At 37.3% G+C, this 144,179-nt stretch overlaps 4 protein-coding genes across 7 annotated transcripts; 3 read left to right on the forward strand and 1 right to left on the reverse strand.

Annotated features, from left to right (window-relative positions):
- Positions 1 to 37,820: 37,820 nt before the first annotated feature.
- On the forward strand, positions 37,821 to 47,758 carry CIBAR1 (CBY1 interacting BAR domain containing 1). The gene is made up of 8 exons (XM_087931514.1): positions 37,821 to 37,912; positions 39,536 to 39,770; positions 40,290 to 40,358; positions 41,755 to 41,856; positions 43,783 to 43,887; positions 44,702 to 44,815; positions 45,839 to 45,958; positions 46,512 to 47,758. The coding sequence occupies exons 1-8, from the start codon at positions 37,881 to 37,883 to the stop codon at positions 46,596 to 46,598; spliced, it is 864 nt and encodes a 287-aa protein (XP_087787640.1). The 5' UTR covers positions 37,821 to 37,880; the 3' UTR covers positions 46,599 to 47,758.
- Positions 47,759 to 48,800: 1,042 nt separating this feature from the next.
- RBM12B (RNA binding motif protein 12B) lies at positions 48,801 to 55,098 on the reverse strand. 2 transcript variants are annotated; one of them, XM_026705974.2, is made up of 3 exons: positions 54,766 to 55,098; positions 52,087 to 52,127; positions 48,801 to 51,558 (listed from the first exon to the last, which is right to left on the reverse strand). In XM_026705974.2, exon 3 carries the CDS (start codon positions 51,528 to 51,530, stop codon positions 49,212 to 49,214), a length of 2,319 nt encoding a protein of 772 aa, XP_026561759.1. In that variant the 5' UTR covers positions 51,531 to 51,558; positions 52,087 to 52,127; positions 54,766 to 55,098; the 3' UTR covers positions 48,801 to 49,211. The 2 variants fall into 2 exon arrangements, with proteins under 2 accessions (XP_026561759.1, XP_026561761.1); XM_026705976.2 differs by having other exon boundaries at positions 52,087 to 55,086.
- A 4,129-nt stretch (positions 55,099 to 59,227) lies between these two features.
- Positions 59,228 to 96,696, forward strand: TMEM67 (transmembrane protein 67). The gene is made up of 28 exons (XM_026705970.2): positions 59,228 to 59,472; positions 61,304 to 61,392; positions 61,507 to 61,600; positions 62,458 to 62,557; positions 63,027 to 63,096; positions 65,554 to 65,628; positions 66,438 to 66,500; positions 67,293 to 67,447; positions 67,540 to 67,648; positions 68,699 to 68,785; positions 70,325 to 70,390; positions 71,313 to 71,472; positions 72,191 to 72,314; positions 73,392 to 73,497; positions 74,326 to 74,382; positions 74,479 to 74,577; positions 78,621 to 78,719; positions 79,074 to 79,160; positions 81,768 to 81,867; positions 82,315 to 82,454; positions 87,057 to 87,197; positions 89,214 to 89,294; positions 89,970 to 90,086; positions 91,181 to 91,297; positions 92,946 to 93,050; positions 93,556 to 93,658; positions 95,115 to 95,257; positions 96,107 to 96,696. Exons 1-28 carry the CDS (start codon positions 59,298 to 59,300, stop codon positions 96,185 to 96,187), a joined length of 2,943 nt encoding a protein of 980 aa, XP_026561755.2. The 5' UTR covers positions 59,228 to 59,297; the 3' UTR covers positions 96,188 to 96,696.
- A 10,443-nt stretch (positions 96,697 to 107,139) lies between these two features.
- Positions 107,140 to 116,717, forward strand: PDP1 (pyruvate dehydrogenase phosphatase catalytic subunit 1). Of its 3 annotated transcripts, XM_087931515.1 has the most exons (3): positions 107,140 to 107,448; positions 109,621 to 109,655; positions 112,875 to 116,717. In XM_087931515.1, exons 2-3 carry the CDS (start codon positions 109,625 to 109,627, stop codon positions 114,527 to 114,529), a joined length of 1,686 nt encoding a protein of 561 aa, XP_087787641.1. In that variant the 5' UTR covers positions 107,140 to 107,448; positions 109,621 to 109,624; the 3' UTR covers positions 114,530 to 116,717. The 3 variants fall into 3 exon arrangements, with proteins under 3 accessions (XP_087787641.1, XP_026561757.2, XP_026561756.2); XM_026705972.2 differs by lacking the exon at positions 109,621 to 109,655 and having other exon boundaries at positions 107,200 to 107,448; XM_026705971.2 differs by lacking the exon at positions 107,140 to 107,448 and having other exon boundaries at positions 108,253 to 109,655.
- The last annotated feature ends 27,462 nt before the right edge of the window (positions 116,718 to 144,179 follow it).

Below are 144,179 nucleotides of genomic sequence, written 5' to 3' on the forward strand. Positions count from 1 at the left end.
ACAATGTTATGTCTCTCTAGGCCTTAGATATGACAGACAGAATGAATCTTATAAGCCCACTTAATTTGAGATTCTTAATTTTTTTGTACATTGTAGGAACTTATGCATACGACTACAGGCAATGTCCTTTTATCTTCAACGAATGCTGGATTCAGTCTAGTGCTCTTCCATAAGAAATTGATAGATTAAAGGTTTGCAGTCTTCTGCAAAGTTGCTTACTTGGTAGTAGTGACATGAGACAGTATCTCACACTGGTATGAGGGACAGGCAAGGTCAAAAGCAGAGGACTTGAGGCCATTACAATAACAATGCACAGATGTCAGACATTCCTCCCAAAGTGAAGTGATTGCCTCTCAGTCTGTTAGGACAGGAGTTCTCCAACCTTGGCAACTTTAAGCCTGGAGGACTTCAATGTCTGGGAGTTGAAGTCCGCCAGGCTTAAAGTTGCTATGGTTGGAGACCCCTGTGTTAGGACACACAGGAGAAAAAGATCGAGGATTTGAATGCTGAGATTAGTATATGTACAACTTCAAAGTTATAGACTACAGTCTCTGGTTTTCTCCTAAAATTATGGCTTTTCTTAAAACTAGCTTAAGAAGAGCTCTTTCTGCCTGTGTCAAACCCTGCATAGCTGGACAACACCAAGAACTGCACAGATTTCAGTAAAGTCTCCTTAATGCTAGTCAGGGATAAATACAGAATCTTGGAAAATATAATAGGAACTCTTAGTCTTGTTTATAATTAGTTAATTAAGGGTCAGAGTCTCTGAAATGCTTCTTCCCAGTTTCTCTTCACCTCAGCTAAATTGTCATTTATGATATAAGCTGTCAATTGATTTGCTCTTTTGATTTTTTTTATGTCGTCTGTGTTTTTGTTCATTACTTTACCAGCCTGTTCCCTGTAACTGAAGTCAATCCAGGTGAAAACAGTTCATGGGTAGCTCATTATACTGATAATCAAAATTTTCAGATATCTGACATGAAATTCTTATCAACTTGTCAGGAAGGTTTGAGACCTACTTTCTACTATGCACCTGGTTGAACATAGTTGACATAATAGGGTAGCAGAGATGCAGTCAAACACTCCAGAGTCCAAGACCAGCACAAGGTTCTTAAAGTAAGCCCACTTAGAGTTCAGGTCCACAAAATCCAAAATCAATAGCAAGGCTTATTTATTTTATTGATTGATTGATTCATTCAATCATTCATATATGCAATTGCAAGTAGATAAATAAGTACCACATTGGTGGGAAGATAACAACATTCTGTGTACCTTGGCATATAGTCATGCCAGCCACAGAACCATGGAACGCTGGCTCTCTTTGATAAGAAACACAGGTGAGTACTTCCCCCAAGATTCAGACAAGATTGGACAGAGGAAACATTTATCTTTACCTTTAATTATTCAGCACCCATCTCACTGTCATGGAACACTAGGCAGCTTGCAATCTGATTCAACCTGATACAATTCATTTGTACAATTCATATAGATAAATATCAGGATTTTCATAAAATCTCGAGTCAAAGCACAATATCAAAAAACTGCCCAGAAGATCATTGGTTGCCTCTCTCCCCTCTTTGAAAGAGCTTTATAGCTCCTGCTGCCTTAAGAAAGTTCGAAACATTCTCAAAGATCCATCTCATCCTGGGAACCCTTTTTTTGAACTATTACCATCTGGCAGACGGTACAGAATAATAAAAACAAGGACAAATAGGCTGAAAAACAACTTCTATCCCAGGACAGTAGCTCTTTTGAATTCTGCTGTATAGTGCAGTGTTGGTGTGGTGTCAGGGGGTTTCCGGTTCAATGTGTGAAGGGTGAAGGATGTGTGTTTGTGTTTATTTTCATGGTCATGATGTGCACTGAAGATGGTGTTTGATTTCATTGTACAAGGTGCAATGACAATAAAGTAAACAAAATTAAACTAAATGAATTTTCCAATGTTTAATTTGTTTAGAGACTTAGATACTGGTGGGGAGAGGTTTCTATTTGAAGTCAGCTGATTGTAGAATTGATTGTGAATATTGCGCTACCCTAGAACAGCTTCCAGGTATCACAGATAATTATTCCTAAATTGATTACTATTCCCAAGATGCTTTTCCAAAACATCTGGCATTATTTTGTCTTTCAGTCCTTTGGTGCTCAATGTGAAGGCATCAGCATTTTGTGGCACTGGGAGATATATTCCTGTCAGAATCAAAATTCAGGCTGAGGGACTGCTATGATGATTTATCAACAGCTCAGTGCTAAGCCCTAATATCATAACATCAGGCTCATTTGGCTTTTGACCTGGCTTCTGCTCCTCCTTCTCCTCCACAGGGAAGGATTTCTCTGAGACAGCAAGGAAAGTAGTTCAGTTTGAATGTGGCAGGAGAAGGAGAAATATGGCTGCCTGGGTTATGCATGCATAGCCATTTCAAGTGTGGCATGCAAGATGATCAGGAATAGATTCTGAAGCAGTTGCACAAGTCTTACCAAAGATACAGATGCTTTAACAACTGGAACAGAGGTACTTCCTTTGCACTTTCTGTACTGCAAAAAGCCTTTTTAAAATGAGATCTGCTCTAGCTTTGAGTTTGCAGTTCCTAGCATGCTTGAGAATTCTGAGAGTTGCAATCCCAACATGCTCACGGTGCCATATTACAAAGTTAGAAATTACTCTAACTTCACTGTGAGCTGAGATGTGCTATCCTCTGCAGAGTAGTACCCATACAGATCACTGTGCATCCATAATTTGGAACATCTCCTTTAGATCATTCTTCCCTAATTCATGTACGTACCCTCCAGATGTATACTCTTTAGTTCCTCTACTCAGCACAACCAAGTGCTAAACATACTACTCAGGTTGGGGAAGGCACCATGGCAGGCAGCAAAATATTCTGAAGTTCTAGACTCACCCCATGCATCCAGATGAGCCTATGAGTCAGGAAGTGCTATTAAAAACAACCACTTTCTACTGAGAAATAAGTGGTGGCCATTCCCATTGTATTTCTATGTGCCACTCAGCAATGACCCTTTAAACAACATCCTCAGATCTCCCGTGATTGCTAACTCCAGCTTAGTTCTGATGGTTGCTGGGTTGTCTACTAGATCTCTCTTTCCTCCCATAGCCTTAGAAACTAAGGACATGATTAGATAAAATAGTCAAATCTGCCACTTTTTTTTTAAGGCAGTGATTGGGAGTGATTGGGGAGACTGTGAGTTATAGTCCTGCATTAGACATGAATGTCAATTGGGTGACTTTGGGCCAGTCACTCCTTCTCAGCCAAACTCACCAGTGGTGTGATTCAAAATTTTTTACTATCGGTTCTGTGGGCATGGCTTGTAGGCATGGCAAGGGAAGGATAATATAAAATCTTCATTCCCACCCTACTCCAAGGGAAGGATACTGTAAAATCTTTATTCCCTCCCCACTAACCTGCTTTTCAGCTCCAAAACAAAAGAAGACCCAGCCGATCAGCTGGGACTTGGGAAGCAGAGAATAGATGTGGGCAGGGCCAGTGAGAAGTGGTATTTACCAGTTCTCCAAACTACTCAAAAATTCCGCTACCAGTTCTCCACAACTGGGCAGAACCTTCTGAATACCACCTCTGAAACTCACCTCACAGAGTTGTTGTTGTGGGGTAAATAGGAGGAGGAGGGGGTATTAGATATGTTCATCCCTTGACTTATTTATAAAAATAATAATAATAAAGTCAAGATAACAAATTTAAAAATAAGAACAGTTAAACTTCCTCCTGCCCTAAAGCAGAATGAATAGATCTGAGTTGAGGGGAGGGAGGAAACAGATGATCACTAGATGGCAGCAAAGATAAATGGAAACCTCTATCTCTCTGCTGCCATCTGGTGTCGGGTCATTCTAGATGTGAAAGTATAACAGTGGTATTATTTATCCCTCAGGACAAAACCTAAAGGTATATACTACATCCCCTGTTTACATAAAATCAAGCCTATAGAGGTTTTCTTAAAAATTTGTGGACTTGCACAATATGTAGAGTACATATAAACGTCCAGACCAAGAAAACCTATTACTGAGAATTGACTTTCACATCTAAAGCCATGCGTAGATAGAGTCTTACAGTCTTCTAATGTGCTGTAAACTTCAGCTGTGATTATGTTCAGAGCTTCCACATGCCTATAATGCTAGATTCAAACTACTGCAAAGTGTTGAACTTCCTTTCCTTTATGCATCCAGTTAGATCTATATAGCAGCAATTTAACTAGAATAAATAATTGTGACTACTTGAAAATATGGCTGGCAGGTGCACCTTCCTTTAAGAAGATTTAGCAGGGGCATCATTGTTCAGATTGCTGACACCTGGCTGTTTATTATTTAACGCAGCCCAATAAGAGTAATGGCAAAAATAAGAATCAATTTTGGAATAGATAAATGCATTAGACTCTGGGCGTGTGTAAACCTAACATTATCCAGCTGCACTACAGACATGAAAGAATTATAACATCCAGTTTTGGCAGAAATTCAAGACTCTGCAAATGTAATGTCCAATGGACCTACTTAGTCATTATAGGGATAAGACAACCAATCACCTTTGCACCTCTACAGCACTCTTTAAACAAAAACAGTAGCACTGGAATTGCATAGCTAACATAAAAGGATCTCTTCTGTGTGGCAATACTTGATCTGCTATGTGTTCCTCTTATAGATCCAGCTGAGCAACTATGGTCCGGTCATGTCTTTAGCTCTATAGTGGCAATTTAAAACAAAAACAAAAAACCTGCCAACCTACATTGAACTAGCACGTTTGATTATAATCCATAACTACTAATGAGTCTTTAATCCTGCAATGAAATGATTGAGCTGATTGATGGAGTAGCCAGAATTACTATTATCATTTAAGTGAGGAATTGTATCCTCTGCCATCCAGATCAGATTTATCTGAAATACTGTTAGTGCTTTTTTAAAAAAAAAAAAAGATTTTTTTTTATCTCTAGCTCTTCCACTGAAGGGGTATAGGCATTCCTCGACTTAAGATTGTTAGTTTAGTGACTGTTCAAGGTTAAATCACCCCAAGGCTATTTATGACCCAGATTCAAAGTTTCAATGTCTGTCCCCACAGTCATGTAATCACATTTTGGGTTCTTGGTAACCAGCCCACATTTGTGTTATTTATTTGAATTAATTAAATTTGTTTGCCGCCCATCTCGCCACAATGCAATTCTTTGTTTATGTCCATTTGCAGCATCTTGAGGACATGTGACTGTGATTTACAAACTTTTTGTCAAGTGCAGGAAATCAGGAGTCCAGGCAGTTCAAAATAATATAGGCTTATTGTATGTTAATGCTCTCTACAAGAATCTGAACTACTAATGGTCAAAGCAAATTGGCAGTAGATAAGAGTCAACAGAATTCAAGCTGGACTGGACTTCAATCTCTTATGGGCACGTAGGGACTCAAGACTGATGACATGCTTGACTCCTCCCTTGGGCTCAGCCTGATCATCTATAATTTTTGCCAAAAAAGGGTGTTGACTTCAAATTTCCAGCAAATACACCCACTGCAGTCAATGATTTCATTTAATGACCACAGCATTTGCTCAACAAGTGCCACCAAATGGATCTTAAAACCTGGTTGTGGTCCTGAGGGGATCTGCTAAACAATCAGCACAACTTATGACTATAATTCCAGGTTCTATTACAGTTGTAAATCAAGAATTACCTGTACTATCCTCCATAATTTGAGCTAATTACATACTGACTCTCATTCAAAGTCATTTATTTCTTACAGTTACAGCTTTGAGGCATTTTTGCTTACTAGTCAGTGTATGTCAGGCTCAAAGTAATTTCAAGCATGAACCTGTTTTTCAACCTGTCTTCCAGTAAGTAAGCCATACATTTACAAGATATAAATTGTATAACCAGTAACCTAAACCAGGATAATTTTTCCATAGGAAAAATACCTAAAAGAATAAACTCAAAATACTGCAGTAACAACAAAAAAACTAAATGTAAGTTGTTTAGGTTTTTTTAAATCATACAAGTAGTCAATTTTATGAGAGAAATCATGTTTTAGCAAAACTAAAGTACATAGGATTATTACTTTCAATATGAGAGGGCTACCTACTGTTTGGTAAATAGAGAATTTGCAACAGCCGTGTTATAAAACTCCAGGAAGCAGCAACAATAAAGGTACAATATATCATCTACCATCATTTTAATTTATGTTTTTCTTATGATTCCAATTATAACATTCGACATAAGAGAGGAAGATCACAGCAAGACTGAAAAGGTTTTGCCACATAGACCAGCTGTTTTCACCACTGCCTCACACAAATTGCACACGGTTAAGAAATGGACTCTAAGGCTCCCTATTACAGAAAAACTTGGACTAAAGAAGTAAAATGGAAGCCTGAATTAATGAAACAAGAGACTTTCCTAAAGTTTTTTAATGGAAAGATTTTTTTCAGTTTCACCAAGGTTTGAAAGGAAACGAAAATATTGTAAACGGCGTACCTGAGACTTGATTCCACCAGAAGAATTAAAGACCACTGAATGTTATCTCCTGTACTCACTTGTGAAACCATTTTGTTTCCCTTGGTCAATTCCTGAATAGTCACCATTTTTAAAAAAAGAGACAAAAATCAGAATAAAATGGATGATATCTTGTGCGCAGTTTCTGATACCTATAATTAGAATCATATGGGTGGGCATCTGTGAAGAGTTGTTACAAAGATGGAAAATGTACATGTCAGTAAAAATCTAGCTGAGGTTTTTGTCCCTTGAGATTGTTTGTTTATTAGATTTGTATAGCTACCCATTTCATATCTGTGTTTTTGGATATCTCTCATCAATTAAATTAGCAATAACTGAATTTAATAAGTAGAAAATGTAACAATTTAAATTTGCTGCATCTCCTAGCATGCTTAGCTTTTGTATGCATTTCACCTTAATTAACATAGCTGTTAATCTAAATTGCTCGATGTTTTTTCATGCAAATTGTTCTTTCATTTTTTGATACAAACATTTCCTTAATACAGGTTTATTTAACATAAATGTCCCTAATATAACTCTTTTTCCCACTGCACTACTATCATTTATATTCAATATTCAATAATGTGCCTTCTTTTCTGTCTTGTTTTTTTCAGATTTTTTGTCTGGGAAAGATGATATTACTATCCATGCCACCTCAAAGTACATTGTAAGCACAGAATATAAATTACTGTCATGGATTTGTGGCCAAATTATTTCTATTACAGATTTCCCATTCCATACGAACCTAGTAGGCTGGGTAGTCACAAGCTGAGGTGCCCTAATGGATTGTTTTGACCACCATAAAGATATTTAAATATACTGAAGTTTTGTCTGTATAGGATCATATTCAATTATACTGTCATACCATTTATATCATGTCTTACATATTTTAATGATATAAGAACTCAGTAAAATAGGACAATATAATTGTATTGTGGACACTTAGAAAGGAAAGTGAAGGCAGAAGGTATAATAGACACTCGCATCCTGATCAGTGCAGGAATCCAAGTTAAGGCATCCAAATTAAGACGAACAGATGATTCTCCAAGCTCCAATGCACAAATCCAGTAAAGAGAAGCTCAATACTGCTCTAATTGGTTCTACTTTTGAAGTGCTAAAACATAAACACATTGTCCCATGACCTGAATTCTGAAATGGTAGAGAATAGGTCTTGAATTTCTTTTAACATTTTGAAGAGTCTTAGCTCCTGTTCCTCTTTATTCAAGTGGTTACACAAATCCTATCTCTCTTTATACCGGGGTGTGATTCTACCAGTTCAGACTGGTTCTATAGAACCAGTTGTTATGATTCTGTGCAGTTCAGAGAACTGGGAAATCATGCCCCTGGTTGGCCCCACACCTCTCCTCCCATACCACCCCCTCCCCTCCTCTCCCCTCCCAGCCCAGTCAGTCCTTATCATGCACGTGCGATATTGTGCGCATGCCCAACATCACTGACTGCGTTCTCCCCCATCCAGTCACTCCTTAAGGTATTTCTTTTTCTTTTTTCCCCTCCCAAGGATCAGCTGTTCCAATGATCAGTTGTGCCGGGATCCCCCTTGCTGTCTTACTGCTTTACCCAGGAGGCTTCCCTGAGGCCCAGGAGGCAAAAAGAGGGGTGGGGGGCTGTGGGCTGCCCCTGTGCTCCGTTTTTTGCCTTCCTGGGCTCCAGGGAAGCCTTCTGGGAGCAAAAATGCCCCCCAGGAAGCTTCCCTGAGGCCCAGGAGGCAAAAAAAAATGGGGAGTTGCTGCAAAAAAAAAGAAGCCATGCCCATTGTCACATGACCATGCCCACCTAGCCATGCCCACTTAGACATGCCCACAGAACCAGTTATTAAAAAATTTGAATCCCACCCCAGCTTTATACCCTTGTCACCTTTATTGCTCTTCTTTGAATTGTTCCTGACTGACTCAATCCTTCTCACAGTGGGGTCACCAAAACTGGCTATAACACTCAGGGTAAGTTCTGTCCAAATAAAGGCATGTGGAACTGTTGTTTTGCATTATCTTCTGAAATGTAAATTTTTTATTGTTGCTGTGAGCTTTCATTTAGGCTTTCCACAACATAATCAGATTTCATACCCTCAAAATTATCTGATTAACTGCTTCATTTGAATTATGCTTGCAACAGAAGCATGTATTTTATTACCCATTGGATTCAACGGAACAATGTTTATCTGGAATCTATTACTATATTCCTTTACTTATTGCCTCACAGAAGTGTTGTGATTGTACTTCTTAAGAATCCTAACTAGTGTGTTCATTCATGGTTTAACTTTATCTGTGAAATAGACTACCATTATTTGTTCAATCAACTATGATTTAGTCCAGAACCTTTTATTTAGGGTTATTTGAAAAAACAGAGCCTCTGATCTGCTTCATGCTTAATATTAAGCAAGAAAACCACCTTCATGAATCAACCCTTCTTTCATCAAAATAGAACAAAGAAAGAAAGAAAGAAAGAAAGAAAGAAAGAAAGAAAGAAAGAAAGAAAGAAAGAAAGAAAGAAAGAAAGAAAGAAAGAAAGATAGAAAGAAAGAAAGATATAGATAACTATTAATGTATTTTATATAACAGCACAATCCATCTCTGCATCCTCTCTTGATGCTCAGATATTTTTGAGATGCTAAGTTTATCTGGGCAATGTCAAGGTCATTGTTATTCCCTCTTTGTAGAGTTCCTTCTTTTAAATCATATCTAGAGTTAAAAAAAAGCCATTAAAATAGAAGATGTATCAAATCAGTGGTGGGATTCAAAAAATTTTACTACCAGTTATGTGGGTGTGGTTTCGTGGGTGTGACAGGGGAAGGATACTGTAAAATCTCCAGTCAGAGGTGGTATTTTCCGGTTCTCTGAACTACTCAAAATTTCCACTACCGGTTCTCCAGAACCAGTCAGAACCTGCTGAATGCCACCTCTGTATCAAATAGAAGATTGTTCTCTGTTCAGCAGGACCCTCGACCATCCTTGTGACTCTATAGGTTCTTTGGTAATAAGAATGATTAGCCTGGATTAAATTAATCAAAACCATGAACTCACTGCCAGTATATATTATTATTTCTCCAAATGTTTAAAATCATTTGAAGAAAGTACATCTAGCTAGGAAGTCTGTTTTCGATTCACTGGAAGAATTAAAATGAACATTTTCACGACTGTAGCATGAAAATGAATTAAAACTGCACACAACATAACCTCATGATGTCTTTGTGAAATTATAGGAAAAAAGTGTTGTCATTAACTAGCTTTGTATGTAGCAGAAGCTACAGTTTGTGTTCAAGCTATCTAATGTTTTGACCATTTGCCTAAAATATTTGCAAAGTAGTTCCATGGATAAATGTTCCCCAAGGAGAGCATATCCTATAATAGACAGTCCTGTTTTGAGGGGCATTAGATGCATGAGATTGCTGAGCCCCACACAAAACAGAGTAGGTCACAGCCAGCAGGAAAACCTTTTCCACAGCAGAATTCCATACATAGAGCAGAATACCAACAAATATTTTAAATACTTTTTGGGCCTTTTGACAAGCAAAATGCAACAATATAAATCAATGGTCTTGGCCTGCCTGTATTTTTTGGTGCATGTTTCCTCTTCTTTTTTCACTTTTAAACAGAACTAAGCATGATCTCATTTTGAACAGCCTTTAGCAGAAAGTTTTCAATAAAAGTGATTCCACTGTTGAGGCAAACAACTGACAGATTCAAAAGCTAGCTTGCTTTCTTCCATCTTTATTATTTTATAAATAACTCAAGGCAGCAAACATACATAATACTCCTTCCTGAACAACAGTCCTATGAGTTGGGTTGGGCTGAGAGAGAGTGACTGACCCAAAGTCACCCAACTTTTTATGTCCATGGTGGGACTTGAACTCCCAGTCTCCTGGTTTCTAGCCTGGTGCCTTAACCACTAGCCCAAACAATTATTCCCAAACTTTAACCCTTTCTGACTAAAAGAAAAGGAGTTTTACTCACTTTAATGAAGCAGAATAAAGCTGACAAAAGGCAGCAAAGTCAGCAAAAACCAACCTATGTAATCATCTAATGTCAGATCTATAAGAAACTGGGCAATACTATAGTCATTTCATTCCAAATTGAGGATACTTGACTAATCTCATCAATTATCCACTACTCATTATAAAAAGAACAATCAGCATTTCCAGTTATGTTGCCATTTTGGAAAAGCACAAGGTTTCTTAAAAACAAAAATGGCCCCATATACATAAATAAGAACAATCCAGTTTTCTTCCTTTGATTCCAAAAGGCTGTCAACAAATCAGAAATCTAGAATTCCACAGTTCAGAAATCTTATAAAAGTCCTTATTTTCTTATTATTCTCAATTCTTATTTTCTGAAAGCTGGAAGCCAACAATCATTGCTCCAATAAAGTGTGCGATCTTCCTCCTCAGATTTGTGTTATCTTTCATCATCCATGAATCAACTTACTGTTCAGAAGCAAAACATTATAGAAGGAAAGTATTTTCTTACATAAATGACTATAGCATTACCTATATTTAATATTTCATTTCTGAAATTTTTTTTATTTCAGACATGAAAATGCTGTCAAAATTCCGTATGTAAAAAGTACAGTTTGTCATACAGTTTGTCATTTCTAAAAGTGACAGAAAGAAGAGATCCACCTTAAACCTGCTTATCTCATTTGAGAAATGAATCTTATTCGGAAGCAGAGGTTCAAATTTCTTAACATTATTTCATACTGTTGATTGTAGCATAGCAGTGGCTATGCTAGACATGTACTTCATAATTTAAAAAAATAGCTTTGTTCAAAAGCAGTACCAGTTGGGTTGTTCTGTATTCAAAATTTCAAAGTACAAATTATATTCCAACCAGACACATCCATGACATTTGGTACCAATTCTGAGTGATTCCCCTGTTCTCTCGTCTTCCTTAAATTCTATTCCACAGTGCATCTGATTAGAGCAGGGAAATATATCAAACCAGTTTGTGGGTCTGGCTATAATATTTAACACTTTTAAGACAGTTTCTGGTCTTGCCTTCAGTTCTTTCCATACAACTTGTGTAACTATGTTTTTGTAGTTTTTTATATGGGAAAGTCCAGACTGTGATAGACCACATGCCTGGATCCCATGATGGGATTCAAAAAAATTTACTACCCGTTCTGTAGGCATAGCTTGGTGGGCATGGTGTGGCTTGATCGATGTGGCAGGGGAAGGATACTGCAAAATCCCCATTCCTTCCCCACTCCTGGGGGAAGGTTACTGCAAAAGACCATTCCCTCCCCACCCCACCCCACTAACCAACTTTCCAGCTCCGTTCTCCTGTGCAGGCCAACAAAAGAAGACCTAGCCGATCAGCTGGGACTCAGGAGGCAGAGAATAGATGGGAGCAGGGCCAGTCAGAGGTGGTATTTGCCAGTTCTCCAAACTACTCAAAAATTATGCTACTAGTTCTCCAGAATTGGTCAGAACCTGCTGAATACCACCTCTGCCTGGATCTCTGCATTTTGAATTGGATTAGCTTCTAAAATTTTCTACCTATATTTTAATCAGGTGATCATCCTCTCCTTGTATTAGCTACGATAGGATATTTATTTTTTTATTTTATATTGCTGTCTATTCACCCATGGCGACTTAATGGTATACAATGGATTGGTGAAAACAGAGGCAAAGAATTTGGCACCCAGAATCTGGAGGTCATTAACAATATGCTGGGATCCAAGTGAAAAAGAAAAATGTGCTAATGCTGTCATTCAGTGGTTAAAGTCAGAAGGTACTTCAGAAATTTGCCCAAGGTTTAATTGCCAGGAGCCCATTGGAGTGCAAGACTGTTGTACAGTTTGTTGATCAGAAAACTTAAGTAATCTTTTCCTCAGAGAAGAGGAAGCATCCCTTTTTCCTTAATAGCAGAGCAACAATTGTTTGATTGAAAATGCCAGTAGCTCAAAGAGAGATTTAGAGCTGCCTATGTTGTTTACAAACTTTATCCCTCTAAGACCCTTTAATATAAATCAATCCTGAGGAAGAAAAAACAGAAGGCTATAAAACATGCATGGCATCAACTTACCCTTTTTGTCAGACAAAAGAAAATCTGTTTTCTGGCTTATTTCTATCCATGTACTTGGTATATTAATTGAGATCCAGGTCAATCAGAGCCTGGTTCAAGTACATTATCAAGCTGATACTGATCCTAATTGCTATATGAATCTGGGTATTATGATTTCAGCACTCTGGATAGCTGACCTCCAGTTCGTTAGTTTAGAAGTAGTCAAACTGATAGTCACATAAAATTGAAAATACCCCAGATAATGAGCTTGTCTTTCCTGAAGTAATTAAACTAAATTGTAATTAGTGGGCTCCTTCATTGGCATCTATATTTACATTTATTGATCAAGCAAGGCGGATCCTTAAAGATGGGGGAACGGGAGAGAAGGAAGAGGGATAGCAATTACAGTTCCTATTTACAAGAAAGACAATAAGATCCAGCTAATTATTATTACCATTCAGCCTATGAAGTGTCACGAGTGATAAATCATATGCAAAACATCTGAGTAATCAACTCCAAACTTGGATAGAATTTCAAGAAACGTTAGACTATAGACAAAACAATTTAAAGAAAGTCAGTCAACTGTAGACTATATTTTGGTATTTGTGCCACCTTATCCTGAAGTATGTATAGAATTCAAAATCAAGCATTTAAATCTGTGTTTTACTCTACAGCCAGAAAAATATTCTGGATAAGCTCGGGAGTATCATTGTGGATAGATATCCAGGATGTAAACACCAATTCTTCTCTGAGTTAGGTGTAATAATCAAGGACTACTTGCAGATGCAATACATTATTCATAGAGGTGTACAGCAAGAATGTATTCTGGTTCTACCTTGTTCAATCTATTCGTAAACAATATAACTGAGATAGGGAACAATTTAGATGACCATGTCCCCAAATTTAGCAGCTTATAAATGCCAGGTATTACTATACGCAGAAGATGCACTCCTTATTTCCTTCCTGCTTTCCAATAGGACATAGAAAGGCATTGATATCTATTATCTAATACTACAAATGAAATATATTGTTAATTAACTTCCAAAATCTAAAGTCATACTATTTGTTCAAAGGGACAAAGTACAAAGAAGGAATATAGAGTGATTTACAATTGAACAGATTCCCACTCCTTAATATCTGAGTGATTAATTTTCATTCCACAAGAATTGGAGAGCTTATCAAGATTGTTTCTCCCAGTTGGTATTAAGTTCTTTCTTTCTTTTTCTTTTTCTTTCTCTCTCTCTCTCTCTCTCTCTTTCTCTCTCTCTCTCTTTTTTCTCAAACTAGCACCAGCTGCCTTACAACTATTCTTAGCTAGAATAGGGCTGCATTTTTACTTAATTAACCAGAATGTTTTCCCTTAGAATTCAAGAGTTGCAATAGCATGGTACTAACACTAAAATATTTCCAAATGAATGTTACTACAATATTCAGAACGATTTTTACTCATCATTTTCTGAAATTCAGTTTGTTTGATTTCTTGTTTAAAAAAAATTCATTGAAGATTTAATGTACATATTTCACTGTTTCTTTTCCTTTTACTAAAAACAAAAGTGGAATTTTATCTGCTATAACTGGGTGGTTTATTTTTTTGCATAGAATAAAGGCTATCAGGGAGAATTAAAATGTGGTTCAAAGTTCAGTGCATCTCTGAACTATGCTACCAGTACATCCATGTTCCAGACTGACTTGATGTCCAAATTTGACAGAAACTGATTGGTGCTTCCATATTCTTTCAAGCCTCAGCTATAAAACTTGTCTCTGCTTATAACTGCCTGCACAAGTCATAAATGTTCATAAATGTGCTATCTTATTTTTCAAGTGGTTGAACTTTTAAGGATCAGCATGACAGTTGTACAATTATTGCTGAATCCTGCAGTTGGAATACCCTGGAACAAATCAAATCAGGATATCTATAACTGTCACAGCTCCCACAGAGAAAATATACTGGATACATCTTCAATTCATCTTCTTTTCCTCATTCTTACAAATAGAATCTTAAGACACCTCACATTTCTGTTCTGTACTTGTAGACTTCAAAAAACAGAAGCTCTCTAACCTTTGCTCTCCTGCTCACAGCTGGATAGTATTAATGTAATATCTTCCTCAGTAGGGTTATTAGAAAAGCTGGTCAAGTGATCATTATCACCTTCCTGTACAGCTTCTCCTCATGGTTTCAATTCATTTGCAAGTTGCAATCAATTGTATGCTCCCCAATCTGATTTTAAAAGCTTGAATGCATTTTGAGTCCCCTGTAATGAAATCCTTCTCACCATGAATTGCCCAGTTTAAACACACACAGAGTCTTTGTTCATTCAGCCTGCTCATTTTAAACACCAGCAGAAATTTTGTCACCTTCAAAATTAGGTTTGGTTTGTTAAGAAGATCAGCTGGTTCCTTTACATAGGCTGTGGTTTTCTTAACAAGGAGATATTTTGACTTTAGCAGCAATTCATTCCTTCTAGCCATTATAAAACAGAAGAAGACAATTACTAAAATGATTTCAGTTTTCTCAGTTGAAATTATCTTCTCATTTCACTGGTTTTTCTCCCAGTGATATGGAACCGTGTGTATATTATTTCAGAACGAAAAATGAGAGCAATCAGACTAAAAATGGAAAATTACAATGATAGAACAAAATAGATTCAAAGCAATCTGTTTTACATGAAGAGAAATAAAAATATAGAATCATCCAGCTGATACAGAATCATCCAACTGCAGACCCAAGTCTTCTTACTTTCTCCTGCCTTCTTCTCAGCTTCTACTAATTTTCAATTGGAAAATTAAAATTTAAAACTAAAATGTAGTGCTTTAAAGACTAGATAATATCAGAAGAGGGGTAGACAGATGGGGTAAGGATAAATCAACCTTAATAAGTCTGAATTGATTTTAAAATGTGAGATTTGATTCCACAATTGCCCACTTTGGCTTTCTGCTTTGCCCACATCCACTGTTCCTTTATCCTGACCCACATATATGATCCTCAGCACATTCTGCAAATCCTACTTATAGACCTTGGCCAAAAAAGTGTGCATGTTTATGAGCTAATACACAGCGGTAGCATTCTATGTTCCATTCAATGTTAATGATTGGGAGGTACTATCATTGGCAGACTGATAGCTCTCCACTGGTCTGAGTTAACTGGGGAAAGCTCTGCTAGAGAGAAGGTTCATGTTATTGGAAGCCCCATAGCATTTAAGTAATTCTAACCATATTTCTATCAGCAGCAGCAGACAAAATTTCCTGTCAGGACTGTAGAGATTCTCAGTCATCCAGGTCATGGTTGTCCCAAAGGTGCTTTTTTCAGGAGGCAACTGGACTTTCTTGTTTTTTCTTTGAAGACATTTCACTTCTCATCCAAGAAGCTTCTTCAGCTCTGACAGGATAGCAGGGAATAGAAGGATTTATATTCCTTGCAGACAGCTGTACAACTGTTTTAGCTATACAATTTGGGATGAACACCTTTTGAATGGTGTGGGAGTAGGAATGGATTTCCAGAGGAGAAAAATTGTAGATTACAGGAGCCAGGAGCACTTATTCTGAGGACACAAATAAGCCTCCAAGTACTTCAATGACCCTCTGAAGCCAAGCCCTTCAAACTTGGCAAGTTTAAGACTTGTAGACTTCAACTTCCAGAATTCCTGAGCTAACATGACTGGAGGAGGAATTCTAGGAGTTGAAGTCCACAAGTCTTAAAGCTGTCAAGTTTGAAGACCCCTGCTCTGAAGGATGCAGATTACCAGCTGTCTGCAACAAATATAAATCCTTCCATTCCCCACTATCCTGTCAGAGCTGAAGAAACCTCTTGGCTGAGAAGCGAAATGTCTTCAAAAGAAAAGGCAGGGGGGGGGGGGAACAAGTCTAGTTGCCTCCTGAAAAAAGTACCTTTCAGACTCCTGTCAGGACCTTTTGAATTAAGGGAGGAGCCAGTCTGGATCTTCTATTTCCAAAGTTTATCTTATCCACCTGACCTGGACCAATCAGTGATTTTAGCCCAAGAACAGGTTTACCTTGTGAATAATGGTCTGAATAGGCCAGTTAAGCTATTACTATATGATCTTCTGCTTAGTTTTCCCTTTATCAGAATTTGAAATCCAATGGAAGTTCTGCTTTCCCATACTCTCTTGATTCTACTCAGGAATGCTTTGTGTGTTATTGGATAATGCAGAAGGTTTGACATAAATTATTTTTGATAATTTATGCTAAATTATAACAATGCATTTTAAATGTGAGAATATTTTTTTTCAAATCAGCTTGATTAAAGAAAAAATGTTAGTGGTAGGACAAATAACATTAATGCACTTGCTAAGCACTTAAAATAGTCTAATTTCTGTCAGCTGCAAATTTGCTACAATTTAACCTTAGAATAGAGTAGAATTGAACTGAACTGAACTGAATTGAATTGAATTCCTTATTGGCCAAGACAAAGGAATTTGTCTTGGTGCCTATGCTCTCAGTGTACATAAAAGAAAAGATACATTCGTCAACGGTCAAGAATCATAAGGTACAACACTTAATAATAATCATTGGGTAGGATAAGCAATCAAATCATACTAGGAAACAGTCAATAAAAATAGTTGGGATTCAAGCAACAAGGTTACAGTCATATAATCATAAGTGGGAGGAGATAGGTGAAAGGAGGGAATGGGAGGATTAATAGTAATAGTAATAGCAATAGTAATACTTAGTAAATAGTTTGACAGTGTTGAGGGAATTATTTGTTTAGCAGAGTGATGGGTTTGGGAAAAAAACTGTCCTCATATCTAGTTGTTCTGGTGTGCAGTGCTCTATAGCATCTTTTTCAGGGTAGGAGTTGAAACAGTTTATATCCAGGGTGTGAGGGGTCTGTAAATATTTTCGCAACCCTCTTTTTGATTCATGCAGTATACAGGGGTGACCAAGACTTAAACATGATGTGTCGGGATATGTGGCGCCCTGTGGGATCAGTCGCCAAGTCAAGTATGGTCCTGGTGCACCCCCTGGTCTCTTGCAGCCCTTGCCCATGCCAGAATGACCATGGGGAGCAGTTTCATTGGATTTCATCATTGAGTTATCACCATCGAATGGTGCCACAACCATTTTGGTGGTGGTGGATATGTTGACTAAAATGGCCCACTTTATTCAGTGTGCAGGTCTTCTATTGGCCAAGATAACAGCTCAATTGTTTGTCTCCCATGTTTTCCAGTTGCATGGGTTACCAGACCGCATGGTATCAGATCGGGGGGTATAATTTACGGCACGCTTCTGGCAGACCCTACTTGTGAAACTGCAGGTTCAGGCGTGTCTGTCATCTGCTCATCACCCCGAAACTGATGGGGTGACAGAGAGAGGGAATGCTATTTTGGAGCAGTACCTCCACTGTTTCAGCAATACTCAACAAGACAATTGGGTGGAAGTGCTGCCAGTGGCAGAATTTGCTTAGGACAATGCTCAACATGCATCCACCCATGTGCCCCCTTTCTTTGCTAACTATGTGTTTCATCCATGACTTTTTCCTTTAGCCCCATCTGATTCCCCAGTTCCGGCAGTGGATATGTTCTTGCAGGAGTTAAAAGCCATGCACCACATGGTCCACGATCAACAAGAGAGAGCCAAGGAGGACTATAAACAGTTTGCAGACTGACATTGTCATGATGTTCCACCTTTAGTGGTAGGCAATCGGGTTTGGCTCTCAACTCAATACTTACCAACGACGCAACCATCGAAAAAGCTCGATCACCATTACTTGGGACCTTTTCTGGTTGAGGCAGTGATCAATCCTGTGGCTTATCATCTCTCCCTGCCACAGACCATGCATATCCATCCTGTTTTTCATCGTTCCCTGTTAGTCCCTGCCTCGGCCAACAGTCCACATAGACCGGACTGACTCCAGTAGCCCCTCTGGGAGAGGAAGAGTATGAAGTGGATAGCATCTGAGATTCACACCAGTTGCAAGGTCGATTTCAGTCTTTGGTGGCATGGAAAGGTTATGGACCAGAGGACTTCATCTGGGTCGATGCCACTAATGTTCATGCTGCTCATTTGGTCCAGGACTTTCACACTCGGTTTCCTCAATGTCCTTGTCCGCCTGGTCCTGGGGGAGGGGGGCATAAGGGGGGGATAGTGTCATGCCCCTGGTGGAGACTGACTCTGAGGAAGAGGAGGAACAGCCAACAGGGAGTGGAAGTGTGGCTCCAGAGGTGGTGGAGGAGGCTGGGGAAGGGCAGAGGGCAGCTGAGCAATCAGAGGATGATCTAGGCCCATGCCCTATCCATCCTAGGTCACGCAGGGAGGAGAGGATCAGGGAAAAGAGAGGTCTACTCAGGAGGAGATTACCATGATCCTCCTCATGGCTTGCAGCTGGGAGCTATTTATATAAGTTTGTAACTGCGTAGTCAGAGTTGCTGGAGTTAAAGTTTAGTTTAATGTTTTCTTTGAAAGAGGTTTATCTTTGCTGGTGTTCTTCCCATGGACTCTCCTCCCTTATCTTCCTGGAATATATGATTAATTAACTTGGCTTGCTTCGGAACTCTCATCAATGCAGTTTGTTTTGGTTTTCTTTTTGCCTCATTATTTACTTTTGTGACTTTAAACTGTGCCTAATAAAACAGTGAAGTTAAGTTGAAGGCATTACCGGACTTTAATGTATGTTTTGGGTTTGGGGTTATTTTGAGAGGGTACGGGTCATCACAGGTCCTTGATGGAAAGGAGGTTGGTAGTAATGTTTTTTTCTGCAATCTTAATTATCCTCTGAAGTCTGTGTCTGTCTTGCTGGGTTGCAAAACCAAACCAGACAGTTATAGAGGTGCAGATGACAGACTCAATAATTTCTCTGTAGAACTGTATCAGCAGCTCCTTGGGCAGTTTGAGCTTTGTGAGTTGGCGCAGAAAGAACATTCTTTGTTGTGCTCTTTTGATGATGTTTTTGATGTTAGGTGTCCATTTTAGGCCTTGTGATATGATAGAACCTAGAATCAGAGTTATCTGTTCCATGTTCAAGAAAAATGTACACATGCACACATAAGCAAAAGTCTCTATAATGACCAACAATTATTTTCCAAAAGTAGCCATTGGAGGAACTGTATTGGGATCAGGGCATAAGGCAGTTAACACTCCCCCACCTCTATCCTCAAATAATGGTACTACAATTGAAACTATTCCTGCCTGAGATTTTAACCCCGGAAACATCTATCATATTTGATCATGATAACTTGGCAGATAAATACTAAGGTGACAACTACAAGATGAAAGGAGAACTGGGGAGGGAGTATTTCATTCAATTGTGCCTGATTTTTGGAGATTGCCAAAGCCAGATGGGTGACCAGATGGCTGGTCATTTTCCCTCAGGCTTACGAAGGTGGAAATGGCAAACCGCTTCTGAAAAATACTCAAAAATAAATCTGAAAGACTTGTCCAGGGTATCTCCAAGAAGGGACTGGCAGTAATGATAACTAACGCCTATCTTTATACATTAGCCCGGTGAAGGACAGGTGGTCTATTCACAGAACTGAAGTAACATTTTTTTCACTGTTTTCTCCCATGCAAATAATAGCAGCCTGGACTGATAAGAGACTTATCATTTGCATCAGAATTAGCACTAGGAAAAGGATAAAACCAAACATCTCTAATATGGCCACTCTCTAGCTGTGAGAACTTCATCCAGGAAACATAACCTTCCCTGCAAATTCTGTGAATTGGGGAAGATTATATTTAAACCAGTGATTGGGTCACATTTCGAGGTCTTAAACCCTAAAAAAAAAAAAAAATCAATGGTCTCTCAGCAATATCTAAATGGCTAAAATTATCTAGATAGCAGTGTCATATCCTTGTTAGAGTCAGATTCTGAGGGAGAGGAGGAACAGCCGACAGGGAGTGGAAGTATGGCTCCGGAGGTTGTAGAGGAGGCTGGGTAAGGGCAGAGGCCGACTGAGCAGTCAGAGGAAGAACCAGGCCCATCCCTCTTCATCCTAGGACATGCAAGAAGGAACGGAAAAGGCAACAACTTGGCTTACGAGAGAGGAAGCGACCATGATCCCTCTCATTGGTTGCAGCTGGGGAGAATAGTATATAAGAGAGACCGTTAAAACATAGCGTTGCCAGAAGCAAAGTGTGTTTTATTTTGGGCTGAAGTTATCTTGGTTATCTCCTTGAAGTTGGTAATCACTTATCTTGGTCCATTGTGGAATTTCCTTCATTGTAGTTTGTTTTGGTTTTTTATTTCACCTCTATCTGCTCATTAAGTTCAGACTGTTTTGCTTCCTTTTGAAGACTATTTTTGAATAAGTTTTATCTCCAACTGAGAATTATTGTACTGTGGGGCCAAGTTGGAGGCATTAAAAGACATTTATTTATGTTTTTGATTTTGTTACATTTGTATTACACTCTGGGTCATCACAGGCAGACAGAGTATCACAGTGCAAGCCATGTCTCTTTTAAACATGTGTGTGATATCAACACATATATAAAAATGGATGCTGCACCCTCATCTGGCCAATTTTGAATCCTCCTATCCACCCACCCACACCCCATATCCCCAGACTCTTTGTGCCTTCCACACAATTATGATCACAATGGTTTCCCACCTTTGAGCAGGTCCCTTTTAAAACTACCCCAGAAAGAAAAGGTGACATAAATTAAGATGCTCCTGTTTTTCCTGAGGTCATTTTGCTTTTAATTTATTCACTTAATTTAATATTCAGCAATAGCTACAGGAGCCACATCCGTGTCTTGTCCTACTACATATACGCAAATATAAAGGTATGTGTGTGCGCGCACACACAAACACACACTACCAATCCTGCTAGGTAGAACAGACCGAGAAATTGAGAAAACTAAAACTACTTTTCTGAAATCTGGACTTTCTTGTTTTTCTTTGAAGACGTTTCGCTTCTCATCCACGAAGCTTCTTCAGCTCAGAGCTGAAGTACAGTTGCTTCTTGAAAAATGCACTTTTGGGACAACCATGACCTGGATGTCTGAGAATCTCCATGGATACTTTTTTGAAAGGTGGCTATAATAATAGTATCTTGCTGGACTGATTACGCTGTATTACTCCTGTTCTGACAATTCAGTGAATCAGGGTGGCATCTACCTGAACTGCTTCTGAATATTACTTTGTTTCTCAGGATTTAAAAATGCTGTTTTAGATACCTATCTTTTGCCTAGGTATCTCTATCAAGAACACCTTCCTTACTTTCCTCAGATGCATATATCTATATATATATAAGCGAAATACCACTCACGCATCATCACAAAATCTCCAGAACTGTAAAGCCTACAAACTTGAAATTTGGCACATGTGTTCCTCTTGGCTTCTAGGTGCTCACTAAGAAAGGATTTTTCAAAATGACCATCAGAACATTAGTGTTTTGTATATTATTATTAACACGTTCTGATGTTAAGGAGTTCTACTCCACCTCCCCACCTGAAAAGAAATCTGTTCCAAATGCAAAATACAAGCAGAGGAGACGAGGTTCAGTTTTAGTTTCATAGCACCAAGCAGCTTTAGTACAGAACAGCTGAGGTAAGCCATGCCCAGGCTCCTTGCTGTCTCCTTGCTCACACAGCAAATGCTGTTTCAGTTTCCAAACAGCCCTCAACTCTCTCACACACTGACGGGACATTAGCCAGATGAATACCTATGTATGCTCGTAGGCAGAGGCAGATTTTTTTTATTTTTCTTCCCCAAAACTAAACCCAACCACATAGTTTCATAGCGAAGCACAGGTATCGAGCTAGTATGTATATATTTGAAAAAAATATGTTTTCTCATTTTCTTGAATTTATTTTGAATTTAAGAATAGGGAAGCATGGAAATGGCAATCACCATACATATACACATATGCACCCAGGTTAAAATATAACAGATAAATTAAATATAGCTATAAGTTAGATTATTTTTATGTTTTAAATCTTTATTTGGATCTGACATGCTATTCAGTGCTACACAATCAATATCGTACTACTTTAAATGAATAAATTCAATGCATACACATGAGGTGCATGTAGACTTATCTTAGCTTATAACTAATAAGGTTTTGTATGTGTTTCACCCCCTGTGGTATTTGCTGCATATGATAAAAAATTAAAATATTTTTAAAATACATAATGTGAGAATATAAAATAAAGCTATGGAACCCAGAGGCCAATGAGAACTCAGTTCACAGTGTCTTAGTACAATCTACCATCATAATACTTTCTCATGAACTCTTGACAACTTGCTGAAGAAACTATAGGGGGAAACAGATTAAAATAATAATGAATCTGCAATTTACCAGGTGCTAAGATATATAGCTCAGCTCTCAAGAATATGTAAAAAAGACGAAAATGTGAAGTACCACTTCAGTGACATAATCAAGAAACCGCTGTGAAATGACTTCCCTGAATTATGTCTCTAGGAACAGCCATTAATTTATTTTATTCAGTTGTGACATATATGGACTTAATATATAAATATATAGGATAAGCTGATGAGAAGCAGGCACTGGTAATTCCTGAGAGATCAAAGGATGTAAGCAAACCCCATGACTCCTAAAATTGTTTCTTACCACCCAGCTAAACCTCCCAAAACTTTTTCTCTTTCTCTCATGAAATCAAAGCAGCTTTTCCTGTCTATTCCCTTCCAGGATTATGCCACAGTCCTCTCTGCCTTTCTCCCTCCCCTACCCCCCACCCATCCACAGGCAGATGCTTGGGCTAAATTCCCTGCCAGGGAACTATGGCCTGAATCGCAAGGTAACCTTGATTGTCTGCTAATTTACATTCACCGCTAACAGTGAAGAAGAAGCTACAAAGCAGGGCAGCTTGGTTCTTAATATTTAGTAACAGCAAAGCTGTTACTTCATTCTCGCTTCTTGGGGAATGCAGATATAATTTGCAGAGGAATTACCAACTGGAAAAAGGCAGCTACAGAAGCAGAAATGAAAAAAAGAGGATAAAGTAAAATGATTTAATTCACTTTCATGCTTCTGCAATTTACTATAGTGTGTATCAGCACCACATTTGTGTATTATACTATGATTGCTATTCTGAGGCACTTTGTTTCCCTGGTTTTGCATACATAGCTTTTCTTTTTCATTCTTTTTGACCCAATCTAAGCTTCATTTTGGCAATTTCTCTGATGTGGATCATCCCCAGAAATCTATGGAATAACGGAGCATGTAATCCTATAATTTCCTCTTCTATTCCAGTTAACGAGTGAACCTGTAGGTTTGTTTTTTCTGAGATTCTGTAAATAATATTGGAAAGCCACACAACTGAATGGCCACCAGTATAAATTTTGCCTTAAAATGGTACCATGTTTTAATGCTGGCAAGGATACGCAAAAGCCTCTCTCAACTAAGAACCTGGAAAAATAGGAGGAAGTACAATATATTACCAGATTCTTATCATTCTTACAGATTTTTTTAAAAAACTTCATATGAAGATTTCCATTACAAAATTTCAACTTCAGTTGATACTTTTGTGTTCTTCTCCAATTCTTTGTTTTCTTATTTCATTATCTTTCGGTATTGCCAGATCACTTATCCATACTTTTTTTCTTTTCAACCATACTTAAATCTAGTGTGTTATAAACAGGGCTTTATTAATTTGTATTTGGAAACTCCACAATATTTTAACCTGCTCATTTTTTATTACTTTTTCAAATATATGTTCCCACCAAGTTTTTGTTTTTGGCACATGATAATATTTAACAGATGTTCCAGTGAATAATTTTGGTGACCGCGTTATATTGTTGGTTATGATCAGCTTCTGTAATTTTCTGCTATGCGCGGAGTATATAATGTACTGTTTCTTCTGCTTCTTTATATAATCTGCACTTTGAATCATTTGACAATCTTTCAATTGTGGCCTTGATTGCATTATTTCAAATAACTTCCTGGTGAGCAGCCAAAATCAAGCCTTCAGTTTCTTTTTTTAAGGTTTCAATTGTACCTTTTCCAAGGTTTATCTTTATCCACTTTCTCTTGATCTTTTGTAGAAATTGACCATGTAATGCTTTTCTTACCAGCATTCTGTTTGATATTTATGTTTTATTTCCTACACAGTAAGTTCCAATGTTTAGCTTACATCAGTACTTGCTCTTGGCTGTCTTTTACATAATCAGCCAATTCATGATTTTCTTCAACACTTATTAACTTGAAGTAAACCTCCACCATTTCTGCAAGGCTAATATAAGTAGGATACATTGAGTCTGTCATTTGTACCTCAAGCGAGAACTCTAGATTGGTTCAATGGTCCATTTGTTTTCCTGCTTATCCGTAGTATTCTCAGGTATCTTCTCCAAACACCAACTTTCAAAAGTATCAATATTTTTTCTATCTTGGTTCTTCAAAGTTCACCTTTTCCTTCCATATAGTGCCACAGAGAATACCAATTGTTTGCACATTTCTGATCCTTATATGTATAAATATATTGTCACATATCTAAGGTTTTCATAGCTGCTCTACCAAGTGCTATTCTGCAAGTCTGTACAAATTAATTGCATTCATATAATTAATACCAAATCAAGTTTGGCCTTAATAGAAAAAATAGTGTAGTTTGTGCAGGTGTTAGTGTGATAGAAAAATCTATCCCCAGAATTGAACTGAAAAGCACTTCAACAATTTATTGTAGGTTAACTTTCCTATTTCTTGGGGAAATTAGACACTGGTTAAATTAGACATTAGATACTTTGGCATTTGACTATATTACCAGGTTATGGCTCAAGAACTGGAACAGACATGAGAAGCCATAAGCTATGCAGTTAAAAAAAAATCTCTTCTGTTTCAAACTTTAACTTCTTCCCACAGAGAATAATAGATTCAAAATAAAAATCTAAGAAATCCTGTTTTGCTCCAGTTAAACTGATGTTTAAATGCATTTTCTACATCAAAGTTACTGGTTTTACATTACATGTCACATTAATATTTTGTATCTGTTTTCTTACCAATACAATTTAGCTTTCACATAGTAATCAGAAGAATGAGTTGTTTATTCATTCAGTTTTTAAAAGGGACTTTGATAAAAAAAAATTCCAATTTATTTTGCTCTTATCACTTGGTCATTTTGAAAAAAAAATGGGAAGAGAATGAACATTATACGTGGGATCACTGTAATTCAAAAGGGCAGGATAGAGTCTAAAGTAATACATAACCAATATCTGTACTGTTCTAATAGTATTTTGCTGCCCTCTAGAAGGAGATTCATGAACATGCTTTGGTCTAATGAAGTGTCTTAACAAAATATGTGGACCTTAGGTAGAAAATTAAGCACACCTATGTCATTTTGTTGTTGCTGGACTATAACTCCCAGCAAGCCATACTGTTGACCATAGTGGTTGGAATCACTGGGAATTAAAGCTAACAAATATCTGTAGAATCATAGCTTCAACATCCTTACCTTAAACAATGCAGTTCTGCACATATGAGGATACATCAAATTTCCATTGATTTCCAATATTTTTAATGTATATTTTTTGTAGATAGGTATTTGCTTAGTTAACAAGCCATATCATCAATCTGCCAGGGATATGGGTTTTTTTTTTAATGAATTGCTTCATAATTCTATTATTATATTCTTAACATCACCAAGTCTGAGAAATATTGAGCTAAGGTTACAATAACCTCAGGTGGACCCAGGATGAAGGAGGGGAAACAAGATTAATACCTGAAGAAAAAGAAGACAACTTTTTCCACCTGCAATTTCTCATTGTATTCTGGGTAAGAGTTAAAAAAAAAAACAAGAATCAGATAGTATCTTTCCCAACCAATAAATTTGATTAAAAGGCATGTATTCTCATGAACGGCAGCTCACTTCATTCGATGCCAGACTCCTGATACTTAATTTGCTCCCTTAGACTAACACTGCTCTCCTGCTATAATCACCTATGTAGTGGTGTGGCTGATGACACTGTGCCCTCTGTAGATATTGCAGCCATTCTGATCCCTAAAAATCTGGCCCAAAATGAGAGAAAAAAAAAAAAACCATTCAAAACTGCCAGCTCTACTGCTTCTAGGACAGGGGTGTCAAACTGATGACCTGCAGGCTAGGTGTGTTACACATAGGCCATGCCCACCCCAGCTCCACAAAGGGAAAAAAAATCATGAAACATCATGTGATCGCAACATGACACCGTGAGTTTGACACCCGTGTTCTCGGGGTTCACTGGATGAATCAAACATACATGGCAGAGCACAAGATGAAAGAATGAAGTATTGCTAATAATAATAAGTTCAAAAACAATAATAATAATTTCACCTTAGTTCAAAAGCCAATTAAGAAAATATAAACACATTACCCTAAACTGAACAATTTGCATTTCCAAATACTAGCATACAGAAGTATCATTTGCACAATCCAGGAACCTTCCAGGCTTAGCTACTCACTTCCTTTCTGTGACTAGAATTACCTTCCAGTATATTCACACATGTCTGCCTTTCCACTGGCTGGAAGCAACAAACCTCTCAGTCCATCCCTCATGATTTTGCCCGTTAGATCTGAGAGCTTCAGAAAAAGGCCGTGTGGCTTACATTGCTGCGAATCAAACTGACACAGGCAGGAAAGTTTATTTACCTGGTGGGAGAGACAAGAAGATTGGACAACTTGGTTAAGCACAAACTAACCACTGAAATTACTTTAATACAATATAATCAACTGACAAAACATAATTTTAAAGAACTTTAAAAAAAAACAAAATTCATTGTCTAAAAGACTGAATAACAAATGAATAGCAGTCTCATTTAGACGGAAGTCTCAAAGAGCTGAATGAATCTATAGAAATGGCTACATCAAAACCCCATGGCTTGATACATATTCAAGTTTCATGAAACATTCACAAATGAGCATAATGATGCTTGCTTGTTTGCTTGCATTGTCAAAATGCCAACAGTCCTGGGAGGAAGTATAGAAACTGGATTTATTAAAGCAAGACATCGTCTATCAAATAAGCCTCATATAGACTCTGCTATTAAATTTTAAAAAAATATTTTTACATGGAGGGTTGCTTGGCATGCTGCTTGAAAATCCCTCCAAAAACACAGAAAAGACAAAATTAATCTGGAACACAAACAATGAAATCTAGAAGAAATAAAAGTTCTTATTGACGATGTTTTTGTTGGCTACAAAAATGAACAGCTTAATGCTTTCTATTCAAGATATTAATAAACACATAGAAAAGTACATGCATATATCAGAGAATTGGAAAAGAATTGTTATGTTGAATTTCTTGAAAGTATTAGCAGCATTGTGCAGAATTATATGAAGTAGCATTGGCATCATTGCATATTTTAGCTTTTGATGAAAACACAGATGGATCCATCAAGGATATTTGGCCCTCTACTTTCTTCCTTTCTTTGCCTGCTTACTTGCTTGCTGAGGCTTGTATGCTGGTCAATTCCCATAGATTTTGAGTGGTTTACAAACACCAAAACATCTAAACAACTCTAATCATATAGAATACAGCTAAGTAATACATCACTACTATAGGGATACAGTAATCTCCTATATCCTCAAATGAGGGGCCATCCAAAGACCAAAAATGTGGAAGAGGTCCTGCTATCTATAGTGCTTTGTTCTATAGAAGAGGAACATCACCTGAAAAAACTAGTCCTCGGGGGGTTGGTAGACAGCAATAGCATATAGACTTATATACTGCTTCATAGAGCTTTACAACACTTTCTAAGCAGTTTACAGAGTATGCAGAATTGGTATTCAGCAGGTTCTGACCAGTTCTGGAGAACCGGTAGCAGAAATTTTGAGTAGTTTGGAGAACTGACAAATACCACCTCTGACTGGCCCTGCCCTCATCTATTCTCTGCTTCCTGAGTCCCAGCTAATTGGCTGGGTCTTCTTTTGTTGCCCTGCACAGGAGAACAGAGCTGGAAAGCAGGTTAGTGGGGTGGGGAGGGAATGGGATTTTGCAGTAACCTTCCCCCAGGAATTGGGTGGGAATGGAGATTTTACAGTATCCTTCCCCTGTCACACCCACCAAGCCATGCCAACCAAGCCACACTCACAGAACTGGTAGTAAAAAAAATTGAATCCCACCAATTGCCCCCAACAATTTTAACAACTTGGAAGGATGGAAGGCTAAGTCAACCTTGAGCTGGTGAGGATTGAGCTCCTGGCAGTGAGCTGAATTAACCTGCAATACTAACCACTGCGCCACCCCAGTTTTGGATGGAATTCTTCTGTGGAAAGGACCCTTAACAAGTTTCCTCTCTTGAATGTTACCTTTCAGAAGTGAGCCGATTCAATCTGGAAAAGGTGGTCACCCAGCCTTGAGATGCTCCTTCAAACTTCCACAAAACTTGTAAATTTCAAGAAATAGCGAATGCTTCTGAATATGATTTAGTAGCTTTCAGACCTTCCAATAATGTGCACTGGGCACTTTTCACTTTTCAGCAATTATTTACAAGTATAATCATCTTTTGGAGTACTTTGAGAAAAATAAAAATAGCAGTCCAATTTCTAAATGTTGCTTGCAAGAGTTGGCTCTCAGATTATGTAGAGAGCCAGCTGAAGAACTACTGCCTATCAGTGAAGACAGCTGCCTCCTATCTGGTAAACCAGAATGCTATTCAAAAAAGACTTAGACTTAATGACCCCAAGGTATATTTGTCCTAAACTGAAAAGTAGTTATTTTTTAGAATGTTTACACCTCTATGTTTTCATTTTAAATAACTCTTGATAGGGAGAGTTCTGTGAATTTTCACTTGAGGAAAAATCATTTTCAGTTTGGGCACCCGTAAAGGGCATATTATCAGAAAAAAAATTAAAAGCATGGATAAATAAGTAATATTAAAAGATTAGAATGAAGGTTTGTTGAGCTGTCTTCATTATCTATGTTGCTTCAAAATGCAATCTGACATCTGAAATAAGCATTTCAATTTGCATACGGTAAACTAAATGAGATCAGAGGACAGCATTTCTGAGATTCAGGTTTATGAAATGATTAAAGTTAAGGTTGTTTAAATTGGAGGTCCTGAGAAAATTATCAAGTGGATAACCAATTTTATAATTACTTCATGAGCATCCTATGTGCCAACATGCTTCCAGAGAGTGAAATTGTATGAGGGATAGAAGTCTGCTTTTGTATGCACAGCAGTAGCTCAGTAGAATTCAGTTTTGGAAATGAACAGGTAGTTTCTTATGTTCAAAAACTGAAAATTTTCTTGCTGGAAATATAGGAAATACTTTTACATAGAAAAACTCTAATTTATATGTTTTTCTCTGTGCGGTGTTGGAACCATTAAATCTGCTGCTCTAAATAGGTCAACTTGCAGATGAAATTACAGCTAGTGCACCTTATTATATGTTTATGTGCATTTTTAACAAGTAGTAGAATTATTTTCATCACAAAATCAGAAAAAAATAAAGTGTATTATTTGTATTATACTCTTTTTGGTGGAGTCAAGTCTTGGCAGAATTTGAATTCTGGTTCCCCAAAAGAAGTCTTGTACATGGTCACCAAAAATTGGAGGAGGAACCATTATTTTCCAAGACAAATCTAGAACACACTCTCATTCCTGAAGCTTTAAAAACCTTGAAGCTTTTTTTTTGCAATAAAAATGATATTATGCCCCAAGTGCTGGAATGTAAGGAGCAAAAAAAGATGTAAATTGTACAAATACAAATTCATCATAACTGAGTTTCTCCATAATATAAAATAAGAAATAACCCAGCACAATTTAGAGAGCAGGATTGTGTCGAGTCATTTCCACAGACTTTCTTGTCTTACAATATCACTAGTTATATTACACAAAATAGAATCATGCACTGAAATAAGAGTGTTACACAGCTGGCTTATTGTCTGAGGATCAGTTCTTCCTGATAATTTATTTTTCCAACAGAAAATTATTATTTTTTTAAAAGTGCCATCCATGATTACAGCTATGTCTATGGCTGGGTTGAATACATTTTTCATATTAGGTAATAGCAAGTATTTTAAATCCTTTAGCTCTTTTCCTTAAGATAGGATATGGCTATGTTTCATGATTGGATATATCATACTGTATATGAGATTTGGAAGTTGGTCCAAAGAAACAAAACTAAGAACAGGTATTCTCTTTTCTTCTAAAAAAAAAAAACTCAGCCTGGCAGCAATGCTGGAGGTATTACTTTAAATTTACTCCAAGCAAGAGCTAAGACAAGCTCTCCTGTTATTCCTTATGCTCTGAACTAAAAAAATTTAAAAGCACAACTGAAAAGACTTCAGGAAATGTAATGCAACACCACCACCTGCTGACTGTTGCTATGATCTTAAAAGAAGTTTTCCACATGTCTTTTCCAGGTTTGCCAGCAGAAAATCCCCACTTACTACCCCTTGTTAAATTGCAGAAACATATCACTGTAGGCCGTACAGTAATCCAATGCACTGCCTTGGAAATTAACCACACTCCTAGTTCTGGTATAACTTGATGATTCTCTGATTATAATGCCCAGAGACTAATCTGTTGTCAAGCCCTCAATCTCCCAGATCCTGTAGCCAAATTCAGCATTTTACTTCTCCATAAATCAGGTCATATCAGTCATGTCAACCAAAGATTCAACATTGTCTTTCTAAAGGAATTATTATTCTTTCAACTTTTCTTCCATCTTTTGTAATATGAAAACAAAGCTTGTATAGCCCAGACAGTTCATTTTTAATACAGATACATTTTTCCACATTTTTCTCTTCATATTAATAGTGACCAAAATGTACATATTCAATACAGGAAAATCTTTAGTGCAATTTAAGCTTCATTCTGAATTATTTATTCTTATTTATTATTTAATTATTTATTCTGAATTATTAATTATTACAGACCCCTCACATCCTGGACATAAACTGTTTCAACTCCAGAACAACTAGATACAAGGACAGTTTTTTCCCCAAATGCTATCACTCTGCTAAACAAATAATTCCCTCAACACTGTCCAACTATTTACAAAGTCTGCACTACTATTATTATTAATCTTCTCATCACTCCTTATCACCCATCTCCCCCCACTTATGACTGTATGATTGTAATTTTGTTACTTGTATCCTAATGATTTTTACTGTTTCCTAGTATGATTTGCTTATTGTACCCTATGACTATCATTAAGTGTTGTACCTGATGATTCTTGACTCTTGACAAATGGATCTTTTCTTTTATGTACACTGAGAGCATTTGCACCAAGAAAAATTCCTTGTGTCCAATCACACTTGGTCAATAAAGAATTCTATCTTATTTTTACATAGACAATCTAGTTCTGTCTGTCCTTCCATTCTTTGTCCAAAGGAGTCTATTCTTGACTTACAACTATTTGTTTAGCGACTGTTTGAAGTTACAACACATTTTTTAAAAAGTGATTTACAACTGGTCACATGATCAAAATGCAGGCGCTTGGCAACCCTCATGTATTTATGATGGTTACAGAATCCAGGGTCATGGGAGCACCATTTGTAACCTTCCCAGCCAGCTTCCTACAAGCAAAGTTAATGTGGGAAGCTGGATTTGCTTGAATTCACTTCACAACCGTGGCAAAAAGACCCCAATTGTGGTCATCAGTTGAGGATTACTAGTCATTTTTTAGTAGAACATAACATTTTGATCAGTCACATGACTGTGAACAGATGTGTCAACCTTCCCAATTTGGACTCCTTTGACTGTGGTGGGACTAATTCCCAAAATTCTTAGATAGTAAAGTTCTTTGCTGACCTACAAAATACATTGACCAAAGAGATCAATTCTAGTTTTGGAGACTGCTCAGCAAGGACAAAGACGTATTAAACATTCTTAAAGTGTTGAAGAAAATGCACTTTCCAGGAATGTTGTCCACGTGTTTCACACATGCTCTTCCCAAACAGTCCATTGCCATTTCATTGGTGGTCCCAGAAGTCGTGTGGGTTGTATCTTGCAAGCACACTTTGAAAACAGATGCACCAAGCGTTCAAGAGATCAACCTAAATGCCTTGAGAAAGGATGCTTTGTTCAAAGCAACCTTTGGTGAGGCATCTTTTTGAATGTTTTGCACAACTCTAATATTAATCATACAACCGAAAAGTATCTTTATTCAATGTTTTTTCTGTACATTTTATTTTATTAATGATATTTATCTTCCACCTTTCCTGAAAGATCTACAGGCATATATATAGTATTTCTTTCTCTGGGGGAATGCAAACTTCCATAACTTCAGAACCATCCAACAGCAAGCTCTTTTACACAAGCCTCTCTTGCTGATGCAATTAGCAAGTCAAGTTCAAGACAGGAGTAGAGTCCCTAACATAGGGATCAATAACCTAAGCACTTTACAGTTTTAAATATCAAAAACAGCAGTAAAAAAATGAACCCAGAAAGGAACCAGATATCGTGAAACTCTAGCAAGAGAGCAAAGTTGATTCAGCCTTCCATTCTTCCAAGGTGGGTAAAATGAGGAGCCAGATTGTTAGGCGCAATGTGTTTACTCTGTAAACTGCTTAGAGAGGGCTGTAAAAGCACTATGAAGCTGTATATAAGTGCTAATGCCAAGAGAGATATAATGTGATCCTGTTTTATGCACTACTTAATCATCATGGTTTGTACCAATGGTAATTTTCAAGCCCTTTTCCCAGCCCTTTCCCAGCATAGATGTTAATTGAGGCTGAAAATTTCAGAGTCTGTTTGTTTGTTTATTACAAATGCTTTTAATGCATGTCAATCATAATGACTCTAAGTCAGTGATGGGCAACTACAGCCTTTGGACTTTATGACTTGTGGACTTCAACTCCCAGAATTTCATGAAGTCCACAGGTGGTAAAGTTGACATAGTTGTCCACCTCTACTCTAAGTGGTAAGTTGATGCAGTAATCTAAGATATTCATGCAAATGTACAGTAGTCCTCTACAACCATAAATGGAGCTTGCCCATCATGATTGTATGTCGTAACAATCATAAAAGAGATAGATCATGCTGGCTGGGGGAATTCTGGGAGTTGAAGTCCACACACCTCAAAGTTGTTGAGGTTGAGAAACATTGCACTAAGCTAGCCACTTTTTTTAGCCATTTCTTCCCACATTGGTTTCTCTGGGTCTATTTCCCTCAGTGGAGTTCCTAGGTTTGCACTTGCCTCTAGGCACCTTCTGTTCAACTCACAACATTGCACCTTTTGTATTTTCAACAAATTAGGTTTTGTTCATTTCTCTCGCCTCTTCTAATTTCAGGTTTCTTGCAAGCTCCCTTTTTTCTGCTAAGAAGCTCTTGTTTCTCCCTGGGATCAAATTACTTTACAATTTTCTCCATTTATTTTTACACTCATGAGCTCTTTCTTACATCCTGGTAATTGCAAGCCCTGGGCTCCAGCTTCCTAACACACAAGAGATTTCCTTTCCTCTAATACCAAACTTCTACTACTTGTACCATTTTCCCCACTCCTTCCATTTTACCGCAACCTGCTGGGCTATGCCATCAGTAAATTAAAACTAATATTTCAGGAATCTGTGGGCAAGTGATGTGTGCCATCTGGGCTTGGGATTCAGAATGGAGAAAATTAGTCATAAACAGCAGCCAAGAAAACCATACTATAAAAATCCAAATCATACTAAGTGAATGCCACCTACTGTTTGCTTACCACTAAACAGAGAAAACAAATTCAAGCAAAATGTCTTTGCAGAACTTTAGGAAAATATTCAAGTGAATTGTCTGGCAGGTTGCCAGAGGAAAAGAGTTGTACTATCCGCATAATTTCCAAGATGTATATTCACATAAGGACTGGAAGTCTGTAGCTGCAGAAAACAAAGCCTGGGCATAGTAATTTGGCTCTGCAGGTTTGGCATTTCACCAGAAATGTGCAAAATGAAATGAAAATGAAAAATCATTTTTCAGAATTTGAGCTGATTTGGTGCCACATCTGCACCACCTAAAAGTCCAATATGCCTTATATTTAGTGCCTTAATTTAAGAATGCTGGGGTCAAAGCTACATGTTATATAGAAAATATTTTAACAGAAATATCAGAAGTTCTAAGAATGATAAATGGCATAAGTTGGCCTTGTATACATATATGACAATTCTCTACCAATGCAGATGACAAAAAGTACAGTGCAGAGTCCTGATCCTGGAATAGCATCCTCTTAGAAAGTTTGGAGTTCCCCGCAAACCTTTAGACAGTTTTTTAAAAAAATCTAGGGTTTTCCCCAAGCTCTTCGAATAAGCTGGTGATACTGTATGTTCATCTGTTGGTTTTGATTATGCTATGTGTTTTCCCCATTGGGTGATGCTCTTTGAGATGGTCATTTTTAGGTATTGTACTGGTTTTAATTGTATACCACTCATAGTGGGCTTTAAGGGTTATTTTGGAGTGGGGTGGGGGAGTGTCTTCAAGTCAGTGTTGATTTCTGGCAACTGCCCAATCTAGTCTCTGTAGTTTTCCTGGCAAGATGACAGAGCTGACTGCCTCCTTCCTAGGGAGGAGCAAGAATACATAGCTGGCCCAAGAGCACCCACCCAAGCTCATGCCTACAGCTGGAGTAGAACTCATAATCTCCTTTTTTCTAGCCCGGTGCCTTTACCATTACAGGCACTTCTTGACTTACAGCTGTTTGTTTAACAGCAGTCTAGAATTACAATGGCTTCAGAAACAGTACTCTGTGGTCCACAGAGGACTACTGGCCATCACAAAATGTTGTACTACTGTTAAGATAGGTACAGAATAACCCTTGAGTAACAAGGATATGCACATGGAAATGTTTATAAGAGTAGTTATGAATAATTATTCAGCCACACACAGATACACTAAATTGAGTTAAAATTTACTTTAAGAAATAGCACAGTCCAATAAATGGTCCAAGTCATATTCGTTTAACAGTCCAAAGAATATCCAATTACAAAGTCTTCTTACCGGTTGCCTTTGTCATTTACAGTAAACAAAAATATCGAAGTATAAGCACAGCATAAATACAACAGAGAACCTTAGATAGCAACAGAATGTCAGAGAGACAGAATGTCAGAGAACAAGCTATGATCTCTAGCTCCCTCTTATGGTAATTTGCAATATAATCAACCAATCTGAATATAGTATAAATCAATACAGTGATTTTGTCTTAAAGCTAGAAACATACATTGTTGGTTTATATATTGCCAACCCAACTAATCGGTGGACAGATTCCTAACAACTACCATCCCATCCATGTTTGTTTAATTTATATTTCACATTTATGAACCAACTATCTCCCTCAAACCTTCAGCCAGCCAGCTACGTTCAAGGGATGTTTGTTCCTCACTCTTGCATTCATGCCTCCATAGGGTCCCAAGAGACTGGTAGAACACAGCAGCCTGTTCTTGTAGTTCCACATCTTGTTTCTAATACATGTAATCCTCCACTTACAACCATAGTTGGGGCCAGAATCTTGCTTGTAGAGGAAAGTGGTCATGAAGCAAGATCCCACATGACACTTCCCTCAACAACTGTAATCGTGGCGCTCCCAGTTATGGTCATCGAGACCGCTAGAAAGAATAACCACAAGAATACTGACATTTGCTAGCATTTTTGCCAGTTTTGAGGTCCCTTCTTCCAGTACATTGAGGGATTTTTCTCCTCTCTTCCAGAAAAAGGCTCAGAATGATCAGAAAGGCTCAGAAGATTGGCATTCACTACCAATTTCTACTCCCCTTCCATCCTTCTCAGCCTTCTGGATGGGAAGGGAAAACACTAGTTCAGAATGCTGGCATTCCCTAGCATTTGTACCAGATTTGAGGTCCATTCCTCCCTGCACAGCAATAGCATTTAGACTTATATACCGCTTCATAGTGCTTTACAGTCCTCTCTAAGCGCTTTTCAGCATATTGACCTCAACAATCTGGATCCTCATTTTACCGACCTTGGAAGGATGATGTCATGCCCCTGGTGAAGACTGACTCTGAGGAAGAGGAGGAACAGCCAACAGGGAGTGGGTGGCTCCAGAGGTTGTGGAGGAGGCTGGGGAAGGGCAGAGGCCGACTGAGCAGTCAGAGGAGGACCTAGGCCCATCCCCTATCCATCCTAGGGCATGCAGGGAGGAGATGATCAGGGTAAAATGTGGTCTACTCAGGAGGAAAGGGCCATGATCCTCTTCATGGGTTGCAGGTGTGAGATTTGCATAAGAGTTTGGTCCTGCCTGCTAACAGACACTGGAGACAAATTAGTGTTTTATTCCTAAAGGTTTGTCTTGGTTGGCGTTCCTCCAATGGACTGTACCTGGTTATCTTCCTGAAGTTGGCAATTATCTATCCTGATCTCTCGTGGAACTTTATTCAGTGTGGTTTGTTTTTGGTTTTTGCTTTGTTATCGTCTCTTTGAATTTGAACTGTGTTTCTTTCCTTTGAAATGTTATTTTGAAAATAGTTTACTCCTCCACTGTGAACAATTAAACAGTGAAGCCAAGTTGAAAGCATTAAAGGACTTTTAGTTACGTTTTGGGTTTTGTTATATTTCTGATATACTCTGGGTCATCACAGATGAAAGGCTGAGTCAACCTTGAGCCAGTAAGAATTGAATTGCTGGCTGTTGGCAAAATTAGCCTGCAATACTGCATTGTAAGCACTGCTCCACCACAGCTCTTTTCATAGAATTTCCCTCTCTGTAAGGAGAGGAGTAATCCCTCAGCCTGCTGGGGAAACAGCCCTTAAAATCCAACATCCCCTCCTCTCATCACCTTTCCCACTGAACTGATTTTCTGAGGAAGCCAGCAGTTTGCAAGCGGAAATCACAATTGTAAGGCACTTTGCAATGGGTTGTAACTACAGGCTGACAAGCGCCAGAAATGCAGGCATATGACCAAGGTGGCGCAATATTTTACAATAACTGGAAGTGTTGGTAAAGCACCCATTCTAAGGCCACTGTGACTGCAAACAGTTAAATTACTGGTCATATAAGTCACCGAATATCATACCTAGCAAAAACCTTGGCTACCTTTATCATGGCCTCCTTTGCCATTCCTTCATTCACACGTTTACTAGGAAGCAGTCATTCCTGCAGAAGTTGAAAATAAATGGCATTTTTCTCCATTTTCCCACAGTATGAGGGAGTTTGAATTGACAGGGGAAATGAGGCTGGACTCCCCACCAGGTTTCCCTGGGAAAACCCCAAAATATAAGGCTGCCATATCTAAGCTGCAAAGAGAGAGAGAGAGAGAGATCAGAGGGATCAGAGGGAAGTAAAGAGTTTTTCTATCATTTTACTGCCACCTAGGGAACCGCTGATTTAGTGCATCGGAGATGGGTTATCCAGAAATGCAAATAACATTTCATCAAGGAGCGACATGGATGGCTCGAACGCCTCCAATCTCCCATTCTTTGGAAAAGCAAAGAGCAGCATCGCATCAGCCGCCGGTGGGCGGTGCTTGGCTTCCAGGGCAACCGGAGAGAAGCGAAGCGCATGCGCACCCCATCCACTTTCTCTCAACCGTCTGCTGGAGCCGCGGCCGGTCGCGATCGCCATGTTGATGCTGGGCAGGGGGCTGGACGCCAGGTAACGGGTCGCGGAGGGGCAAGAGAGGCTTCCGATCTGGAGGAGCCCGCTCGGGTGCCACGCTCCCTGGCGCGGGGGGGTGCTCGCCCCGGAATGGAGGGAAGCGTTGTCCGGGTACGGCGAAGGCCGATCCGTCCCGTTGAAGAAGAGGAAGGTTTGGGTTTGGCTTCCGGAAGAAAAGGCCTGTCAACTTAAAAGCACCCGTCCTCATCTTGATCAGGGCATATGGAAACGGTAGTCCAGCGCATGCTTTAGGACAGGGATGGGGAACTATGGCCCTTTTAGGACTTGTGGACTTCAACTCCCAGAATTCCTGAGCCAGGACATGGTGGCTCAGGGCTTCTGGGAGTTGAAGTCCACAAGTCCTAAAAGGGCCATAGTTCCCCATCCCTGACTTGGGATTTTGGCGGGAAACGCTGGAGACTGTCTCGGCATCCTCGCTCTGATCCTGAACGAAAAGGAATGAGGCGCCTGAGGCCCTCAGAGATAGCGCTCGCTCCTTCTTTCCCAGCCCCCTCCCCACCGGGTCCATCTCGGGCGTGGCAGCGCGCTCGGGGACTCGCCTTCTGGGCCACGCCCGGTGAGGGAAGCAGCCGCGTCCCCCCATTCGAGCTCCACGGCTTCTTTCCCTGGGCACAAAAGCCGTTGCGGTCGATTTTTGACCAGTGAACTGAAAGCCGCCTTGCTCTGCCCTTCCCATACATTGCGAGATGAGTCGTTTGTCTTTAGGACAGGACCTCAGTAAACCGGTCACATATGGTCGTTAGGTTTTCCTTAGCAAAACAATGTGATAAGCAAAGGGGATTGTGTCCTTTGCCTTTTATATATACCTGCCTGCTGCAGAGAAGTATTATGTATTCTGTATGACATGTTCGACAAATGAGTTGCTTTTCCTAAGAGCAGTTGCTTTCATGTAGGTATAACTTATTTGCATTTATTATAGCCAGAAACTCTCCTCCACCTAGGGCAGCTTATAGATACAAAACAATAAAAAGAGTTAAAAACGCCTCACAGTCAGTCCAGATTAAATCAATAAACTAAACCAAACCAGGGCCTGCATAAACACATAAACACCAGGCCTATTGCCGAATCCTGTCTTAAAATACTTTTGGGAAGGATAGGAAAATGTAGTATATAATTCCATAGCCTATATTCTATCTATTCCAGCAAATGGTGTTTCTAGCAAAAGTGTAGGTGGTTGATTTTTAAGGAAGCTCCACAAACAGAACCTCGTTTTTTTAAAAAGTCTCACAAGAAATACTGTTCTGCTAACCAGCTTTAAGCTCCCTTACCTGCTGAATAGCCTGTTTGGGAGCCAGTTGAAGCCTGGAGAATCCCAAAGGGCAGTGGGAAGCAGGTCAGTCAGCAGAAGTGACTGGCATACAGAGGGCAATTGCAGTCTGTAGGCTGAGTCTTATTTCCCATCTAGTCACCTAAGGTGATCATAAGTCAAGATTTATCTATATAGGTTCAATTTTCTATTCAGATTTAATGGACGCTTGGGTCTAACAAATGTTGCTTCCCCCAATAATCTGTTGAAAGCTTGCTGGTATTGTTGGATGTGTTTATAATTCTGAACACTGTCCTTTGCCTTTATTAACTTAACTCTTCTTTTTAAAATAGGGATAACCAGACCAGGCAAATACGGGAAGCTGTTTCAAATGTGGAAAAACATTTTGGTGAATTGTGCCAAATATTTGCAGCATATGTACGAAAAACTGCCAGGCTACGAGACAAAGCAGACCTTTTAGTAAATGAGATACATGCTTATGCAGCTACAGAAACACCAAATTTAAAGCTTGGATTGAAAAATTTTGCAGATGAGTTTTCCAAGCTTCAGGATTATCGCCAGGCAGAGGTATAAATTTACTTTCATGCGTTTTCTTATGTCAGTACTCAAATTTCGAGAGTTTGCATGTTATGACCATAATAAATGAATTACAATTAGGGCCATTGGAATCTAATACCACACAGTGTAACTTACCCATAAACAGAACTTTCAATCTTTTGGGAATTTCTGATGTAGTCCCTGATTTCATTCCAGAATAAATTTTCAGAGAGAATTAAAATCCTTTTTTAGTATATTAAGAAAATACCATAGTAAGGCTTTGTGTATATTAAGAAGATACTCTAGTAAGGCTTTAAGTTGTGTTTGAATGTAATCTTTCACTTTAAAAGATGACTAGAAAATTAATAATTGTATTTTAAACTAAATGATGAGTATGCTAATAAATATTTATTAAATATTAATTTCAGAACAAAGATTTTTTCCTCTATTTCCTTCTTGATTGTTTTCTATATTTCAGATTCACTGAAAGTAATGGGAATTTATGCAATGAAAAATTCTAGAATGATTCATCATGCCCTCTTTTTATAGGTAGAAAGACTTGAAGCTAAAGTTGTTGAACCTCTGAAATGTTATGGGACCATCATAAAACTTAAGAGAGTATGTGACAGACTTTTTCATGTTTAAGGTACAGGTAGTCCTCAACTTACGATCACAATTGAGCCCAAAATTTCTGTTGTTTAGTGAGACATTTGTTAAGTGAATTTTGCCCCATTTTATGACCTTTCTTGCCACAGTTAAATAATGACATGGCTGTTAAGTGAATCTGGCTTTCCCCCATTGACTTCGCTTGTTAGGTCACAAAAAATGGTAACATGACTCTGGGATACTGCAACTATTACAAATATGAGTCATTTGCCAAGTGTCAGAATTTTGATCGTGACCATGGGGATCCTGTAATGGTCATAAGTGTGAAAAATGGTTGTAAGATACTTTTTTCAGTGTAGTAACTGATGGGTCATTAAATGAACAGTTGTAAACCGAGGCCTACCTGTACTTCTCTGAGAACCTGGTGTTTCTAGTCTTTCTTAATTCAAATAATCAAATCCTAAAATCTATAAAAGGCCATGTAATTAAAATTCTCTATGTTTGGATATTGAAAACTGACAATATACAGGAAAACCTTGAAATTCAAAAGCTTATATTTACATAGAAATACATTTAACACAGGAAGCATGCATATTTGTTCATCCAAACCTACATATATACTGAATATTAAATCAAAAAAGATTTAATATTTCAGTATTTTCTGTTATATACCGTTGTATAGGAATCTTGGAAAAATAGATTACATAGACTTGCTAGTTTGATTGCATAACAAAGAGGGGGTTGGAGCTGCATTCATGAGTAAAAAGGCTTATTCATATTTTGTCTTATTAAATCAAGACCTGGGTGGAATAAGTTCAGTAAATGCTTTCTTACAAAATTTGTTCCTATAAATTGCAGCAGCTATTCAATTTCAGTTACCTTAAAGTGGGATAATCTCACATGAAATTCATGTGTTAGTACTTTCCAGATCAGAAGCAATAGGCCTCTAAATCAGACTAGGCATTTTATGGCCCATAGGCCACAGCTAGCCCCTTTGGTTGTCCCTGTCTGGTCATTGGCAGCAGGGAGGCAAAGTGCTGGCAACATGGGGCGGGGGGTGGCCCTCCATAACAGTCCCAGTTTCTCATGTGGCTCCTTGGAAAAATTGTTCACCCCTGCTCTAGATAGCAGTAGCTGAAGATCCAGTTATGATAAATGGCTGTTTTCCTCATCTGTTGCCCAAGACCTTGGAAAACAAGATGCTGGAAAAGCAAAACTTACCTAGTCCATCCTAAAGCAATTCTAACAAATTGGGAAAATATATCTATATCTTAAAGCAATAGCCTCAACCTCTCGTTATCATTTAATCAATAGCCTAAACAAATGCTTTAGAATTCCATAAAAATTTAAATTAGAAACCTCTTTTTTAAAAAATATAGTTTTTGAAATGCCTAAAATATGTTTGCAGGAGGATCTCAAAGCAACTTTAACAGCAAAGAACAGAGAAGCAAAACAGTTATCTCAACTGGAGAGGACCCGTCAACGAAATCCATCTGATCGACACATTATTGTATCCTTTGCACACATACTTATTTAAAACTTTATGTGCAATAGTTAAACTGTTGAAAAAGATTGGTACATGTAAATACAGTTTCTTAGAATGTAAAATGTTTTCCTAAAATTCCTTAGTTGACAAGCAGCTACATTGATTATCCAGCAATTAAAAGTAATTACCTTCTTAAGGGATTCTTTCTTTGCTCCCTAATTTGTTAGTTTCAAGATTTACTAAAAAACCAAAAGCCATCAATAATTTCTGTCTGATAAACTAGGAGTTGTTATACAGAAAGAATTGTTTAAATATCAGAAATACTGCTGGTTATTTTCTATAATTTAGGACATATTCCTTTATTAACACCTTCAGTCACAGGTGAGTCTTCTATTGTTTTTATAATTATGCTTTTTCATATTTATAATTGTTCCACCAATAAGATAAAAATAAGTTATATATACCTACATATACTAACATCAGTAGTAGTAGATTCTCCAGAATGGTTTTGTCAGGATCCATGCATGGGATGTATTCAGCTGTTTGGCTGTAGACTGAATTGAAAAATTGAAGACACACCCCTTCCGGGCCACCGTCTCCAGTTCTACTATTCAGTCTCAGCAGAACAGACGCTTAATTTTTTGCTCCTCTATACTTTCACATAGAGGGGTTAAAGATCTCTTTCTTTAGAAGGCAAGAGTGTTTGATCGCATGTTTTCTGACTAATATACATAATTAAAATTCGTAAATTAGCTGGCTAAATTGATTTTTTAAAATTAAAATGACTAGTATTGGCATAAAACATTGCATAGCTAATTTAATTACATACACAAGAGATCCAAACTGCTGTAGATCTTCCTATTACAATTTGGTCATATTTTAAAAAATATAATTATTTACGTCCTAATGTAATATTTGTAAATAAAACTGATTAGGATGACCAGGGTTAGGAGTAAACAGCTTATGATGTCAGTTCCAGTGGCTCATTCTTCGCATGGGCACAATCTAGATTTAAATGTTCTGGTGGTATTTTAACTTTTATTTTTTATTATTTTCTTTCCTAAGGATATAAAGATGGGGTATCTGTAGTATAAATAAAAATAATTAAACATTAAATAAACTCAAAATACTAAGAAAGATATTACTCCTAAAGTTAAAAACTACAGCAAATCAGCTTAATGTCCATAAAATCTTTAAATGAAGTGTTAGGAATGAAAGATTGAAAGAATAGTGCTTTATCAGAAAATGTATTGCAAATGTTTCCAGTAAATAGTTCTAAGTTACAGGTGAGAAAAATGGAAACATTTTCCCATCTACATCTTAGAAATCTTTAGAAACATTTTCCTAAGGATCCTAAAGCTACAGCAGGTCCATGGGAAAAACACTGAGCCCCACTTCCAGTAGGGACTTACAGTTAATGGGTATTTTTAATGCTCAGAAAAGAGCTAAAAAGATTACTGTTTTAAAAAGACTGTTCCTAGATCAGTTTGACTGTTTAATGATAGAACATATGTAATCTAAGAAATCAAGCTTTTCTAATTGTGAGGGTGAAGGTTCATTCTCCAAGCTTGTGGGTTGGTTTCCAAACATTTATCAGGCTCATCCTACATCCGAGCTAGATATTCACCACCTTTCCAATTGTGCTAGTTCTGAATATATGTGACAATATACTAGTGTGGGTCCACTAGATAGATTTTTGCAATCACTGCTGTCTGCAGCATCTTTCACACTTACCATATCTAAAACACCAATGAAACATTTTTCAAGTTGTATTTTCTATAAGCTTTGTAGCACTTTCCAAATTGTGGGAAAATACATGATTTATTTAGAGTATCCTATCTAGGGACTATAGATACAGCAGTATGCTTTCTCAGGAGGTTTATGTAATAATTTTTAAATAGAACATTGGAAAACATCTGTTGTAGGAAAAAAATCATTTTATTTTTTAAGGCTGAAAGTGAATTACAGCGAGCGTCTCTGGATGCAACTAGAACAAGTCGGCAGTTGGAGGAAACAATTGACAATTTTGAAAAACAAAAAATAAAAGATATTAAGGTAGGTATGTAGTTCTAGTACAAAACGATACAGATAGTGGGGTTAAGCAGACTCTTTCTGAAATGGGAACAAATCTCTCCACACATTTAATGAACTTGAAAATGAGTGACCCAAGTTTGTTAGCCTTCATGTGAGGACCCTAGAAAGGATATAATTCCTGGTTTTATTTTTAAAATTGGCATGTTCAAATTTAGCAACAGAATTCAAATGTTGTTCACTAAATAATTCAAAGTGGCAGTTTTTAAACACTCATAGTGCATGTCAGAGACAATTGCGCCCAGGTAAATTGCTGCTTTTGTTAAAATATCTCATTTATGAAAAACACTGCTCAGATTTATTACTGAAATTGATCATACTAAAATTACAGAATTGTAGTCAATTAGTATTTGAATAAACATTAAAATGTATTAATTCTAAGGAATAGACAGTTTCTTTAATAAATAAATGAAATTGGAACTTAGGACTGAGCTAGGTACTAAGATGAGTGGAAAAAAACAATGCTCAGATGGTCCGTGCTGTTACATTTCATATAAGAAACCTTCAAACAAGAAAGTGTAGAACTTTTCCCAGTTGAAGTCAGGAAAGAACAAATATACTAGTCAACTGGTCAGGAATAAAATGTGGCTGCACTGATTTCTTCTAGGCAGATACTAAGTCAGCCTATACCAATTACACAAAAACTATTACAAACAGTAAATTGAACTTTTTTTTTTCAAGCATAGTGAAATTTTCTAGTTTTTATAGTGGCAGTTCAATTATTGCCACACCTGTCAAGAGATAAAGGTATATATAATATCCTACCCTTTATTTTTAGAACATACTTTCAGAATTCATTACAATTGAAATGTTATTTCATGGAAAAGCCTTAGAAATTTATACTGCTGCATTCCAAAATATACAAAATATTGATGAGAATGAAGATTTGGAGGTAAGAGACCAAATGCATCTTTGATAAAGCTGTAGTCAGTTGGTTTTGTAGCATATTAGTTTTAAAAGTTAGCTGTTCCAAAATAATTTCTTTAAATAATATTTTATTGGATAATGGAATGTATTTAAAAATGTATATGCTTCTATTCAGCATAAACAAAAATCTCAATTAAGGAATAGTTCTAGTCTGTATATATTTGAAAGCAAACAAAAAATTAGATTGAATAAGCAACAGAAAGGTTTCCCATTCTTGTTCATTCTTCCATAAATAAGAGATGCAATTTATTAAATTTATCTTATTCAAAGTAGATTTAGTGGTAGGAAGTAATGGATAAGAGGGAGATTTATACTTACTGTCTCTTCCTAATTTTAACTTTAAAAGTGTAATGTGCTTCCCTAAATTGTATGAGAAGGAATGTGTTGAAATAATTTTTGCTGATTTAAGTGTTAGCCAGCTGCTAGTACTTCAAAAGATTTTTTGCAACATGGAAGGCAAAAGTAAATAAGCCTTTTTAACCTAATTTGCAAAAATTCTTCTGCATCTAGAAATTGGGATATAACAAACCAGGCACACGCAACATAAATTCAGCCCAAGCTTCTTTAATTCCTTTTAATAATTTAAAACCAAATGACTTTCTAAAAATAGATTTCTAGCTTTTCTCTTCAGTACTGAAGAGAAAAGGAAACTTCAATTATACAAGCTCACCTGCTTCACCTGCACATATTAACCAATATCCAGATTTTGGATTGATGTTCATCTCTGGTAACAGAAGAGATGAGGTGATATTAACTTACTCTCTTTGCAGCCATTAACAATGCATCCTAAAATCCTTACTATGATTTACACCACTGTTCAGATAAAAATGTTACTGGGAGTATTCCAAGAAATTATGCGTTGAAGTGATGTTTCTATCACTTAAATCAGCATAGTACTTAGGTAATCATAACTTCCTGAGAAATAGTGTGCCTCAGAATAGTTGCATGCATTCCAAATCTCACTATCAACATTAAGTTTTATTAACAGGTGTTTCGGAGTTCACTTTATCCACCAGAACATCAAACCCGATTGGATATTGTTCGTGCAAATTCTAAATCTCCCCTTGAAAGAACTGGTTCTTCCAGAACTTGTACTGGAATAGTTCAGGTAGAAAAATATTTTGAATGTTTTTATTATTAAGTGCTGCAAATGTTTTAATATAGCCTTTGGATATCAAATTGTTTCAATGCTCACTTTACTTGCCACTTCAGTAAAGTTAAAAATGAATTTATAAAACATTTTATATCTAACAGCGAATACACATGCTCAGATGTGTAAAACATTTATGAAAATCTTAGAATAGTGGAACTTGTTTTAAGGGGCTTTTTAGTACCATTTTCAAATACTGAGGCTAGCATTTGTAATTCAGCTGCATATAAAATACAATATACATGTTTTTGATGAAAAGCATATTTTTAAATTTAAAAACATATGTGCCAATATATTTTTGCATCTTATATGTATTTGTTCATTTTAGAAAATGTGTCTGAAAATACTTCCATTTGGAAGCCATTAAAATGTAACTCAAAAGGATAGTTGGTGTGTAGGATAGTCTGAGAACAATGAATCCTTACATACAAAAAATACTTTACAAAAATGTTTTTCTTTCTCCAATGAATGCTTTTCAGTTGGTTCTCAAACAACTTATGTTCTTTGGTAGCAGATTGCTAGGAATCGCCTTAAGGAAGAGGAGGAGGAAGAAGAGGAGGAAGATGAAGAATTAGAAACCACCAAGGAGGAAAGATAGCTTTTGCTACAACAAAACATTCCTCAGATTAAAAATACTTATTGTATTTACATTTCATGTTAAGACACCGTAAGGTCAGCCATTAAAATTACCACAAAAATGCATTAAGGGGCTTTTTGACCTCCTTATGATCTCATATATGTATAAAAAGTTGCTAAAATGAGATAAAAAGTGGTGTCAATTATGACAATAACCTGAAAGGATTCACCAACTTTCCTGGGTTCTTTGCTTTTCAAAAGATATTCCCATTGATTATCTACTAACGGGAATGATGTGTATGTTCATATTTATTAAAACAATATAAGCAGCCATCCCTTGTAACCAAATAAAAGTGACCTTCAGAAATTTATTTGATGTATTATAGAATCCATCCACTGTCAGAATACCTAAATTTGCTTTGACCTGTACACAGTGCTATAATTCTAAAAAAGTAGAGATAGCTCTCAACTTATAACTACAATTGAGCCCAAAATTCTGTTGGTAAACAAGACAATTATTAAGTTCTGTCTCTTTATTTTTTTCCACAGTTGTTGCATCCAATCATTAAGCAAATCTGGCTTCCTCCACTGACTTTGTTGGGAGCTGGCTGGAAAGGTTATAAATGGTGATTACATTATCCCGGGTCAGTGTAACTATCATAAATACATGCCAAGTGCACAAATTTGACCATGTGTCAATGGGGATGCTGCAATGAAAACTAGTCATGTCACTTTTTAGCACAGTTAAACCTTGAACAGTCACTAAACAAATGGTTGTAAGCTGAGAACAAGTTATGTCAGAAAGATCTTGATCATTACTTCCAGTCCTATCTTCCAGCATGCCATGTAACTGGAGAACTGTCAGTGAAGCTTGAATATAATTTTCTCTGCCCATCCTTAGCCAGATTCAGAATTAGAATTCCCCAGAATCTAGTCTTTGGTGTTTAACTGAATTATATTTGATTTGCAACAGAAGTGTGAGTCAGTATTAAATATTTACCTTTCAGCATTTTATGGTACAGCTTTAAGTTTTTAGTCAAAATTCACACGTGACTTTAGAAGAAAAATGGGATTTTTTATTTTATAATCAGAATTAATGCTTTAATTATGTATCAGCGACATTCTAACATCCATTCTATTGTAGGTTATATTTTTAGAAATAAAAAATGCTTCTCACATTAAGTATTTATATCTGGTCTTAGTGATTCTGAAACTGAAGTCCATAGCACATTTTTAAACTATACAAAACGCTAAGTTTGAAACCAAAGAGAATAAGCATTTAACTTCCATCAACTAATTAAAATGCAGATGTGCAAAAATCTAAAACTGAACCATAATCTCTTTACTTCAGTAACTAAAGATCAATTTACACTGTACAATAATGCCAAGATATTATCCTGGAATACAATGATTGACCTTGCAAATCAATATATGATAAACTACATAACCATACTCAAAAAAAGCAGTTTTCTTTACTAGTCATACTTGAAAATTATTTCTGTAGCTCAGCTAATTAAAGTAATAAATACCACGAAGATATGTTGACTTTTATCCATGTCAAACACTATCTTTAAGAGAAAAATGTAATTACTCAGTGGTATATGAAATAAGATTTGATTGAGGAGTGTCATCCTGACATCCCATATGTAAGTATTCAAGATTGCCTTTCACAATCTGATTGATACCCTCCAGATTATGTTTAATTCCCAAGCCAAATAGACTAAATTTGAAGAGAATTGTAGTCCAGTATATTTGGAAGACAAACAGTTGAGAAAGATTTGCCTAATGCATACAAAGCCAAAGTAATCATGTTAAAATGATGCTGCAGCTACAAGTACCCAAGTAAAAATGTCCTTATAATGCATGTAGATCAACTTGAAAATGTTTCTGAAGTTGTTTTAAATACTGGATACTTTTTAGCTGTCATTTCCTTTTTAACCCTAACCCTAAAACATTTAAAAGAATGTATTAAGGCTTTTTCTACCCAAGGATAATACTATTGCCAAATTAATAGAAAATCTAAGCATGAAACAAAATTGTAGGGGTATACAGATATCACAGTAGGCTGCATTATTTAGGCTATACAATATTTTAAATTGTACCTGTTCCTATAAAAATTTATAAAATCATTACTTATGTTCACATATGCCAAATATCTTGCAATTCTAGTAAGTTTTATATTACTGCTATGAATAAAAAATGCATCAATGACTCGTCCACATACTTCAGTGCATGTACTTTTATTTTAAAAGAAAGTCTAACTGACAATAACAAAACCATTTAAGCTATCACTGAAAATTAACAATGGACAAGAATCCTATGGATTTAATATATACAAGGGTGACACAACCTATGCTTTTGAACAACTCTGAAAATACAATGTTTTACATCAAACCATATTTAGATAAACTGCAAATATACATGCAGCAGACGGATGAAGTACATGTCAAATGTTGTAATTCAGCTATGCATATTTTAAAGATAACTTGGCAGAACTATGAGGTTGATCCATTTTTTTAAAAAAGCAATTAAAAATGTTGCAATTTTAAAATTAAACTTAATGGTTTATTTTCCAAGTAAAAAATTGTGAATTATAATGAAATAATACTGTATATTTATTCTACCTCATTTTCACCTATACCAAAGTTAATCTAACTTTGCGCTGGCCAATTGGCCTTTCGTTTAGTTCATTAATAGCAGCCTCTGCCTCTTTGTAATTTATTAAAGCAATGATTGCTTCACCAGAAAACATTCCATATTCATTGTGCTGAACAGAAAGAGATTCTGGTATAATTTTATAGCCATGGAAAAAATCCAGAATTTCATTAGGAGAAGCTCGAAATGGTATATTTCTTAATTTGATGAATGTTACAGAATCTGAGCCACCACCAAAGTTAGAATCGGGCACAAAGCGTCTATCGGAAAAATTTCCAGGAATACCATCACCAAATTCTTTAAATTGGGGAGGACCTCTCTCAGATGAGCAGATAAAATCATCAGACAGGCATCCATAGTCACCTTCTTGCACAGAGGGTCCTTCTGAATCAACAGAATAAAAGTTTTCATCTCTTTCACGACTATGGTGATACCCTTGCATCTTTTCATTAGATGCTGATGAAATATTAATACCAAACTCTTGCATTTGCTCCTCGGGTATACATCTTAAGAGTACCTCTGTCCCCAAAAAGCACCGGCGATTTAAGCTTTCAGCTTTTCGGGCCTGATTTTCTGTTCTGAATTTAACTAGTGCTTCTCCCAGTCCAACTCCTTTGTCATCATAAAGCAAATAAATGTCATTGTCATCAATGTTAAATCCTGCAAAGAATTTTTGTACTTCAACTTTTGTCACATCAAATGGAAAATTTCTTACATATACACATGTCTTTGAGCCAAAGTAGCCATCTTGATTATTTTTATCCTTTACGTGGCGATGTCCTGGTGATCTTTTAACTTCAGAAGATCCAATTAATTCTTGCACTCTTCTTTTTGAAACAGGGAAAATGTAAACTAGTCGTCCAAAAAGATCAAGCTTGTGATAACTCAGTGCTGCTGTATATGCTTCTTCTGATCTGAGTGTAATAACTGCATCCTTGTTTCTTGCCTCATTATCATGAGATTTTAGAAAAGTAATGTCTTTGTTCGCTAAAGTTAGCTCCTCAAAAAATGCCCGCAAGTCCTTCTTTTCAATAGCAGCAGACAGATTTTTAAGATGTATGTAATATTCCTTGCTCTGGGGTGAATGGGGTTGGTTTGGAGCAGAGAAAGGTGAATGAGAGTGGGTTTTAACCTTCCTTGGAGACCTTGAATGGGTACTTGCTGTGATCCTCCTTGGAGAATGTGAATGGATAGGTTCCATGACCCTCCGTGGTGGTGACTTTGAACCATTACGTGCCATGACCCTCCGTGGAGATCTTGAACCAGTGTGTGCCATATCCCTTGGAGGAGATCTTGAAAATGCATGTGCCACAACCCTTTGTGAAGGAGATTTTGAATAGCTGCGTTCTGTAATCCTCCATGAAGGAGACCTTGAATTAACCTGTGATACTACTCTACGTGGTGGAGTTTTGGATCGGGTACGTTTCCTTGAAGACAAATAGCTTGGCTCTTTTTTTGGATGTTCTGTGTTTGAAAAACTATGTCCTGTATTCAAATTATGTTGAAAGTGGAAAGCATCATTTATCTTCTCATCTATTCTACCACCATACTTAATCCATGTTCCCTCACTGGAGGGACGTACTTCTATAAACCGTTCACCCATATAATTCCTATCCCGTTGCAGTCCTTTCATGGCATCACTTAATGTAGCAAATTTGACCAAACCATCTCCATTTATTTGACCATTGGTTTTTAACATAAGTACCTTCTCCACTTGTAATCCAGAAAAGAAATTGAACACATCGTCTTCTGTTGAAGAATAAGGCATACCACGTATGAATAAATATAATCTATCAGATTTAGACATTTCTTTTCTAGGCTGGTTAAAAATCGATTCTGAAATATTTATATTACTGTTTCGAGAGCCACTAGAATGAAACTCATCCTCCAAAGGAACTCTGGAATCATGGCTAGATTTACCAATTCCCTTTTTAATGACTTGAACTATATTTGAAAGGTTGCCAACATCAGATGTTCCTGAATTATTAGGACCTGTCCGCCTAGATCCTCGTCCTCTTCCACCACGATCAAATTTTTTCCTATTAATTTCGATTATGCTCTGCATTTCTGCCTTGCTACTAAGAAAGAACTGTATACGTGAATCCTTGATAAATCCTCCTGAATAGCTCATTGCTCGTCTGGCATCTTCATCCGTTGCAAATATAATAAAAGCTTCCCCCTTTTCTCCTCCAATAATATGTACACCTCCATCAGGAATATTCAATCCTGAGAAGAAGCGACGAATATCTCCAGAACCCGCAACAAGAGGAAGTCCCTGTAAACGGATGACTACAGCCATTTTGAGCTCAACCCACAGCAATAATCACCTGTGGACAAAAAGGCATACATAACAAGCCTTTAATATATTGGAAGAACGCTAGGCCTATCCTACACCACTTAAAACAAAAATTCTGCCATTATTGAAAGAATGCCTACATTTCAAATCATACAACCTAATTTAATCTGAATGTTTATAAATACCGGCCAGTCTAAATAAGTGTACAGTTCACAATAATATTACCAATCATAAAAGCACCAATGTCATTCATAAAATCTATGATGAAAGCTTCACAGCTTCTTATAAAATCCAGTAAAAGAAAAGTTTTCCATTATCTGACATCCTGAATTACTTTGATCAAAAAGATGTCATATCACTTCCAAGCAATAATGAAGTTTAAGCATTTTCTGTCAGGCCGGCTCATCTCATAAAGAATTAAATTCAGTAATCTTTTACTCCATGTTTATTCTTTCCTATGATTAGACAGCCAACTGCACATCTTCCTTTGCAGTCATCAGCTTGGGAAAAAAAAGCCATCAAATCTGACAATACAAACATCAAGCTTTCAGAAGCTTACCTGGTTCTTCTTGGAAGGCCTGATTAAGGCTGTGAAATCAACTGTGGAAAGAAAATGAAACAAAATTAATGGCCAAGAAGCAGATTTACATTTTATGCCACATTCAGTGGCATATCCAGAACCATGGTGTACATTAACCACCCAGTAAGAAATAAAAAATAAGTTGCTCTGTTCCTTTTGTATTGCAGAGATGTACCAAAAAAATAGGATTTGTGAATTTCATATGTATATCTTGTTTTTCACATGTTTTGAGAGGTTCATTATGCTCTCTACTTAAACTGATGCCAGAGATATGAGATTGATCTTCAAAATCTTGAGAGGTAAAAAAAATCTGATTTAAAAATATCCTTTTCCTCAATGTCCTCAGTCCTTGAAAGTTCCACATAAAAATGATAAGTGTCCATTTCTTCTAACATGCTTTTTCTTTTAAAAAACATAGCGGAAAGTTCATCAAAAATTGAATAAGTGACCAAATTAATGAAACATACCCAACTTCAGAAATTCCAGGAAAACATATTGATGATATACCAATTTCCCCATAATATTTTCTGTGCCTATACGAATCCAGAGGAATCCAGTATGTTAGAATAACTTTGAATTTAGAAGATAAGTACCTTGCAAAGATAGAAATACACATGTAATGTCCATATGTAGCAATAGATTTATACAGCACTTGTAATATCCATATTTCACCAGTTCCAGAAAAAGGAAACAGAAAAACTACAATATAAACCTATATACTTAGAGACATAAGGTCCCACTAAGCTTATCAAAGTCCATTTACAAATGTACACAGTACTGCAGTTTCAGTATCAAAGACCTATTACAATATCAAATACATGGAAGGAAATATGTTCAATTTAATATTCTTTAGAATATTAAATTGAACATATTTCCTTCCATGTATTTGATATTATAATAGGTCTTTGATACCAGAACCCAAATCAGATATCTGATGTGCAAAAAAGTTTTAAGACTATATGCAACTATAAAATATACTGAACATTCATATCTGTCACTATGCTTAGAATCAAACTTTTTCCAAATCCTACAAATGTATGGCACATCCACCTTTCTTTTTAAAGACCTTATATAATTTGTAAGGTCCAATCCATATAGTTTCTATATTTCACTGAAAACAATCTAGGCAACTAATCTAGGGACATGAACAACAACTTGTTCAAAAAGCTTACGTCACAATTTATAGCTTTGTGCAATGCTAGCTAGCTAGCTAAGCTAGAACCGTTGCTAACATTGGGCAGCTCAATTTTTCCCCTAAAGACAAGTGAAAAATAAACAAAGAGATTCAACAAAGAAAGAGAGCATTATAGCCTGTCCTTTATTTTCAAAAGGTCTACCGGGCAACGAAAAAGCCTTCAGGAATCCCAACTGAAGTAAAACCATTATTAAAATTTCAATTCCTGATTGCCAAGTAAACCAAAACACATATACATTAATCTGGTAAGAGGAGAAAAAACATCAAACAAGGAGTTCAGTATTTCAGGACAACTTATTTTTGAGCAGATAAAATGGGATCCTATTGTCCCTTTAAGCTTTAAAACACCTAAAAACCAACTGAATAGTGTAACCACATGCAAAAAAGAAAAAAAATTACACCTCCAACTCTCTACGGACCAGTACATATCACACAATTCCATATAGAGAATGAATATCAGATGAAATGGCTTTTTTATGTTTCTGCAGTTAAAAGTATATACTCTGCATTTTATTCTTGTGTAATCCATATGTGAATTTGAGCAAGCAAGCACTGATTCCTGTTAAAACAGGCTCATTCATTCCTATCCATTCAATGACTGCTGGTGGAGTAGTGCCTGGTTGAAGAACTCTTTTCCCAGGAAGGTCGTGGCAAAGATTTATTCCTCCTAGAGAATGCAGAGTGTAGAACTCTGACATACGATGCATGACTTCCGCGATTATAATCCTGGTAGAAAAATACATTGCAAAAAGACCGGGTGGAGTGAAAAAGCATGTCTTCTCTCTAGCAATTATCAATACCCATTCTTTTCCAAAGATAGGTTGACTGAGATCAGAAATACGCATCCTGATGGAAATCAGTCGGTGAAACGAGCTGCGACTCCGGAGTTTTTTCATCTTGTACAGCGTCTATATAGACATTCAGTTTCTAATATCATCCAACTCACTTCCTCGGGAAAACGTTCGGAACGATCCGATGTTCTCAGGAAAAGTGCCCTTAAACCAGCGAACGAAAACGCAAGAAGAACTACGAGGCCTTCCGTAGCGTGTTCGATCCCGAAACGACCTTCCGACGCAGAACCAGAGCGACCATTTCCAAGCACACCAAGCAATCAGTCTTTCCTTCCATCCCCGTCCTAAACAGGGAAAGCATTCGCTTTCGGCGAATTGTTTAAACGCCTCGATATTTTATCAAAACACTGAACAGCAAACGCCTCGGCATCACCGTCCCCGCAGCAGGAGCTGCCCCCGGGCAGCGCCCAAACGCTTTTTGCCACCCATTTACTATTTAACCGTTACCCACTTGCAGGCCTCAGTCGGCCTCTCAGTTCAGAGCACGACGAGAACACGGGATGCAAAGTGCGGCTTTAGACGCTACCGTCGAAAGCCAGCAACCCCAACAAACATACGCACACATACACACACCCGTTAAGAATGACCCGCTCGCCTTTCATTTTTACTAACCAGGCCCCTGGGAGTCGAAGGAGGCCTCGAAAGAGCTTCAGCTCCGTAATTTTCCGCGGGAAAGAAGAGCAGAAACGCGCGCTTGCTGTCAACAGATTATGCGGCAAAGGCCGCAGCCTCTTTCCCTCTGCTCTCGGGCGCGCCAATCGCTCCAGGCGTCCGTCAGGAAAGCGGCTGCGGGCGTCTCGCCCTCTCAAAAATTACGGTGCGTCCCCCGCTTCGACCTCCCGAAGCGAGAAAACACCGATCTGCAATAATACAAAATGGCAGCCGCGCTTCCGCTCCAGCTATCCGCGTCCCACCTCAGCAAAACCATTGGGCGCGACTTTCCGCGCGCAGGCTCAGTGTGGCACTTGAAAAACGCACGCGCCATGCCCCGGAAGCTCAAAATGTAGTCAAGCACTCGGTTTCCGGTGCCAGGCAGTGCCATTTTTTTCCCCCACGCGTGTTAAAAAAAATCGAACACAAGTTTTGTAAAGGAGAGAAAGGGAGGGAGGTGTGAAAGGTTGCTAATTTTGTTAGCAATCCGATGGCATATAGAACAGCGTTTTGCACGGGACTCGGAAATTTAACCGCTCCAAACTTGATTGCAGAAAGTACAACTTCAGCGACAGAGTGGTCAATACCTGCAATGGACTACCTGACACTTGTTACACCCCCACTCCTTCAACCTCAAACTATCCACTATTGACCTCACCCCATTCCAAAGAGGTCTGTAAGGGGCGTACATAAGTGCACCATCGTGCCTCCCTTCCCTGTCCTATTGTCCCCATTTATTTGTACCTATTTCCTGTATTCTTACTCACGTTTATACTTATACCTATTATCTTGTAAGTAATTGACAAATAAAATAAATAAAAATAAAATATAATGCCTATTTGGCCTCCTAGAGTTTTCTTTAATACAAACTCAGATTTTTTTAAATGAGCTATTTATATGCAATCTAAAACCATCTCTAAAAGCACTACGCAATCTAAAACCATCTCTTATCTATTGGACCGGACGAAATATGTGCCTACTTCTTAAAAAAGCTATCCACTGCCATAGCAGAACCTCTAAGCATAATTGAAAAATATTTCAGGACCAGCTCCTTGCCTAACCTATGGTCACAAGACGGTCATCCACATCTTCAAAAAGGGAGACCTCAGCCTAGTTGAAAATTACAGACCAATCTCCTTATGCTGCGTCACCTGTAAAGTCATGGAATCAGTTATTAACCAATCCATTATCCTCCACTTAGAGACAAACAACCTACTCTCCAATAAGCAATTTGGTTTCAAAAAAAGCCTATCATGTAATCTGCAACTCTTACACTGCAAAAACATGGACTACACAACTCGACCAGGGCAAATCAATAGACGCAATCTACATGGACTTCTGTAAAGCCTTTGATTCAGTGGTACAAGACAAACTACTCCTAAAACTAAAATCTTATGGTATCTCTGGACAACTGCATAACTGGATAGAAGCATTCCTGTCAAACAGGCAACAAATGGTCAAAATTGGGAGTGTCCTATCAAATTCTGTACCTGTCAATAGTGGTGTCCCCCAAGGCAGTGTTCTAGGACCAACTTTCTTCATACTCTACATAAATGACCTCTGATCATATTAAGAGCAACTGCGTTCTCTTTGCTGATGATGTAAAGCTGTTCAATACCACAGACAATACTGCTACCCTTCAAAAAGGTCTTGACTATGTATCAGAATGGTCAAACAAATGGCAACTTCAAATCTCAACAAATAAATGTTCTGTCTTACATATTGGCAAAAAAATAATAATCAGAAAATAAATACAGGTTGAATAGTCAAGACCTTGTTGATGATCCAAGCTCTGTAAAGGACCTTGGAATACTCATCTCTAATGATCTAAGTGCTAGAGCCCACTTAACTACATAGCCAAAAAGGCATTAAGAGTTGTTAACCTAATCCTACGTAGCTTTTTCTCTGGTAATATCACACTACTAACTAGAGCATACAAAACATTTGCTAGACCAATACTCAAATACAGCTCATCAGTCTGGAACCCACATTACGTATCTGATATTAGCACAGTTGAGAAAGTCCAGAAATATTTCACAAGAAGAGTTCTCCACTCCTCTACTCGTAGAATACTTTATGCCACCAGACTTGAAATTCTAGACCTAGAAAACCTTGAATTACACCATCTTTGGTCTGATCTAAGTATGGTATATAAAATCATACATTGTAATGACTTACCTGTCAATGAATACTTCAGCTTCAACCATAACAACACAAGAGCACACAATAGATACAAACTCAAGGTTAACAGCACCAAACTTGATTGCAGGAAATACAACTTCAGCAACAGAGTGCTCAATGTCTGAAATACTCTACCTGACTCTGTGGTTTCTTTCCCAAAGCCCAAAAAATTTAACCTTAGACTGTCTACTATTGACCTCACCCCTTTCCTAAGAGGTCTGTAGGGGGTGTGCATAAGCACACCAACATTTCTACCATCCCTGTCCTATTGTTTCTTTTATTTTTCTTTTGTATCCATTTCATGTATTCATAACTATGTATATACTTATACCTATTATACTGTAAGCGATTGACAAATCAAAATAAATAAATAAAAATAAATATACAAGTATAACGATGTGTATAATGCCATCATCGTGAAAACCAAAGACCTTTGATTTAAAATAGATTGATTTCATGTGACTGATTTTTATCTCGTTTTAATGCAGCATTCTTCTCTATATTTTATATGCATGAAAAAAATAATTTCCTTGATGTTTTTGAGCTTAGACTTGAATAGTATTGTGGTACAGATAGACAGTGGTGATGATGTTATCCATTCAGTCATGTCTTATTCTTGGCAATTCACACCCCATTTTTCCAACCTTTTCTGACAGGGTTGTTAAGCAAATCACTGCAACTGTTAAGTGAATCATGCAGTCATTAAGCGAACCCAGCTTTCCCCATTGACTTTGCTTATCAGAAGCTGACCGAGAAGGTCAGAAATGACAATTGGGGCCATTATATGCTGCAACCATGATAAATACATACCAGTTGCCAAATGCCCTAATTTTTACCATGTGACTGTGGCAATGATGCAACAATTGAAAGTGTGAAAAATCACATTTTCAATGCCATTGTAACTTTGAACTGTTGAAAGAAATATCCTTCTAGGTTCAGTTCCAAGTGGGGAAAAAGACACTGAAAACATGGAGGCTGTTTGGAAAGATGGTTTAATGGTGGACAGGACCACATGGCTTGGAGCTCCAAAGTGAAAAGGACGATCATGCTTCAAGATGTTGGGTGAAGGAGAAGAAGGGCAGAGATCCTGATGCGGTTTTATGCCCTCTGTTGGGATTTGAATTTAAGCTTGTATTCTGATTGGTTGTCAAACTCCCATGGGGCCATGCAGGGGCAACTCTATAAGCTGTCCTGAGTCCCAGGCTTGGTTGAGCCTTACTGGATGATGATGCAATGAAAGGGCTTTGGGCAATTCCTATTATAGCTCTACCTGGACTAGATCTTTGTTATGTAAAATAGACCGGCCCAGTACAGAGTAAATGGTCCATTAGCCAAGGTGGGGTGGGTCTGAGTTTCTGTGTCTGAGTTTTTACTTTCCTTTTTAGGAGAAATATTCTGCCTTCTTTGTGTATCCTAAAATATTTCATTTTCCTAGGAGAGGGGTGGGTTTTAACTTCCAACAGAACAGTTATGAAATGAATGATTATAATGGAATTCAACTCATCTGGAGGTTTCAGTGTCCAAGTGTGGAGTTATGGGTTTTCCAGCTGGTTAGAAAACAATTTTATATTTAAATTTATTTATATTACAATAAGCACTTTTATAATTTTTTAAATATTTTTTAAAAAGTATGTATTGTTTCAACAAATCGATTTTGTTCATTTTGCCAGTTGTAGCAGCTTAAGAAATAGATTCAAAATCATTACCTGCAAAATGTGTTACTGCAAAACACTGCAAAGTACATAATAGGTACATACATAATCTCTTACATAAAAGTGTTTAAAATTACTTGGGTGTTGCTCAAAGATTATTACATCAAAAAAGAGCTGTGAAAATGAAAGCTAAATTTAATAAACTTTTGTAACCATCCATTTAATCATATCAATCATGTCCTAATACTAACCATGTTTCTTTCTATTTGAGATTTCATAGGTAATAAAGCAATCAATATATGCATTGCATGCTCAATTAGTGGTTTTTAAATGCAATGTTTTGTTTAAATTCAACAAAAAATAACAACACGGAGCAAGAAATGCAGATTTTCATGGGCTGCTATTCACTCATCAAATGATTGAAATGTAATGTTCAGTCCCAAGAATTCCATTTACAATTGAATCTCATCCACCTTCCGTTGAATGAGCCTCAGGATCTCTCGATACTTTAACGGAATATAGACACGGAGAACGTGACGCTGTGTACGCCTGCGATTTTTTTTTTTAACCCTCTTGGCGTACCGTAGTTCGAGTTTCAAACCCCGCCTTTCCAACCAGGGAGTTCTCAATGAGATGAGCGGGGTCGAAGCTTGAGTAGCCATGGCGACGCTGCGGCGGTGGTTTGCTGCGGCGCTGCTGATGCTCCCGTTGAGCGCGGGCCGCGGCTTCTTTCTCCCCTTGCGCGACCCACAGAGCTGCACTGGGGCTCAGTACTTCGATATCTCCAGCTTAGATTGCAGACGTTGTGGGGAGTTCCAGAAGCAAAGCGTTCAGGGTGAGACTACTACCTAAAGGTTCAGCCGGAGGGAGGGAAGGTGGAGCTTTTGAAAAGGTCCATTCAGAAGTTGCGCTGAATGCAGTGGACCTCTTTGAACATAGTGCATGTAGAATTGCATGTCCATTTATTTCCCCAAAAGACCAGATAATTAATAGCTGTGCTTGGTCACCTAGCACCTTTTGGACATTTTGTAACTCATGGGCAGATCAGGAAGAGTAGCTGCTCCTTGTCATTGGATCACCTCCAGGAAAAAGAATACATATGACCACAGGGAGAAATTGAGCAAGATGATGAAATTGCTTTAAAATGTGTAAACTATTGGCTTGTTAATAAAAGGACAAAACCCTGCATAATAGGAACAGCAAGTCTGATGTTCTCCAGTTCTTGCTTCATGCTGAGGGTGTGAGTGAGTAAATAGTAGTAGTCATCAAGTGCCATATATTTTGCTGGAGCTAGATCTTTTGTACTGTCATTCTCTGTCCAGACAGAGAAATGCTAAACGCTGGGATTATTGGACAAGTGCCAGCTATTATGCCATTCAGAGGCTGAAATTGCTGTAATACATAGAGAACAATGAGAAGTAAGTGAAAGTTTCACTGTCTACCAGAACCATCCTGACTCACTTTCTCTCTGGATGGTGGCCAGACAAACCTTAGTTAGCTCTGGAGATTGCAGATTGGTGGGTGGACATTTACACATTCACACAATGTTATATTTAAGCCCTATCTTCCATTAATCTTGAGCATTATATTTGGAAGTAAAAGGAAAGCAACTTCTCCCAATTGCTATTAAACTGTAGATTTTTTCTGTGGGAAATAAAAGTGGTATCTTGGTAGAGGGGAAGAATCTTAATCCTCTTTCCATCTATTGATTCATCTCAATAACAGTGGATTCCCACTAGTAGTGAAGGACAGTGGAAACCCGTTAAAGGCACCTTGTTAAGAATATTTCAAAATCTGACTCAATCAGTTCCCTGAATTTTTGGGATCTCAGGGTTGCCTCTTTTTCCAGGTTTGACTAGTATTGGAACCTGTTATAGAATACCTACTGTCAAATTAACATACTACCAGGAAAAATGAAGATTACTTTAGAAAAATGATCACTGTTTATTTCTTTAATTTATATAGTCATACACCTCTTAATTGCTTCTCTGAGCAATGAACATAAAATTTAAAAGCAATGAAAACAGAAATAATAATAAACGTAAAAATGGTGCACTGGACAGAGAACTTTTAGAGAGTCTTTTAAATACAGGTAGTCCTCAACTTACGACCACAATTGAGCCAAAAAATTAAGTTGCTAAGTGAGACATTTGTTAATTGAGTTTTGCCCCATTTTATGACCTTTCTTGTCACAGTTAAGTGAATCATTGCAGTTGTTAAGTGATAACATGGTTGTTACGTGGCTTCCGATTGACTTTGCTTGTCAGAAGAATCACAAAAGCATCATATGACCCTGGGACATTGTAACCATCATAAATATGAACCAGTTGTCAAGCATCCAATTTTTGATCACATGACCAGGGGGATACTGCAGCAGTCATAGATGTGAAAAATGGTCATGTCCATTTTTTTCACTGCTGTTGTAACTTTGAATGGTCACTAAATGTAAGTCAAGGACTACCTGTAGTTGACATATCTTATTGGCCTGGAATACTAGTAAGCTATCTTTATGATTTATGCTCATATTTTTCCAGAATACATTCCAGAAAACATTTGAAGGCAACATAGGTAGAGAAATTTTAGAGATCTCTTTCAATCATATCCTTACTAAAGCAAATACTTTAATTTGAAGACGATAATACAACAAGGTATTGTGTATTTTTCAGGTACATCATGTGAATGTCTACCAGGGTTCAAAAAAGTTTTTGATAAAGGTGGACCATCTATTACGTGTGAAAAATGTGCAGAAACCATGGTAAACTCAAACCTAAAATATTTCTATTTTAAAAAGTAGGTAAATTAATTGTGTTTTTTTTTCTACGTTACAAGCTTTAAAGTGAGTTTTAAATAATTTTAATCTTTCATTTAGAATGGAGTTACTCAAGACGGATGGGATTGCATTACTTGTCCTAGTGGCTTAACTATAGAAGGAAAATGTATATGCGCTAATAATGAGATTCTAGGTAAGAATTTTATAAAGTTATTTTATGATTTTTTGTTTATTTTTCTAGGCAAATCTATATAGAAAGATATATGTAAGATATATTTTAACATTTTAGTTCGGTGAACAGATGAAAAATTACGTTTTATTTATTCCAGGAACAAAGGGTATATAATTATATATTACCAATTTGTATTTTAAAAATAAAACAGTTCATTTTTTTTTCAGATCCACTATTCCAAATAATAACTGAATGTAAATTTTATTGCTATTTTCTTACTTCTTTGCTAAAATGAAACATCTCATTTAGAAATCACTGATAGTTTTACAGCAAAGCAAACCTGCTGTGTTATTCAAGCGGTCAGTGTCTTTGATTGAATGGTTTTCAGAATCTTCTCCTGAACTCTATTATTTTCCCAAACTGAAAATAAAATATTTTCTCTGAAAATATGTTCTTCCCCTGAATTTATATTTTTGCAGCAAGTTAGGTTATGACACCATTTTTCTCTTTGATGAAAGTTGCAACGTAGAATAGTGTTGAGAGAAACTTAACAACATAGCTTTTGTGGCTACATAATTACATATAAACTTCCTTTTAAAAACATGTAAGTTGATTTTTTTTCTCTATAAAATAACTAGTAGAAATAAGTGATTGTACAGGAGCGAAAAGCACTTCCATATTTACACAGTTAATTTTTCATTCGGGGTAATTCCTGGGAAGATCATGACCAAGATTTCCAAATTGGGAGTTGTGTATTAAGCATTGTCAACTGAATTTTCTGGATTTACTATTTTTAAATATACATGGTATTCATACATTGCTCATTTAATATAGTATATATAGTAATATTATTACTAATATTCTTGTACTTTTTTAAGTGGAAAGAAATACTAATGGTTCACTACTGAAAGCAGCATTATGTGTTCAGTGTGATGGAAAGGAACAGTCATTTTCAACTGCAAATACATTAAATAACATGTAAGTATATTATTTATATAAGATGTATATTGGATTAGGAAACAACATTTGCCTTATTTATTTTCATTAAATTTGCAAAATTGAAAATAAAACTGATGTTTACCAAACGTAAAGATTTCAAAGTGTTCCCACTTTTGAAAATGTATTGGACTAATTCAGAAATAGCACTTTCTTCTCCCTCCCCTTGCATTCAGTTGTGTCCTCCTTCAAAGGCAATTCTTACTATTTTGCTAAAAGGAAGAAAAGTCAGAAGAAAATATCAAAACTTGTTCTATTTGCAGGCTGATTTTTCAACATTGATTTAACTCTAATGCGGTACATAGCTTTGCCATGCTACCATGATACTGGGAGAGATTGTATTTATTTGTGTTGCTTATTAACTTAAGGACCATTGCATCCTTTATTTAAGATTATTTAATGTTAAACTCTATGTACATTCTTCACATTTCATTTTATCTTTTGTTTGTAGGTGCAAAAGATGTCAACCAACTTTCATCAGCGTTAACAAATCATGTAGCTGTTCTGAGCCAAACATTTTAGTAAGTGTAACAAACAGCAGATAATAAAAACAGCTACTTTCAATGATCTTTGAGCACCAAGGAGGGGTATAAATTTAATAAGCAATATAGTTCATTGTATTGAATATGGAGGCTTGTTCACATAAGCTGCATTCATTTATTTTTCAATGGTTCTCCTAGAGTCATGTGAAGCAGTGGTTCCCAAAGTGGGCAGTACCGCCCCCTGGGGGGCAGTGGGATGCCTTGGGGGGGCACTGAGAGGCAAGGGGGTCGGCAGGGGGGCGCTAAGAGGTGGCAGGGGGTCGCTGGAGGTGAGCAGCAGGGCACAATTCAGGGGTGAGAAAAAATCCCGCCACTGCCGTGTTCGAGGCAAGGCCCCGCAGGGTCATCCCATTGACTTGCATGCTCTGGTGCAAGGAGCTCTGCCCCGAACGCAGCATTGGGAAAGGAGAGCAAAGGCAGAGTGGCTTTGCTCCCTTTTTCAAACACCCCATGCCACAGGCGTCACCCTGAACGCAATGTTGGGAAAGGAGAGCAAAGCCAGAGTGATATTGCTCCCCTTTTCAAACATCCCACCACCGCTGTGTCCCACCCCATTGAGCCCCTTGCACTGGAGGCACCTGCCCAAGCAAATCCAAATGGAGCGGTGCACGAAGTCAATGGGGTGAGCCTGAGAGAGGAAAAGAGAGAGGAAAGAGAGAAGAGAAAGAGAAAAGGGAAAGAAAGAAAAAAGGGACAAAGAAAAAGGGGGGATGGAAGGAAGGGACAGAAAGAAAAAGAAATAAAGGAGGGAGGGAGGGAGAAGAAAGGTAATGAGATAACTATTTTAGTCCAATCACCTGCTCCAGCAGGGTTAGAAGGGAGAGTGTGTGTGCGTGTTCTCCTTGTGATTTACCAATACATTTTGGTTTTGCCTTCTTCAGAATTGGCACTGTAATACATTGGGAAAAAGTAATTTTTTAGGGTGGAGATCTGGTCTAATGGATCCTGTTTAAAGTCTCAACAAAATGTGAGAGCTTCCTGATAGTCTTGGCCATGTTTTATCCACGAAACCTTTAATTAATAGAAGCCAAAGATGTTTCAATGTGCTGGCAAAGATGCTGGCAAAGATGTTTCAGTGTGGAAAAGGGCCTCTGAACTAGGCCTCATTTCAATCTGATGCATCAGGTCTCTCTCTCTCTCTCTCTCTCTCCCCTCCCCCTCTCTCCCCCTCCCCCCTCTATCCCTCCATGCCCCCCTTTCTTTGTCCCTTTTTCTTTCTTTCCCTTTTCTCTTTCTTCCTTCTCTTTTTCTCTATTTTCTCTCTCTCTCTTTCCCTCTCCCAGGCTCACCCTATTGATTTGGTGCACTGCTCCACTCGGACTTGCTTGGGCTGGTCCCTCTAGTGCAGTGGGCTCAATGGGGTGGACCTGCGGGGCTGGCACCTAGAACACAGCAGTGCCGGCATGTTTGAAAAGTAGAGCAAAGCCAGAGGTCGGTAATTTTTGCTGCAAAGAATCACAAAAGCTTCTGGGTTGTGCACAAGAAGGGACACACATGTCAATGCAATTCAGCAACATAAAATAAAGAAATACAAATAAAACAAATCAATAAGAATCGGCAAAGCATCTCCGATTAGATTTTATTCACTACTAGAATCTAATCAGAGATGCTTTGCCGATTCTAGTTCAATGACCTGCTCCAGCAGAGTTGAGAGGGAGTATGTGTATATGTGTGTGCATGGCTGTCAAAACTCCAAAAACAGGTCAAGTAGTTCTGGGGAGGCCAGTCATAAATTAGAACACTTGCTAAGCAACCGGCCATTAAGTGAGGACAACTTGTATTTGGTTTGCCAGTCACCAAACCACGCTCACTCAGACTCGTGACCAGGAAGCCACGCCACCAGTCACGTGGCCAGCAAGCCACACCCAACCAGTCATGTGACCAGCAAGCCACGCCTACCCAATCATGTTACCAGCAAACCACACCCTCAAATTAGGCCACACCCACAGAAATTTGAATCCCGTCCCTAGGTATGGGGCATTGAGGATGAGTTTGCAGCACCAAGGGGGCGGTGGACTGAAAAAGTTTGGGAACCACTAATGTGGAGGAACCATTTATCTTTCAGGGCCAGCCCATTTGTAGTGCAGCAACCCTACTGCAGCCTCCTCCCACTCCGTATGACACTCCCAATTTGTTGGAGGTTTTACTGGACATAGATGGGACTGGAAGGGGTGGTTTTGGTTTTGCATGGCTAAATCTGAATTTGGTACTAAATCTAGATATCAGCGGTATGTTCACTATAATGAATGGGAGATAGGATAGGACTCATAAAAATGGTGAATTACTAAAATTCAAGAGGCTTGCTTTCTGAGCTGCATCTGTTATTGGATCTTCAATGTAAAAGAAACGTTCTTTTTAGAAGGGCTTCTCTAGGATAAGACATCTACCTTTAAAATATATATGTTCATGACAAGATTTATTTTTTTTCAATTTCAGACAGGAGGTTTATGTTTCACAAGCACTGGAAATTTCCCTCCAAAGGGAGTTGCAACTGTCCAATTTGGAAAACTAGTAAGTTATAGTCACATTTTTATATGATTTACAAAAGCAGTGCATTCAGGACATAAAAGAATTGTTGATTTTAAACTCCTACAGTTACATAAATACATCATTTTTACCCGCAGCATATTAACATAAAGCTAAGTTTAATATGCAATAGAACCACAGACACAAAAGTCAAAAGAAGCTACTTGACCATGAAATCCAATTTAGTGCAGAAATCTATGTTATAACTTCAATCAGATAACTTTCCAACTTCCATGCATCTAGTGAATGAAAATCCACCAATAGATTTGATTTTACTGATAATTTTTCTTAACCATTAAGTAAGAAACTCTGTAAATTCCTTTAATGATCATTCAGAAGCTGTCTTTCTATAAATCTGTATTCAAAATCTTGACAGGCTTTCAAGTTTTGGAAAAGTAATATTGAATTTAATTTTGGTTACCATCAAGTCAAGCGTTGCTGATTCTTTGAAAGAAAAAGTCATGAGACTGCCAGTCTTTTGTTTATACCTGGGACTGTCTTATGAGCAGACGTTTGTAGAATTATACTAAGATACCTTTAACACACATGCAAATTCATTAGAGAAGTCAGTGATGCTAGGAATGGTTAGTGGAACCAGAAAAAAGGGCATGCAAAGAACATGCTGGCTTATTCTGCATGTAAAGCTGATACAAAAAGGAACAGCCAACAACTGAAAGAAGCTGCGTTTGACAGGGCATCAGGGAGAGCACTTGCCTATAAAGTCACCAACGGTCGGACATGACTAAATAGTTAAAACAACAAACCTGTAACAATTTGAACTATTCCATTTCTAGGGCATCACATTGAGGTCAGAATGGTTTTATAAAAATCTTCAAGCATCAGCAGCTGCTTGCTGGGTATGTATTAAATTAATTTTCTTTTTGAACAAAATTACTGATAAATATTTCTAATCCATGTATAATTTATACAATTCTTAGGTTTTAGTAGCAGTTGGGACCAGAATTTCCATTTCTAATCAACACAGTCATAAAGTGTAATGTCACATCCCAGCATCCCTGTAGTCATGTGATCACAATCTGAGCCCTTGACAACAGGCTCACACTTAGTACCAGTTACAATGCTATTTGCAACCTTCCATGCCAGCTTCCTCAGAAAGTCAGTGGGGAAGCCGGCAGGAATGGGCACAAGTTGTTCAGATAAGTCACCTTCACACGTGCACACTGCCTCAGAGCCTCTGAGCTCACATTGCACTGGCCACTGACACATCCCATGTACCCTCTGTGCCTGCCTTGCCCCCTCCCCAAACCTTATGGCACCTCTCTTGTGTACCCTCTCCAAATCTCATCACATCTCCCTTCCACCTACATGCATCCCCTTCTGCCCTACCCCAGCCTGCAGCAGCTCTTACCTGCCTGCTAACTTGCCTAACAACCATTGGATTCAGTTAATGATGGCAACTGGGATGACAGGGATTGCCATAACTAAACAACGCAGTCATGCTTTACAACCACATTGCTTAGTGACAGAAATTCGACTGCATTTTAAGTCAAGGACTAACTGTGTGGAGCATAATGTTAGAAAACAACCCATTTATTTTCTTTCATTCACAAGGGAAAACATTGTTTTCTTTTTAAATCTTTTATATACTTTTACACTCTGTTCATAATTGTTGGCTTATTTTCTTTCAGCTATATTCCAATCTTACATCTTGCCAAGCCTTGGGAAATATGTGTGTTATGAACATGAATAGTTTGAGCTCTGCCACTCCTGATGCATGTGGTTTGTTTCAATATGTGTTTGCAAACACGATTGGACTTGGTACTGTCCATTCAATATCATTTTGGTATGTTGTCTTTGTCAGTCATTCCTTTGAATTGTATGCTATATGCTTTTGTCATATGTAGGTTGCAGTAAACACTGAATAATTGTTTGCAGGAGACAGTCTCTTCCATGGCTCTTCTATGGTGACCAACCAGGCTTAGCATCCCAGGTTCTTGATGGAACGGAGCTTCCTACTAGCTTTACTTTTAAAGAAAAAGATGAGGTGGGTTCCCTGCAGTAAAAACTCTTTTTTTTTCTCAATCTATATTTGTCCCTGATAAGATTTTATAGTGATTAATTTACCCAGGGGACTATTTTTAATGTATTAGTTCATTTCTTGAGGATATGTCATTTATTGTAGTGTAGACCAGGGTCCCCAACCTCCAGTCCATGTACCAGCACCGGTCCGTGGCATACCAGAAACTGAGCCTCACAAAAAAGTGAAACTCCATCCTTGGGATCCAAGTAACACAAGCAACCATGTCCCTTCTGGACTGCAGAAAAATCTCCACGGAACCAGTCCCTAGTACCCAAAGGTTGGGGGCCACTGGTATAGACTACTTTTGAATATGTACCTTGAAAATAGAACATAAAAATCCATTTTACAGTTATATTGGAGCTTTTCATATAGTTTGAAATATAGTTTGAAATGTTGTTATTTTTCAGATTTTCATTATTTGAAGGAAATGGGAAATTACTATAACTCCTATGCTGGGTCAAAACAGCTTATTTATTAGGATTTAATGTGATATAAATTAATTTCATTTTCTTCACAGATGTTTATAAGCTTTATTGTTGGGTTTTGACCTTTTTTCTTGGAAACGTTTTAGGTAAGAGGGAGAGTTTGCAAGCATACTTATGATAGGCAGACATTAATTTATAATATGTACAATATGAATAATCATGCACTTAACTAAAGTCTAAAAATTAATATATCCCCATATCTGTTATGCTGAGAGAGTTCTATCTTATAGCTTTGGGTCTACATTGGTACGTTGTAGCACTTCTTTGTATTAAAATTATGGCTATTATTCCTTTTCATATTTTTAGATTAAGGAAGTAACTTTTGCCTCTCCGTGATTATGTTTCCATATGGTAAATGGATGGTAGGGATTTACATTTAGTACTTAATTCTTATAATAATTTTTCTTATACAGTTGTAAATCACAACATGAAATGTTAATAACATTCTGATTTTCTTTTTGATCTTGCATAAAAAGATGTGTCTAAGATGCAAGAGTCTAGATCTTGAAAGCACCTCTCTTTTTTGCAGGAAGTAAAATTAAATTTTATTGCAGCCTCATACGATGCAACAGGAAATTTTCTGAAATGGCAACGTTTAGAAGATGGTCTTTTACAGGTAAGGAAAGAGCATATCACCTTGTATTAATTTGGGTTAGGAATATAGGATTGGATTTAATCAAACCTGTCTATTGAATCTAGTAGAACACATTTGTCATGGTTAAAAAAGGCTTTAAATGTATTTAAACAGGACGAGATGTAACATTATGTAAGTGAACTTCCATTTCCTTTCCTTCTCCCATCACCACTCCTGCATACTTAGCAGGAGCTCAGGAGTCTTCCAAAGAAGATACAGGGGTGTCCCGGAAGTAGGATGGGGAAGAATCTGTTTTAGTCATAGAAGTAGTTCCATGGAGACAGTGACATCATTGATACATTTCTAATTATGAATCCACATTCGCATTTTGAGTCCCATCAGCATAGACCTAACTTTCTGTAACTTTCTCAAATCACTGGTAGGAAAATGTACAGGTAGTTCTCAACCTATGACTACAAATGGGACCAGAACCTCTGACACTCAGTTGTCATTAAGTAAGTTGCATCTGATTTCATGATCTTTCTGCTGTAGTCATTAATCCAAAAACATTGTTAAGTGAATGTTGCTTTCCCCAATGATTTTGCTTATTAGAAGCCCCCTGAAAAGGCTGCAAATGGCCATGTGACTCAGGGTGCTAAAACCATCCTAAATACATACTCATTGCCAAGCCTCAAATTTTGATCACATGACTACAAGAATGCTGTGGTGGTAAGAGGTATGAGAACCAGTCATAAGTCATTTTTTCCAGCACTGTCATAACGTTAAACAGTCATTAAACAAATGGTTTTAAGTTGAGGATTACCTGTAATCATACGTGGAAATGACCTTGGGAGACAAGAAGAAGTGTGCAGAATGGACAACCATCATTAGAATTAGAAGAACTTTATTGTCATTATACAACGAAACTGTGGATGCACCCCAGCAACTGTTCGCAATACAATAAAACCAATTCAGAAGGGACCTTTTCTAATTTTTCAGGGAGTAAAAAGAAGAGGAGGAGAGAAATTCCTTCAAACTGTTAATGTAATCTTACAATGAAGATAGTTTTGATATCCCTGGTGCAATTAGTGCTCAATTTACAAGCTTAGTGGCCATTCAAATTTACAATTAACCCCACAAAACGTATTTATGATCAAAATACACAGTACTGACAGCCACGTACATTCAATTATGTAACTGCATTTGAGAGTTTGGCAACTGGCCTACATTTAAGGTTTGCTTGTTTATTCTGTTTCCAGCAAAAAAATACCCCATAGCAAGTAATCAGTTCGCTTTGCAACCCCGTGTCTGTTTCACAGTTGTCGGGAAAAAGTCATAAAATCGGGGACAGTCCCACAATGATCCCCTTGATGGCTTTCATGACTTGTCACAGGCTCAATTATGGTCATAAGTCAAAGATTTTCTGTAGTGCTTCATATCTGTAGTGGCAAGGACTGCATTTTGTCTCCATGTAAACATAACTACTGTACCTTTTTTTTTAAAGGAATGAATGTAAAATATATTTAAAAATCTGAGAATATTATAATGAAGAATGCTATATATTTTCTTTTTAAAAAACAGCTTTGTCCAGACACATTAATTAGGCTGAATGCTGCTTATAAGTTTGGAACAACCTACCAACAAAAGGTAAGCATAGTTGGGTTTTTTTTTTAAAAAAGATTCATAAAGTACACATTAATTAAGGCTAGAGAATAAAATAATGTCCAGTTGTTGTGCTGTTCTTGGGTAAAATTCCATACTCTCATTTGGGTAAAATTCCATACTCTCATGTGGACTGACGGAAATAAGATCGTTCTGTTTTGTCACACTACGAACACAATTGAAAGTAGTCTGGTACTTTACATTTGGGGATCACATAATTTTAACTAAGAAGTGGTAATATACTGCATATTTTGCCGTTCAGAATTTTATTGTTATTTACTGTTGTTATTAGTTTTTAAGCCATGCCTGAACTCCAAATATTTTGGCTTTTTATGATCAGCAAGACATGAAAAATCAGTACTACTTGAAAGTGCACACAAAAACACCATCAACAATTCATTCAGTGTTAAATTTGAGGGTTGTCCTAGTAGTACTTAGAGAAAAAAGAGTGGGGAGAATAAAAGACGGTGGCTGCTTGAATGCTTTTCCTTTTAGATGATTTTTTTCTATTTTTTAAATTATTTTTTAATACTTGTCTTAATCATGTGAAATCTATTTTGAATTTTTACTTTAATCCTCATCCCAGTGTAAAACTTACCTAACACAAATAATAACATTCTTTTTTGAATGCTTCTAAATTGCCAAGCGCTGGAAATAGTGAAAGGGAAGCTGTTACCCTCATGTCCTAATTAACATGCCCAGGAAAATCTGTCTGAGCACTTTGTAATTGTATATAGACTTTTGAAGCCTTTTGTATAATCTCTTCGTTCTGTCATTCTGTTTGCTACAAAATAATAAGGTATATGTTTTAAGGAGAAGGATTTTTCCTTAAAACGTTTTTCCATTTTTGAATTTTCTTGGATGTTAGTAAAAACACATTATACGTTCCTTTGCTCTTTTGATACAGTGTACAATTTCAGTTGCCAAGATTTTAAAGGATTATGCTGAACCTGTGTTTTATGATATATTCCTCCAATATCACGATGAAGAAGATGCACAGCAATACCTTTGGGCTGTGCCAGTGTTAAATGTGAATCTTAAGTATAATGAAATATTTATAAACCAAGGTAAGAATATTCTGTTGATGTATCTCAGTGATTCTACAGATAAAAAGTAGATGTAATAAATGGCATGGTTTCATTTTCTTATTCTTCAGAATTATTGCTACTATTTATCAGTAACTTTACTGGCACTCTAAATCTCATTCATACACAATGGCCTCATTTGAATAAGCACCAAGCCCTCTAATTTGGTAATAAGTGAACAGGAAAAGGCTTAAATCTACCTATTTCTTCTCTTTTCAGGTAGCTCTATCAATAGGATAGAAGTGTTCATTTGGTTTTCAGTTAACTGAAGCTTTATTTTTAAGCCCTGATTAATTTAACTATATTATTGAAATAAGCCCAGTTTGTAAATTATTGTTTGAAATTGAGTTGTTTTCAGTAAACTATAAGGCCAGCCACAGTTTATTTGAGTTTGGACATAAAGTTAACTATGGTTAATTAAAAACAGAATCAGATATTCAGTCTTAGGGCAGCTATGCTAGTGGAGAAGGAAAAGCAGTATGCATGTGGTCCTGAAGTAACTTCAGCTGTTATTTTAGTTTTAACAGTAAATATATTAAAATATATTTAATAATATGGAACAACTAAAAGTTATTCAGTATGATTTATGTCATTGTTTTCATTGTTTTCATTAGTGATAAATAATGCAAGTTTCCTTATTTTTCCTTCTCTTTCAGTAATTTTTTGTCTAAAATCGTAATTTTGCATTTTTTTTTCAAAGGCAGTAATGTGAATAGCTGGTTTTTGACACGGCGTATATTATTGGTGGATACCTTAAGTGGACGAGAAAATGACTTAGAAAGCCAGCCAAAAGTAATCCGAATTGCTAGTAAAATAGCAATAAGGTAAGATTATATAAAGTTTGAAAAGGTTGCTGTAAATTCCCAAATTCAAATTTGAATTTTCTTTAATCCAGCATACTAGTTTGCTGTGAGAAAAAAATCTGCACAAAAATAAGATGACCCAATGCCCATCAACCATCAAAACTCCCACATAACTGCTCAAATGAGAGCTCTGTTGAATTCCATGGAATTTATCCTCTTTCTACATAACGTATGATCATAGGCTAAAAATGGTCCATCACATGCTGACAATAACATCCTTAGTTCAAACAAATATTTTGCCTATATGTACAGTGTGAGCCTTAATGAAAATTTCAGGAAGTTATTGCAGTAAATTTTACTCTTGAAGAAGGAACTTGCTACCATAAACAGTGAAATGGGAAGTAGCTTTAAAAATGCTATGATTCATACTTGGACTGCAAAGCAAAGGCTAATTTCATATTTGACTTGCTCCAGTATAGCCACCAGTTATTGATAAAAGTAAGTGCTGTTGATGAGACATGGGACCAGTGTATTGTCTTAATTTTATAATCTGTACTTTGTAGAATGATGTATACAAACAGGAAATATGTTTGTTTTAACCCCAAACAAACACACCATGGCCAGGAAGTTTAGCCAAGTAGATTGCAGTTTTACTAACCCAGAAACAGAATATTTCAGTTCTTCTGAATTTCATCCAAGACAAAATTTAGAGAGATTTTACCAAATTAGTAGCACAAGACCAATGCACCATATCCCTTTCTTCTATCCTCTTCTGTGATTTATACCCCACGTCACCTTTTCTTCCAAGTTTCTGCCTTTGCCTATCTTCCGTTAACGGTAATAATAATACTACCTTTTATTATAGTGAATAACCATATTTAAGCATAGTTCTGTAACAAAAGTTCTGGGAGTTAAAAAGAATAATGAGATTGTTTTTTAAAAAAAGAGATGCTAGGCACATTACATATAGTGAAAAAGAGAGTTTAAACAAAACAAAACTGCGTGTAAAGAGATTACACATTGCAGACTCGTTACCTTACTTCTAATGGTGCCAATTGCGGTTTTCTAGATAACTCTTCATTGCATTCCTTTTTGCAGCATTCGTCTAGTGCGGAACACTCAAAGGGGAGCCATCTATCCACCTCTGATAACAATTGCCTACAGTGATGTTCTCATCCAGAATCCTAATGCTGAGAATATAATGGTAAGGTAATGCTTTTCCCTACCTCTCAGCTACATTTAACAGTAGCTTAGCCGGGCATAACCAAGATAGATCCTACTGAATAATCAATAATTCCACTAACTTAATAAACTGGAAATCCCTGGATATTGATCATTATAAAGGTATAACAATTAACCAAAAAGAGCATTTTACATATTTTTAAGTCAGAGCTTTAAAAAGAGAACTAAGCTTTTGCCTGTTTAATCCAATTTACTGAATGGCCATTAAAATGAACAATTACACACTGGTGCATCCTCACAAAATCTCTGTTCTGGTTTATTTAAACATTGATTAATTTCTTAGTCTCTTATTTCTCCCATAATTGTGTTTAATATCTACCCATCCATCTCGCAAATGTGACTCTGGGTGACATATAAGAAAAGCATGCCCAATACTCTATGATGATGATATTTTGTGCCTCAATTTTCCATTCCCATATTTTTTTTTCCTGTAAACAAGAGTCACTGAGTTAGACTTCCTTCACTCTATTATGTATTATTTTTTAAACAATTTCTCAGTACCAGTTTTGCATATAAAGCCAGGCTGTTTTGAATATTTCTTACCATTGGCTGGTTCAAATTTCTGTTTTGTAGCCACAATTTTTCTGACACCATCCACTTTGTCTGTGGTGTCACAACATTCTTATGCCAAAAACTGAAGACCTAGCTTAACAAATAGATGAGAAGTCAATGATGTACATTTTATTTAAAGTAATTATATTTTATGACCGATACTCTAATGTTACGTAGATGGAGGTGATTTAATTTTGTGAAATTATTCTTTTAACATTCTAACAATTTCACTATTTAGGTTTCCTTCTCAGTCGATTATGAAATGAACCAGTCAGAGGCTCTCATTCACACTGATGTAAGCATTCTCTTCCTGCCAAATTTTAACCTCTTTGTAACTTGTCTGCTCATTTCCATAGGCAAAGCCATATGATTTGCTTACTTGTTCCTGCAGATAGCACTAGGTGTTCTAGGCGGCCTGGCAGTTCTATGGTCCCTTCTCAAGACTGCTGGCTGGAAAAGGCGTATAGGAAGCCCCATGATTGATTTACAGGTAAGAACATGTCTTAGTTTATCTAGTATTATTAGTTGTATATGTTAGGACACATTCCTGCAACATAAAGCTGACCTGGTTAAACATAATACTTTGGTAATGCGTCACACTGATGTTATGATCACATTTAGTAAAAATACATCCTATTCAGTTTAATTATATTTTATGATGCACATTTATGCCAGGACAACAACTTTAAGGAATGTAAGCACTGCATTAAAAGCATCAAACTGGAAACTCCAGTGTCAATATAGTTTGTATGTAAAACTGGCAATCCTAGCATGTATGTGCAATAGTAAATTTTATGAAAAATAACAGAAGGTTCTTTTAATTACTTATCTCCGAATGGAAGGAGCCTTCTATGTCCTGCATAATATGTTTATTCTTTGGGGTATATAGCCTTATTCCTGCATTCTTTCAACCCACTGTTAATGGCATGGTTGTATGTAATACAATAAGAGCAGCACAATATTATATCCATGCCTTATGTTGGCTTATTTGAATAGTAAGAAATATGAAAAACTATTTCCTAAATACACTTCCACATTTGGGTGCTGAATTGTTATCTCTCCTATAGATTCTTTCAAAAATCGGCTGTGAAGCCCCTACATATTTGTTCAAGTATAATTTTTATTAAAACTTTTAAATAAGAACCTAAAAGTTAACACCAACTAACAAACACTAAAAGGAGAAAGCAAAATGTGCAAGAAAAAGGGGTGGGTTAAAAACAAATAGAAAAGAAAGGAAAATGTATAAAGAAGTGACTTCTGATACTTTCTACAGCATAGCAATTAAGTACAAATATATTTGAACTCTCTCTAAAGTTACATGTAATATTTTCCTTTCTATGATCTATGATCCTTTCTAGATCTATGATCTATCCTATCTAATCATCAAAACCATCACAAGTTCATTTTTTCCATTATTTTCTGTGGAGATTCTCAGTCATCCAAGTCATGGTTGTCCCAAAGATGCTTTTTCAGGAGACAACTGGACTTTCTGTTTTTTTCTTTGCAGACATTTCACTTCTCATCCAAGAAGGTTCTTCAGTTCACTTTGGTTGATTATAGGGAATGCAGTCAGTGACAGAAAAGTTCTCCCACGAGCTGCTCAGAGCATCCAGTAGTGGGGAGGTGCTTCAGTCTCTGCTTGTCTAGGCTGGGCTTAATTTGCAGAATGCTCCTCTTCCTCCACGGGACTCCTCCCCAGTGTTCCCCAGTTTTGGCTCAGCCTTGTGAGAGATAGGCAGTGCTTTTTCGTTACTCCTTGGCCAAAACAGGAGAATTCTCGTTCAGGTTTGGAGACAATCAATTTCATCTTTCAGGTTCTTCTAACAATTGCTCATCGATCCACCGACGCTGCCTTTGCCACCTGGCCATCGGAGATCTCATGTATATCTATTATTCCTTGGGCCTGGCTCCACACTAGATCCCTCCAGTGGTTCCTGCTCCCATACCAGCGATCCGGCCGAAGCAACTCCAAATACAAGGTCAAGGTTCCATCACAGGTCCTCATATCTCTCCTCTGTTGGACCAGACCAGCCATAAACAGAGGTTGTCTATTCAAAGAGTCCCGCAGACTTACCATCACCACCAATGCCAGCCTGTTTGGATGGGGAGCTCACTTTCAATCGCTCATAGCCCAAGGCTGCTGGTCCTCCATAGAGCAGTCGTGCAGCATAAACTGGCTGGAACTTCTAGCAGTACACCTGGCTCTCCGCAGCTTCCTTCCACAGGTACGCAATCAACAGATATTAATATTGACTGACAACGTGACGGCGAAAGCTCACATAAACAAACAAGGGGGAACTCAGTTGAAACACCTTATGCAAGAAGCAGAGCGCTTGTGTCGTTGGGCAGAGAGCAACCTGATTTTCATCAGAGCAGAACACATTTCAGGACTGTTGAATACACAAGCAGATTGGCTAAGCAGGGCCACGAAAGATCAATCAGAGTGGTGCCTCCATCCAACCCTCTTTCAAGAGGCAGTCAGGACATTTGGACAGCCGGTGGTAGACCTGTTCGCTTCCCCCCTCAACGCTCAGCTCCCGAGATTTCTTTCCAGATACCCCTCGCAAGGAGCAGAGAATTTCAATGTGCTTCATTGTCGTTGACCCCTGGGGCTTCTGTACGCGTTCCCGCCACTTCCACTGATCCCCAAGGTCATCCAGAAGCTGCTCAACAAGAGAGCGGAGCTGCTTCTGGTAGCTCCTTACTAGCCTAGACGGTCATGGTCGTTGCAGACCTCCGCAGTTTATCCGTATCACCACCATGGAGAATTCCGCCAGACAGGGTCTTAACTCAGGGACCCCTTCCGCATCTGGACCCTCAATGGTTGCACCTGACCGTCTGGAGGTTGAATAGAGTCATCTGAAGAGCGAAAAGTTTTCCAACAGAGTTATCGCCACCATCCAAGCTGCCAGACACCCCTCAACAACTCGCATGTACAATGCCACATGGTCCAATTTCTGCAAATGGTGTACCAAGTCTCAAATTGATCCCATTTCTCCATCTGTGGCTCAAATCCTAGAGTTCTTACAAGAGGGGCTTGACAGGGGATTATCACTTAATAGGTTGAAAAGACAGGTGGCGGCCTTGGTGTTAGTTGTCACTTATGAAGGTCTCCTCTTTCCCATCATCCACACATACAGTGTTTCCTTCGAGGAGCCACAAACTTATACCCTCCAACAGTTCACCGTTATCCCACTTGGGACCTTAACAAGGTCCTTCTTGCACTCACTAAGTGCCCTTTCAAACCTTTGCAATCGTCAAGTCTCCAGTTTTTGACGTATAAAGTAGTTTTCCTCGTAGCAATCACTTCCACTTGTCGTATTTTGGAACTGGCAGCCTTGTCGATCAGACAAGATCTTTGCATCTTTCATTCCGACCGGATCGTCCTTCGTCCTGATCCTATGTTCATACCCAAAGTTAATTCAGCCTTTCACAGGGCACAAGAACTGATACATCCTAATTTTTGTCCCAGACCATCCCAAGGGTTGGAACGACAATGGCATCGGCTGGATGTGAGGCGAGCATTGTGAATATATATTCACCACACAGCATCTTTCAGAAAAACGGAAGCTTTATTTGTGTCCTTTCAGCCCAACACTCAAGGATGCAAGGTCTCATCCTCCACAATAGGTCGTTGGCTACGGGCCACAATAGCGAAAACGTATCAGACTCAATCAGTACAGGTGCCCAGGGGCATAACAGCTCATTCAACAAGAAGCGCCGCAACATCGGCAGCATGGGCCACGCAGGCACCAATCACTGACATCTGTCAAGCCACAACTTGGGCGTCTCCATCGCCTTTCATTAGGCATTATAAAATAGATGTGTTTGCGTCAGCTGAGGCCTCCTTTGGCAGAAGGGTTCTGCAACGGGTCCACAGGGACCAGGAGGGGATTCCAAGACAGACGGAGTCCCTCCTGTAGGACAGGCCAAGCTTTGGTATGTACTGGATGCACTGAGCAGCTCGTGGGAGAAAGGGCATTGGTACTTACCTGACATGCCCGTTCTCTTTGAGCTGCAAAGAGCATCCAACCCCACCCTCTTTCCATCTGGTGGGATCCTGTTTCGGCCAATGACGTTTAGCTTATTAAGGGCGAGGGTGTTTGTTTCTCTCATCTTCGCCAAAACTGGGGAATGCTGGGGAGGAGTCCCGTGGAGGAGGAGGAGCGTTCTGCAAATTAAGCCCAGCCTAGACAAGCAGAGACTGAAGCACCTCCCCACTACTGGATGTTCTTCGCAGCTCAAAGAGAATGGGCGTGTCAGGTAAGTATCAACGCCCTTTTTCATTATTATACAAATAGTTTATAAGAAACTTCCAGTCAGCAATAAAAGTAGATAATGTCTTTTCTCTAATCAAAGAAATTAATTTCAGCAAAATCTGAACTTTTCCTGCATGTGAAGCCTCTGCATGTCAAGAGTCTCCTGATCTGTAGTGCAGCTATTTAGAAGTCTTTTTAAAAAATCATTTTCGTTGGGGGCGGAGGGGGGGAGTCACTCCACTGTATATTACAAAAGCATAATTTTGTATTTTAGACAGTTGTGAAGTTTCTTCTCTTTTATGCCGGAGACCTTGCAAATGTTTTCTTCATCATCACAGTGGGAACAGGGATTTATTGGCTTATATTTTTTAAAGTAAGTTTTTTTCCCTATTTTTGTACACGAATAAATGGTTCTGTATAATTATGAGGTATCTGGATATTTATATGTTTTATTTTCTCTTTTGCCTTTTCTGATCAGACCATTCAGGCAAGTTCTGCATATTAAATTATCTTTTTGTTTGCTCTGATGCTTTTTCAATAGTTTCTCCTCTCTAAGTGAACTTGAAAAAAATAATAGATCAAGTTGGCACCTATCCTATTTTGCTTCCAAGTTCATTATTTTTTGCAAAACTGCTGCAATTCTGTAAGAAATATGCAAGCTAGTATGATTAAACAAGCATAATGGTGTTATATCCTGTTTGCTATAACAGAGTTTGTTGTTCTTCAGGCACAGCAGTTTGTCTCTGTTTTACTACCTCAGCCAAGTCAAGAAGATAAGTTCATTTCTTACGTTGCATGTGCTTTTGTTCTGAAGGTAAATATATGCTCTTTTGATTTCCAAAAATATAAAATGCTACAACTTATCAATGTCACTTTGGAAACAATTTACATTCATTATTGTCTGAAGGAGGGGAAAAAAACTTTTAGTAGCTTCTTTTTTAGAATGCTACTTTCTTATTGTTCACTAGGTTAAAATTCAAAGTAAGAACCTGATAGCCGATGCAACAATTCTTGCTAAATATATTTTTGAAGTATAGCTGAAAACTCACTCATGCTTACTTCCCAATTTTCAGTGGGGATATGAAATTACTGCCCTAAGTCAGACGTGATACCTGCATGTAGAAAACCTTAGAATAAGCCTGAACTCTATCACAGTTGTAACTGAAAAAGAATGTGCCTTTCTCCCCATATCCTTAAAAACAGAAGTATATGCTTTTTCTATTTGAAAACGGTTGGGTTTTTTATCAGTCTATAAGTATTTTAAAGTATAGTACACTGCTCAAAAAAATAAAGGGAACACTTAAACAACACAATGTAACTCCAAATCAATCACACTTCTGTGAAATCGAACTGTCCACTTAGGTAGCAACACTGATTAACAATCAATTTCTCATGCTGTTGTGCAAATGGAATAGACAACAGGTGGAAAGCATAAGCAGTTAGCAAGACATCCCCAATAAAGGAGTGGTTCTGTAGGTGGTAACCACAGACCACTTCTCAGTTCCTATACTTTCTGGCTGATGGTTTGGTCGCTTTTGAATGCTGGCGGTGCTTTCACTCTAGTGGTAGCGTGAGACGGAGTCTATAACTCACACAAGTGGCTCAGGTAGTGCAGTTCATCCATCACTATATCACTATGTGGCAAGAAGGTTTGCTGTGTCTGTTAGCGTAGTGTCCAGAGCATGGAGGTGCTACCAGGAGATAGGCCAGTACATCAGGAGACGTGGAGGAGGCCGTAGGAGGGCAACAACCCAGCATCAGGACCGCTACCGCCACCTTTGTGCAAGGAGGGACAGAAGGAGCACTGCCAGAGCCCTGCAAAATGACCTCCAGTGGGCCACAAATGTGTATGTGGCTTCTCAAATGGTCAGAAACAGACTCCATGAGGCTGGTAATGAGGGCCTGACGTCCACAGGTGGGGGTTGTGCTTACAGGCCAACCCCGTGCAGGACGTTTGGCATTTGCCAGAGAACACCAAGATTGGCAAATTCGCCACTGGTGTCCTGTGCTCTTCACAGATGAAAGCAGGTTCACACTGAGCACATGTGACAGACATGACAGGGTCTGGAGACGCTATAGAGAACGTTCTGCTGCCTGCAACATCCTCCAGCATGACCAGTTTGGCAGTGGGTCAGTAATGGTGTGGGGTGACATTTGTTTAGGGGGCCGCACAGCCTCCATGTGCTCGCCAGAGGTAGCCTGACTGCCATTAGGTACCGAGATGAGATCCTCAGACCCTTTGTGAGACCATATGCTGGTGCGGTTGGCCCTGGGTTCCTCCTAATGCACGACAATGCTAGACCTCATGTGGCTGGAGTGTGTCAGCAGTTCCTGCAAGACGAAGGCATTGATGCTATGGACTGGCCCGCCCGTTCCCCAGACCTGAATCCAATTGAGCACATCTGGGACATCATGTCTCGCTCCATCCACCAATGCCACATTGCACCACAGACTGTCCAGGAGTTGGGGGATGCTTTAGTCCAGGTGTGGGAGAAGATCCCTCAGGAGACCATCCGCCACCTCATCAGGAGCATGCCCAGGCATTGTAGGGAGGTCATACAGGCACGTGGAGGCCACACACACTACTGAGCTTCATTTTGACTTGTTTTAAGGACATTACATCAAAGTTGGATCAGCCTGTAGTGTTTTTTTCCACTTTAATTTTGAGTGTAACTCCAAATCCAGACCTCCATGGGTTGCTAAATTTGATTTCCATTGATAATTTTTGTGTGATTTTGTTGTCAGCACATTCAACTATGTAATGAAAGAAATTAATAAGAATATTTCATTCAGATTTAGGATGTCATATTTTTGTGTTCCCTTTATTTTTTGAGCAGTGTACATATATGTATATCAGTGAAGCATAAAGATTCTACATATAATTCAACACTGGATTTGAGGTAGGGGAGAAAAACAGCTTTTTACAAGAATTTAAAAATTGTGTTCTTTAGAAATTTACACCTGAATAAATACACCAGGAATTGTGTTATTACTGGGAATTTCCTACTGGAAAAAGCTTCTAAATGAAACAGTCTATCCAAAACAGTATTGGACTTCTGCTTGTTGGAAGCTTTCAAATGGAACTGCATCACTAGCCAATCAGGGATGATTTATTGGAAGGTTTGGAAAAGATGACCTACAAACTCCCTTCTAATTCATGCACTTTGTAATTCTGCGATCTGATTGGGATTGCATAGGGAAGGAATTTCCAAGTCATCCATCATGTAGAACATGCAATTCCTGCTAATGGCAATAGAGGCAGAGGTATTAGACTTGACTTTTCTTATTATTATTTGATAGGTGGCAATGTAAATGCCTTTCTTCATGTAATTCTAAGTTACTGTTGCTTTTCTAGAATTGTCTTCTTTTCCAAGACAATAATTTTAAAGTTTTTTTTTTAATTTCATCTAATGATTTTTAGGCGCTGCAATTTTTGCATCTACTTGTTTCCCAGCTTACAATAGATATCTTTTTCATCGACTGGGAACGTCCAAAAGGAAAAGTTCTTAAGGCAGTAGAAGGTATAAAATGTTTTTCCTTTGGTTGATTAACTTGATGATTTCAGAAATGGTGCAAATCTCATTCTAAGCATTCTATATATAGAAGAGGTTTATTTTGTACAGATATATGTAACCACATCTATATCTTCGTTCTCATATTATATAAGAAGTAACTGTACACATTCTTTTCATGTTCTGGTACTGTTCATGTGGCTAACATGTAAAATCCATTATACGTAATGAGTGCACACCCAAATTTTTAACATTTACATACTGGATTATATAAAATACACCCAGGGCAGGAACAAAAATACATGAAGTTATTTAATTTGATTAAACATCTATGATATGCTTTATGTTAATTTTATACAGTGTAATCTTGTTACATTATCTAATGTAATCTAACTAGTGAGGTTTGTGTCATTGAGGCCAAAATAAAAATCTTTTACATACATTTCTTCTTTATAGGAGAAAATGGCATAAGAAGTGTTCCTGCACCAGTCAGCATATGGAGAACATACTTCATAGCAAATGAGTGGAATGAAATTCAGACCATTAGGAAAATAAATCCTCTCTTCCAAGTACTTGCTGTTCTCTTCTTTTTAGAGGTGACATTTTTTTTCCAATGTTCCAAGACATATTTGGCTCATGAAAATTGAGTAATGGAAAAAAATCACATTTATAATACAGTAGTTGTCACAAGCTGGACCTCCTAAAATACCAGTTCTGAACATCCTTAAATTGACTTATGTAATCTGGACGTCCAATGATGAAAGTACTGTATACATAATAATCAAACTAGTAACATTAAGTATATATGAAGCCAGTTGCATACAAATAATCAAATAGTCACTAAGAGTCTATTGGGAATGTAATTCTCAGTTTTATGAGAGAAAGACAAGGGTGAAATCAAAGAAAGCAGAGAACATGATTTTGAGAAGTTCATTTTGATGGTACATAGTCTGGAAGGGCATATAGCAAAAATGAAAACAGAGATGTCTTGTTACAGCAAAGAAATCAAAGAGATTTGCAGATATAAAAACTCAGGAAAATAGGATAAAGATAACATTATTTGTAAGAAGAAAAAATGTTCAGGAAGAAGAGAAACAGATGGAGAAACCCCCCCCCTTCTTAGGCAAATTGGCTGTTTTTGTCCACCTGGTGCACTGGAAGATGGTTTGGCTCCTTTGGGATAAAAAGAAGCAAAGAGAAGTACAGAAGAGCTTCTTACCAGAGTAGGAATTCCTATGTTTATGTTCTTCCATGTTTGAGGGCCATTTTTATACCTTTTTGGAAAATTTAAAGAAATCAAAACCACCACCTCACTTCATAATTTGAGAAATGGCAATAGCGCTTAGACTTATACACTGCTTCCTAGTGCTTTACAGGACTCTCTGGTTGGTTTACAATATTAGCGTATTGCCTCCAACAATCTGGGTCCTCATTTTACCAGCCTTGAAAGGATGGAAGTCTGAGTACCAACCTTGAGCCCTGTCAGGATCAAACTCCAGGCTGTGGACAGAGTTTGTCTACCATATTGCATTTAACCATTCCGCCACCAGGGCTCCTAAGGTATCATATAAAAGAAGAGAGTCTTCTTTTCATTTTATGTCCTATTTCTTAGTGTAACCATTGTTGATGAGCAGCTTTTTTTAGTTTGAATGCCAATAAATTAACAGCATGTTGTCAAATATTATTCTAAACAAAGGGCAATGTTGAATGATCAAGAGCAGCCCAACATGTGAGCATTGGAATTGCCAACTCAGTCATTTAAGATTTAGCTTTTTCTTTTACATTCAACATCAAAAATTATTAGTGGTGTCTATTTGTATATACCCATCCAGACCACATTTACAGTTTTACAAGTCTTAATCATAATTCAGGAACCATTGGAAGAATTCATCAGGAGCAGGGCATGCTTTCAGGAGCCAACATAAATATTTTGGTGCATCTTGGCTGAGTCTTAATAATGGAAAAGCTTCTTTAATGTTTTTGCTAAGTTTAAACTTCTGTTTTCTATTGCTGCCTAATTCTATCCAACATGAGTGATAGCTTCCTGACAATTCCCTTTATTATGCAGTAATACTCAGCAAACCAAAGCTGTATCAACTTCTTCTATACTTTTGTAGACATGTCCTGAATAGCCACAATACAATAAAATATAATAAATGAGGTCAGGGTACAGCCAAGAACGATTTCCCATCAAATAGGAGCAGATGCTGTTTGGAGTGAAATATGATTTATTCATTACTACCTCATTTCCTAAGACAGATAGGTTAATGGCTTTTTCTCTGACAATATAACAAAAGAATAGATGTGCTTATTTGTCACCCATGTAAATTCCATTCTCTTACTTCTATTATCTTACTAAAATCAACAGCTATTCTGAGGCTTAGAGGATATTTGAAAGACTGGAAGAACATTCTGGGCCCTTTTTAGTGTAATTTTATTCATGGTTTGGCCAGAGTCAGATATTGAATAAATCAGGCAAGGGAGGTCAAATCAGGTAATCTAGTGTCTAGGAGAACAATATGCTTTTAAATTTATACTATTTTCATTCAAAGCCCTTATATTGTCTTATACTGTGTTCCTGGTCTTGAATCTGTTCAAGATACTCTGAAAAGAAAATAGATTTTCTAGCAGAATAAAAGTGATGCATACTTTTTATATGAGACATAGATAAGAACAAATTTGTTTCATGCATATAACTAAGATAAGAGAAAGATGAGTAGATTACTTCATAATACACTCTAGGACTAGACTAGAACTTGGATTTATATTCCAGCTGCCATTTCCTTCTGCAGGTTTAAATTTTGGCTGCTGAGACAAATATATAAAGCAGAAAGTGAAACAAACAACTGAAAAATGCAAGATTATTCATGTGAATTATAAAATTCCAAGTCTAATATTATTTGAGGTTGGTTTTAATTTTTGCTAAGTATCAACATAGCAAAAAAATAAAAAATAAATATTAACTGTCTTTGGTAGGAATTGTAACAAATGTTTACAAAGCTCCAGAATAAGTTTTTCATCTGAGAAGTTTTACCTTCTGACTTTACTACTCTAATCAAGTACCATTTACATTATTGTTGCAAGCCTTCCTGTACCCTAAAGCCAGAGCTGTGATGAATTAACTCCAACAACTCTTCCTGTAGGCCGTTCTGATTGGGAACAGTAATTTAGTAACATCTGGAGAAATAAGATCTCCACACTCACCTCAAGAGCTAGTATTATTTAAAGGAAAAAATAATACTGACAAATCAAATCAAATCGTCAATGCACAACATGTGTACAATGAAATTGAACAAAATATTACTTGCTGTTTTGCGCTTGCTGAAGTATATTCAAAAATTGAAAGTGTTCATCTAGGCAACTTAGAAAATCTTGCAGGATCCAATCTGGATTGGTCACTGGGACCAGAGGTTTTGTTATTCAAGCTTTCGGACTCGTGCTGGAACCCATCTTTAGGGAACTTCTCTCCAGTAGAGAAGTGTGTGCTGTTCTATGTGTGTACATGGTGTCTGTTGTATGTGCTTTTTAGATGCGATTGGGGTGTGTTGGTGGCTGGCTTTTAAGTTGTTGGCCGATTTGCTTGTGCTGCCTAACCTTTGCCTTCTAAGTACATAATATGCTGGTGGTAAATAAGCACTCCTGTTGACTGACGAGGGGCCTGTTTCCCAGGCTCCAATCACTTCTCTGTCTGTTTTTGTGCCTGGTTGTCCAACACTCTTAGTAGCTGCAAACTTGAATGTGTCCTTGTTTATTGAAGTGTGAGGCTACCAGTGAGTTTGAGTCTCCTCTCTGACCACTCGCTTGTGTTCTTTTAATCTGGTGGTTAGCTTTCTCCCTGTCTGTCCTACATAGTCACAGGGACGATCCATGTAGGGAATTCAGTAGATTACATCTCCCACCTTCAAGCGATCTTTACAAAGCATAATTTGTCCTCCTATGGTAGCCACTGAGCAGTGTGTGGTGCCCATTTGTTCCTCTTGTGATGAATGATTGTGGGTACACCATGTTGACAGTGTCTGACAAGATGTCTGCAGAACATGGTAGGGAGAGAAAGGAAGAAACAAGGTACAAGACCAATCACATGGCATGTCCTGCCATACATAGAAAACATTTCAGAAGCTGTACTGTAGTGTGCATTTTCTGAGATCTGCAAATGGACATCGCACACCACCCAGAGGCTACCATACGAGAACAAATTATGCATTGTAAAGATTGCTTGGAGCACAAGCAAACAGCAGCCAACGACTTAAAAGCCCAGTCATCAACACACCCCCAATCAGCATCTAAAAATCTACATACAACAGGCACCATAAATACTACAGCCAGAACAGCACACTCTGCAAGAGAGAAGTTCCCTGAAGATGGACTCCAGCATGAGTCCAAAAGCTCAAACCAAAACCGCTGGTCCTGGTGACCGACCCAAATTGGATCATGCAACATTAACCTGAGACACGTATATTCACCTTTATTCCTTAGAAAATCTTTGCTAATATAAATAGATATTTTAAAAAATAATCAATACATTGATATGTTGTGATTGGAAGGATCGGCACTGTTGGGAGTTTTGACTCTGATGACTGTTAGATCGTGGATTGACGTCAGAACCAGGAAACGTTAATCTGAAGGGCAAGCCAGTTAATTAGCACGTTGCCTTAATGGGTATAAAAGGACACAGCTGGGCTGGTGCATTTCGCCAGAAACAAAATGACTATTTGAGTGAGGACGTTACAGCAAAGAGCTCTGAGGTTGAGGATTTATTGCCAGGACTGGTTTGCCGGACAGAGTAAAGATTTATGCTGTGGTTTCTGCCAGCCGTTATCTAATAAGACTTCTTTCCGTTTGATTTAATTGTGAAACGGCTGCTTTCTGTTTTGTTCGTTTGAATTTCGAAGGGGAGTCATAACATTGATATCTTGGTACTCATCTGGGCTTCATTCCAAGGGGTGTGACTAATATTAAAAACAGATACCAAACAAATCATGTGACTTACCACATGACCCTTTATTTTGGCTGGGAGGGGTAGGGAGTCTATGAGGCAGACAATGCCAGCAAGTTCTACCTTGTGCATCGAGTACCAGGGAGAAAGACTAAGTGCCCGGACAAGACTTTTGCTTAAAATATGTGGACTACCAAATCTGATGAGTTTTGAAGCAGCTGAACACCGAGGTATGACTGTAATTTGTTTGTTACCTTTATAGGTTGTAGGATTTTCAAACTTGGCCTTAATGGATTCATCTTCTGGTCTAACCAGAAACCCTGAAAGTTATATAGCACCCTGGAGCCGCATATTGAGATATGGTATATCCACTGTACTTTGGCTATTGATTGCTGTAATTCAGGTAAAACTATAAAATCATTTTACTGTGACTACCTTCCTACCAGTTGATTCACATTCATTAAATTGATTTTATTGTGTACAAGTCATCAGCATACATGTAGATATCTACAATAAATTGATAAAATCCAGTTTCTTATGTTTTTCTTCAGGAGTGGCTTTATTTATTACTTTCAGGAACAAAATAGATAATATTTCAAATGATAATATAGCAAATTGTTATAATTATACTGACCTCTCTCATAATGAGAGAATTGTGACAGAATGACTTTTTCTCTCTTTCCACAACTAAGGACTTCCACCTATGTACCAGAATCTGGTTTTCTTAATATATTGTCAGTCCCAAGTATACATGAATTAAGAGCCATCTCTTGGAAAACTCATTAATGAGTATTATATGTAACTCATTTAATTTTATTGGAAATAAAACATTTACTAGTATTGAAATTAATTCCATAAAATGGAAAAATACTAATATGTTTTAAGCTGAAGACTATGACATTCATTCTATCATATACAGATACAGATAATCAGAGTTGGAAGGGACCTTGTAAGTCATCTAGTCCAACCCCCTGCCCAAGCGGGAGACCCTACACCATTTCTGACAAATGGCAGTCCAATCTCTTCTTGAAAGTCTCAAGTGATAGTGCTCTCACACTTCCGAGGGCAAGCTGTTCCATTGGTTGATTGTTCTCACTGTCAGAAAGTTTCTCCTTGTTTCCAGGTTAAATCTCTCCTTGTTCAGTTTCCATCCATTATTCCTTGTCTGGCCTACAGGAGCTTTAGAAAATAGCTTGACCCCTTCCTCCCTGTGGCAGCCGCTCAAATATTGGAAGACTGCTATCATGTCTCCCCTGGTCCTTCTCTTTACTACACTAGCCAAGCCCAGTTCCTGCAACCGTTCGTTGTATCTTTTAGCCTCCAGTCCCATCATCCTGGTTGCTCTTCTCTGTACTTTTTCTAGAGTCTCAACATCTTTATAATGTGGTGACCAAAACTGGATGCAGTACTCTAGGTGTGGTCTTACTAAGGCTTTATAGAGTGGTATTAGTACTTCTCTTGATCTTGACTGTATCCCTCTGTTAATACAACCTAGGATTGCATTAGCTTTTTTGGTGGTGGCTGCACACTGCTAACTCATATTTAGCTGGTTGTCCACTACGACTCCAAGATCCATCTCACAGTTACTGCTATTGAGCCTGGTTTTCACTCAATCTATATGTGTACTTTTGGTTTTTCTTGCCTAAGTGTAGGACTTCACTTTTCTCTATATTGAATTTCATTTTATTAGATATGGCCCAGTGTTCTAGTCTGTCAAGATCCATCTGGATCTTGAGCCTATCTTCTTGGGTGTTAGCTATTCCTGCCAGCTTAGTATCATCTGCAAATTTGGTAAATTCCCCTTCTATTCCCTCATCTAAGTCTTACCTCGTCTAGTCTACAGAAAGCAATATCACTGAAGGTCAAAGGGCCTACCTATCTAGAAGACTCAGAGAGAGAGAAAAACACATTTGGAAATGTTTATATTGGCTGTCTTGCTTCTAGCTCATGAACCAATACTGGGCTGGAGGAAAGACAGTCTGCAACTACTTGGATATTCTAACCAAAAATCATTGAAAATCAGAACATTCCATGCTAGTTCCTCCTTCATTCTGGAACATATTTGTTTGCATAGTTGCTTGGTTGGTTATTATGGAATTGACAGAGTTGAAAATCTCTTCAGTTCTACAAACCAGTCGCATGGCAATGCCTATTTAATTTTTGTTAGATTTATTTTTGCCTTTCCTTCTGGAAGTGAAACAATATATAGTACTCTAATTTCTATTTTTTTTTCTCCAAAATAACACCCCTGTAGGGTGGATAGAATTGAAAGGAAGTAGCTGGACTGGTCACCAGTGAGCTTTCAATTTGAACCTGGCTTGCCCAGCCTGGTTTGACATCTTAATCTGTGTATCTTACTGGCTAAAAGAGAAAAACATCAACTCTTTTTAAACTTATTTGTAAATCTGTTTTTTCACAGGTGGTATATTTTTCTGTCATTTATGAAAGATTTATTGAAGATAAGATCAGACAGTTTGTTGATTTATGCTGCATGAGCAATGTAAGTATTTTACACTTCCAAATAGTGCCTTTCTTCGAAAAGGCTGTTCATATTCAGGCATTTCAAAATTATATTTGAAAAGATGTGCTTTGTCCATATATCTATAGTTAGTATACTAATAATTTATATCCCAAACTACCTTTTTAAAACAACTTCCCAATTTTGTTTTACTAAAACGCATTGGGTTTTATTTCTTTTTATTTTTACTGATGTAGACCTGTAAAAAAAAGTCCCATCCATAGGAAAGCTTTTGATGATATTCTGAGATAAATTCAGAATTCCATTTTTCAAATGTCTGAATTCAGATGTGAGCAAGAGAGACAAAGGACTGATTTTCCCTTTTCTTATTTAATGCCCAGTGTAATGTCATTTGAATATTTAACAAAACTCATTCCTCCCAGTGTAGTTGTTGCTATGTTTGTGCTGCATTCCAGTCCAGTAAAGAAGTTGTTTCTACTGATATAGCCTCGTGGAAGGAAGGGTCTCATGGTCACACATACAATTTCAAAGGTGCTTCAAAATTAAAACATATCCTGGCTTCCAAATATAGTTGCTTATTCTCTGTAGCATAGGCGTGATGATGTAATACATTTACAAAATGCAATGGTGTGCAGAATTGTTCTTGTTATCTGAATGTATATTAAAATGCTTCATTTTACTTTTCTCATATTGCAGGTTTCAGTTTTCCTACTATCAGAGAGATGTTTTGGATATTATATTCATGGGCGATCTGTGCATGGCCATTCAGATACAAATATGGAAGAGATGAATATGAACCTAAAAAGGGAAGCAGTAAGTGAATAAACCAGAATACTGGAAATCTAAAATGGTTTCATTCTAACAATTCAAATTGTTTGAGGAATCTGCTACAACCTTAAGTTCATTTCATTCATTAATACACAGTTAAGAGTTACTCTCTTCTACCTTCCCTGCATTTGATCTTTCAAAATATGCCAATTCTGTCACAGCTTATGGAATTTATCAGAGACAAGTTCAAATAAAATCTTTCATGTGAATGAACAATATTTAACTGGGAAATGTTCAGAATTTCTGCTAATACCCAAAGAAATCCATTATTTCTTTCAAAGGAGTTTTTAATTGTTTTTAATGTTTGTATTATTTGTATGGTTGCCTTATTTATTTATTTGACCTTTATTGTATTGTTCATATTTTAATTTTAAGCCACCCAGGAAAAAAAGGAATAACTAAATTACTAAAGCTTGTAAGATTATCCTAATGAATTTTGGTCACAGAGAGGGCATCTGCAGAACAGTGTTCAAAAAGTCAAGATGACAACCAGAAATGCATAACCAAAGCCCCACCCTCTTTTAATCTGCTTTGTAATGTGCATAAAGAGACAGGTAAAGTTGTGGCTGCCATCTTTATTTATTTTTTACCATGATCTCCATAAGATTTCCCTGAAGAGAAACTATATTCAACTGAACCATTAGCATATCAATATTATCTTTCATCACTTTTTGGTGGTGGCTGTTCTTACCATTATGAACAGTATTTTATATCAAAATTTTAAATTCTTCATAGTTCTGGAATTACCTGCTGTAAACATTCTGTTGTGACAGGAATAATATGGGGCTTCCAGACCTTAGCTAGAAAAATCCAGATGGCGGCAAAGAAAAAATTTGTTATTCCAATCTAATGTTCATTCAGATTTTTTTGCAGCTTATATTGGATCATCTTGCATTAGTGTTGCTAAACCTTGGCAAGTTTAAAATGTGTGTACTTCAGCTTCAGATTTTGCTTTCGATAGAATTCTGGGTGTTGATGTCCATACATTTTAAAAGTTGCCAAAGTAGAGAAGCACCAACCTACATAATAAAATGTTAACAATGTTATTTCATCAATTCTATTTTGTGTCATTTCCTCAGGAAAATCTGTGTAGCCAAAGAGGTTTATTACCAAATACTGATGGCCAGACATTTCAGATTTCCATTTCAAGCAAAATGAGGCAGCAATATGATAAGATTCATGAATCATTGACAAGGGTATATATTTTTTCTTGTTAGATTGTTTGCTATCAAATATTTGAAATATGATTTTTGCTGGAATATATGGGATCAATACAAATATTGTATTTGATATGATTACTTTTCCCCACTTTTATGTACCTTTGTATTGCCAAGGATTCATTATTTATTCTCCTATTTATGTGCTATATAAGTGGATCATCACTCTACATTCATATTCCTACAATTTGAGTGGAGTTTATTATTTTACATTTGTATGTTAAAATGGTTGATGAGGTCCTTTTGGATAGTAATATTAGTGCAGAATACTGCTGGGGTTTGACAAATACTCTTAGAAGAGAATAAATATAGCCCAGGGTTGAACTATGAAGTTCTTAGTGTTATGCAAGCTTGGTTGTTTGTTGTAGGCGTTTTGTTACTCAACTAGATAACATCTTCAGTGCTAAAAGGGTGATTGTTATATAAATAGCTTGTCCTGACAGTGTTAGTGGCAGTGTTGCTTTCTTCTGGGTAGTTCCTAGATGTTTACTGCTTGATTGTCTAGTGTTAATTAATCCCTACTTATCTGGGTGTTGACTGCTTTCAATGAATTTTTATAGACTTTTTGTTTCCTTTTTAGCTTTTTTAATTATGTATAATACAACCCACAACATCACCATAGACCACAAGCCAATTAAAGCCCTCCAAAACATCTTAAATAATCTAAAAGACCCAGTAGCCCAACTGAAGGGAAAAAAAACCAGGAGTCATCTACATCATACAGTGTCAGACTGCCCCATACTGATCCCTTAGAAAACTCCATCAGATTGAAGCAAAAGGTTCTTTTACTAAAGGAAGTTGGTTGCAATAAAGTCAGGATAGCTCTAAGAGTTTCCCACTGAAAAAAGATGCAGAAAATGTTCCATTCTTCCCTCCCCTAGCAACCCCCACCAATCAGGTCTTGTCAAAATGTTATGAAAACACTGAGATGTTGTGGGCAACTCACATTCTTTTCTCAGGGTGCATGGCCTTGGTGCTTCTGGAACAAACTGGTTCTGGGCTTCTCCAGTCTTCATTCACCTGCCATTCCCCCTTCCCTATTTCCATCACATACACACAATCATATTGTCCATTTGTCTACCACCACCCCTTCAGCCCTTGATAACAGGAACTAACAGGAGCTGACATACAGTAATGAAGACTTTAATAGCCTCTATACAGAACAGACCGGCAGAAGAGTAGTAGAGAACTAGCAGAGTATAGAGCATAACTAACAATCAGGAGACACAATGAAAACTCCTTAATTTCATAACACATCGGCAATTTAACCATAGTTTTAAGTGGGAAACTGACCAAACTGACCAAACTAAATCTAGTAATTCTAGGAAATTCCTGAAAGCTTGGCACTTCGATAAATCAGCCATCACATTCACATAAAAGGTAAACATTTACATACCATTCAAAAGAGACAGTAAAAGTTAGAAAGGAAACAAAAACATCTCCTGACTAGCAGTCAACATCCAGATAATTAGGAACTAACACCAGGATTAACACCAGATAAACAACCAAGCAGTAAACAATATGCAATCATTGCCTTCTTCCTGGGCTCAGAGAAAGTGACTAATCAAAGGTCAAAATGGGGCCATAAATATACATGCTTCAGATTATTCTCTCATTTTTCTTTCAGAAACATGGTCCTGTTAGGCTTCTCAATTCTTCTGCAACCACATTTGAGCAAAGCACAAAAGCATACCACACTATGAATAAATTTCTAAGCTCATTTATTGATCACGTATGTATGATTAACATATGAAATATTTTCATGTGATTGTGGTACCTTTTTTAGCTTGTTACTTTCATCTAAGTCTGTTGATCAGCTGCAATATATTTTTTGTCCCAAAGATGGCTTATTGCCGTTCATTTAATATTGTTGCAATTTCTAACATGCTTTTTAATATGATTTATAAACAATATTTTTAGCTATAATACCCAGAATATGATGTTATCAGCGCTGACAATATTCTGCTAGCTGATGAGGCACTATTAATATTATTTGTTTGTTATTTTTTTTTTGTTTAATAGGCTTTGGCTTGATATTTATGTTTTTGTTGCTGTTCATCTGTATTATCAACCGCACAATTATTTTGTACTGTTTGTTCTGTTTTGCTTAGTTTGCAAACATTGTCTTACAACGAACACATAATTTAGTTTTGCTGTTACTGTTTGTTTGAAAGGAATTTCATAATGAAGAGTTTCTTTTGCTTCTTCTGAGTTGTTGTATTTTCCCTTTTTAATAGGTTCATAAGGAAATAGACTACATCATAAAGGACAAATTATTATTAGAAAGAATTCTTGGAATGGAGTTTATGGAACCAATAGAAAAGAGCATCTTTTACAATGGTATTGCCTCAGATATTTAATTTATGAAGGCAAAGGAAACTTAGCAACTTATTTCAATATGCAATCTTTTTTTTCCTGCACAGCATTTAGTGTTTCAGAAAAATGCCAAACTTAACTACATTACATATAGCTTATATTTGCTCCTTTCTATATACATATATTTATGAAGATTAAATCTGTCAGCAGATAAATACATCAGGCTGTAAGCGAATGACCATCTTTGTGTATTAAGATAAGCCAGGGGTGTCACACCCGCGGGCCAGATGCGTCATGCGCAGGCCAGCCATCCCAGCTCCATGAAGGGGAAAAAACCTGAAACATCATGGGACAGAAACATGATGCCACAAGTTTGACACCCGTGGGACAAGCCAAATTCTGCTGTTCTAATTGTCATTGCATTATCACTCCTCAAAACTGAGGAACCTTCAGCAGTACTCTGGTACATCTTCTGTTTACAATTTACAGAATATACAATTCTAAATAGTTGTTCTTTAGATGGGCACACATTTCACACCCTTTTATCTCTACAAACAGCATGTAGATAAATGCTTTTTAAAATACTGGTAAAATATACCCTTTTAACAAAAGAAAAGGCAGAGAGGAAATTAAGTGGTGAATCCTTCATTTTAACAAAAGAAAAGGCAGAGAGGAAATTAAGTGGTGAATCCTTCATCTATTACTTTGCTTAACTTCAGCACTAATTCTGAGAACGGAGTTTGCTGTGTAAAGAAATCAAGCAGCTTCCTTTTCTGTTAATAATGGCAGAAGATTAGAAGTGTGATTACTTTTTCATTCTGAAGAATCTTAGAATTTTAGCAATTTGGTCACAAATAGCCTATTATTCAATGCAGGTGTTTTGTTTTTTTTACTAGAAGGGTTGTCAAGTCAGGCTTGACTACTAGCAACATGCGATTTTTGTGGCAACAATCTGAAAATGGTTTGGCATTGTCTTCTTCCAGGGTCTCTTTTCAACCTTCCAATATATCTTGCAATTCTGATATTTCCGAATGGTCTTCCATCTAAGTTCTGGACAATAACTTAATCTATAAAACTTCAGAAATGAAATGATTCCAGTTTTATTTTCAATCATATTTTGCTTTTAAGAAGGGCTTTGAAACTAGTATGCTCTGGTAGAATTGCAGATACATTAAACATATTACATTGCTTGCAACCAAATATAACTTGAGTAGTGCATTAATCCAAAAAGATCTATATAACTATTTTTTCCCAAAGTGCTAAAGATAGTTCATGTTCCCTTTGGCATTGCAAGTTCTCTGTATTTTTTATCAGTTCTCCAGTACAGCTGTTTGGCTATGCATTATGAGGGATGGAACCTAGTTTGAAAAAAACATTCTAGTAGTAGTTATGATTTTATAAAATAAACTTTGTTTTTTTTTTAAAGGCAAGTTATTCAGCAGATATTTTCAATTTTTAACCTTTTATTCATTTTTTGCAGATGAAGGTCATTCTTTCAGCGATATTATTTATTATGGCAATGAAACTACCCTTCTTATTTTTGATATGCTGTTTTTTGCCATTGTGGATCTGGCTACTCAGAATTTTGTTTTAGCAGCTGTTCTTACATATTTACAGCAAGAGGTAAATCTCACAATTAAAATAATATGGAGAATGCTTCAAAGTTCCATTCTGTCATTTATTTACATCTTGTAGTTATCCTGTGGGAAATGTACATTATTAAAATTATTAATATCTATAAATTGCTACATACTGTATATAAAAATTTAAAACAATCCATCTTTTACAGTGAAAGGAAAAGGCAAATCACACAGAACAGAGAGCAAAGGGGAACATTGAACATTGGTTTGGGGATTCCATGAAAATAGTTTTAAAGATTTATATTTAAACTTTTTCCTGGGTTCTTTTATCCCTCCAAAGAAACATTATGCAATTATACCTGGCAATATATAACCTATTGTTATTTTATAACCTGTGCTCGGTATTAAGCAACACAATCTGGTATGGCATTTTCAGGAAGTACTCTGAATTCAGTGCATAATCCTCTGGTAAACTCCCATTGTTAATAAAACCTGACTGTTCAAACAACAAAGTCACATGGTTTCATTTGTTTGGGTATTAGAATACCTCTAGAATTTCAAAAGAAATTATAATTTGCTACTCTCTGAAAGCCTGAAATAGCATGTTTAAGACTGGGCACTGTAAACTGATATATCCTAAAGTGACTGGTCCTACAGCTTTGCTTTTGATGTACATTTTAGAACTCCAAAGTAATATGAATACATATTAGATAGATAGTGGATGTCCCCCTTTTTGTCATGCACTGCAATATCAATTTGTCACAATCTAAGACAATAATATGAGATCGAATAGTATGTAAGTTAGCAGAACAGCGATGGATATTTGTTGCTATACAAAGAATATTTTGGTTCAATTTGTGACATATCAACTGAATCTGGTTTGTGTTCTTAGATTTTCAGGTTCATTCGTAATACTGTTGGGGAGAAGAATTTAGCATCCAAGACACTAGTAGATGAACGATTCCTGATATAAATGAAAAAAAAACTTTATTGGACACTATGTTGCTCTGAAAAAAAGTTACGCAAAAGAAGAATTTGTTTGCAGTATTATTTAAAAATTAATGTATCCTACTTTTCTTATGTGTCATGCTGGAAAATCTATTTTTCTATGAATTAAATACTTTGGTACTTGTAGTAGTTAATAATGAATACCATGCCCTAGAGCCTTGATAAAATACTACAGAATCCTATTGTCAATATTACAAAATAAAATTCATGAATTAATTTTGTAATTTTATACAAACTCAGATTTCTTACTGAAATATTTCTCAGTTGTGTCTATTCTGAACATATTTGCATATGGTTTAAGTAACCTTTATGGGTTTATAATTTTACAGACTTGTGAACTAGTTGATTTAGAATAGTAAAGTATTTAAATACTGTTTTTAATGTTTCTGTAATTTTGTAGATTTCTATAAACTTTTTCATGATTTTACTATGTTAAATGGGATATTAATTAAATATTGGGCGAAAATAAAGAAACTGGAAAGTTTTGGCAGAAAATATTAGAAGGTACGAGCCTAAGTGCTCAAGGGCTAATGTAATTTTTTTCAGAGAGTTCAAGGACCATTGAACATTTAGTATATTTAAATAGAAAAAACTTGGAAAAGGGGAAAAGCTATAATGTCCCCGGTTACAATCAAACAAGTATGGTGTTATTTCTGCTTTGCTTCATATGTCAACAAAAGATTCTGGAACTTGGTAGTTTTGCTGATCTCCTGAATAAAGGCATGCTGGGTTTAGCCTTCCATAAAGTAACAAATGCTGACAGATGGAAAAAATATGCTGATCAAATAAAACAAAGCAGATATGGAAGCAAACAAGCCTCTACTGCCTGAATTGAGGGTCAATAACAAGTAACCAGTCTTACAGTGTCCTGACAAACCAAATGAGCATGTATCTAGCCATGTGCAGTGAAGAAATCACATGTTGATTCCCATATATAACTGAGTATATTATATTCAGCCAGTCTATGACGGGGAAATTTTCTTCCCTTTTGTACTCTAGAATTCATTAAGAGTTCTGAAAAAAAACAGTATTTCTTCCTGTATGTATATACGCCTTCAAGTCGGTATTTTTTAGCAGGAAAAGATGTCCTTGTCTTCTTCCTAAGGCTGAGGGGAAGTGATTGGCCCAAAGTCACCAGATGTAATCCTATGTGGAACTTGGGAGACAGGGTAGAGACACAGCCAAGGGAACAGCTCGATAAAGCCTATTTAGTAGTTTGATCTACTGCAGGAATGTGGGTTTGGCACAGGGGTGGGAGCCAACTGTCGTTACTACCGGTTTGGTGATTACGCTATGCGCATGTAAAATAACCTTAGGCTGTGCCGCCCAGACAGCTGAAAAGTACGCGCTGGTGCGCCTCATTCAAAAAGCCTTTTTTTCCTTGCTTTTTCAAACTCAGCTGTGCCGCACAAAGCAGCTGAGGTTAAAAAGCAGGAAACAAACGACAGGTAAGAGCTGGGTGGGGCGGGCCAAACAGCAGAAAGTACAGAACCAGTTCTGTGTTTGCTGCTCTTCAGAGCTACCGACTCCACAGAACCAGGCAGAACTGGTAGCATCCCACCCCTGGTATGGCACTGTTCTTAATTTTTTGAGCTATAAAGACTGAGGAAGAGATGTACCTTCAAACTTGCAAGATTCTGTTAATAAAACCTTACAATAAAGTAAAATTAGCTCATCTGTTCATGTTTCCTGTCTCATCTACCTCATATAAATATATTAAATAACTGGCTTCTTGCCGGGCGGGGTGCGGGAACTAGAAGTTAGAGTCTCCCAGTTTGTACCATGATGTCTTCCCGAACTGGCTGTCATCATATGAAAACAAACTAAATTGTAAAACTGTATAGAATAGGATACAGAGAGGACCACTACTTACTGGGTGTAAAGTGTTAGACTTACTTGCAGGAGATAAATTTGAAAGAGCTGGAACTTGATGCCAGCTTTAAATCTGAGTATCTGAAAAGGCCCATCTGCCCTATTTCCATTTGATTATCTCCTACATCAAGGGTCTTCAAACTTGACAGCTTTAAGACTTGTGGACTTCAACTCCCAGAATTCCTGAGCAAACATGACCAGAGGAGGAATTCTGGGAGTTGAAGTCCACAAATCTTAAAGCTGTCAAGTTTGAAGACCCCCGTCCTACATTGTACAACTCCCTAAAGGGGTAACAAAGAAAGTAGAAAACACTGTTATCATTAACTAAATTTGCAAAAGGTTATTGACAGCAATGATAAATGAAGAAGGGCAGAAGGACAGAATACTCCAGCGGACAGAAAGAGATTCCTTTCAGGAGGTGTGAACTGCCAGGTTGACTGCAAGAAGCTTGGATGTCAAAGAACCCAACAAATTTTTTATTATCAGACACTAGGGACAAGAAATAAGAAAAAAAGCCAACATCTTGATAACTTAGGAACACTTGAGACACTTTGCTAACAGTGCAATTCACCAGAGAAGGACTTTGTCAGTGGCTTTATTTGTTGCAGTTTTTTTCCATTGGTGGGGTTATTCAAAGGGCTGCTGCTTCTGGACCACCCCCAGGTATATGGCCTCATTCCTGCTGGGCTCCTCCTGCCCCTGACACAGCCTTAATGCTGCCTGATACAGATATAACAGTTCAGGCAAGCACAGGTGGGTGCTATTTTTCCCATTTGCTCTTTAACTTCACCATTTAACTACAGCTTAAAGAAAAAAAGTTCAGCTCCTTAGGCAAAAAACACCCCAAAGTATTTCAATCAGGCTGTCTCTACGGAGGGTGAGAGGAGCCCTCTTTCTTCAGACTGGGCTCTGTACTCTCAGCCTTTTTCCAATTCTGACTGCATAGGCAGGAGAGACTTTACAAAGGAACATAAAGGGAGGGGATGATGGCATTCCTCCCTCCACACCATACAAAGCCTAGCCTTTCACAATTTTTTTCAAATTCTATCTAATGTTTTGCACATGGCTGAAAATATATAACCTAAAGTACCCTGCTGTATTGCAAACCGAGGCTAAGGAAAGCATCCTCCTGCTATCTTCCCATGCCTTTCCTGAATAGAAGTAAAGCCTTGATTAGATAGCTAATTATTTCATAGTAATTATCATTCCCAAACTGTGTCTACTACCGTACATCCAACTTTGATCAAAGAAGTCTGTTCAGCCTAGGCTTTACTGTCATGTATTCTGAGAAATGACCCACTGTAAACACATTGCAAAAGATCACTTGCTTGTAGGCTATCAGAATAACAGAGTAGGAAGGGACCTTGGAGGTCTTCTAGTCCAACCCCATGCTCAAGTAGGAAACCACAAGTAAAGATTTGATTTTTTTTAACTTAAAAGACCAATCTGCAACAGAAATATACATACTAATCCATTATTGGCTGCATGATTTAATTTTCCTGATAATTCTGCCTTCATTGAAGAAAAGCATTGTACTTTGTTGAAGCTGTGAACAACAAGAACTTAGAAAATGGAGAATGGTATGCTCGTGTTCATCAAAGCATGAGACTTGCCAAAACATTGGAAAGTTCTGTTTGCCTGATAGGAAATTTTCCATGCACTGCACAGATCTATATCTATAAAAAGTCACTTGTAGACAAAAAGGAGCCAATCCAACTGTTTTTTCTGACTCTGATTGCATTTCCTATCATCAACTGAAGTGAACTGAAGAGGTAGGTGCCTTGGATGAAAAGTGAAAAGTCTTCAAAGAAAAAAAGTCCAGTTGCCTTTTGGAAAAAGCACCTTTGGGACAACCATGATCTGGATGAATGGGAATCTCCATAGATATTCCTATCATCAAATCACTCTTTTGTTTCATTATAACAAGTATATTTCAATACTACGTTATTAAATAAAATTATGACAACATAAATACATCTGCACAATTACTATACTATTAATATGAGCTAATTTCCAAATTCAGCATCTTTGATATAAAATCTTTCCTTAGTTTTGCCTTGCACTAACAACATATCTATCCCTCAGGTTTTATAGGAGAAAAAAGTAGATGGCTAAGGGTTTGTATGCATATGTGTTCAGTTGTACAAATGATCATTCTTCCTTCCTTCTGCAAGCCCAAAAGAATTGTGAAATTCTTCAGAAAATACACCAACCAAATTAAATGTTCTAGAAGTGTGAACAATGTTCTTGGTAGAATTGTGATTTACATCATAAAAATAATCTAGCACTTAAAAAAAAACCAGAATGATCTTCAACAGACTTAGTAGGTAATTAGGCTGATATTTTAATAATGAATAATGGAGAAATTACTTTCCTATTGAAGCATAGTTCCATGGATTCCACTGTTGTGTGTTATCATTGATTAAATTCATAATACTGCAAGTTCAAGGCTCATAACTGCTTTCTGTTAGTTAAAGCAGGAAGCCTACAAGTTTGAACCAGTCAGTCTTTCTCAACCCTTGGAAGAAGATAAGCCTATGTAATCACCAGGAGTCAGGATTATCTTGAAGGACATTCGGTAAAAAAATAAGCTTCTTTCCATAACAGACACTGAAAATTGGCACTTTAAATAAATAATGTACGAGGACCTAGCTAAAATCATGATAATTGTCAGACTATAATCTGAAAATTAAGCATTACTTGGGTGAATTGTTTTGTTTCCATTTATTTTTTCTTAATATTTCTTTTTTTAATCTCAAATAAAAATAAATATGAGACAAGCAGTGCAACACTATTAAATAATATTGAGATAGAGTTCTACAATTCTTCAAGTGGTATGCAATTTTTAAAGAAGCTATCAAGACTCATTAAGGGCAGGGAGCGAGATGTAAGACCAAACTTCTAAAAAGATATATAGAGTGAATCTTAAGAGTAAGGTAGAATTCATACAACAGTGAAGTACAACAGGTCCAAGGTGATTCTGACAATTATTGTCTATTAAGGAAGTTGCCTGAAAGATTGCAAGATCAGTTATCACCTAAATCACACTGCAGTTCTCTTGAGTTACATTGTTGCAACCCTACTACCAGTTTAACTTTAAACCTCTTATTACGGCACCACTGGGAGACTGAATCAGATTAACCATTGAAGAAATAGTTTTCATGAAAGAATAGAAAACAAGTGGCAAGTTGCTGGGAATGAGCTTTAATTCAGTGACTTTTTGATATACCCTGTGGAGATTCTTGGATCATGCTGTTCAGATTTAATTTAATGTACTCTACTGTATAATGCACAGCAATTAGCAAACAATTCAAGACTATTATTTGGACTATGCACTTCTAACCATCCTTATTAAAGAATCACTCACTTCAGTCTGAGAATTTCTAGAATGAAGTTCTAGTGATAATCATTATGGCCAGTCCTGGTAACTAATAACTAAAGCGTTATTTTCTGATAAAACCATAAAAGAAATAAATTTTCAGAAGATGGTGGTGGGTGTTTTAAAGGAGGTGATAGCATATGACATTAAGAAATCCTCTCAAGAATGCAGCAATTATTGTCAAGGAAGCAATAGGACCACCTGCAACTTTGGGGTAGGGGGTGAGGTTCAAGATTAGTTGGTTGATGGATGCAAGTTTTATCAGACCTCCACATCATTTTAGACACTTTTGTTTTGTTCCATTTTAATTATATTGTGTTTCAATTCTTGCTCACCACTGATAGATGAGTGACTATATAAGTTTAATAAATGAATAAAATTTTTTGCTCCTTTTTATGTGGTTTATTTAATAAAACATGGAAGCTAATATACCTTTCTATAAAACTCATTTGAATACAATTCTTTATAAAGCAAGGCATGCTTTTGGAGTTTTTTTTATTTAATTGCCATGTTTTGTTGACTTTTTAAAATAGTTTTGTTGACTTTTTTAATATTATACTTTGGAATATTACACAACCTTTACTTACATTTCTTAAATGATCCTTGCAAAATCCCACTTGTTGAAACTGATGTTGTCTGGACATTGGAATGTAAATAAGATAATATGAAATTCACTTAGGAAGCTGTTTACAGACCAAAGCCATTTGGAATTTTAAGTGTCTTTTCTGTTCATGATTAATACATAAATAGCAGATAGTGGGTCAACACTCAAGTGTCCTAATAACATTTGATAAATGGGTAATTCTTCCTATCAGGACTGAAATACTGCTCACCAGATTGCCTTCTAGCTTAATTATCTGTGTACTGCTCATCACATATTAACCTGGTAAAAAGTCATTGCAATGCAAAGAACTACAGGTAGTCCTCAACTTACGACCATAACTGAGTCCAAAATTTCTGTTCTTAAGTGAGACATGTTAATTTTGACCCATTTTACAACTATTCTTGCCACACTTGTTCAGGGAATCACTGCAATTTTACAGTTATAAGGCAGCTGTTAAGTGAACCTGGCTTCCCCATTGACTTTGCTTGTCAGAAGGTCGCAAAAGACGATCACTTGACCCTGGGACTTTACAACCATCATATATGTGAATCAGTTGCCAAGCATCTGAATTTTGATCACATGACCATAGGGATGCTACAATGGTTGCAAGTGTGAAAAACAGCCGTAAGTCACTCTTTTCAATGTTGTATCTTCAAACATTCACTAAACAAACTGTTGTAAATTGAAGACTACCTGTACTGTATGCTTTGCATTCACAAAGGTCCTGGTTCAATTTGGAGGATTTTGGTCTAGAAGAATCATGCAGGGTAAAGGAAATTATACCTAAAATCACACAAAGCTCCAACAGAAACAAGAGGCAGAAACATGATAGAGAAATTGTAGTTATATAGGTAATGAATAAGTATGAACACTGACAAGGAAAATAGGACAGATAAAACTAGAAGTAGGACTCTCACAAATGTTGAGAAATCATTTTAAAGGATTTTCCTTTCGACTCATTCCTGTTCCAGCCAAACTGGTCAAACTACAAACATTCTTTGGTATAGGGATGCCATGCTTTCTGTACATGATATTAATTGAAAACAGCTTGCAGGTACAAATGTTCAGCTAACTTGGGTTACAGGTTTGCTTGGACAGAGCTGGTCCAAAACTTTATGCTGCCTCTGGAGAATAAATAGCACTCCTTCCAATTAAAGCACCTGGTGTCCAAGCCAAGAGTAACCATGTTAGCACCTGAGCTAAAATGTACACAGATACACAAGTAGCTTTGCCTTATGTCACTTATCAACCTCAAAAAAAAGTGCAATGGGTCGTGCGTACTTAGAGACCCATGGAAAACAATGAGACTTAATTATTAATCTCAGTGCCACTGCTCTTAATTGGTCTATTCTATTACTAGGTTTGAATCCAGCCAGCAGTAGTAGTAATAATAATAATAGCAGCAACAATAAGTTAATAACTACCAATGGGTCTTTTTGTGAGGTAAAAAGTGGCTACTAAAGTCAACCAAACTCACTATACCTAATGGAAGGGACTTGAAAGGGAAGTGGAGAATTTGAGTTTTAATGTATGATTTATGTTTTCTTATAATTTGAAACATGAATCTCTATCCCAGTTTTCGCCCACTATTTATTTATTTTATTCTGCCTGTCCTGCAAAACATACAGGGGTTGATATATGGAAATTTATTCCATTTGCTAAGGCTAAGCACTACTATGTGAAAAGCATCCAGCAAGCTTCGATCTGAGCAAAGACTGAAATGCAGTGCAATTTCAATGTGGTAGAATTAGAATTAGAATTAGAATTACATAGAACATGGTAGAATTCTGTTATTCTGTTAATTCTATCACATGGGTTTATCCAGTCTCTGGGTCACAAGTCGTATTTTGCCAACCTGTTGATAAATTCAATTTTTACCAGGCTCAAGGTTGACTCAGCCTTCCATCCTTCTGAGAACCCAGATTGTTGGGGGCAATATGCCAACTCCATAAACCGCTTTGTGAAGCAGTATATAAGTCTAAATGCTATTGCTATAATGTAATGTATAATGTATAGAAGTTCAGATTTAGATCAATTCAGTTTAGTTCAAAACTCCCGATCATGCCTTATTACTTGTGGACAGGAATGGCAGGATTATCCTGTTTCATGACAGTCATTTTCATCTTGCCATTCCCTTCCTGCCTCACCCTATTTATATAGAAGTTAAATAAAATGTCTTTTCTAAATGTATTTTATTTAAACATACAAGGGAAGAATTGCATGGAAAATTGACACAGCATCTCAAGAGGTACCAATAAAGATTTTTTTTTTCAGATTTTCAAAAACCTCCATTGTTTCATTTCATCCCCTGGGTCTCTTTAAGAATTGGGACTTCCTCTTAGATAAATATACTTTTGTGCAGCATGTCACTTCATAATCTAACTGATATCTTTAAAAGTTCAGACTTTGCTACTTCTGGCCTTTTAAAAAAATAACAGAAGTATTTTTTTCTGCTGTAGATTAATGAAAATGGCTCAGTCACACAGTCTGAAATTTAAAACCAACGGACTTTCTCAGTGTCACTTTTCCAGTTCTGGCTGACCCTCAGGGTAGGTCAGGTTTTAAATTCATAACATTCATAGCACAGAAGCATTTGGAACTCAGTAGTATTTCATATTTAAAAATACCTTCACCCTCTTTTTTGTGACCACAACATCTGAATCAAACTAGAAAATAAAAGGTTTAAGGATGGCAAAGAACTATGGGAAAAAAGCAGGCCTTTAAATGATCTGAGAACCAAGTGCCTAATATTTCCATTTTTAAAAAGCAGTATATTTCTTCCTTATCAAGATAAAACTAAAACTATCTAAACTTTTTCCAATGATATCCATAATTCTGATATTGGGGCAATTGTTCCTCAAATTAATTCAGAGCTTAGTCATTGCTCTTCAGTGCATGGAATAGACATTATCTTTTCCTCCAAAACAGAGATTTGGGTCTGAGTTATATGAGATCTAGGACAACCTACACTAATTGACCTCTTTTGATTGATTCCAACCTCTGCTTGTCTGCAAGCTGCCAAAGAATAAATGAAAACTATGCTTTTTGAAATATATATTTGCTTTTTATCCTACGTTTATTACTTTGTAAGTAACTCAACCCTTTCTGAAAAAAGGATGAAATGTGTAACAGCTCAAACTAGCTAGGTGTTGAACAGAACTTCATACTGTATTTTTCTTACTCTTATATGTAGGAGTCTGGTGCTGAATCTTAGGCACAACTTTACTGTATGAATATCTAACTACTGCAGTGTCAAATAAATGTTACATTTGTTCTGTTATGCAGGCAGCAATCCTAGAAAATCTTGGGCAACAGAGTCAGATCTGGTTAGTGATTGAATCAGAAGACTGGAGTCTAAACCAGAAGGCAATGATAAATTACTTCAGTTAAATCTGATCTATCCATTAAATCTCCCAGAGTTGAATGAAACTTATAGCCCTTTTAACCTGAGAGTAAAGATTTTATTTTATTTTTCTGTATTTTTACAGCATCAAGCAAATCAGGAAAATGCTATATGCAAGTACAGTGGCCATATATTCTTTAATATAAGAGTCCTTTATTTCAATAAGCTGCCTGTTAGGACTTTTCAAAAACATCCATCTATCCTACTGAGTTAAACTTTTACTGTACATATGTTATGATTTAATGCAACTTTCATATTCATGTGAAAAATACAGAAATTGGATTCTTATAAAAATAAATTTACATTTGTTTGTATTTTAATAATATGCATTTAGTGGGGTGGGGGGATGGGGTTACTATTGATTTTCCTTTCATAAAGCAGTTATAAACAGAAAGATGTCAATGAAAATTTTCAATCATCCCGGTAGAATTGTCTGAAGATTGTAAAGTTGAATTTTATTTGGTTTGAGCTAGTTATGCGACTCTGCAGCTCTCAAACTGACAACGAAAAAACTAGTCCAGTTGCAATGATTCAACCTTCAGACAACTTCAGACAGTCTTTACAAAAGAAACTGTTAAAATGTTTTATTTTATGAACCTTCTCAGATTTGCCTTTTTCAGGATTGTCCTTCATTTTTTCCAAGAAAATATGGCCACCATATAACAGAACAAAAGTGAGATGAGCATTATTTTTGAATGCAGCTGCTGCTGCTTCTCCAGCAAGCCCTATCTTCTCTCAAATTCTGAATGTATAACGTGAATCCGAACTGCAGAAACGCTGTTAGATTCAAGTCAATGCATTTGCTAGTTTGTTCTACCGCAGCTTCTCCGTTCATCCCACTTCCCCCCCCCCACATCCTTTCCCCACAATATGCAAGGAAAGTCTTTGTAAAGTAGATGACTTGTGTCCGTTCATACTTGCAAAGGCTACATCGAAATATTAGGGTTTACGTTAAGACCCCCTTACCCAAACCATAAACCAGTCAACTAAGTTTTACAACCTGCCCTGCAGTTTGTTCGTTTTCCAGTCTCTTGTGCAAACCCAGAACATGGGGTTAATTATGCAAGCCCTGTGCAAACACATACGGTGACTGTGCCCACTGAGATTCTTATCCAAAGCAAAGGATAGCTATTCTTGTCATCGTGTGAACTTAGTTACTTTAGCAAAGAGCGAGTATTGTGAAGAGCGTTCCCACTCTTAAAATTGCTCCCACCTTCTTTTCAATAGAATACGGCTTTCACCTGCACCCCCACCCCACCCCACCCCAGAAGCACGGATCACGCCTCTTCTCAGCAAAGCGTTCTGATAGGCCGCAAAGGTATAAGAAGGAGGATCTTCTGGGAGATCCGAGCCAAACAGAGCGTCGGCCGAACCCGCCCTCTCTCTCTTTTTTTTTTGCCGGCTCCCGCCTTTTTCAGATTGGAAGAAACGCTCATAAAAGGAGAAGAAAAGAAGTCCCGAGCGGCAATTTCTATAAGGCGCATTCTTCTTTCGAAAGGCACTAGCAGCAAAGGCGAAACCTGAACTTTGAGATCCCTCCGCCAAGCCCCGACAATTTAAAAAAAAGGGAGAAAAAAAAAGCGGTGAGCATGAGCTAAGCGAGCGTGGGAGTCACGTGACCTACCCTCTCCCCGCCCATTCCTACCTTTAGCCAATGAGCGTGAAGACGGCCGAGCGAAGGCTATATAATCGGGTAGCGTCACAAAAGCCGGCCAAGATCCTTGAAATCCGACTCGCTTTTTCTTTTTTTTCCGCCCGCTGCGCGGCTGCAGCGAGAAGCCCAGGCAGGCGCGCGCCCGCCACTGGCCACTCGGGCTTCTGGGTGGGAGGGGGAGAGGCCGAGTCGCCCCGTTTACGGCGGCCGCGGAAGGGCGGGACGGTGGCCGCTCCCGCTCGCTCGCTCTCCCCTTATCCCGCTGCCCTCGCCGCCGGGTACTGTCACCTTCCCTCTTCCCCATCTCGGGCCAGGTCAGTATCTCTGGCTTTAGAGCCGGCTCGGGGGCTGGAGCACCCGCGGGTGGTCCTGGGTAGCGGCCGCTGCCATCTCTCGGCTCCGTTTTTCCCCGGCCTGAGACGGAGGAGGGCGCGCAGACTGGGCGGAGGAAGTTAGTGTTGCTGCCCTGCAGCTAGCTCCTCTCCCATATTGGGTACAGGCGGAAAGGCCCAGGGGCAGACCGGGGATCCCTCGTAGGAAGAGGACGCGGGCGTAGTTTCAGCAACAGACCCGAGTACACGCGTCTCCAAGGCAGCCCCTGAAAGAGAAGCCCCTGTTGTGTGTAGCTGGGCATGCAAAACAGGCATCCTCTGTCCGACTTGAAGGTGACATTTCGGGATCCACCAGTGTTTTTGCCTCCAGAAAGCCTTGGTTCACAATGCTGCATCTCTGGGTAGTGGGAGGAAATAACCTTTGGGTCAAGCTTGGGTCCTGGTGGTTTCATGGACACATCCAGATGATTTCCTTAGTAAAGAATAGGAGAGAGCTCCAACCTGTCTGCAGGCCGGTTGAGCAAAATGGACCATATTTAAGTGTTACTTATGAGCAGTGGCTCCATTAAGAGTTCCTGTCTGTGTGTGTGTGTATGCATATATGTGTACTTATATGTACTTGTATTTATACATACATACACACACACACACATATATACTGCATATATTGAAAAGTCTCCAAGTTGAGAAAACTACTCAATGTACTTTTCTTTTATTGTATTTTAATGTACCGGTAGTTTTCTTTCAATAATCTAGGCAGCACATATATATATATATATATACATTATATATCTCTTCATAGCCTGTCTTATTATCTACAGCTCACTTCTCCCAGTACTAATCCCACTCAATTCTTTTCTAAGCTTTCAAACTCAAATATAGGCAGCCAGCTATTTCCATCTGCTGGTGCTGTGCTGTATACATGTAGGTGATTAATAATATTGATGTTAGGAGGCATATGTTGCTTTTTAATTTTTCTTGAATGCAAAAGAACAAAATGAAGATAGCACTTTATTTGAGGTTTCTATGATATTTTTAAAATGGTACCCTTCTCCCTCTGCACACCTCTTTTAATCTGATTAGCAGATCATTGCATAAACTAATCAGTGTATTTTCTCCTGCCTTGTATCCAGAAGAACTTATTGTGCTGCCCCCTTTTTCTTTAAACCATTAGCTGCAATATGGAGAATAATCAACAGGATTGATAGAATCCTGTGATAGATATAGTTAATCCCTTGTTAGAATGCCCTCATCCTAGAAACAAACTACTTTTGCGGCTAAACAGTTGGTGTGCTCTTGCCAAGTTTGTGATTGACCACCTTCTATTTCATGAATTTGCAAGGATTTTGTGGAACTTGGAGAATAGGAAATGCCTTGTAACTGGCTTTATGACCCCAATTTTCAAATAAGGAAATCTGGGATATGTAAGAAGGCACTTTTGAAAGCACCAAATTTTTGAAGCAGTAGTGATAAACTGTTCCTCACTTAAGAAGCATCCTTCTTTCTGTGATGTTCATATCTATTCAGAAAGATTGAGGCATACTTGTTATTTTAAATACTGCTCATACTTGTTTGATATGGACATTTGGTTTCGATTTAAATGTCAATCTGGTCAGAATATGTCCTGTATGTCTGTTTACTAATCTCTGTTAGTACTAATCTCTTCACTCTAGATCAGTGAAGCTGGAAAAATCCTGAGCATCTTGGTTTGTAGAAAATACTACAGTGAAAACACTACATTGCTCTGTTCAGAGCAGCTGTATACCCTGCTTCAAATAATTGAAGCTGGTGCTTAGCAGATTGAAATATTCTTTCAGCCTCATTTCAAAACAATGTATATGCCTGTTGCTCTTCAGAGCTGGCTGACAGCAGATGAGTCTTGTGTGAACTTGATGTTACGTTGCATAGCAAGTGTGATTGAGATATGTTCTATGTTCGGCTGTAGAAAGCTTAGAATAGTGCTGGTTAAGAAATGGCTATGCTGCAAGTTGCTTCTTAATGTTTGTCACTACAAACTGCTTGTATTTCTGTCTTTCTTTTTCCTGTCCCCCTTCAATGTTGGAGACTTCTTCTTCCTCCTTTAATAATCTCTCCTGTTCCTTGCTATTCCTGGGCTTCTGCTTTGTGGATGTTGGCGACTTCTTGTTGTGACAGGAGAATGTGTGTGTGTCCTGGGCCCAGGAGAATTGGTAGGTATTTTTTGTGCTCCTATTATCTGAGTAATAAAATTTGGAGGGTGGGTGATGGGTTAATGAGGGAGTGTATTAAATAAGCATTACTGTAGATCACTTCTGGAATTGTTGGCTGCGAACTCTAGGAATTGTAATCTTAACATTTCTGGAGAATGCCAAGTTTGAAAAAGGTGCTGTAAGTATTATCTTTGTAAATGCTTCTTTAAGTTTAAATTGGTATTTTCTTAATGTATACTCTTACAAATAAACTTACCTTGGATTTCAGTGTCACAAAATCAGCTTCACTATACAGTAAATCAGATTTCACAATATATTGAACAATGTAACTTGTTTAATTTGGGCTTAAATGCATGAACTCAGTATGGTGCTTTGTGAAATATGCTTTATGATTTTACATATGTGGATCTAGCCATTACGGTTTATTCAACTGATTATGGTTTTTAAAATATCCTTAGGATGTGTGTATCCAACCATTATGCGTGTGTTGAATTGGGTTGAATGAATGTACTCATTTGTACAAATGTACTGCTGACAGGCATCCCAAGTATCTAGAATATAATATAAAGTTAAATTCTTCATTTGTGGTTTTTTGAATGCCCTCAGCCAGGATTAATTTAGCTTGCTTCAGTTACTGGCATAAATTGAGCATGTCACTGACATATTTCCTTCCCTCCCCTTCCTCTCCCCCCCCCACCCCTGTTTTCCACCTTGTACCACACTCCTGGTATGATCTTCTATCTGATACAATGCTGAATCTTACCTGGGAAGTGAAATATTGGTCAAGGTAACCATGGCAAATAACTACATATATCAGGCTTTCAAATTGTTTTATTGATAGTCACAAGTCATCAACAGCTTAAAATTGATAAGGTCTGGAGAGCTGACAGTAAATAAATAAATAGCAATAGCATTTCGACTTATATACTACTTCACAGCCCCCTCTAAGTGGTTTACAGAGTCAACAATCTGGATCCTCTTACCGACCTTGGAAGGCTCAGTCAACCTTGAGCCAGTGGCAGAGCTAGCCTGTAATACTGCATTCCAGCCACTGCACCACCACAGCTCTGGCAGTAAAACTGGGGAAATAGAAGAACTGAACCTGGTCCCTTGTTGGCCATTACTAGAGCAGTCTGACTTAATAAATGAAAGATGGAATAAAAGTAGACATTTCCAGAATTTGAAATCATATACATATTTAAATTATACATTGAGATAATCTGCTTCACTCCCAAAAGACTCTCCACAGTAGCATATTACTAATGGCACTGTAAAAGTCCCACAAAAGGGTATGATTGTAAGGGAAACAAAATAAATTGAGAACAATGGATCCATCTTGTGTATTCCTTTAATGGTTATTAAGGGCTAAGGTAGCAAAAAGTATCTGACATTTGAGAAAGACTGACAGGTGAACAAAACACTGAGCAAACAATGTGCAACCAAAATATAGGAATACAGAAGAAATTAATACAGACTGCTCAGATTAAGACAATTTAACTATTTTTTTGAAATTCTATATGACTGAAAAACACAAATTTAATAGTAATACCCTACCAAACCTTGTGAAATAGCTAAAATATTTCTGTAGATCTATGGAACACAAAAGATTTTAGAGTAAGAAAATTGTTTTACTACTTAGAAGAGCTCCTCTTGAAAAGCTGTCAGTTGGAAAGTGTGGATTAGATCTGTGGCTCTCAAATTGACACCTAGGTTATTACAGTAATTTCACAGGCACTATAGGATACTTTACTACTTAATAAACTGAACTGTCCAATGTCTTTGAGGTGCTATAGAGCAAGGGTCTTCAACCTTAGCAACTTTAAGACTTGTGGACAGCAAGGCTAGCTGAGGGATTCTGGGAATTGAAGTCTACAAATCTTAGTTGCTAAGGTTGGAGACCCCTGCTATAAAGCATGTGTGGGAACTGATAGTACAGTGAGAAAATTACACTAAGAGCACTATGAAGCAAGAAAGTTTGGGAATCTCTAGGTTAGATGTTAGTTCTAGCATACAATAATATATTACATATTAATTCTGAAGTTGCTAACTGTCATAGACCACAAACTGTATAACAGTAGATAGTTGCTGAAAACCACTATCTACAAAACGGAGATTGATTATTTTTGTGATTTGTCCGAAGACCATTAAATGACTAATCGTTTAAAACAATCTATCGGAAGCTTTGTAGTTCCAAACTCTAGTCTACTGTACATGATTGTTGTTACACACAATAAATACCCTTGTTCATTTGTAAATGGTGAACAGAGCCAAAGTTACTGGTGGGTAATACAGAGTTGATATATGCCTGGTCCTTCAAGTTTTGGTCACCATGATATAAGTTGAGACTCTAAAGTCTAGAAGGAGTGCAGAGAAGAGTAGCAAAGGTGGTTAGGGGACTGGAGATTAAAACATATGAAGAACAGTTGCAGAAATTGGGTGTGTCTAGTTTAATGAAAAGAAGGACTAGGGGTGATATGATAATAGTGTTCCAATATCTAAGGAACTGCAAGAAAGAAGAGGGGATCAGCCTATTCTCCAAAGCACCTGAAGGCAGGACAAGAAGCAATGGGTGGAAACTAATCAAGGAGGGAACCAACCTAGAACTAAGGAGAAATTTCCTGACAGAACAAATAATTAGATGTTTTGGGTGCTCCAACATTGGAGATTTTTAAAGAGTAGATTGGGCAACCATTTGTCTGAAATGTTATAGAGTTTCCGGTATAGACTAGAAGACCTCCAAGTCCCTTCTAACTGTTATTCTGTTCTGTTATTAAGTTTGTGAAATTGGAGGGAAATCATATAGGAGAAAACATTACAATGATTAATACAAATAACAGATGTGACAATTTTCCTCATATGGCAATCCAAATCCTTATTACATGCATACTGAGAGTCTTTTCAAGGACAAGATTTCAATTGTGGTTGTTTTGGTCCTTCAACTTTTGAGATTACTTTTGTTCTCCCAACTTGAAGTTTTGATTAAATTAAATAATGATATTTGTAATTCTCTACTAGTGTAATAGGGTGAATTGAGTTATTTAATCTTAGATTGATACTTTAAAATATTCCTGCTTCCTGCAAATATGTTGAATCTGTAAAGCTGTACACATTAAAGAGGTATTTAAGTAAAAGTGAGTATATAGGTGCATGATATGGTGCATATATACTTCTTTCATGAAAGCCCATCCTAAGTTTACGTTGTCTTTTGTTTTCTTCCAGCAATTCCAGTCAAGAGCTCCAGGTTGCCATTGTTCTCTGATGCCATGCCAGCACCAGCTCAGCTACTACTCCCATTAATTCGCAACTGTGAGATTGGCAGGATATACAGCACTGCATGTTACTGTCACCACAAGCATCTATGTTGCTTGTCCCCTCCCGTAACTCACAAGCACTTGAAGTATGTTCCTCAGAAGAAGCTTGCGACGCTTTGCAGACCAAAGGAAAACTTCAATCAGTTTATTCATGCAAGAAACTATGTCTCTACACCACAGCGATTTTACCTCACGCCTCCACAAGTCAACAGCATCCTCAAGGCAAATGAATATAGTTTCAAAGTGCCAGAGTTTGATGGCAAAAATGTAAGTTCTGTTCTTGGCTTTGACAGCAACCAGCTGCCAGCCAATGCTCCCATAGAGGATCGAAGAAGTGCAGCGACTTGTTTGCAGACAAGAGGCATGCTTCTGGGTGTATTCGATGGGCACGCAGGATGTGCATGTGCCCAGGCTGTCAGTGAGCGATTGTTTTATTATATAGCTGTTTCTTTGTTGCCCCATGAAACTTTACTTGAAATAGAAAATGCTGTTGAAAGCGGTAGGGCCCTGTTGCCCATCTTACAGTGGCACAAACACCCTAATGACTATTTCAGTAAAGAAGCCTCCAAATTATACTTCAACAGCTTGCGAACTTACTGGCAAGAACTCATAGATCTTAACACTGGAGAAACAACAGATGTCAAAGAAGCTTTAATTAATGCATTTAAGAGGCTTGACAATGACATTTCTTTGGAAGCACAAGTTGGAGATCCAAATTCTTTTCTTAACTATTTAGTATTGCGTGTAGCTTTTTCTGGTGCAACTGCTTGTGTGGCTCATGTAGATGGTGTTGATTTGCATGTTGCCAATACTGGTGATAGTAGAGCAATGCTTGGTGTCCAAGAAGAGGATGGCTCTTGGACTGCTGTTGCTTTATCTCATGATCATAATTCACACAATGAAAGTGAAATTGAACGACTTAAGATGGAACATCCAAAGTCCGAAGAAAAGAGTGTTGTAAAACAAGATCGGCTATTGGGTTTACTTATGCCTTTCCGAGCTTTTGGTGATGTCAAATTTAAGTGGAGCATTGACCTTCAGAAGAGAGTAGTAGAATCTGGCCCCGATCAACTGAATGATAATGAATATACAAAGTTCATTCCACCGAACTATCATACTCCTCCATATCTCACAGCTGAGCCTGAAGTGATACACCACAAATTGAGGCCTCAGGACAAATTCCTGATACTGGCAACAGATGGTTTGTGGGAAACAATGCACAGGCAGGATGTAGTTAGAATTGTAGGTGAGTATCTTACAGGTGTTCATCATCAGGAGCCAATAGCTGTTGGTGGTTACAAGGTAACATTGGGACAGATGCATGGGCTTCTTACTGAAAGGAGAGCCCGTGTCTCTTCAGCCTTTGAAGATCAGAATGCTGCTACTCATTTGATACGCCATGCTGTCGGAAATAATGAATTTGGCACTGTGGATCATGAACGGCTCTCCAAAATGCTCAGTCTTCCAGAAGAGTTGGCTCGGATGTACAGGGATGATATCACAATTATAGTAGTACAATTCAATTCCCATGTTGTTGGTGCATGCCAAAATGAAGAATTCTGAATTGACTAAACTTCACAGAACAAAATGAAAAAATGACCAGCATTGAGTGCATCAGAGTAAAACACTTTATTATTATCAGGTCATTGGAATTATAACTGGAGCAAATATAATTTGCAAAAACCTTGGACAATGGTCAAAATGTTACTTATCTGATTTAAACTACCAGGAGAACAAAAACCAACTTTGCACTAAGTAGTCTATTACAATTTGGGATTATTTGGTAGAAGTAAATCTTCATATGCATTAGAGCAATGTCCTTCAGGGCAAAAATATTGTATTATCACATGTAAATTCCAATGTAGGTAGGTATCTAAGTTGCTTTAGACAACTTTGGTTGATAATGTGGTTATAAAACTGACCTTGAATAGGGCTGTTAACTTTTATACCTACGAAGTAGCTGTTGTGTCTTTCCTCTAGGAAAGGAAAGGAATGTATTTTTAACACTCAGTAGATGTCTTGAAATCATATCTAGTTATCTTATTTTGGGTAGTGATATATCTGTTGAAACACATGCCTGTAATAATGATGTTAAAAGTCCAAGTTTAAGCCATAAATATCCTAAGCCTATCCAGAAGTATTAGAAATTAAAGACCATTTTGCATCAAAAGCTAATATATTTTGCACAGTTCAAAGGGCAATAAATTATTAGAAGTTTAGATAACTAAATGGAAAAGTGCAAAAAAAAAAACCCCTAACCCCACCACTCTTTGACTTATGTTATGAACCTGAAATTTACTTTTGTGAATCTTGACTTTCAATCAGACTCATACCAAATCTATTTCTGCTCATCTTGGGTTTACTATTGTACTTGGAAAAATGGTAGTGACTTAGTAAATTTGTGCAGTCATATGTTTATAGTCTGAATTAAAGTTTGGTCTTCTGGTTGTGTATTACAAAGCAAAAAAATGTACCTGTATTGTTTGGTTGCCACGGTGACTTGAAGAAAACCATGTAATAACAATTGTAAATAGAAATAGTGGCAGAGAAAAGTCTGCATGCTATATACTTAATCCCATTGGCAGTGCAACATCAACTTCTTTCAAATTTATTATTGGTGTGTAAACTTGCTTACATGCCAGATCTCTTCCTAATGTTGCATGACTGATCTCTGAACTATATGCCAAATAATGGTATATTTGGAAATGGCAGGTAAATTTTAAAAGTTTTCTTAGCAATTACAATTTGAATGTTTTTAATTTAATGTCAGACTCAAGGCTTCACAAATGTCACTTGCCTTATAATATTGAACTAGTTTTTATCACTTCATAAAAAGACAGTATAACTATATGAATCGTTGCTTAATATTTTCCTCAAGTTCATATCTACATTTGAGGCATTAGCAAATGAACATTAATATCTGTGCTTCTCTGTTTAAATATCTTGTATGTATTCTACTTGAACTGCATTTGACTTTCTATCACATATGTGATTGTTTAAGCTGACACATTTTAGAATATGTCAGTGTTCTTCACAGCATAGATACATAAAAAGAAAAAAGAACAATGAGCTAACTCTGTCCTTAGTAAACCAGTACTATGTGTATGAATGTTTCCAGCACTTAGGTTTTGTAGCACTAAAGTTCTCTTAGTTCCTTAGTGTACACTGAGTCATATTTGTCTAAAAGATTGCAAGTATTGAAATGCAAAGACATACAATATGTAATTGCATCACTTTCCTGAATGGATATCCTTTATAAATTTAACTTGATGAAAAATTCATATCTGCAGCCTTAAAGGGGGGTGGCCTTCTCTTTCTGTGTCCAAAGAAGTAATTGTTATAGCTTTCATTTATATTTCTCCTCTAATTTTGTTATTTATTGTATTAATGACAAAACTGAGCAGTTTAAGTTGTCACCTTTATAAATGGAGTGAATGGTTACAACCATATTTTATGTTACATTATTCATTTTCTTAGATATTTGTGACATTTGTAATACATGTAAATGTATCTTTGTGGCTTGGTTCTAGTTATAATGAATGATATTAAGTCCTTGCCCTATATATTCAGCATTTTGGGAAGAGTTGGTGGTCTTGTACATACAGATATGAACATAAGAATTAACTTTAATTTCTCAGAATAAGTTTGCATTGAAAGGGGAGGGGAAATGGCTTTTTCAACAACACACAATATACTCCAAGAACAAATAACTTTTTGGTAAATTTCAATAAAAACAAATACTGGAAACATGTATTAGAGTCTTTGAAAAATTGTCTTTGCTTTATTTTCCTGAATTCAAATTTCAGTTGTAATTGTTGGACAATGTTTTAAATGGTAAAATCAGTGTTATACATGAAAATGTTTGCAATGAAACTGTCTTTCCCAAAAGAGTGGATCACAATATTAGAATGTATTCTACTTCACAAATTTCATTTTTGTATTAGCTTTCAGCTAATTAACTAGAGCCGGAAATGACTAGCACATGCTTCTTGACCACTCTAAAAGGAAAATGAATTCTGTTTCAAGCAAAAACATATAACTGACATATGTTTATGTCTGTTTTTACTCTATTGAAATAGAACCTTCGATTGACCTGAATTAAAATGTCTTGACCAGTATTCAGGAAAAATATTGCATAAACCTGTCCGTTGTATTTTTTTTCCTCGTAAATTTCCAGACGGGAATTGGGCTGGAGTTGTATTTATTAAGTTACATTTATTTACTTATTTGCTTTTATCGTCCTTTTATTACTTTATAAGCAATTCAAGGCAGTAATATCAATGAGTTCTCTTTAAAAATCTACATACATTAACCAGATTTTACCTGATTTTGTTGACGTCACAATATAATACCTTTCAGCCTGACTACTAATGAAATCCTAAATTACTGTTCCAAATGCTAAAAAAAAGTGCAAAAATTTCAGATGGGAAAAAATAAATCATGCTGCTAAAAGATCTGCATGTAATCTTTACCAGAAGAACATATTCAGAAGGAGTTTTGCTAGTAATTCTGTTTAGAGAAGTGGTAATTCTATATACTCTAATAAGACTTTTTAGATGAATTCCTAGGATCTGTGCCAGGAATTAATAAGGCCGTAAAATTATGTAATTACCTTTAAGCTGAAAAATGCTTGAGGCTCTTTCTTTCATAAGCAATACCAAATGTAAATTATAAAGTGAATAGTAGCATTCTTGTATTTCTTGTGTTGCAATGTACCGTCTCGATCACAAGAGTATTTGTTTTTATAGTAATATAGTTGGTTGAAAATCAATTTTTTGCACGATTATGCCTGAATTTAAAGAAACAACATATATAGTAATGTTGCTTCTACGTATGAAATGAAGAATCATATGATGGAATAATTGCTTTTTATCAACTCTTTAGTGTCTTCTAGGAATTCTATAGGTCCTTATCAGGTATCTTACTAATGTTTTCTCAGTAAATTCAATTGTAAATTGGATAGCCGTTTTGAACAGCTGTGTAAAAAAATCAGTCTCCTTTTATGTTTCCTCTGTCAATACCTGTGTTTCCCTGAAAATAAGATCAAATCTTTTATTAATTTTTGCTCCAAAAGACACATTGAGGTTTATTTTCCGGTTAGGTCTTTTTTTGGAGAATTGCAGTTGTCAGGATTCCAACTGATGCCCTAATAAAAACAGGAGCCTCAAGCAAAGTTTCAAGAAAAATCCAGTTGTTTATAAGGAATGTCATGTCAGCACAGTCCAAGTGAAGCCAGCTCTGACCCCACTCAGTTCGTGCCTTGCCTCTTACCCTGTTTCTCCCTCCCCCCAAGGTGTGTCATCAGTCACATTCCCCAACAAAGTAATTTCACAGGTCGTAGGAGTCACTCCCTCAGGCTGTTACTGGTTTCTGTAGAGATGACCTTGACTTTGGCTGGCTAGGATGTGCATTTTGACTGAGGTTTAAATTCCTTGATGCAGCTGTGAAGCTCAGTTCCCCATCCCCCTGCCTATGGCAACTCGGGAGCAGGTTAGGGAAGCTTTGCGAGTTGACAGCACTGCTAAATGCATCCATCTAGCTGATGATCATAACTGGGGCTTATTTGGGGGGGGGGGGCTTATATTACAAGTATCCTGAAAATAAGCTACAGCTTATTTTCTGGTTGGGTCTTATTTTCCAGGAAACAGGTAGTATAATTTCTCTTTTGGTTATCAGATGTTGGACAAAATAATTGAAAATAGTCATTTGTAAAAATTGAAAGTTTCGGGTTGCTATGATATAGTATGGTGTAAAAGAGGTGATATTTTGTTTACAATATTGTTCAACATTCAATACTAGTGAGTTTTCAGACAGCATACAGTAAAAGTTAAATCCATACAAATATGTTTCCATTTGTAATTACTTATTGGTTAAATATTGTAGTAAATTTGGAAGGCAGAAAAATTTAATCTTTTGTTAAACTATATTCTAAAACATTTGGAATATTTCATTCTATGGAGAAATTTGGATATATCAAGCTTGGGCAGTTATGAAAAATGCAATTAAGTATAGATAGTCCTTGATTTATGACCACAATTGAGCTCAAAATTTCCATTGCTAAGCAATGCAGTTAAGTGAAATTTACTCCATTATGACCTTTTTTTTTCACAATTGTTAGATGAATCACTTCAGTTAAGAGAATCATGCGAGCATTAAATGAGATTGGCTTCCCCCATTGACTTTGCTTGTAAAAAGCTGGCGGGGAAAGTTACAAATTGGTGAATACATAACCCTTGAACAGTCCAGCTGTTATTTGTTTGTTTCTATCACGCCTTTTCTATTTTTACAATTAACTCAACATGGTAAAAATATCCAATACACCTTCCTTCTATTTTTCCCACAACAACAACACTGTGAGGTCAGTTGGGCTGAAAGTTGACTAAGGTGGGGCTTGAACGTGCAATCTCTTGCTTTCTAGCCTGATGCCTTATGCCAGCTGCCAAGCGCCTAAATTTGGATTTTGTGACCATGGGGATGCTGCAATAGTCATAAATATGAAAAATAGTCAAAAGTCATTTTTTTCAGTGCCACTGTAATTTTGAATGCTCACTATATGAATGGCTATAAGTTGAGAACTATCTGTATTGAATCAACTCTTAGATTTTGTACCAAAGGAGACAGGTAACATGATTTGGCATGTGCAAGATTTAATTGTTCAAAAATTGATTTAGAATTTGAAGAAAATTATGTAAATTTGAGACAAGTTATATATTTTTAACAGCTTGATCAATATTTTAAATAGATTTTTAAATGTTTTAAAATAAATACAATTTAAATGTATTTGAGCTTTTAGTTTAGTTTTTAAAGTTTTGTTTTCTGTACATCCACACATAGTTTTGTTCAGAGGTCCCCAATTTCCGATCCATGGACCAGCACCAAGCTGCGGCATGCCAGGATGTGCAAACTAAGCCCCGTTCGCGGGATGCAGATAGTGCACAAAACCACGCCCCCTCCCATCTACAGATAAATCACTCTCTGTGGAACTAGTGCCTGCTGGCCAAAAGGTTGAGCGCCACTGGTTTAGTAGAATGTTTTATTCATTTTTTTCTCTATATAGCTCTTTATAATAAACTAGGTTTCTCTTTTAAAGTCTTTTATACAATATAATTATGCTGCTGTTTTAGTATATTATTACAAGGTAATGATCTTCTAGCTAGAGAGTGAGAGAGAGAGAGAGAGAGAATCAAAGAAAAGGTATATTCCAGAATAAAAGTATACTCATAGTGCAAAGGAAATAAAAACTTTATTGTGAATGATAGTGTGGGAAAATAAATTGATTTGTCAATTCATATTGAGATATTCCAGGCATATTATAGTAATTTTTTTCTTTTAAAGCAATGCACCTTTAAGGAAAAGTAGTTATGGCTTGTTCATTGGAATTTCCCTGTTGGTCTCTGCCTTCTGGAAGAAAAGTTTAACCTGAATTTCACATCCCCTTCTCAAAAATGTGTTTGAATCTGTTCTTCAATCAGCCTAAAGAGGAAAAATATATAATTAAAATTATTGGCACGCTCTGCTTTATGTTATATTTTGATTGGTATTGTTCAAAATGATAGAATGCAATACCAAAAAACTGCAGATCTGCAGTGGTTTGAAGAACTGATAATTTGCAATTCAAGTAGCAAACTGGATTCCATTCTGTCAACCATCATGTGACAAGCTTGGCCAGCTGGATGTCAAAAATGGGAGCAGGAAGGGAAAGGCTGGCTAGGCACCTTTGCCAAAATCTTTTTCAATAGGTCTATTTATGACTTGGATGTAGATGTGAGCCTGGCACTTCTGCGTTGCTGTTTCTCAATGTTTTGAGTTGTGTTCTAGCCATAGGTAACGCTGCCAAAACTATTAAGGACATCAGGGTGTGCTTGCACAATAAAAAGAAGATCCTCCCCTTAATATATGTCAGTAGTGCTTATAAGCATATTTACAAATTGCACTGCAGCTTCCACATCAGAATGATTCATAGTGACTGGATGCACCAGAATGTAATCCCAGGATGAGGAGATTAATCCATGGTTTGAAATTCAACATTTCTGCAATTCCTTCTGTGCCACTGCAACTTCATTCACAACTCATATCTTGGTTCTTTGAAATTGATACTGTTGGGAAGCTATTCTTACCTTTGATGAATATCTGGCTCAGGATTTTTAAGAGATTAGGAGATGGTCATGACAGATTTACAACATGCTGATATCAGTCCTTGAACTCATGGGTCACCTCACCCACATGTTACACTGGGATGAGAATGTTGAGCCCTTTTGTCCCTCACAAATGAGGGGTTGTGTGCACAACCACCTCTACTTCCCTGTGGAAGGAGTAGAATAGAAGTAAAGAATACTGTGGTTGATAGTACTGAAAGCCACTGAGAGATCAAGGAGTGATACACCTTTGTCCCAACTCTGCCAAAGATCAACAAGTATGTTGATATAGGCACCATACTATAGCCTGATGTGAAACTTGACTGCAATAGATCTAGATTTGTTTTTCAGGATCTGCAATTATTGTTTGACTAATTTCTCAACCTTTCTAAGAAAGGGAGTATCGGACACTGGACAATAACTGTCCAGAAGAGATGGATCTAACAATGGCCTCTTGAGAAAGGAACACTGCTGCCTCCTGAGAGGCTGACACCTTGTTTTGCCAGGTGTCAGGACAATGATAGATATCCAGGACAATGATAGGTATCCAATGATAGGCAATTGCTTCTTTTGTATCCAGAAACACACCAATGGTTTGAAGCTTTATTATTCACTCAATACAATATTTAAAAGCATACATACAAAGCAAGACAACACCCAAATTTCTTACAACCTGTTAAGAACTCCTTAATAATGACAGCAGATACAGCCCAAGGATAGCCAGCTTTCACAGTACCTAATGCTAGTTTCTATGCAGAAGTTCCCACAAATAACCTCAAGGATTTTATCAAAGCCTGGCACCACAGCTTCATGCCCTACTATGGTCATGAGACTGCAAGACCTGACCTTGACCGGGTGGCACATGACTAGGATGGGAATCAAAAGTCTGAGACTCACTTTTGTAGCTATTCAGCAAACCAGAGTGAAAAACAGGTTAGCTCAAAATGAGTTCTAAACTAGATTTTCCTTAATGTGAAGTAGAAATCTAAAATTGGACAGTAAACTCCTTGGTGCGATAGTCTTCTGCATTGCAACCACACACCTAATTACAGGTCACCACCTGAACTACTTTTGCCATGCAGGAAAGACCTGAGTCTAATAAACAGTGGACCAAACTTCGGAAGACTTTGTCTACTGCCTCAGGAATTGGGATCAGATTCAGTTCAAATAACCTCACATGACTATGCTTATCCTCTTACTTCAATTTAACTTTGCTTTATAGACCCATGAAGGTCAACATGAGAAGTCTTTTTGTCACTGTTGTAATTTCACAAGTTTGCTATACAAGGCAGTCACTAAACCAGGACTACCTGTACATATTAGGTCAGCACCCCATTCCCTGACAAAACCATGGATGAGGTTATTTATTACAAGCCAACCGGGCATTCACAAGTAGCAGCTGGAACCCAGAATCACCAAGCATGCAATCATTTGGTACCAGGAATGAACACTGGGGACAAGACATGACTGCTATCCACTGATATGGCTTCCCACTTTATCTTTCCCTATCACAAATATAATGGCATTACATGCCTTCTATTCTCCCTCTAATCCCACCACCGGAGCCTCTGGACTTCTCTCCAAGGCCAGAATACTCAGACTCCCTATCTGTCACCCAACAGAAGCCCACTACCATACACCACACAACCACAGAAAGCACAAAACAACCTTAGCTAAATGACATGGCAAAACAGATCAACGATCATTTAAGAAGATAAGATTCCTATGTTTGAGACAGAAAATTGTGTTTTGATTAATAAAAAAGTGATCGGAAAATGTACAATAGAGAACATTAATCTACAAAAAAAATCAACATGGTGGTAGACAATTTGGCAATATGAAATCCTGGGAGGGAAAAATAAGACACTTTTCTCTGAGATGATTAGCAGGCTTTTGGCATAAAGTTTTGCAGAATCTTTTCAATTTCATTGTACACGTTGTGCATTGACAAATGTTTGATTGAATCCAGTTTTTGAGGTCTTAGGAATGGAGCAGACTTTTGGCCTCAATTCTTTCTTCTCTTTGCCTGCATTGGACATACTGAACTGTCTTCTTGGCAGCTGACAGATGGTCCTGCTTTTTTCTATGTATCATTGCCTTTCCAATAACTCCTGTGTTGGAACAAACAGATGGTTGATAGTTGCTTAGAAGTTCTCCTCCACCGACTTGTTCAGCACCTCTTTCCTCTGCATTTAGATCCTAATGGGCAACTGATTGACACAGAACAGTCAAGCTGAAAAATGATATTTCATTTAAGCCCTGAGCTAAATCTGGGTGACATTGCCCTGGGTCATATGCATTTGTAGCTTGCATACAAATCCTTGCTATTAATAGTGTGGCCAATATTCCCTATAGTTATTACAAAGAGTTAGCCAAAGGATAAGCAGAAGCTGTAGGTAAATAATAAAGTCAAGGTAAAGGAGGGATTTAAAATCAATCCTCCAAAGCCAGGCTTGATTCCTGATGATTTTATGGTTAGGCCATGTTGTATTCTGGGCAGCAATATTGAAGTAATCTGTCTTTATCTTCCTTCAGGATATGTTTTTGATTTAGTTACCCATCCACAAACTAACCAGATCCAGTCCTGCTTAATTTATAAACCTTGTCAAGACTGGGCAGCTGTTGCCACCTGCTGAGACAAAGGATAGATTTTATGTTGTGAAAAGTGGGTATTACAAAATCCGTCTAACATTAGTATGATTCATAATTGTTTAATTAGTCTCAAGAAATATATTTGACAATATAATCTGCTAATTTATGGCCCCAGGACTACATGTAGCTAAAATCTCCACTTTAGTACAGTAGCTTTTTAGAGCTTCCTCTGCCTTTGGATTCTATTAACAGAACTCCTGAAAAATAGGAAAATATTTCCTGCTTTTTTGTGGTGAGAAAATAAAAAATAAGTAGAAATAATATAAGTAGTAAATAAAAGTAATAAGTAAAAATATAGGAATAATGAAAAGAAAATCCAGTAGTATCCCCATGAAACACAAGAAGTAGCCAACCTTATATGTGTCACTCAGTTCTTTATCATCATTTCATCCATTGTAATCACTCGCTTCATAAAACTGTAAGGTTCAAAGAAATATGAATAACAGAGAAAGTAGTCAATTTCCTAAGACATGACATTCCCAAGACATCCCCAAATTCCAGAATGGGCAAGTATTTATCTGATGTAGACATAGTATTCTATCAACACTTAACAGAGATTCTTTTGCTATTCTAATTTTGTTATATCATCATCATCATAGTTTTCCATATGTAGTAACTTTCTAGATTTCTATCAGAACTAAATAAATTAAAAGATAATAAAACTGATACATGTTTTAGAAAACTTTGAACCTTTTGGAAACAGCAGAATATGGAAGATGATTTTTCTGCTGTAGCTCAAGAAATTATAACCAAGCAATCCCCAGAGAAAAGAAAAGTATATTCCAAGAGGACAGATACCTCTGTGAGAGAAAACAAATCTTTGAAATAAAGTCAAACCTGTTTTATGACTCAGAGTGGAACAAATTTGACCTGACAAGGTTATAAAACTACAATAATCAAAACAAAAAAGATGAATAGGCAAGAAATTCTGTTTTGGGTCCAAAATCCTCAAAAATACCTAATCCCGGAGATGTACATGAAGGCAAACAAGCCTTATCTACTAGCATCCTACATTTCCAATATTTTTCCCAGTTTTCCAATAGCCACTCCGTCTCCCCAAAAAACCCTTTAAGAGTCAACTTTTGGGCCAGAGAAATGCATTGGGCAATGATCTGGATATTAGATTTTACTTGGGAATTAAAAGCTAGATATTGGAAATTAAATTTGTATGTATAGATGTCAATGAGATTTTCAGGCCAGGTTCCAACATATAAATTTAATGAAAAGAATTATTTATAGAATTAAAAGATAGAATATACACACATGGGAACAGAATAGTTTGAGGTAAAAATAGTTTTAAGAATAAAAATAATTGCAAATCTGTCCAGACAATTTCATCTATACCTGTTTGGAGGCTTTTTACCAGCTTCCCATTTGTAAACTGATATTAATTTATCTGGCACTCTTGTAGCCTCTGGCTGCCACTTCTGATTGGAGTAATCCTTAAAGCATACAGACATCTACCCCCCAAATTCTGCTCTGGCCAGCCCTGGGGCTTTACTGAGGAAACTTTAAGCTTCCACTACCTCATGGAGTGGCTTCTTCCCCTTCACCGGATGTTTTCAAAGTAGGTTGAATAGTTATCTACCAGGGCCATCCCTGGTAGATAACTATTGAGCCTATTTAGCCTATGTGAATTAGTGCAGGAGTATGGATTTGATCTCTTGGGTGCCTTCTAAGTCTATGGTTTTATAATTCTCTGGAAGTCTTTAATCCTGAATCAGGAGTTGAAAACTTATCAAGGTTTTTTAAAAAGTTATAGTATCAATCGTGATTCCATAATATGTCTAAAAAAATCCATGAAAGTGAGATGTCAGGCCCCTTTAGCAGCAAAAATGCCCATGGAAGTGATTATCCCAGTGTGCTGTTCTGTGGCAGATGACAAGATTAACAGTAATAGTAATGCAGACTTTGTAATAGTTGAACAGGGTTGAGGGAAATATTTGTTTAGCAGAGTGCAATTATTTAGCAATTATTCGTTTAGCATGGCGTTTGGGAAAAAACTGTTCTTGTGTCTAGTTGTTCTGGTGTGCAGTGCTCTATAGCGTCGTTTTAAGGGAAGGAGTTGAAACAGTTTATTTCCGGGATGTGAGGGGTCTGTAAATATTTTCACAGCCCTCTTTTTGACTCCTGCAGGATACAGGTCCTCAATTGAAGGCAGGTGGGTAGTAATTGTTTTTTCTGCAGTCCTAATTACTCTCTGAAGTCTGTGTCTGTCCTGTTGGGTTGCAGAACCAAACCAGACAGTTATAGAAGTGCAGATGACAGACTCAATAATTCCTCTGTAGAACTGTATCAGCAGCTCCTTGGGCAGTTTGAGCTTTCTGAATTGGCGCAGAAAGAACATTCTTTGTTGTGCTTTTTTGATGACGTTTTTGATGTTAGGTGTCCATTTTGGAGGACATGTCCTCACAAAGCAGCAGAGTGGCTTCATACCATAGTAAGCCACACTTACTATGTACATTATTTACTACATGTGCAATACTTAGATGTTGGTTAAAGGATTTCAGCTCTAACCCTAACCTTAACTAGGATATTAGAGGGAGAAGTGCTCTTATACATTCAATGCATTTCAATAGCACAGGATTAGGAACAGAGAGGAGGGAGAAAGCTTAGTCTTCCAAATTTATGCGAGTATTGCAGCAACAACAGCAGCCAAGCACAGCTAATTTCATCTTGATTTCTGGGCAGCGTCTGCAGAAAAGTTTGGCAGGGTGTCCAGAGTCTAAAAGGAAGGCCAGTCAAACAACAAAATAATGACTGCTTTGTTTAATTTGCTGCCGTCTTCATTTCATTTTATGGATTTTTATTAGAGTTATTTGCTTTTGATCTCTCATTTTCCTTTGTGTTTAGTGCATCTCATATAACATCTGCTCTATATCTTATCAGAAAACAGAGATAACGCCATTTAAAAAAAAATCCTTTCTGTGAAAATAAAATTTCTTTGGCAGGGCATCTGGTAGGGAGAGAGAGTGCAATTTCTCACTCACCTAAGCCACAATCTGCTCACATACAAAATAATGAATGATTCAGGGTGAAGTACATCTGCTTGAAAAGCCAACCAGCCGCTGATTCCTTATTCCTGGTATCTGTAACCTTCAGTCTAGTTTTCCATTTTCCCCTCCAAAATAACATTCCATACCCCAGAAAATGGCAACTTAATAGTCAACTTTGGTGTGAAACCTTTTTGTGACTTTTTTGGTTTTCCGGATCATATTGCCAAAATTTACCATCACTACATTTCACTTAAAACAAACGCAATAGTATTTATGTTTGGCTTCTACCAGTAATCTTGGTAGATATGTAGACATGTAGATAAGTTGAAAAAGCTCCAAATTTCTGTCGTAGCCTTTCCAGTGACATCATGCAAATTCTTCTTTTCCTGCAAGGTGCAAGGTCTGCTTCTTGGATCATTTCACACGATCAGATAAGAGCAACCAGGTTCAGCTAAGTGTTTTACATATCCATGCCATGTCCTGACATTTCTGTTTAGGTCACTGCACAGAAGCAAATCTAATTGCAGGCATGCAGGTATACAATTTTATAGTTTCATCAAAACTGCTCTTTATGCCAGGAATATTTAAAAAGAAACATGAGAAAAAGATTAAATATATTGTATTACACATATTAACGGCCCTAGAATATTGTACGCACAATGTTGGAAGCATAATAACATACCCTCTGACGAATTGGTAATTCAAAAAATCTTGGATTGTGCCAAAACTAAAAGACAAAGAAGAGTCTGAATATCATAAAATTTGAGATATATGGTATAATTGGCTGGAAACTAGGTAAATAGAAAATAAAGAAACCTAAGATAAGCCAACTATAGACAAATGTATATGATCGTATAACAATGTGTATAAATGTAAATATGCATAAGAGATAAATATGTATAATACTGACACTACAGTACTGTCAATGTTATGATTAATTTCTCTTTTTTAAAACGTAAACGAACAATACAGTTTATTTTAAAAACTGCTCTTTCTTTTCTTATCATACCTAGTTTGTGAATAAAGGCCAAGGAAATGTATAACTGATGGGCAGCAGTATTGATGACAGATAAAATGATTGCAGTGTTGATGGATCTCAGCAGCATGACTGCACATTTCAGCAGGACCATCTTAACAGCATTATGGGCCTCGGGCAAAGCAGTGTACTGGGGCCTCTATGACAATTACTCACAGGGATGAAAATGTAAATGGTCAATAAAATTAAACATATATGTCAGCATTCCAGAAAACCTCAACTTCAACCAATAACTCCAAGACAGACATCTTCTCAAAGGTTCCATTTATTAGAGTAGTAAACTGGCACATCTGGAAAACCCCAAATCTGAAAGTTCCGGGTTTCCCTTCGATAAGTAAAATATTACAAATCCACCCCCTGCACTCCTCATTGCATCACGTGCCCCAATCACCATCCAGCTCAACTTGAGACGTCAACCACTTCTCAACCATGTGCAAGAATAACATGACCTTGACTTAGAAGAAGAATCCAATCTATGATCCATACCAGCAGCCACCCACACACCCAATAAATACCCTTCGGTAGTACAAGGCAAAACACATTACAAAATCAAGAAATCCTTGACTCTAGATTATACCAAGGACGATTACAATATTTAGTGCTGTGGAAAGGCTACCCTTTGTCAGAAGCTGCTTGGGTGAAAAGTTGGGATGTACGCGCAGATAGATTGATTACACAATTTCATGACAAGTTCCCCGACAAGCCAAAGGGTCCCTTTCATTCATCCCGTCGGTAATTGCGGAAACTCTGTTTCGTATTGGTTTCCATATTGATCTATATGTGCCCAGATTTGGCTGAGGAAATAAGCAATCTGAAAGTTCTGGGTTTCCTTTCAATAAGTAAAATACTCCAAATCCACCCCCTGCACTCCTCATTGCATCACATGCCCCAGTCACCATCCACTTCCAACTAAAATCAGTGTTGAAACATTAAAAACATTTTATTGGTTATTAGTACTGCATCATAAATTCGTAATCTTAAATAACCCTACATATTTATCGTATAAGGGTTCAATGTTGTGAATGAACCTCAGATTTAATCACTAATGATCTATGCATAGCCCTATACCTGTGTTCATATACAATGTATAAATATAACCAATATTCATGTCATTAAGTTCATTAGATATATCTATGAACTGGTTGGACTGAACAGAATGATGAGCCTGCACCGAATAATGGTGGGCTCATCTCATGTACGGGGAAAAAAATCAGTGTTAATTTCTATTAATGCATGTTAGTATTAATAAAAATGCAATAAATATGTTGCTGTATTTATATGATATCAGGTACATTGAAGGGTTAACATATACAGTTTAGTATGGGGCCCCTATGTTCGTGGAGCCCATGGGCAAGTGCCCATCAGGCCCATGCATTAAGACAGCCCATCATTTCAGTATTTACCATGATAGCTATGCCTTCATTATCTGACACATTGGTAGATTAATTTCAGAGGTGGGATTCAAATTTTTTAACAAGCGTGGCTTAGTTGGTGGGTATGGCTTGGTGGTCATGTTATTGGCTGGGCGTGGCAACTTAATATCACTCATTATCACTTAATATCACTTCACTTGGCCTCCCATGACTGTGGGGATGCTGCAACAGTCGTAAGTGTGAAAAATCATCAAAAGTCACTCTTTTCAGTGCCATTGTAACTTTGAATGGTCACTCCACACAAGCAAAGTACCAGCAAAGGAGGGGAATAAAATTCCAGAGAAGCTGCTGAGACAGGAAGTCTAGTCCTGCCAAGAATGTAATAAGGGTTAATGGAGAGGCAGTTTCTGTAAGCAACACCAGAATATTTCCTTCCTGCGTTCCTTACAGGATTAGGCCAGTAATTTCTTCTAACAACCAGTTCTCCAAACTGCTTAGAATGTTCACAACTGGTTCTAGCGAATAGGTGCGAACTGGTAGAATCCCACCCCTGATTAATTTGTATCCTTCGTTGACATCATGGGACTTTGGGACTGTCCAATATATCTCTTGTACAATATACAATTTGTGTTGCTTTAGCAAGCTCACAGTTTCTGCAAACTCACAACTCAGTCCATTCAAGCTGCTGGTTATATGTAAACACGTTTTTTCAAGCTAACTTCTTTAGCTGGTTCTGCCCCTAACCAACCACCTTAGATTCTTCCCATATCCCCCAAAAAGTACAGTCACTTTTTGGTGCATGTGCAAAAAATAAAAAGATACAAAAATATTAACTACATTTCCTATAGATACCTTGCATGTTTTTTGGACCTGGACCTTTTAAGGCAAGTTTGAGTTTCCTTTTCTCAAAATGCTTTTTCTTTCCAAAGTATGGGAAAGCTAATCAGCATATTTTGTACTCCAATATTTTATTGTTCCAGCCTTCCTCCTCCATAGCTTGGCCAATGCAGGATCACATTTTACAAGAAGGGTGATAAGTCAGTGTCTGGATCTTATTTTCTCTCCTGTTTATTTAATTCAGTGTTCCTGTGTGCTTCTAAAAGCAGCTTTAGGAGACTCTCTAAGGATTAAAAGAAATAAGAATAAATACATTCCAAAATCCATGGTATCACTATCAAAGCTGGACTTCTTTTAGGTTCTTTGTTTCATTTTTAATTTTGCAGTTCCTCACAACACTCTCTTTTCCTCTGTTGTTTGAATCCCTCATGCAGAGAGAGGGAGGAGTTTCCTTTGATCAGCGATCATTGGCAGAATCTGCAATCTGTCACATTCCAGATGGGCTAACTTGATTTCGAGTGACTATTTTTGGTCCTTAAATCATCTGGGCCTTTGACCTGTTGATGCAATGAGAATAATGATCTGGAAATCTTTCATGGAGTTATTAGTGGTCTGTGTCTTGTTGCTATGGTGATGTGGCTGGACCATATACTACTCTAATAAAAGAGTATACTATTCTTCTCTATCTATGGTATGTATTTGTTTGGGAGACAGATTGTTTGCTCATTGTGAGAGCTTGAAGACTTTCTTACAGTATCATGCAACAACTGTCCAGATACCACAGCACACGTTATATCATGGAAATGTGACCAAGTTAGTGTATCTAATCCATCCTTTCTCAATCTGAAGTACATGTGCTGGATAAGAGTTGCAGGAATGGTAGTTCACAGTTGCTTCAAGGTCACAAGGATGGAAAAATAAAACTGATCTCCATGACAGGCATCTACCGTCAGTTATAGCAATAGCCTTTTCTCTCTTACAAATAGAGTGACAGTATGAGGTGAATCCTACAGCTATTACCAAATCATAGTCTCTGTTGGAAAAGGACAACAGCTTTAAGAGCCTCAAACAGATGCAGGTTTATGGCTGAATGGATGATTTATTATATTTATATTACCTTAATGATTATCCCAACTTATGAATATGGAGCAGAACCATATTTGATGTTTTTGTTCAATTTCTGTCTTCCTTTCCCACAAAAGTTCTCTTCATTTTATTACACAAAATCTGGGAGTAGGAGTTTCCATACATTTCTGATCTTTGTCACTACATCACATTGGTTTTCATATTGAAGTTTATGTGATACTGACATATATCTGAATATTAATGAGCTCCATAGAGTATAGTTCCTCCCTTCCAGACATCCACATGGTTCATATAAAATTTTCTAAGGAAGAGACCTCTGAACATAATCTGATTGTGTGAGGTGATAACATCCACTTGGCTTCAAGAAGAGAAGCTAAATGGCCCATTAATTAACTTCATCCAATGACTCCTTGTTGTAATATTTTGAAAGAAGGAGAGAAAAAAATACCACCCTATTAATTTTCTCTATCATGCATGGCATTATATACCTCTAACAGTACCCATTTACTCATATTTTCTCTGCACTAAAAAGCCTCAGACATTATAAGCTTTCCTCATGAAAGAATTGGTTCCTTTAATCTAATGAAGCCAATTCAGTTTTCAGCAGCTTTTCCTCAGATCTACAAAGACCAGTTTTAAGCACCAAGTTGGTGCTGAGACTATGGTTTTTTTCTTTAGTTTTTTTTTTTACCTAAGCAACCATTACAACTGATTTTACATAACACATCAATTAACCAACTGGTTACTTACAAAGGATCGTGAATGGGTTCCTACAAATGGAATTGCCTATGCTAACAGCATTGTGACTGAGAACTTCATTGAACCTCAGAAGAATGGACAGACATGTGTTTCTAGACAACAAAAATGGATGGCATCACCTCATCCACTCCTCCATAATCCTCCAATCATTATTAAAACAATATTAGAGTTGGTGTTTTTTTTCTATTCCATTTCTAAGGTACACTTTTCCATATTAGGTTGCCTATAGTTCTATCTTTTTCAGGTATACACTTCAATCTGTGTCAGTACATTTCTTGTCTAGCAAGTAGAAGAAGAGTAGTTCTAAATGTAGTAAAAACATTTTAGTTTTTATTATTATTTTTCTTACCCTGGGCTTCCCAATTTCCCTTGCATTTTAAAAAGAAGTTTGAAAGATTTCCCCCTTAGCTCCCAAATAAATTTGCAATGCAACCCAACAAGCAGAGATTAGCTTAATTTGATTCCACACAGTACATGATGCTACATGTAAGAGTGAACCATGAACTAGCAGTTCTGAACGTAGTAACTAGTGATTCAAATCAAGAGTCCAGATTAACTTTACTCAACAGGACAGAGAATTGTATTTAGTTGTTCAGTTCCACATTTTTGATCCCAAATACCCATATATAATTCAGTTTATATTTGATAATGTTCACCTCTCTGAATTTTTCAGTGAAATCCACCAATAAATTGAATTGGCCAGCTGATGGCACTATCCTGTCATATAAACACACTCAGTCAGCTAAGGCACCACTTACTTAGCTATGAGCTCTTGCATAGATTTTAAAAATGCAAGCTACACAACAGTGAAAATCATGTCCTGATATTGTCTGACAAAGTTAAATAACATAACTGTAGAACAAAATAGCATTTTAATGGCTTATGGTTTTGTTTATGTATCAGATACATCAAATATATTACTGTGAAATAATGTTATTTAGATATTGTTATGTACAGTGGCCATTCTTCCTTGTATGGAATAGTTGATTGGAAGATTGTTATTCTATGCTAATTGTTTCAACAACTTATATCCATCTTCTAAAAGAGCTTTCATAATTCCTAGACTCAATGGTCTGCTCTTCATTTACTCAAAGGAAGATTTTGTGACACTCTTGTGAAAGAAAATTTGTCCATGCTCTTATGCTGCTTTTTATTTGACAGGGAAATAATATTTTATTAGAAGGGGAATGGCCTGGTGGGCAAATCTAGTATTTTCCTTTCTAACCATGATACTGTGCTATTAACCAATAATTGCCTTCTAATCTGCCTTTTAGTCAGTAACCATGATACTGTGCTATTGGTTAAATACTATAGTCATATTAGGTTGATGTATCTATTCTAATTTTATTATATGTTGAAATGTTTGTATTGAATTACATGCAGTATTTTCAGATGATGATGATATGGTTTATTATATATGATATAGGTATTAGAGAATGGACTATTCAATTCCTGGGCCATAAAATATGGGTAAGGTGACCATGTAGATACAGCCATTTGATTTTCCAGGCAGCAATACTGGTTTGCTACTGCTGCCTTCTGAGATTCTCTGACAATGTCTCATCCAGGACCAACCTAATTTAAGGTCCCAGCCCATCCAATTTTCACCTAATGCTGCAAACTACTGAGACTGTGTTCCTTATATAAACTGGAATATTATTAAAACTAATGGTACTGCAAAGCATTAAATAAGCTTTTGTGTTCTCCAGAATTGTTCAAAATACTTTTAAGCTTTACTTGAAGAGTTCAAGTTCAGGTAAACTAAAAGACTGCCTTCCTTATTTATAATATCCTCAGGAACTAGACATCAATCAATCAATATGTCATGAGTGTCAATGAATATATAAAGTAAGATTCAAACCTCCAAATTGCTAAAATATCTTCCAAAATCTTGCCTGTTTTTGTGAGATTCTACCTGTGCATGTAACAAATGATTATAGATGTTCTGGTATATTTCAAGTACTCTAACTTTTAAAGATCAACAATACAGTTATATAATTCTTGCTGAAACCTGCAGTTGGAATTGAAACTGCAGCTGGAGCCTCCACTCACACTGTTCAGAGAAAAGGCAAGACATAAATGCAATGAATTTCCTCTTCCTCCTTGACCATAATCCAATAGAAAGGAAAACATACAATATCGATCAGCATGTGATTCCAAAAAAAGCAGGAAATATCTAATTTATTACTGAGCAAAACACAAGGTATCAATAACTGATTTCATGTGGTATGCTCAATAATTGGCTATGACTTAGTGTTTGAATCCTCTCTACTAGAGATGGGAGACACAATTATATTCTGTTTGGTTGCTTTCAGCTCAAGATCTAACCACCTGTGAAGATAAATGCATTCCATCAATTGTGTATGTGAGCCTAAACAGACAAATGAAGAAACTTCTTACTTGTTTGTTGATTGGTTGAGCAAACCAAAGAAAATGTGAAGTCCTTGGTGTTCTCTCAACTTGATTGTTTGTTTGCAGATAATTCATTACCCAACTAGGTAACACCAGGTGACTATGCTTTATTTCTAGCAATGTAACAGCTACTATGTTCAACAAACACAAGACAAGTTCAGTATATCCATGAACACCAACTAGTAGTCAGAAAACACAATGAAAAGTCATTTATTTGACAAACATGAACAGATTCATCCATAGTTTCAACTTGGAAACAGTAAGCATCCTGGACCAAACTAAATCCAAAAACATTTGGAAATTCCAGGAAGCCTGGAATTCTGACAAATCAACCACCATAGACATATAGACAACATATACAAGATTCAAAAGAAGCAATAACAAATTTAAGAAGGTAGTATAAAGGCCAAAACACATCCACTCCAGAAGTCAACATCTAGATAAGCAGGGATTAACAGTAGCCAAATGCTCAAGCAGCAAAAAAAATATCCTAAACATATTCCCACCAAAACTGACAGGTCAAGCTACTATATATAAACAGGCAACAAACTCCATATTCATCTTCAAGCAAATAACCAAGCTCAGAGAGCACCAAGGACTCTATAGTTCAACCCTGAGCTACATATATTCTCTTCAAGGAAAATGTACCAGACATCTGACCAGCCATGATCCCCTGCTGCTGAGCTCCATTATCTTGGTGAGTCACTTGTGTTATAGAGCAGTCTTAAGGAAAATAAAATAAAAAATGAGTTGTCAGGGTCCGAAAAATCAAAAACATACAAGTTGCCTGGCAAATCAACTTGAAAAACAGTATGACTTGCTCACTGGAGCTTTGGCTTCCCCACTGTAATTAATTATGTTATAAGAGTGAAAGTTCCTACAGACATTGAGCAGGCATCATTGCTTGTAAGTTATAGAATCATCTCCCAGGAATCAGAATTCGTTGGATGAAAAATATGCTCCTTTGTTCTCAAGGGCCAACATCATTGCTAATGTGCCACTACACTTTCATTTTTTTATCTGTTATCCACTGCCATTCTGCAATTTCTATCCTAAACTTTTTAAAAAGTGAAGGAGTTGATTTGATTAAAAGGCCCATTAGTAAAATAATTACAGTACGTAAGAATGTGTGTAACAGCCATTTAAACCAGGGGTCTCCAACCTTGGCAACTTTAAGACCTGTGGACTTCAACTCCCAGAGTTCCTGATCCAACTTTGAAGTCCACAGGTCTTAAAGATTTCTGGGAGTTGAAGTCCACAAGTCTTAAAGTTACCAAGGTTGGAGACCCCTGATTTAAACTGTTATAGAATACAAAACCATTCAAAATGGCCATTACATGCATTGCTAGAAATATACCTTAGAAAAAGAGATAGCCACAAAACAAAACTAAGATTTAATTCCAAGAGATATTTGCCCATATTCTGAGTAGCAGATCCTATTTGCATTTCTGCATAGAAGAGCAATTAGACAACTGAGGATACATGATCGGCCTTACTCATTGCTAGCTTCCTGCTTGTGACAATGTCAAACTGAACCTTGCCAGTCTTATCATTTCTAGCCATTAAATGAACCCCAAGGAGTCACCAAGCTATTGTTGTGTCAGCTGCCAAATGACAGTAGTTTTAGCAATTAATTTTGTCTCATAGCAGAACAAAATAAACATATCCTAACATAGAGGTGAAGGACCTTTTGGGCAGTGTTGAGGGTTTAGTAACTTGGTCCAGACAACAGATTATAGTCAATATGTAAGTTTTTGTTTTCCTAATAATTTATATGATATATGTTTCCTAACAATAATAAAGCCATCTATAAGCTGACTAAGAAAATCCAGAAGCCAGTCAGTTCCTGCTCAATTTTATTTTCCAACAAAGATCCTGAAGTTAATGTCAAAGCTGAAAGCACACAATATTTGAAAACAAAAATGATATCAGATTTGCAATAATTCAGCTTGCATCTTTAAAAATTATTTTAAATTATAAACAGGTGGATCAGAGAGTATGGAAGGAGCCAGGAAGGTTATTTATGAGTAACAAGCACCATAGGCCTCAGGCTGAAGGCTTGGATGCATGTGATTAAAATTCTAGTATATTTTGGTTGCATGATAGTCTTTAAGGATGAACAAAGAACTTTTGCTACTCTTAATCCAAATAAAGAAAAAGGAAGATCATCTCTGCATTGTGGGGGTTATCAGGTGATGTTCTTTTCTTCCACATATGTACTACAATGACATTAGTTGTTGGCAAATATTATCTTCTTGTTTCAGATTTCCATTGTCAATCAGATGTTCCAGTCTCTGACTAGCCAGCATATTTCTGACATAATCTTTTGGTAATAGAATAATTGGATATAGAGATTGAAAGGATCTTGGAAGTGTCTATTCCTACATCTTACCCATTATGTGAAACGAGTCTTCAAAAGATGACTATTCAGTCTCTGTTTGAGCACAAACATTCTCTGAAATGCTCTGTTCCAATAATCCTATTGGCTATTCTCCTTTGCAGATCCTTCGGTTTGTCATGGTCCTTCCTAAAATGTGGTGCTCAGAATGAAAGTGAAACAATACTGGGCATAAGTACATGAGAGGAAAATTATGATGGCTTGGTGAATATGAGCAAATAGTGCATTATAGGTTCGAGGGTGCATACATAAAAATACAGTGTCAAGGTTGTTTCCCTCTATTTTGTGTTAGTTAGATCTGTGTTTATTTCATATTATCCTAGCCTGCCACCTGCCTGAAGAAGTTAGTCTAGTTGTATTTGCAAAATATTCTTCAACTTTTTCAAACTGGAAAATTATATGGATAGAATAAGGAGGTTGGGTGGATTTTCTGCATTGTATTATGTTTGTATAACTTGTGCCAACTTTCTCCAACTTGAAACTTTCCAGACACATTTGAGATCAACTCTCAACATTTCCCACTAGCATGACCAACTGCTTTAAGATTGAATAGTTAGAAAAATGAGATATGCAGGCCAGACCCTTGATGTTTCTGATCTCTCCATACTACATGAAAAGTTACATGTAGATGGTTTCTACTGTGATTTTCAGAAACGAAATGAACCTTCACATAATTGGAAAACCTACTTTCCTAGTTGCTCAAAGACTTTTCTACTTGCTTGTGTAAAAAAAAAAAATAGAAATCTTTGGCCATCTTTTTGTGCAATACAAGGAAACTGGAGACTTAACAAGCTGTTGGGACATGTACTGTTGCATTGATGGCAACAGTAGTTTGCAAGACCTCCTGCCTCTTTCATGTGTTTTTTGAAAGCTAGTATAAAATTAATTTAAAAATCTGTCAGATCTCTGTCAAATCTGATCCATTAGATGAAAGGGAATTTGTTTTTGAAATTGTTTCTAAGGATAAGAGAATTTCTGTGAAATGCTCATAGGTAGAAATAAATGTGTTTGCACTACTTCCATTTAAAGGCTGCCAAGATGGCTGTGCAGATGGTGTGCAGTTTGTGACTCTGCATTTCTGTCTTCAGCAATCTGCAGCCAATCCCTCTGATTTCTCACACTTGGATGAATTCACAGGCACATTTTTATTACAGAATGCTTTCTGTTGCATTTTTTCTCCATATTGGAAAATATCAGCTGCTAGACAGGCCTCTTAGTGATGGGAACCTGTGTAACAGAAAACAGTGATATGCTAATCATACCATCTACCACCCCCAGCAATAAAAAATGTTCAAAAACACCACTCATGACAAGTCAATTTCAACAGGAATTTTCAAGCGCCCTGGGAATAAGGTAGGAAAAAAACCCAAGTCCCTTTCACAGAGAAAGCACACTGTTGAGAAAGTGCAGGTCAGTTTTCACTACATTGAATCTCTCATCCAAGTCAGATACTATACAGAGGGTAGAATTTGTTTTTAGAACAGCCAGTTCTCACAATCCTCTTGCCTATTGGTTCTAGAGTTCACCGGATTAAGAATATACCTAAATATGAGCACAAACTGGGATTTTGCAAGTTGCTGACTAACTCATATTGAAGACATTTGTGAAGACATTTGAGAAAAATGCACAATCACACTCGTATAAACTGGCATGGGTTTGAATAGTGGTAAGAATCAGGTTGAACATCAAAGAAAGGGGGTTTTATACAAATCATCCAAGAGGTTTCTTTGTTTCATGTTGCTTAAGGAGTGTTTGCAAAGACCTGTCACAACAAGCATTAGGAATGGTTTCTGCTGCTTGTCCTCCTACAGTACGGTTTTGATTTGGCAACAGTCTGTGATTATAGCTGTGAAAGTTCCCAAAGTTTGAAAATATTGAAAACAATCTTTAGTTATAAACCAATTATAACTGTATAAAAACAATTATAAATTTCAGAAAAATAATAGCTAGTTTTGCAATACTGGAGAAACACAGTAAAGCATGACTTGTAAGGCAAATGTTTTCATTCAGAAAGAAAACACCCTCTACAGCTTGAAGATGTTGTGGATTAAGTCAACTAAACTGCAATAACTAGGAGTTGCAGACCTGAAATCCAATCCATCTGAGATTCATCACATGGAGAAAGTTGTGCCTCCAAAAAAATAGATCAAAGCCTTTAAATCTTAATGGTGAAATTTATTAAATCTCTCCACTACTTCCAGCAGATCTGATCTGATCAGGGCCATAGCTTAGTTTAGGAGTAGGTGAAGCTTCAATCTCTGGTAGATTTTTATTAAAGAATCTGCTGTTTTCTGCTGTTAGGATTCAAAACAATGAAATTAGACCAAAACTCAGACTTTTGGTCCAGATGCTGCCCTCCAGGTCATTTTTTGCAAACTGTTATAATGCTGTTTGGGCACTGACAATACTGCCAGATCTACAAAAAGAAGAGTGGTATTGTAACCTGACTTAGCCTAACCAGCAGGTCATCTGGCATTTGTCCCGGCCTCATTAACCAAGTTGTATAGTCAATGCCCCAGGACTTCTCACACCAATCAGCACCAACCTTGGGAACTCTTGCCTATTCTTTCACTCTCTGGTGGCAGCTGCTTCTGAGATGACACTGGACTGTCCAGGCAGGGGCTATGGAGGCAAGGGAAGTGAGAAGGTAGACTGGACCTTTCAGAGACGAGGGAAGGAGGAGGTAACTGAGGAGGGGGATTAGCTGCCCAGTTGTGAGGATCTCTCTGTCAGTCAAGAAGAAGACATCAGATAAGCAAATGTCTGTAGAGATTCTCAGTCATCCAGGTTGTCCTAAAGGTTTTTCCCAGAAGGTAACTGGGCTTTCTTAGGGTTTTTTCCCCTTTTCTTTGAAAACATTTCACTTCTCACCCAAGAAACTTCTTCAGTTCTAAGAACTTCTTAGAGGTGAAGAAGCTTCTTGGCTGAGAAGCAAAACATTTTCAAAGAAGATTTTCAAAGTCCAGTTTCCTTTTGGAAAAAGGTTTTTGCATCATCAGATAAGCAAGCCTTTCTGAGGCAGGGAAGGAAGGAAGGAAGGAAGGAAGGAAGGAAGGAAGGAAGGAAGGAAGGAAGGAAGGAAGGAAGGAAGGACCAAAGGATAGTAAAATCTATGTGCTCACAAAGGATAGAGAAGAAAAATAGAACAGGGTATAAGAAGTTCTAAGATCATAGATTATATTATTCTTGAATAAATATTGCATAGCATCGTACTAATAAAACCAAGTACCAGTGTTCTCTTTCACAAGTAGCTGTTTGGGAGTAAAGTTTGTTATTATATTATTTGTTTTCATCATTTTTGAAATGCTTGACATTTTGTGTCAATATCCAAACTACCAAACTAATCGTCATAGATGGGACATGTTGAAACCAGCTTTGGTCCAAAGTTCTAGACCATTTTATGACTAGAATGAATGAAAGTTGATAGCACCACATCTCATTAGTTTAAAGCAGGAAACACATCATAACTGCAGTGAAAACAGATTGAACATAGATGTCTATCTTATGAGAAAAAACATAGAGGAAACCCCATGGTAGTAAGATGATGCAAGCGAACAAAAATATGACTATTCTGTAGTAGCCAGAAAGTAACTTCTTTATCCCACTAATACCTCCACATAAAGAAAATCACTCTTTCTAATGCATGCACATTTCTCTTCTGCTTTGTTTCATACTGAAGAAACTGGGTGCCAGCTATGACTCATGCTTGAAGTCTCCAAAATTTCATTCAGCTGTGAGCAAAGGCAGTTTACAGTGCCTTACAAATGGCTTGCAGACCTCAAGGGTTATGGAGTGACAGGCTCCCCAAACTCCTCCTAAAAGTGCTAGGGAAGGGTGGAAAATACACAAATCTCAAATGAATAAATATTTCATTTCAATCAGGGCTAATTCTCCTAATCATAAAACAATTTAAGGGAGTAAAAGTGCCCCTATATGAAAGGAGTAAATGTTCTTAACTATCTCAAAACAAAGTGGCTCTGTCACTAAATCAAAATATTCTAACTTGACAATGCCTTTTAAAGTAAGAGCAGCAGGTTGGTTGCGCGATATTAGCCCTGTTGACATTGGATGTTATGAAAGATACTTCACAGCAGGATTATGTGGTTCTTTGATCTAGAGTAGGAAACTTAGTTTGAAGTATACTCCAATCCTTCCAGTCCTAACCCTATGTGTTCCTTTTAACACCATTCAAAACAGCTTCACAGCTGGGCAATTTGCAGCACAGGAACCATATGCACACTAAAAAGGCTTTCAGTGCAGCTCACACAGGCACCCAAAACTCCCTATTCCTGCTTCTTTTGTGTTGTTTCTACTGCTGTCAGCCTACTTTCAATAATCTTACAACCATAAACTTCTCTATTGACACTATTGCTCTTCACTATCCATATGCTTTCTCCTCATTGGCCTGATTCATCTTCTCGTGCTGTTATTTTAGTAACAACCACTTCATCTTAAAAGACGCAGGACTAATAACTATTGGTCGTTCAGTCAAAGCTGCAGTTAAACCGACAAGAGAATAAAAATACAGCAAAAGTAACCCTGTTTAAAATGCAATGTAACAGCAAAAAATGCAAATATAATAAAAGCCTTTCCCTCCCCAAAATGATATTTCCCTACAAATTTTTTTAAAAAAACAGAGCAGGAACAAGGTGAATTTCTCTGGAATGTATTCAGAGTTCATGGCTATTATTGAAAAGTTCCAATTTCAAATGATCCCTTAGAAAATATTTGTTTGAAAGGACTCTGGTATTAGTCTCAGAACTTGGAAATAAAAATCTTGCCTCAGGGTTTGGGAAGAAATGTATGGAAGAAGTATTCCTTCAATTTAGCCCTTCTCAGATCAGTCATAATCCAGATGTGTGCACATCAATTTCCAGAATTCTCAGCCATGACTAAAGTGGCTAAGTAATTCTGGGAACTGAAATCCATGCATAGAAAAACATCCAATTTAGGGCAAGGCTGATTCAAACTTCACCTCCAATCCCTAATGTATTATATAATTAATACTAACACTTGAAATTGAGAATAGATTTTGTTCTGAAAGCACGAGAGCTTGAACCTGACTGTAGAAAGTCAGCACCTCCTAGAAGAATGAAATATTTTGAGGAATATTTTTAAAGGGCAAAATATTATATTTCCCTAAATGAGAAATGGAGAAACATGCTCTAGGAGACAGAAAGCAACCCCCACTTTCCTTAATAGCTCACAGCAGATGTCAGCACTTAAAAGATAAAGAGCTTACTGAGAACTAGATTGCTCTATTCAAAGGCAAATACCCTCACCCAAGAGGCAAAACAGGACAAAAGCCATTAAGCCACAATAGGAATTGCCCAATAACCTTTCAGAACAATAACTCCTTCATTGAATCATCTCAGAAACGTGAACCAAAATTAGCTCAGACAAACACCTTAGGATTTGTACTTTGCCTATAGAGCCAGCTATGATCCCTACATAACTCCTACATGACCCCATGAGAGTCTGACAACAGCCAATAGAATACATGTTCTTGCATAGGAACAGGAAGCTCAAGTGCAAAGTCCAAGAGAAAGTTAAAAAAAAAAAACCTCACTCTCAACTCTATGTGGTCAGCTTCCCAGAACCTATGTGGTTCTGCTTCACCTTTAAACCATCTTTCCAATCAGCATCCATGTTTCTAGTATCTTTCTCCCAGCTTGGAACTGAACCAGATGGATATTTCTTCCAACATACAAACATACTACTCCAACCTCCAACATTCTTGTGTCTAGTCAGAAGTCTAAAAACAACTGTTTGTGTATTTACCACTTTTTTGTGACCTTTTTTAGCAACCTCAATTGTACATGTCATTCCACTCCAGTCCAAGCAAATACAAATACAATTCCCCTTCAAACCAACTGATGGAATGAAGGTTTAGTTAAATAAGGAGGAGTGCTAGGTCCAGTGTCCTACAGTATTTTTTATCCGGTTGGAAGACTCCACATATTCATCTGAACACTCAGAAGAGGCCTAAAGTGAAAATATGCCAAGATCGATGAACTTTCCCAACTATTTTATATTATTACTTCTTCAACTAGCATTTGTATTCTTAATATTGCCAACTACTAAAGAACAATTTATAATTTCAAAACAAATAGCTTTTTTTTAAAAAAAAAAAAGATCTCTGCTTTTGTTTTCTAGCAACTGCAAAACCTAATTTTCCTTTCTGGTTTCCTCTGCTCTGCCTTCCCAATGTCACTTTTTACCAAGCTGAAAATACGTTCTCAGACCACAAAAGAATTACATTTTATTTTTTTGCAAATAAATCAAGAAGACTGTGAGAGTTTTTGTGCTTATTAATATAACATTTCCTTGTGTTAAGGCAAGGAGACGAGTACCCATAACTGTACATCTATAGCAGGGTTGTCAAACTCATGCCATTACAGCTGCACTATGTGATGTATCAGGACTTTCTTCCCCTTCACTAAACTGGATGTGGGCGTGGCCAGCGTGTGACGCATCTGGCCCGTGGACTGAGGGTTTGATAGCCCTAATCTATAGCATTAGAATTTTACTGTTAGGTCATGAACCTTACAGAGGGAAATGGTGATGAGTAAACATGTGTGACATCATCTATGACATCACATCCAAAGGACAACATTACATATTTGTAACAGATATCTGGATATACAGTAACTATGTAATGGTATCATTTGCACAGTGACGTTATATAGCATAAATGTCATCATTTTGGCATCATTCTAGTTTGCTGCAGAAACAACAGTGTTGGACCTAATACAATAGAACGTAACCTCAGTATTAATTATTTAATGACAATGACCAAAAATGAAACAAAATAGATTTGTTAGGAATACTGCGAAATAATCAATAAAGTCTTTTGCAATTCTCATCTCTTCACTTTTGTCAGGCACCAAAGACCATGACTACAAGTGAAGTTCCAATTAAATTGATTTCTTATTAATCATGCCCATGCACCAGAATCTACTCAACTAATGGTTAGCACTTTCTTGGCATTTAGGTAAGGGTCAACAGAATTCAGGAGGAGGTGGACTTCTTCCATTTGTGGCTACTTCAGGCTGATTCTTCTTTTGATTCCACCCCCAGGTTCTGTAACTCCTCCTACAGCTTTACTTCTCATTCTAACCCTTCTCCATCCTTTTTTTTCTTCCATTTTTCCACTGGTTCAGTCCTCTTTATTTCAAAAGAGTTGCACTTCCTCCTCCTCCTCCTCCTTTTCTTGGAATTCTGAAGAACTACAATTATATATTCTTCTTAACTGAAGGGAAAATGCTTCAAAAAGCCTTGCTAATGTCTTTTCAGGGGCCACTTCCAAGAAATGAAACTTGAAAGCTTTCAACTATTAGAATAGAAAGACATGTTATGTTTGGATTATTCTACAGAATAGTTTTTTAAAATAATTTTTGCTGTTATAAGAAAATGAAAGAAGAGTTTATTTGTTTATATCTCACCTTTATTGGCCCTAAGTCACACAACTGGCTTTCATGGCTGAGGCAGGATTTGAATTCACAGTCTCTGACTTTCTAGTCTAGTAC

Source organism: Pseudonaja textilis, chromosome 3, assembly GCF_049901715.1.
Source record: "Pseudonaja textilis isolate UNSWEBS1 chromosome 3, rPseTex1.2, whole genome shotgun sequence".
Lineage (NCBI taxonomy): Eukaryota > Metazoa > Chordata > Lepidosauria > Squamata > Elapidae > Pseudonaja > Pseudonaja textilis.

Bases quoted from the DNA above. Each gene is read 5' to 3' on its own strand.
- PDP1 (XM_026705971.2), top strand. From the start codon at position 109,595: ATGTTGGCGACTTCTTGTTGTGACAGGAGAATGTGTGTGTGTCCTGGG. The intron at 109,656-112,874 runs GTAGGTATTTTT...GTTTTCTTCCAG, and splicing joins TCCTGGGCCCAGGAGAATTG to CAATTCCAGTCAAGAGCTCC.
- CIBAR1 (XM_087931514.1), top strand. From the start codon at position 37,881: ATGTTGATGCTGGGCAGGGGGCTGGACGCCAG. The intron at 37,913-39,535 runs GTAACGGGTCGC...TTTTTAAAATAG, and splicing joins GGCAGGGGGCTGGACGCCAG to GGATAACCAGACCAGGCAAA. The intron at 40,359-41,754 runs GTATGTGACAGA...ATATGTTTGCAG, and splicing joins CCATCATAAAACTTAAGAGA to GAGGATCTCAAAGCAACTTT.
- TMEM67 (XM_026705970.2), top strand. From the start codon at position 59,298: ATGGCGACGCTGCGGCGGTGGTTTGCTGCGGCGCTGCTGATGCTCCCG. The intron at 72,315-73,391 runs GTAAGATTATAT...TCCTTTTTGCAG, and splicing joins GCTAGTAAAATAGCAATAAG to CATTCGTCTAGTGCGGAACA. The intron at 93,051-93,555 runs GTATGTATGATT...CCTTTTTAATAG, and splicing joins TAAGCTCATTTATTGATCAC to GTTCATAAGGAAATAGACTA.
- RBM12B (XM_026705974.2), bottom strand. From the start codon at position 51,530: ATGGCTGTAGTCATCCGTTTACAGGGACTTCCTCTTGTTGCGGGTTCT.